This window comes from Rhinopithecus roxellana, chromosome 9 (assembly GCF_007565055.1).
Source record: "Rhinopithecus roxellana isolate Shanxi Qingling chromosome 9, ASM756505v1, whole genome shotgun sequence".
Classification (NCBI taxonomy): Eukaryota; Metazoa; Chordata; class Mammalia; order Primates; family Cercopithecidae; genus Rhinopithecus; species Rhinopithecus roxellana.
This window is the reverse complement of record NC_044557.1, coordinates 107,002,933-107,147,111: the sequence shown is the minus strand read 5'-3', so window position 1 is coordinate 107,147,111 and position 144,179 is coordinate 107,002,933. Positions and strand designations below refer to the sequence as shown.

General features: G+C 39.6%; 1 protein-coding gene and 1 non-coding gene across 5 annotated transcripts; one reads left to right on the top strand and one right to left on the bottom strand.

The window, feature by feature from the left end:
• Positions 1-62,107: 62,107 nt before the first annotated feature.
• On the bottom strand, positions 62,108-143,960 carry ENPP2 (ectonucleotide pyrophosphatase/phosphodiesterase 2). Of its 4 annotated transcripts, none has more exons than XM_010357787.2 (26): positions 143,842-143,960; positions 143,533-143,635; positions 132,359-132,514; positions 126,902-127,027; positions 124,708-124,768; positions 122,929-123,026; positions 122,627-122,706; positions 121,731-121,850; positions 113,176-113,231; positions 106,584-106,649; positions 105,867-105,939; positions 101,106-101,261; positions 98,988-99,096; positions 95,773-95,898; positions 92,289-92,320; positions 91,433-91,560; positions 89,196-89,283; positions 88,951-89,038; positions 87,656-87,840; positions 85,345-85,396; positions 75,752-75,888; positions 73,958-74,093; positions 72,896-72,973; positions 69,532-69,664; positions 67,594-67,750; positions 62,108-62,714 (listed from the first exon to the last, which is right to left on the bottom strand). In XM_010357787.2, the coding sequence occupies exons 1-26, from the start codon at positions 143,872-143,874 to the stop codon at positions 62,544-62,546; spliced, it is 2,748 nt and encodes a 915-aa protein (XP_010356089.1). In that variant the 5' UTR covers positions 143,875-143,960; the 3' UTR covers positions 62,108-62,543. The 4 variants fall into 4 exon arrangements, with proteins under 4 accessions (XP_010356089.1, XP_030793792.1, XP_030793793.1 ...); XM_030937932.1 differs by having other exon boundaries at positions 87,668-87,840; XM_030937933.1 differs by lacking the exon at positions 101,106-101,261 and adding an exon at positions 77,225-77,299.
• On the top strand, positions 136,551-136,628 carry LOC115899802. The gene has a single exon (XR_004059405.1). It is a non-coding gene; the product is annotated as a small nucleolar RNA SNORD55/SNORD39 (small nucleolar RNA).
• Positions 143,961-144,179: the final 219 nt, after the last annotated feature.

Sequence of the window (144,179 nt, the reverse complement as noted above, 5' to 3'; positions counted from 1 at the left end):
TCCTTCTAGTCTTAATTTCCTCATTGGCCAAATGCAGACAATGATGCTTACCTAGGGTGTGCTAAAGATCAGATTAGCAAACACATGCAAGTGCTTGATAACAATAAAACCCTAATACCAGGGAAAAATAATTAAAAGCTTTTCTACAAGACTGTTTATTATTTCTCCACTGCACACAACACTTTGAAAGAACTACAAATGGAACTCCAATATCATATTACCCTGTCTCGCTGTATCTACCTAGCTACCAATGGATCTTAGTTGTAGTTGCAGTCCATACATATTTGAAATAATTTTCTTTCCAAAGTAATTATCCTTGTGATATGGTTTGGTTCTGTGTCCCCACTCATATTTCATCTTGAATTGTAATAATCCCCACGTGTCAAAGGCAGGACCAGGTGGAGATCATTTAATCATGAGGGCAGTTTCCCCATGCTGTTCTCATGACAGTGTATGAGGGTTCTCTAGAGGGACAGAACTAATGGAATATATATATGGGATATATATATATTCATATATGGAATATATAGAGAGAATATATATATGGAATATATATATGGGAGTTTATTAAGTATTAACTCACACGATCACAAGGTCCCACAATAGGCTGTTTGCAGGCTGAGGAGCAAGGAGAGCCAGTCCAAGTACCAAAACTGAAGAATTTGGAGTCCAATGTTCTAGGGCAGGAAGCAATCGGCAAGGAGAAAGATGTAGGCTGGGAGGCTAGACCAGTTCCTCTTTTCACATTTTTCTGCCTGCTTTTATTCTGGCCATGCTGACCGCTTATTAAATTGTGCCCACCCAGATTAAGGGTGGGTCTGCCTTCCCCAGCCCACTGACTCAAATGTTAATCTCCTTTGGCAACACCCTCACAGACACACCCAGGATCAATACTTTGTATCCTTCAAGGCAATTAAGTTGACAGTATTAACCATCACAATGAGTGAGTTCTCACGAGATCTGATGGTTCCATAAGGGGTTTCCCCACTTCGTCCAGCTCTCATTCTGTCTCCTGCTGCCCTGTGAAGAGGTACCTTCTGTAACGATTGTAAGTTTCCTGAGGCCTCCCCAGCCATGCAGAACTGTGAGTCAATTAAACCTCTTTCCTTTATAAATTACCCAGTCTCAGGTATTTCTTCATAGCAGCATGAGAACAGACTAATACACCTTGAAAATGAGGCCACTTTACCAGCATGTTGATACTGCCTTCTATATGTCATGTCCTGCAAAATAGCTCTGAGTTTAGAAAGAGCAAAGAAACTTAATACCTGCTTTAGGTACATGTCTCACAGCAGGTGGTAGCCAATCCTGAAGTCATAGTGCTTTCTCTTTTTTAGAATCACAAGAAGTATTGGTATATTGCAATCAAAATAATAACCTATATCCTTTTGGGCAAAATAAAAATTTGACTTCTAGATTTTTGTACAGATGAGTGAAACTATCACTTAGGAAAATTTTATGAGAAGAAAAACTAACAGAAAATGTAATTAATTAATTTTACCTTTTCTAGGATTTGGGAAACAACATTCATTTTGAATTTTACGTTTGAAGCATATCAGTCCAAGTAAGGGGACCCCATTGCTTTTGGAAGTATGGCTTTTTTAGGGAGGAGGAGTATGGCTTTTTAATTTCTGCTAACATGGGGAACATTTTTTCATTATATGTAAAACTAGGCAAGTATGTAAATTTCAGCAGAGCAACAGAAGCTGAATGAGTTAATTCATTTAGGAAGGTTTACTACGTGCCAGGTGCTGGGAATAAGACAAAGTCCTTCTATGAGAACGCTCCCAGCCTAGCTGTTGAAACACTTTCCCCGGGAGTTATAATGCAGAATAGTGAGTACAATGAAGGTGCCACAGAGAATCTGGAGGAGATCCTCCCCACCCAACCAGAGAAGAAGCATCGCCTCTTGGAGGAGGTGCTGGCATCCTTTGCTCTAGCCTCAACTCACATCCACCCCTCCAACACTTGTAGACAACATAAGCTATAGCATGAATTCCTCCTCAATCCCACAGAATCATAACTCAATAATACAAGACTGAAAATAGGTCACATTTCTCCCACATTTGCTCTATGCCAGGTGCTGTAATAAGCACTCTACAAGTTACCTTGTTTAATCCCCACATCAGTGTTATGAGGTATATACTTTTATTATCATCCCTCTTCTGAGTATCTATAACCATGTAACAAACAATCGCCAAAATGTAGGGCCTTAAATCAATAGACGATTACCTCTCACATTTCTGTGGGTAGCCTGGGCTCTTCTGGCTGTTCTCCTAGCAGGGGGTCATTCACGTGGCTCTGGTCAGATGGCAGCCGTGGCCGGAGTCATCAAGCTGTGAGTGGGACAATGTTCAAGATGCATCACTCACACGTCTGTGAGCGAAGAGTTCAGTGAGGGCTAACACAGAGTACCTGTGTACAGCCTCTCCCTGTGACTTGGGCTCGTTAAAAGAAGAACTGCAGCCGAATTGAATTAAAGGAGTTTAATTGAGCAATGAATGATTCGTGAATGGGACAGCCCCCAGAATCACAGCAGATTCAGACAGCCCCCAGGGATGCCTCAGGGTCAAAACAAATTATAGACCAAAAAAAGCAGTGACGTACAGAAATCAGAAGTGAGGTACAGAAACAGCTTGCCTGGTTACAGGTTGGTGTTTGCGTCATTTGAATACAATTTGAACACTCTACAGTGTACAGGTGGTTTGGCTGCTAGGATTGTCCAAGACTCAGCTGTTGTTATAGGCGCACACTCCTAAATTAGGTTTTCAATCTCGTCTACCTATTACCTTAGGTTACAGTTCGTCCACAAGGACTCAAATACAGAAGTACGGGGTCCTTCTCAGGCCATGTTTAGTTCGCTTTAACAGGCTTCTCACAGCCTGGTGCTTATGTTTCCGGAAGAAACATCCCATAGAGCTAGCATTCCAAAAGGCAAGACATGGAATGTACCAGACCAGATAAACCTGAGCTGAATCTAGCACTGACAGTGCTGCTACCACCATAGTCTTTTGATTAAAGCAGTCTCTGGACATGCTCAGATTCAAAGCGGTAGTAAACCTAATCTCACCCTTTGACAGGAAGTGGGGAAGTGGGGGTACCAAGGTCACATTGCAGTGGGATGGGAGTTGTTAACGGCCATTTTTGGAAACCAATCTGTCACAGTTATCATTACACATATGAGGTTTAGTAACTTGTTTAAGGCCACAGAGATAATAGGTGATGGAACCAGATCATAAACACAAACACGTAGCCCCTGCTTTTTACTGCCCATGTGTGGCCCATCACTCAATTTACTGATGGAACCGTAAATATTTGCTGACCTGTCTCTCTCTAAAGACGGCAAACTCCTTGAGGGCTGTGACTAATTCCTTGCTATATTTTTTCCAGTATCTGGCACAAGTCCTGATACAGAGTGCTTACTCAACACATGTTTGCTGAGTTAATAAGTGAATTTACTCATCATCGGTTTCACCAAGGTAGGAGAGAGTCCTTATCTTGGATGATTTATAAGATTTTCTAGCCCATCTGGATATAAGTGATGCTAATGAGAAGACAATTTCTGAGGCAAACCGATCAGCCCTGTGCAAGACAGGCATGATCCTGTCCTGTAGAATTTGTAATATTCTTATTGCAAATGGTGGTGGAAAATGGAAAGAGATAAGATAGTAATGCTTCTACAGGAAAACAGCTTTGCAAACGACTCTAGTCCCATGTGTATACAATTATACCTGAGAGACCATTTTACATTTTTCACTCACACTTCCTGAACTTTCAGAGGTGAATCATATGCTAGAGGAAGGTTCTGGGTATTCTTCATGCTCCATCCTTTTTCATCCTGCTCAGGGGCCAAAAAGGTTGACTTTTATCAACAGCATCATTGGGTTCCCTTTCTTTCCAGTTAGTTTTGTCCAATGTGGAAACAAGAGCTGCAGCTGAAAGGACAGCAGAATGAAGCTGAGGCATTTACTCCCTTGGAATTCCCCCTTGGCAGGCCATGGGTTCCCCTCTGTCACTCTCTGGGACAGGCTGTCTTCCCCACCTACAGCTCTTTCTCTAATTCCTTTGTCCACGTTTCCCTTCCCTCTTTGGGCTTAAGGATAAGGTAAGGCCTCTTCCTAGCTCTGTGCTGCTTCACTATTCCTAGTTGGTTTCCCTTAAATCTTTCCCTTAAATCATCTCTCGCTCTTGTAATTAGACCATTCATTAAACTCACTCCAACCACCTAGTTTAAAGCTAGTTTCTGCCTAATAAAATTGATGTCAAGAATTGGAAGGTTTATAAATGCCTTGGAATGTGCCCCTTCATGAATTACTCACTACTTTGGTTAATGTTCTAAATTCATGTTACAAAGGGAAATGAATTAGTTGATATTATGTCATAATCACAGGATCAAGCTCTGATATTGGATTCATTGGTTAAAGAATATGCTATTTCATAGTCTGCTAAGAAAAAGCTGTTATGCTAAGTTAAATAAAGTGAAATAGCATTGTTTTTAGTAGAAAAGAAATGAAAATAGCCAGGAGTGGTGGCTCATACCTGTTGTCTCAGCACTTTGGGAGGCCAAGGTGGGCAGATCACTTGAGGTCAGGAGTTTGAGACCAGCCTGGCCAATATGGTGAAACCCCGTCTCTACTAAAAATACAAAAATTAGCTGTGTGTAATGGTGCGTGCTTGTAATCCCAGCTACTTGGGAGACTGAGAGCGGAGAATCGCTTGAACCTGGGAGGTGGAGGTTGCAGTGAGCCGAGATCGTGCCACTGCACACCAGCCTGGGCGACAGAGCAAGACTTCATCTCAAAAAAAAAAGAAATGAAAATAACTTGAATATCCATCAATTAATGGGATGGTTGGATAAACTCTGTTGTACATTAGTAACAGGGATCCTTGGAAGACTAAGTTAAATCTATAGCTATAGATGTGGAAATAAATTAGTGATGTATCATTAAGTGAAAAAAATTGTAGAGTAATGTGAATAATATAATCTCATCTTTTATGAAAAGAAATAACCAAAACAATTGTATATATATACTTATGCAGTTTTCTATAAACTGAAAAAAAAGTTAGGGAAATATATCAAGTGTTAACATTAATTACTTCTGGGGTCACTGGGATGAAGAAAAACTTTATGAGTATTTACAGAACTTTGCAATTGTGCATTGAATTAATTTAGCATGAACATCTTTTATAATTTTACATGGAAATTCAGTGAGGAAATCTTGTTTATTTATGTATTTATTTAGAGACAGAATTTCACTCTGTCACCCAGGCTGGAGTGCAGTAGCACAATCGTAGCTCACTGCAGCTATCACTTCCTAGGCTCAAGTGATGCTCCCACCTCAGCCTCCTGAGTAGCAGGAACTACAGGCACAAACCACCATGCCTGGCTAATTTTTTGTTTCTTGTACAGATCAGGTCTCACTATGTTGGCTAAGCTAGGAAATTTTAAACAAAAAAACAAGATGTGTTCCTAAATCTAGAGATTTCTAGAAATCCTTTGACCAGAAATAGTAATTCTACCAGCCTATATCACCTACCTCTATGTTGTGTGGAACATGAACTAAGAAATTCTAATCTATTTTGGCAAGTAGAAGCAGAATCAGCACATAAATAAAATTATATTGGTTTAAAGTAGTGTAACTAATTTTCTTACATGTAAGCATTTCTCTCGATGACCAAAATATTAAGTAGTGCTGACTGGATGACTGTATTTTGGTCTTACTTCCTATAGTGAACAGTATAGTTGCATGCCCAGCATCTATTTGACTTTCTCCCATTCACTATGAAACAACTACTGCCCCCCAAAAATGCCACTTGGCTTAGACCTGAATTATATGTCCAGTCCTGAACCAATTACTGGGGGAAAAAAGGTAGGATTATATTGACTGATTTAAATTGATCTGGACCCACTCCTAGAGTCAGTGAAGTTGATATCTCCCACATCATATGATAGCAGTGGTTGATTCATAGAAAAACTTATGTCACAAGTTGATCATAGTTAAGCAAAGAACTTCAATTCGACAGTGGAGAGAAGATTCCCTCTTTCCCTTCTGCATGTAAACAAGAAGACATTTGGCCTCAGTTGCTGCCGGCAGCCACCTTCGACTGTGAGGAGACTTTGTAGTATTAACACCTTTGGAAGGTGAAGCAGAGCAATAAAAAGACAGGCACACATTGGCTCCACCATTGAGCCACTAGATCAAACCTTGCCTGAAGTACACACCAACATTGGACTTTACAGTTATGTAAAGCACTACATTTTCTTATTAATTACACCAGTTTATTTTTCTGCTATGTGCCACAGGAAAAAAAAAAAATTCTTTAAAAGATACTCCTTCTCTCATTCTATATGGGCCAGAATGTTTTTTGGTTTTTTTGGTTGGTTGTTTTTGAGATGGAGTCTTGCTCTGTGCCCAGGCTGGAGTGCAGTGGCACGATCTTGGTTCACTGCAACCTCCATCTCCCAGGTTCAAGTGATTCTACTGCCTCAGCTTCCTGAGTACCTGGGATTATAGATGCCCACCACCACACCTGGCTACTTTTTGTATTTTTAGTAGGCAGGGTTTTGCCATGTTGGCCAGGCTGGTTTCGAACTCCTGACCCCAGGTAATCCGCCTGCCTCAGCCTCCCAAAGTGCTGGGATTACAGGTGTGAGCCACCACGCCCAGCCAAGAATGTTTTCAGTGTCAAAGTTGCATTTCTCTATGTTGTATTACTGAGACAAATCTGGTGCTTTCTAAATTACCTTAGTGAAAGTGCCCCACTTAGAAGAAGCAAAGAAGAACCAAAATCTGGACCAGTAAAAGACAGATATAAATGGCAGTTACCAGGCCCTGAGGGTGAGGGGTGGACTGAGGAAGTGTTGGTCAAAGGATACAAAATGTCAGATACCAGGAGTAACTTCAAGAGACCTATTGCACAACATGCCTACTATAGTTAATAACAATGTATTGTATTCTTGAAAATTGCTAAAGGAGTAGATTTTAAGTGTTCTCACCACAAAACAAAAGTATGTGAGGTAATGCACATGTTAATTGGCTCAATTTAGCCATTTTACAATGTATACATATTTTGAAACATCATGTAGCACACAGTAAATACATGCAATTTTTTATTTTTCAATTAAAAGCTCATTAATTTGGGGCCAGGTGTGGTGACTCATGCCTGTAATCCCAGCACTTTGAGAGGCTGAGGCCAGCGTATCCCCTGAGATCAGGCGTTCAAGACCAGCCTGGCCAACATGGCGAAACCCCATCTCTATTAAAAATAGAAAATTAGCTGAGCATGGTGATGTGTGCCTGTGATCCCAGCTACTCAGGAGGCTGAGGCAGAACAGTCGCTTGAACCCAGGAGGTGGAGTTTGCAGTGAGCCGAGATCATGCCACTGTACTCCAGCCTGGGTGACTCCCTCTCAAAAAATAAAATAAAATAATAAAATAAAATCTGGTTAATTTTTAAAACAAACAAATTTTGGAAAATACCAATCTGACTTCCCGTGGCAATGACACTCGCAGACGGCATTAGGATAGCTGGGATGTGCTCTATACTAGATTTTATGGATTATTCACTCATATCCTGTTGCCTGGCATTTGTTTTTCTCAGGAGGAAAGGCCATAGACACAGTTCTTATTATGCCATAAAACTCTCTTCAGCAGAGCAGATCCTTGTCTCCACTGCTAATGAACCGGTCCACCTTTAGCCAGCAACTTCATTCTAAGGGAGGGAAAATCTGTGTTTGTTAAACTCATCGTCTCTTTGGCTCCTCTGTTCACTTAAGTTTTACCCCACATTCAGTCTGAAAAACATACACGCTTACCAAGCTCCCAGAGTAGGAATAGAGGTCAAGGCTGGGAGGTCTGGAACCTGGAGACAGTTTGGAAAGGCCTTCTGGGCAAGCAAGCACCTTTAGCAGCTTTTTAGGTAGAGATAGTTTGGTTCAATGGTTGTAAGTACAGTATCTGAAGTCAGACTTACCTGGGTTTGAATACAGCCTTTGCTTATTACAAGTTCTGGGACATTGGACAAGTTTCTTATCCTGTACATACTTCAACATTCTCATCTGAAATGGAGATAAGAATGAATACCCATCTCTTGGGGTTGTAAGGTTTTGGCTGAGGGACATCTACAAATCTCTTAAGTGATGCCTTACACAGGTAGTAAGCACTCAGGAAATACTAGCTATAAAGATGTAGGAGCAGCAGAAGCAGGAACAACCCAGGAAGCTCCAAAGAAATGGTTAAAATTGTGGGTAAGAATGATTTTCAGATGGTGAACATGGAAGCAGAGAGCACACAGATATTTAAGAACTATACTCAGACCTCATAAAGGGTCCATACTAACTATTGCATTTTCTTGTCTAATACTTTGCCAATTCTTCCACATTATCAATAATGAATTTGCCCATCACATCTGTGAACAATCAAACCGAGAGAAAAAATGTTCAGCCCAAGACTCAAGCACTTTCCTTTCCCTATCATCAATAAGTTGGAATTGCTTTTCAGTCTCCAAACACCATAAACACACACACACACACACACACACACACACACACAGAGGGGGAGAGAGAGAGAGAGAGCAGCTTATTGAGATATCTTTTGTACAAGAAACTGGACAAAAATAAAGAAGAAACTACTTAAAATCAAACATTGTTTTTAAGTCCAGGTTAGCATTCCTGGAAAATCCATCCACAGTATTTTTCAGGCAGGTTAAAATCTCTGAGCTGTGATCAGATAGTGTGCCAAGAACGTGGTCAGACAGACAGGCTTGGAAACTGGAAAGGAAGGTCTGTTTCCAAATGAAAAATATAGCATAGTCACAGCTGGTATTCCAGGATGAAGGGCTCTATGAGTAACACCATGTTTTAAGAGAAATAAATGGATATTGAGCCTGGGACCAGATCACTATCAGGATACAACTTGGTTCTTCTCTCAAACTCTTTTCTTCGTCCATTTTAAAGAAATAATTTCACTGATACTTTTGCTCCTGTAAAACATTTGGTGAAATGTTTACATTTAGATTAGTAGAGGTGTGCCAGCTGTGTGCTGTTATTCTTTTTTTGTCTTGGTTGACACTTTGATTCCCATGACAAATGTTGTCCCTAAAGCCTAAAAATTGGATGAACTCTTCAAATGAAAATATGCTTCTCTTTCAACCAGGAACTCTTTTTTTTTCTTTTTTCTTTTTTTTTTTTTTTTTTTTGAGACGGAGTCTCGCTCTGTCGCCCAGGCTGGAGTGCAGCGGCCAGATCTCAGCTCACTGCAAGCTCCGCCTCCTGGGTTTATGCTATTCTCCTGCCTCAGCCTCCTGAGTAGCTGGGACTACAGGCGCCCGCCACCCCGCCCGGCTAGTTTTTTGTATTTTTTAGTAGAGACGGGGTTTCACCATGTTAGCCAGGATGGTCTTGATCTCCCGACCTCGTGATCCACCCGTCTCGGCCTCCCAAAGTGCCAGGATTACAGGCTTGAGCCGCCGCGCCCGGCCTCAACCAGGAACTCTTTTAGGCAAGGCTAAACAGCTGGGCAGGAGTATTGAGGGGCTTTACTCTTTCAATAGCCATCACAGAAAGAAGCTAGGTTTCAGATTTGGTAAGCAGGACAGGTCTTACTGAGAAGTGACATAAGTTAGAACTTGACTAATTGTCTTTTATCTGGCAACCCACAGGTGCCTGAAATTCTAGGTTTTGCCTTCAGCAACATGACATAAAAGAGCATAAGATACAGAAAGAAACAGATACAGATTTGACCCTGACTCTTCCATTCACAAGCTGGATAACATGGGGTAGGAGGGGTAAACTCCGTGAGTTTCAGTGTCATCATCCATAAAGTAGAAACAACAAGAATGTTTGTATAGCATTGTATTACATGAGACAATGTAGATAGTTCTCCTTTGCAAAGCCAAACAAAATTGCGTGATTAACAAGATGATGGTTATCTTCATTTGTCTTGCCTTTCATTTGTCTTGCTAGTATCAATGAAAACACTTTTTCCTTCAAGAATAGCACTTTAGGCCAGGTACAATGGCTCACATCTGCAATTCTAGCACTTTGGGAAGCTGAGGCAGGCAGATCACTTGATTTCAGGAGGCCAAACCCAGCCTGGGCAACATGGTGAAACCCTGTGTCTACAAAACAATTAGCCAGGCATGGTGGCACACACCTGTAGTGCCAGTTACTTGCACGGCTGAGGCAGGAGGATTGCTTGAGACCAGGAGGTCGAGGCTGCAGGGAGCCAAGATGGCACCACTGCACTCCAGTCTGGGTGACAAGTGAGACTCTGTGCCAATAATAATAATAAAAATAGCACTTTAGTCATGTCAATTATTTGCATTTTAATGTGAATGAATAATAAAAGTAAGGGGAAAGAGATGACTGAAGAACTACACTGAGGAGTGGAAATGGCAGAACACGCTAAGAAAGAAAAATAGTTTACCTAGGAGACTTAACATAAACTTTCTCCTCCTCAAAGCACTTGCTAGGCTTGGTCCTCCTGTCTCTTCCATGCTGCTACTAGGTTTGCTTTATTTTCCCTAACAATGAAATGTAGAAGATCTGGACTTTTATTCCATAAAATATACATTTATTGAATACCTACTAAGTGGCAAGCACTGTGAAAGGTGTCGGGAATCTCACAAACAGATCTGTCAGCTGCTCCTTTGTTGCTCACAGTCCATGGAATCTGACCTAGCGAAGAAAGCCCAAGACAAAGGCTTGAGATTTTCCCCTATTAAGGACTGACTGGGTAAATGTAAGAAAGAGGAAGAAGGTGAAGATCTTCATAGCTAGGCAAGAGGAGGTAGGAGGACATGAGATTCAAAGAAGCAGAGATCAGTCTTGGGTCAGAGAAGGATGGTCTCTCCATTGATAAAAGGAATTGCCTAGTTATTCAACAAATAGATACCTGCACTCGGTCTTTATGTGAAACTAGGCTAGGTCCTAACAACTTGGTTATCAAAAAGACTGTTATCAATAGATTTTCCAGGAAGTCAACTCTAAGATGGAGGTCAGTACGCAGGAAGTTTTATTAAAGGGATTTATTAAGATCAGTAACGCAATAAAAGGAGAGGATAAAAGCAGGATCAAGCAGAAGAAAGGGTCAAACTGCCGTGCGCGTCCAAGGACAGCTTCAGCAAACCCCACAGGGAGCTCTGGAGCTAGGAGGGTCCTTAGAGTCCTCCCCTGTTGAGCTGAGATGGTCACATTGATGGGACCACCCTGGGATGTGGTGTTGGGCAAGGTGCCTCTCTGCTGATGAGACAATCACACTGAAGGCACTGGCCGCTGAAGGCCACCTACCAACAGCATCCCTTGCATCTGGGGAAACGAGTACTTCATTAACAGGAGATTTGGCGGACACATCATAGTGCTTATCCCAAAGAACAGTATAGTCTCTGCTTCATGGGGGTCATGATCTTGTCTGAGATAAGGACATTAAACAATGAATCCAGCAGGTGGCAGCATCATGATTGAGGCTGGCCGGCCTGGATTAAAGCAGGATTTGTTGAGTCCAGGGTCCCTGGATGCAAACATCCAAAAGGACTCGTTACCTAAAGCTTAAAGGAACTTATGGAAGGGCATAGACCAGATCAGGAAAGTGACAAGAAGGACCAAATAACAAGCTCAAAAATGTGCAGAAATAGCAAATAGAGGTTTGACATCCAGAACCTCAACCAAGATCCTGTTATAGAAGCAGTCTGGATTGAGTATCTCTTCTGACCCCAGGAAACACTGGGTGCCCCCATCTCAATAAATACATATTTTATTGAATGAAAATTTACATTTTTCACATTTCCTTGTTAAGAAAAAGAAAAGAAACCTAGTAGGCACATGGAAGATTTGGAAGAACCAAGCCTAGCTAGTGTTTTGAGGAGGAAAAAGTACATGTTAAGCCTCCTAGGTGGCCTATTTTTCTCTTTCTTAGCACAGTCTACCATTTCCACTTCCCAGCACCCTTCTTCAGTCATCTCTTCCCCCTTACTTTAATTTCTTCATTCACTTTAAATGCAAATGATTGACACAGCTAAAGTGTTATTCTCAAAGAAAAAAGTGCTTTCATAAATAACAGCAACAAAATCGAAAGGTATAACAAATAAATGATGATAGCCATCGTCATGTTAATCCAGCACATTTTTTTGTCTTTGCAAAAGAAAATTACCTACACTGTCTCATTTGATACATACAAGGCTATGAAACCACTCTTATTTCTACTTTAAGGATGATGATGCTGAAACTCAGGGAGTTTAAACTTCCTACCCCAAATTACACAGCTAGTAAGTGCAAGATCAAGGGTCAATTCTATGTCTAATTCTGAATCCCATGATCTATTTTTTATGTCATGTCATTGAAGGCAAAACCTAGAATTTCAGGCACTTCTGGGTTGCCAGGTGAAGGAGAATTAGTCAAGTTCTAGCTTATGTAACTTCTCAGAGGGAATGAATGCTGGCCTATTCCTTGCCACTCTACATCACTGGTTTCAAATTTACAGACTTGAGCATGAGCATCTGTTGGCCAAGCACACACAGGTGCCCACATTCTAACTATCAACATCTGGCCTTTCAGACTTCCTCATGTAAAGAAGGATTTTCAAACATCAGAAGAGGGTTCAGGCACTGCACTGATTTTTTAAAAATGTGTAAAGAGCAAAGACCCATCAATTTTGGCTTGGTACTCATGAGAAGAGGTTAATGTTATGCAGATGCTGGAGACCCCAAGCTCATGAAGGGCATTCAGGCAGTGGGCTGATAAAGCAGACACACTAAACACCAGACCATCACTTGGATTCAGTGCTCGCGAGAAGAGGTTAATGAACGTTATGCAATGCTGGGTCAAGCTGGATAGATGTGGTATTGACAGAAGGCTTTTGGTCTCAGCAAAGTAAGTAAACTGCACTCAGGATATTAAGGCCAAATCTCAGTCAGAAGATGGAGGTTAGAGAGGAAAAGCGAAGCTCAGCAAGTGGGCACATACCCATGGCCCACCCCCAGCACAATAGTAATTCCAAGTTCTTTCTAGTGGGAAGGGGAGGGCTCTTGAAATATAGCCCAATTGGCTAGGACTGGCTCAGACAGTAAGTAAGGGCTGTCTTTGAGCTGAAAGTTTTCTGTTCCAGCAAATGAGTGGGGCTGGAAAAGGTAGTGGCAGGAAGATAAATGACTCAGAAGGAAGCTTGAATAACTTTCTTCTCTACCTCCTCCAGAGCCTTCCCCTCACCCCCACGTAAAAAGACAATGTTTATTTGACATCAACTATACTAAACACTGTGCTAGGTATTTCCACAAATTCTCTCTTTAAAAACCTCAAAATGAGATCTGTTTTGCTTATTTTTCTCACTGCAGAAGCTGAATATCACAGATGTTAAATAACTCTTCCTGAATCTGTAAGATTCAAGACCCTAATCTGCCCAAAAACAGTGTGCCCATTTTCTATTACCTGTACTCTGTAACCCCTTCCTTTATTCTAGATTCTTCACTCTCACCGTATTTTCATAGGCACTTTATATTTCTTAGATTCATACTTCTTGAACTGGAATTTATACTATTATTAGAATGTTGAAGGTATTTGAGGTCACAGTCAGCATAAAGCACATTTCTGCAGTGACAATTTTAATTCAGGATTTCACAGGACTGGGCTTGCAGGCTGGGGGAGGGCAAAGGGTTGAATAACTTAATTCGTTAGTGTTTAAAATAGTTTCATATTAAAACAAATACAGATTCATTGAAGATGTGAATATTTAAGACAAAATGGGCAATGTCAAGGAAATCTCAAATCACTTTGGGCCACAGTGCAAATGCCTCTGAGATATATGTTCACTCTTCTCAGTCATTAAAAGACCTGATATTGAGGGCGGAGCAAGATGGCCGAATAGGAACAGCTCCAGTCTCCAACTCCCGGTGCGAGCGACACAGAAGACCGGTGATTTCTGCATTTTCAACTGAGGTACTGGGGTCATCTCACTGGGGAGTGCCGGACAATCGGTGCTGGTCAGCTGCTGCAGCCCGACCAGCGAGAGCTGAAGCAGGGCGAGGCATTGCCTCACCTGGGAAGCGCAAGGGGGAAGGGAATCCCTTTTCATAGCCAGGCGAACTGAGACACACAAAACCTGGAAAATCGGGTAATTCCCACCCCAATACTGCGCTTTAAGCAAATGGGCACACCAGGAGATTATACCCACACCTGGCCGGGAGGGTCCCACGGCCAGGGAGCCTCCCTCATTGCTAGCACAGCAGTCTGCAATCTAACCGCAAGGCAGCAGCGAGACTGGGGGAGGGGCGCCCGCCATTGCTGAGGCTTAAGTAGGTAAACAAAGCCGCTGGGAAGCTCGAACTGGGTGGAGCTCACAGCAGCTCAAGGAAACCTGCCTGTCTCTGTAGACTCTACCTCTGGGGACAGGGCGCAGCTAAAAAAAACAACAGGGAAAGCAGCAGAGGCCTGTGCAGACCCGAACGACTCTGTCTGACAGCTTTGAAGAGAGCAGTGGATCTCCCAACATGGAGGTTGAGATCTGAGAACGGACAGACTGCCTGCTCAAGTGGGTCCCTGACCCCTGAGTAGCCTAACTGGGAGACATCCCCCACTAGAGGTAGTCTGACACCCCACACCTCACAGGGTGGAGTACACCCCTGAGAGGAAGCTTCCAAAGTAAGAATCAGACAGATACACTCGCTGTTCGCAATATTCTATCTTCTGCAACCTCTGCTGCTGATACCCAGGCAAACAGGGTCTGGAGTGGACCTCAAGCAATCTCCAACAGACCTACAGCTGAGGGTCCTGACTATTAGAAGGAAAACTATCAAACAGGAAGAACACCTATACCAAAACCCCATCAGTACGTCACCATCATCAAAGACCAGAGGCAGATAAAACCACAAAGATGGGGAAGAAGCAGGGCAGAAAAGCTGGAAATTCAAAAAACAAGAGGGCATCTCCCCCTGCAAAGGAACGCAGCTCATCGCCAGCAACGGATCAAAGCTGGTCAGAGATGACTTTGACGAGTTGAGAGAAGAAGGCTTCAGTCCATCAAACTTCTCAGAGCTAAAGCTGGAATTACGTACCCAGCACAAAGAAACTAAAAATCTTGAAAAAAGAGTGGAAGAATTGATAGCTAGAATTAATGCAGAGAAGGTCATAAATGAAATGACAGACATGAAAGCCATGAAACGAGAAATACATGACAAATCCACAAGCTTCAGTAACCAACTCGATCAACTGGAAGAAAGAGTATCAGCGATTGAGGATCAAATGAATGAAATGAAGCGGGAAGAGAAACCAAAAGAAAAAAGAAGAAAAAGAAATGGACAAACCCTGCAAGAAGTATGGGATTATGTAAAAAGACCAAATCTACGTCTGATTGGGGTGCCTGAAAGTGAGGGGGAAAATGGAACCAAGTTGGAAAACACTCTTCAGGATATCATCCAGGAGAACTTCCCCAACCTAGTAGGGCAGGCCAACATTCAAATTCAGGAAATACAGAGAACACCACAAAGATAGTCCTCGAGAAGAGCAACTCCAAGACACATAATTGCCAGATTCACCAAAGTTGAATTGAACGAAAAAATCTTAAGGGCGGCCAGAGAGAAAGGTCGGGTTACCCACAAAGGGAAGCCCATCAGACTAACAGCAGACCTCTTGGCAGAAACTCTACAAGCCAGAAGAGAGTGGGGGCCAATATTCAATGTTCTTAAAGAAAAGAATTTTAAACCCAGAATTTCATATCCAGCCAAACTAAGTTTCATAAGTGAAGGAGAAATAAAATCCTTTACAGATAAGCAAATTCTTAGAGATTTTGTCACCACCAGGCCTGCCTTACAAGAGACCCTGAAGGAAGCCCTAAATATGGAAAGGAACAACCGGTACCAGCCATTGCAAAAACATGCCAAAATGTAAAGACCATCGAGGCTAGGAAGAAACGGCATCAACTAACGAGCAAAATAACCAGTTAATATCATAATGGCAGGATCAAGTTCACACATAACAATATTAACCTTAAATGTTAATGGACTAAATGCTCCAATTAAAAGACACAGACTGGCAAACTGGATAAAGAGTCAAGACCCATCAGTCTGCTGTATTCAGGAGACCCATCTCACATGCAGAGACATACATAGGCTCAAAATAAAGGGATGGAGGAAGATCTACCAAGCAAATGGAGAACAAAAAAAAGCAGGGGTTGCAATCCTAGTCTCTGATAAAATAGACTTTAAACCATCAAAGATCAAAAGAGACAAAGAAGGCCATTACATAATGGTAAAGGGATCAATTCAACAGGAAGAGCTAACTATCCTAAATATATATGCACCCAATACAGGAGCACCCAAATTCATAAAGCAAGTCCTTAGAGACTTACAAAGAGACTTAGACTCCCATACAATAATAATGGGAGACTTCAACACTCCACTGTCAACATTAGGCAGATCAACGAGACAGAAAGTTAACAAGGATATCCAGGAATTGAACTCATCTCTGCACCAAGCAGACCTAATAGACATCTATAGAACTCTCCACCCCAAATCAACAGAATATACATTGTTCTCAGCACCACATCATACTTATTCCAAAATTGACCACATAATTGGAAGTAAAGCACTCCTTAGCAAATGTAAAAAAACAGAAATTATAACAAACTGTCGCTCAGACCACAGTGCAATCAAACTAGAACTCAGGACTAAGAAACTCAATCAAAACTGCTCAACTACATGGAAACTGAACAACCTGCTCCTGAATGACTACTGGGTACATAACGAAATGAAGGCAGAAATAAAGATGTTCTTTGAAACCAATGAGAACAAAGATACAACATACCAGAATCTCTGGGACACATTTAAAGCAGTGTGTAGAGGGAAATTTATAGCACTAAATGCCCACAAGAGAAAGCTGGAAAGATCTAAAATTGACACTCTAACATCACAATTAAAAGAACTGGAGAAGCAAGAGCAAACACATTCAAAAGCTAGCAGAAGGCAAGAAATAACTAAGATCAGAGCAGAACTGAACTGAAGGAGATAGAGACACAAAAAACCCTCCAAAAAATCAATGAATCCAGGAGTTGGTTTTTCGAAAAAATCAACAAAATTGACAGACCGCTAGCAAGACTAATATAAAAGAAAAGAGAGAAGAATCAAATAGACGCAATAAAAAATGATAAAGGGGATATTACCACCGACCCCACAGAAATACAAACTACCATCAGAGAATACTATAAACACCTCTATGCAAATCAACTAGAAAATCTAGAAGAAATGGATAATTTCCTGGACACTTACACTCTTCCAAGACTAAACCAGGAAGCAGTTGAATCCCTGAATAGACCAATAATAGGCTCTGAAATTGAGGCAATAATTAATAGCCTACCAACCAAAAAAATTCCAGGACCAGATGGATTCACAGCTGAATTCTACCAGAGGTACAAAGAGGAGCTGGTACCATTCCTTCTGAAACTATTCCAATCAATGGAAAAAGAGGGAATCCTCCCTAACTCATTTTATAAGGCCAACATCATCCTGATACCAAAGCCTGGCAGAGACACAACAGAGAAAGAAAATTTTAGACCAATATCCCTGATGAACATCGATGCAAAAATCCTCAATAAAATACTGGCAAACCGGATTCAGCAGCACATCAAAAAGCTTATCCACCATGATCAAGTGGGCTTCATCCCTGGGATGCAAGGCTGGTTCAACATTCGCAAATCAATAAACGTAATCCAGCATATAAACAGAACCAAAGACAAGAACCACATGATTATCTCAATAGATGCAGAAAAGGCTTTTGACAAAATTTAACAGCCCTTCATGCTAAAAACGCTCAATAAATTCGGTATTGATGGAACGTACCTCAAAATAATAAGAGCTATTTATGACAAACCCACAGCCAATATCATACTGAATGGGCAAAAACTGGAAAAATTCCCTTTGAAAACTGGCACAAGACAGGGATGCCCTTTCTCACCACTCCTATTCAACATAGTCTTGAAAGTTCTGGCTAGGGCAATCAGGCAAGAGAAAGAAATAAAGGGTATCCAGTTAGGAAAAGAAGAAGTCAAATTGTCCCTGTTTGCAGATGACATGATTGTATATTTAGAAAACCCCATTGTCTCAGCCTAAAATCTCCTTAAGCTGATAAGCAACTTCAGCAAAGTCTCAGGATACAAAATCAATGTGCAAAAATCACAAGCATTCTTACACACCAGTAACAGACAAACAGAGAGCCAAGTCATGAATGAACTTCCATTTACAATTGCTTCAAAGAGAATAAAATACCTAGGAATCCAACTTACAAGGGATGTGAAGGACCTCTTCAAGGAGAACTACAAACCACTGCTCAGTGAAATAAAAGAGGACACAAACAAATGGAAGAACATACCATGCTCATGGATAGGAAGAATCAATATCGTGAAAATGGCCATACTGCCCAAGGTTATTTATAGATTCAATGCCATCCCCATCAAGCTACCAATGAGTTTCTTCACAGAATTGGAAAAAACGGCTTTAAAGTTCATATGGAACCAAAAAAGAGCCCACATTGCCAAGACAATTCTAAGTCAAAAGAACAAAGCTGGAGGCATCACGCTACCTGACTTCAAACTATACTACAAGGCTACAGTAACCAAAACAGCATGGTACTGGTACCAAAACAGAAATATAGACCAATGGAACAGAACAGAGTCCTCAGAAATAATACCACACATCTACAGCCATCTGATCTTTGACAAACCTGAGAGAAACAAGAAATGGGGAAAGGACTCCCTATTTAATAAATGGTGCTGGGAAAATTGGCTAGCCATAAGTAGAAAGCTGAAACTGGATCCTTTCCTTACTCCTTATACGAAAATTAATTCAAGATGGATGAGAGACTTAAATGTTAGCCCTAATACCATAAAAACCCTAGAAGAAAACCTAGGTAGTACCATTCAGGACATAGGCATGGGCAAGGACTTCATGTCTAAAACACCAAAAGCAACGGCAGCAAAAGCCAAAATTGACAAATGGGATCTCATTAAACTAAAGAGCTTCTGCACAGCAAAAGAAACTACCATCAGAGTGAACAGGCAACCTACAGAATGGGAGAAAATTTTTGCAATCTACTCATCTGACAAAGGGCTAATATCCAGAATCTACAAAGAACTCAAACAAATATACAAGAAAAAAACAAACAACCCCATCAAAAGGTGGGCAAAGGATATGAACAGACATTTCTCAAAAGAAGACATTCATACAGCCAACAGACACATGAAAAAATGCTCATCATCACTGGCCATCAGAGAAATGCAAACCAAAACCACAATGAGATACCATCTCACACCAGTTAGAATGGCAATCATTAAAAAGTCAGGAAACAACAGGTGCTGGAGAGAATGTGGAGAAATAGGAACACTTTTACACTGTTGGTGGGATTGTAAACTAGTTCAACCATTATGGAAAACAGTATGGCGATTCCTCAAGGATCTAGAACTAGATGTACCATATGACCCAGCCATCCCACTACTGGGTATATACCCAAAGGATTATAAATCATGCTGCTATAAAGACACATGCACACGTATGTTTATTGCGGCACTATTCACAATAGCAAAGACTTGGAATCAACCCAAATGTCCATCTGTGACAGACTGGATTAAGAAAATGTGGCACATATACACCATGGAATATTATGCAGCCATATAAAAGGATGAGTTTGCGTCCTTTGTAGGGACATGGATGCAGCTGGAAACCATCATTCTTAGCAAACTATCACAAGAACAGAAAACCAAACACCGCATGTTCTCACTCATAGGTGGGAACTGAACAATGAGATCACTTGGACTCGGGAAGGGGAACATCACACACCGGGGCCTATCATGGGGAGGGGGGAGGGGGGAGGGATTGCATTGGGAGTTATACCTGATATAAATGATGAATTGAGGGGTGCTGACGAGTTGATGGGTGCAGCACACCAACATGGCACAAGTATACATATGTAACAAACCTGCACGTTATGCACATGTACCCTAGAACTTAAAGTATAAAAAAAAAAAAAAAAAGACCTGGTATTAGATAGATCTGTAGAACGACAATAGTTAACATTAATTGTACATTTCAAAATACCTAGAAAGAATAATTTGTACATTTCTAGCATAAAGAAAAGATAAATATTTAAGATGATGGATATTCCAGTTACTCTTATTTGATTAGAGGAATGTATCAAATTATCCATTTACCCCTAAAATATGTACATCTCATATCTAGCAGTGAAAATATTTTTAAAAAAATATTTATTGTGAGGAGAAATCATGAGGAAAACTCAATTAAGCTCCCTGCCACCTCCCAAGCCCACCCTTGGGTATCTGACTCTGGGATCATTCTAGAGGTTCCCCATCTTGGAAGAAGACGAAGTATCACTGCCTACTCGGAAAAGCCCAGGCACTGGGGAAACTCCAGTGGAAGAAGACCTTAAGCCTGCCATCTTTGGAAAGAGTGGAAACTTCTAGATACAAAAGAATGACTCAGAGGCCCAAAAGTGTAAAAGGAGTAATGAGATGAAATGGAACAGAGGAACACTTTGGCTTTGGGTCAGGAAAATTTCCAGGCAGTAAGAACTGTTAGGTGACTGACACATCTAGGAGGAAAATGAGGGGTGCCCTGGTGCTTAGTTCATCAAACCCAGTAGGAATAAGGCAAGCCCAATCTACAGGGAACCATCTGTACTGAACTGTCTCCGGAAGGGTAAGATCGACAAGCAGGTCATTTTCAGCTCCTATTTCAGTTGCCCTATGGAACAGGGGTGATTCAAACCGTATGTCTTTAAAACCACTCTTCAAGTCAGTGGTTTGGTTGTTTGGGTTCTTTTAAAATACCACGTGACAAAGGCCCTTATGACAAAACAAACTTTGTTTCAAACCTAACTCCCTTATCTTCTCTTCCCCATGAATGTAAAGTAATATGCTTTCTCTTAGAACTCATTCCAGGGTAAACTAGATTTATGTAGTGCTTTATGTAAACTGTGAGGCCAAAGAACAGAATATGAAAGATCCTACACTGGGCTGGATCAAATTTCAGGAGAGCCTGAGGTTCTGAATCTGACAGTGGTACCCAGGGACATGCCAGTTGTTGTTAACCTCCAAGGGACACAGGGACAAGCCCTGGGCAAACAAACACATCTCTCTCATGGGCAGATCTTTTATGAAGGTCTCCATCTCTAGAGTGTGGTAAAAACAGCCTAGACTTTCAGAATCAGACAAAGCTGGATTCTGACTTACCGTGTCGCACAGAAAAAGATGCTTTGATGAGTGACTTAATTGGAACCTCATCTGTAAAATGCACAAAATAAAGCATGACTGAGAAAATGAAATGAACAAAGGTATGTGCAGTGCTGAGCACAGCAACTAGCATACAGCAGGTGCTTAATAAATTATAACAAATAATATAGGGTGATTCTGTTTAGAAATCTCTTAAGATTTTATATGTTTTCTCAATTCCTGTTGCATTAGTATTAGAGTTCAGATGTTTGTGAGATCCAAGCCACTATTATAATTATGCCCTTCTAATGAGTGATTTCCCATCTAACCATGAGATACCTGCTGCCTTCCTAGTTGGAAGGGAATGTTGGTGTTTTGCTAGCAGTGCCCCAACTCCAGACTTCAAGGGAAGCCCTGTTCTGTTCATTCTTGGTCCCTAGGGTGGTCGTAACAGCTCAGACTTCCTTTCTCAACCCTTTCCTGGCTCCTATGTGATTAACCTATTCCCTACCTTCCAGATGCTATGAGTTAACCTTCCTCTTTTATGGGTTTACCTGAACAAACATAAAGCTCTCTAACATCTGCCACTTAAATAAGAGGAGATATATTACTTACATGTTGCAATGAAAATGTTATAAGCATCAGGAAGGAATGTGTAACAGCTTGTGGCTGCCTTGGCAGTGTGTTGGGGTTTGCCAAGCAACCTCTTTAATTGCCATTGCTGCAATATTCACAGATCTGGCATGTAGTTTTAAGAATGCACCTAAATAAATAAATTGGAGAACTGATCTGATGGGGACAAGGTCTACAGCTCTGTCATTTCTGATTAACAAGTTTCTTGGTTTCTGATAGTTTTATAGCTGCTGTGGAATTGGAGCATGGTCATGGACCACTTATTACGTGAACAGTCCAAGTCTATGATACAGCTATTTCTTGATTTGCTAGTAATCACTCATTAATAAAATCAGATTTGTGTTCATCTTCAGGCAGTGGGAATATCTGGGATGTGCTCCTGCCAAGAAAATATGTCCTGGAGTCACAAGTAAATATGAAAAACAAGGAGTAAATACTACAAGGAAGAAAGTTAGGGTCATAGAATAATGATAAGTTTCTACTGCTTATATTTGCTTGGCTATCCCAGAGTCATTTCTGTCATTGCAAAGACCCAGGCTTCCTAGGGAAAACAACAGGAATGTATTTCATCAGGGTTTTTTTTTTTTTTTTCAGTAGTCAAGGGGTGCTCATTTGCCTTTGCTTCCAGCTACCTTGTACCTATTTGCCCTGAAATTCAAGTGCCTGAACTCTTCTTCAACCCCATCAGATATCTATGCTGCTCACACTTATTAGTATCCTGGGGTATTTGTAGACTAACTAAGGTTTGGAATACAAATTGTGGAGACAGACTCTGGCTACCTTAGGCAGAAAAGGAATTAACTACACAGGTATTGGATACCTTACAGAACTGGCAGGAAACTGTGACAACCAGCCTTGGCAGGAACTGAGGGACTCTCAGCCAAGGTCCTTCCTAAAAACGGTCTGCCTAGAACACCACTGGTGATCTTCAGCCATCAGATTCTTGCTATAATGACAAGGACTTATGACTTTGCCACAGCCTCCATGAATAACTTTTAACTGACCGTGCCACTTGCATCATTCCTTCTACATTCAAAGTAGACACTAGGGAATGTGGTTGACTAGCCATGGTTCACATGATGATGCCTCAGCTACTGAGCTAGGGATAGAATGAATCACTCCTCTCACTTTCTGTAGAGAGAATAACCCCCACCTATCTTAGGACTTGCCCCAAAACACAAAGGATGTTTTTAAATTCTGCGCAGCCAAAATGACCAACATCCATTATAGCCCATCACTTTTGCTAACAACCTCTAGGATCCATCTTTTCTTCTTACCATTTCCAAAAACATTGCTACTGTCTAATGCAATGAAACCATCCTCAGGACAACCAAAAAGTCACCATCTCCTGAATGAGAGGCAAAGGGAAGCCTCAACTGGCATTGGAGCCAGCTCTAGATATGATGTCTATTCTCCTCCCTGGTATCCTACCAAATGAAGTCAGCCCCTAACAACACATAATATTGTGCATACATATAAACATGGGATAGAGCCAGATAGCAGAAAAGGAAAGAAAGTACATACACACACACACACACACACACACACGCACATACTACATTAAGAAAAGAAACATGATTTGAGGCCATATTTCTCATTGGTAACTGACATGAGGCTACAACTATGGTTACAGATTAGGTTCTTTGGAAAGTAGATTCTGAGATGCGATTTAGCTTGCAGGATATTTATTTAGGAGAGCTCTTGGGATCAACTCCTATAGAAGGGTAGTGAAGGGAGCAGAGTAGACAATGGAAAAAGGCAAGCTGAAATGCTGACCCAACAGCCCTCGTCAGTGCTGTGGGGACCTTGAGAGCTAGAATGACCCCTCAGAGTTGACTCCAGTTGGGCTGAGATGACCAGGTCTTTAAATCCCCACATTGATCCATTACTGAATGTGGGTCACCCCCTGAAGGGGCATGAACTTGAATGAGGCAGCTCTCTATAGCTGAGTCAATCTCTGAAGGGGTTGAAAACTAAAGGACCTCTGCAGACAGTCTCCCATAAGCTGGGGCAACAATTCATTCAATGAGGGGTAATCTAGCTGGTGCATCACAGTGTCCATCATAGCTGGTATTTATGATCTTCTTCCTCTTCTTCCTGTTCTATATTAACTTTGTCTTGAATAAGCACTTCAGCTAATTAGTATTCTTTATCCAGTGGGGTAACCTAAACCTTCATTCTTCAGGATGCTAAAGTCCAAACTCACACTATAGTCTTTCCCTTCTACAGGCAGACCTGAGACTTCATAGGATGATCCACTGTTCAATAAGGACTACTGATATGAAAAGGTAAGATATGGCCAGTAGGCCGGGCACAGTGGCTCACGCCTGTAATCCAAGCACTTTGGAGCCCGAGGCAGGAGGATCACCTGAGGTCAGGAGTTCGAGACCAGCCTGACCAATGTGGAGAAACCCTGTCTCTACTAAAAAATACGAAATTAGTCAGGCATGGTGGCACATGCCTGTAATCCTAGCTACTCTGGAGGCTGAGGCAGGAGAATTGCTTGCACCCTGGAGGCAGAGGTTGTGGTGAGTCGAGATCGCACCATTGCACTCCAGCCTGGGCAACAAGAGCAAAACTCCGTCTCAAAAAATAAAATAAAATAATAAGATATGGCCAGTAAAATTTCTCAAACATCAATCCATTCTCTAACATCTTTACACTAAGTGAGTTCCTTGGTAAGAAACAATATTGTTGGAGATGCTGTAACATCGTGTAGGACATTCATAGGTTCATAAATGGTAGCTCTGGCAAAACGCAGTGAGGACAAATCATACCTTCTCTATGAAGATGGGTCCATTTTAATCAATCTTCCATCAGGACTCACGGATGATCTTTAATGCCAACAAATTTGTTAGTGGTGGTTGCTAGCTCATCAATGGTGAAGTGGCAGATCATGTTAAGCCCGTGTATAGAGTCCATCCCTAACCCCAACCCCAAGAAGCATCATAACATCTTACACATGAGTCAGTTTATAAGCATCAGGATGAATTAGGAAAAGATTCTCTAACATCTTGAGTCCTGGATTAAAAGCCTTCTTGGTAAAGGAAGTCTTTCATTAAAAACTTGCAATGCATACAACTATTTTTAAATACATTGGATCAATCTTCAAATTAACAAACTTTATTTTTTAGAGCAGTCTTAGGTTCACAGCAAAATTGAGTAGAGCGTGTAGAGAACTCCCTCATATATCAACTCCCCCACTATATCAATTTTTAAGATATGGAATAATATATTTCCTCTTTAAACTTTCTAAGAGATATATAGCGCAATGGCTAAGAGCCAGCTTTTGAAGCCAGACTGCCTAGGTTTGGACCCGTACTCTATCACTTACTAGCAAATGTGACTTCTGAGCAAGTTACTACATCTGTTTCCTCATTTTTAAATTGGAATAATAATAATAGCACCTATCTCCTCAATTGTAAGAGATGGCATCACTTCACATTCCTCCCAGGGGAAAAAAATGCTTCCAAATAAACTAATGTGCCATGAATTATACATATATATAATAGATATACGTATAAACACATTTTAGAGATGTCCAAATGTGAAACATGTAGTCTTGGAATAAATGAGGTTCAGTATATGTTAAGAGCTCTCATTAACTCTCAAATTCATAGCTTAATATATCAGATAGCAATCAGTTCAGGACATAATGTACTGAAGCTTATAGGCAAACCAAGGACTTTTCTCAATAGTTTCTTTCTCAAGAGGGCATAATTTCTGTCAGAATAAGGGCCTTCACTAGGTTATATTTTGTGAAGCCTTACCACAATCCCAGACTACACAGAATATCTAACTCTACCCCAGACAGTTGGGTACCATTGAAGCTGCTGAGTTACTTATTCGTTCAACAAATATTTACTTGCATGTCCAACTCTGGAGAGTCATTGATGAATAAGATGGAGATGAAGTGTCTATCACTTTCATGGAGTTAACATTCGAATGCAGTGAATAATATTATTGCTTGCCCTACATTCTGGATCAGCTAGAAAGACTTTAGATCCTACATCAACATATTAGCCTTCTGAGTCACCCATCAAATAAAATGGAGCAGCACACCCAGATGGGATCTGTATTTCTTCCAAATACAAAGAAGCCCACCAAGCTTCTTTGTCTCTTCCTTAGAGGCATAGGACCCACTTGTCATTCAGTTTTAAAGGATTATAATAGTAATTCTTTATGACATTCCCTATGTCACTGAATCCCTCGATACTTTACTGCAGTGGAATAACCCTGCACATTCTTTGGATTTATCACCATCCACGTATGTTTCACTAAACACCAGACATATGAATACCTTATTCTGCTTTCTGGGTCTTATCAGCCTCATGTCCTTAATGTCTTGGACCAGCAAAATATCCTAAGATGGTTATGATCCTTACAGTCTAAATTATAGCCCAGAGCCAAAATTTTGATAGAACACTCTGATGATTTTTTCACATTAAAGTAAATTGTACCTGGAGTTTTCTGCTCATTGGGACACAGAGGAAAGCAGTGATTAAATCAATAGCTTCTCAACTGGTATCAGAAGGTATGCTAATTTTCTCTGATAAGGAGACCACACACTATAAAGCAATCATCCACGACACTCTCCCCCAAGTCATCCATCTTCTTCATCTGCCAAACTGCAGAAATAAATGGGAATTTGATAGTAATCACCACCCCCATTTCATTCAAGTCATTGATGGTGACACAAATCCCTCCAGTTCCCTTTGGATGCTATTAACTCTTTTCCATTTCACTAGGAAGGTTGAATTCCAGTATCTTCTATCTTAATAGTCTTCATTCTGTGAGCCAGGAAGACATTGTGAGGATTTCTCACATTCTTGAAGATATTTGTTCTATCTATTCAGTCAGAAAATTAGTATAACAAATAATAAAACATGACAATAATTCAAATTCCCAATGCTCCTACGTTATGGTGGACTTATCAAAGCTGTGTAAGTACCACACTGGCATTCTGATTTTCCAGAAATGAGTTATTCCACAGCCAGAATCTTGGACTCCACAAACAGTGTAAACACAAAGTGACTTTGGCAAATAATTAGGGACCCTTCAGGGAAATCTAGAAGGAAGACATAGAGTGGATGTTCTTGGATTGTTATTACAGTCTTCTCGCAGGGTTTTTTTTCCTTCCCTTCTACCTAGGAACTGTGGGACTCCTTACTGACTCCAGTGTGGAAATTACCAGTTCAGTCTTTACCAGTTTTTTGGTTGTCCACATCAAGTAGGACCTTGGTCATCAGACTTCATGATCAATCAGGGCCCATGGAAGGTGACTGTACCAGTCCTACAGCCTATTTGGGTAACAACAGCCTTGCTGAGTGATACTACTTGGTTTCTGCCATCCCAGGAGTCCCCCATCTGCACAGAAATTAGGAAGCTTATTTCCATGCATCTTTATGAAGATGCATGTCAGTATTCTCATCTTAAAGAGAATGACCACTCGAGAACTGTTAAAGATGTTCCCACCCACCTTGCTCAAGGTTTCATGAAATATCTTCTGAGCCCTTAGGGAGACCCTGATTAGACAATGGGTGACTGAGTCATACATGATTAATTCATTTAAACCTTTGTATCCCTAAAAGTCTTTAGATTCCATGACTACATGAAACTGACATTTTTTTCATGTAGGTCCAGATTTCAATCAACCAAGTCAAAAGATAATTAGAACCACTCCCAATGGTTCAATCTTGTGCATTGAACCCAAAATAACCAGAAAATGAACCCATGTCAATAAATTCAGCCTAAAATAAAATTAGCTTCTTCCATTCTTGATCTAACACCCTTGGAATTCATTCCTCCACACATTTTAGATTTTTTTTGTCCACATAAATTAGTGAAGTCTTAGAATACTTTCGGATACAAGTTTTCTTCTCTTGCTTAAATGAAATGACTCAGAAACAGAAAGTCAAATATGAAGTGTTCTCACTTATAAGTGGGAGCTAAATTATGTCTACATATAAGCATAGAGTAGAATGGTAGACACTGGAGACTCAGAAAGGTAGGAGGATGGGCGAGGGGTGAAGGATGAGAAATTACCTAAAGGGTACAATGTACACTAAGGTAATGATTACTCTAAAAGCCCACACTTCACCACTATGCAATACCTCCATGTAACAAAATTGTACTTTTGCCCCCTAAACCTATAAAAATTAAAAAGTAATAAGATTTCTTCTCTCAAATTTAGGAGCAAACTCTAGATTCAGAGTCAATGATGTTGATGGAGAGAGGAGAAAATAAGGATTGGCTTTCCCTTGGAAGAATTAAAGAATTAGTAACAGAATTTTCTAGCAAGATTCCACCATTTAATTAAAAATGGAAGAGCTATTTCAGTTGGCTATAGGGGCTCAATGGGGTTATGAGTTTAGAGACTGAATTCTTCCACATATTCCCATTCGAATCCATGGAGTCTTATCCTATTTCACTGTCCCAACTTCGGGAAAAGGCTAATGAGACTGAATTAAAGTGATTATAATTTGGCAAACAACAGAATTAAACTATTTGTTTGATTTTTGGCTACTTTAGCACAAAGGATTCGAGAGAAAAGAGACTGTCTTTTTACAGTCAGAGAAAATACTTCTATTTCAGGCTGTTCCTTGAGCCAAGAATGTAGGAATTTGAGTAGGCAATCTCTTTAAAGCTACCTAGCACCATTAGAAGTAGCCATCCTATGATGGATAGTTGCATTTTCCCATCTTGATCTACACTCAGTTCTTTTCTAACTTGTTCTTTGCCCCAGAAGTCTGACCTCCCTGACCTGCATCGACCAAGTGACCTTAACCTTCCAGCATCAGGTTGAGTCCAAACAGTGGGATGTACTAGGTGGCGATCAGATAAGGACAAAGAGGCATTGACTTTCTGGCCCCTCGCTGCCAGGCCATAAGTTAGCAGTGGCTGGTTGCCAAAGTCCACAACTTCTGTTTTAAAACCCTCTTCTGGGGAGATTCCAAGATGGCCAAATAGGAACAGCTCCAGTGTACAGCTCCCAGCGTGAGCGATGCAGAGGATGAGTGATTGCTGCATTTCCAACTGAGGTACTGGGTTCATCTCACTGGGGCCTGTCAGCAGTGGGTGCAGCCCATGGAGCATAAGCCAAAGAAGGGCGGGGCATTGCCTCACCTGGGAAGTGCAAAGGGTCGGGGAATTCCCTTTCCTAGCCAAGGGAAGCCATGACAGATGGTACCTGGAAAATCGTGATACTGCCACCCTAATACTGTGCTTTTCCAATGGTCTTAGCAAACAGCACACCAGGAGATTATATCCCGCACCTGGGTCAGAGGATCCCATGCCCACGGAGCCTCACTCACTGCTAGCACAGCAGTCTGAGATTGGGCTGCAAGGCAGCAGCAAGGCTGGGGAAGGGGCATCCACTATTGCTGAGGCTTGAGTAGGTGAACAAAGTGGCTGGGAAGCTCGAACTGCATGGAGCCCACTGCAGCTCAAGGAGGCCTACATGCCTCTGTAGACTCCACCTTGGGGGCAGAGCATAGCTGAATAAAAGGCAACAGAAACTTCTGCAGACTGAAATGTCCCTGTCTGACAGCTTTGAAGAGAGTAGTGGTTCTCCCAGCATGGAGTTTGAGATCTGAGAATGGACAGATTACCTACTCAAGTGGGTCCCTGACCTCCGAGTAGCCTAACTGGGAGACACCTTCCAGTAGGGGCAGACTGACACCTCATACAGCCGGGTGCCCCTCTGAGACAAAGCTTCCAGAGAAAGGATCAGGCAACAACATTTGCCATTCTGCAATATTTGCTGTTCTGCAGCCTCCACTGGTGATACCCAAGCAAACAGGGTCTGGAGTGGACCTCCAGCAAACTCCAACAAACCTGCAGCTAAGAGTCCTGACTGATAGAAGGAAAACTAACAAATACCACACCAAAACCCCATCTGTACGTCACCATCATCAAAGACCAAAGGAAGATAAAACCACAAAGATGAGAAGAAACCAGAGCAGAAAAGCTGAAGATTCTAAAAATCAGAGTGCCTCTTCTCCTCCAAAGGAACACAGCTCCTCACCAGCAACGGAACAAAGCTGGATGGAGAATGACTTTGACGAGTTGGGAGAAGAGGGCTTCAGATGATCAGTAAAAACAAACTTCTCCAAGCTAAAGGAGGATGTTCAAACACATCGCAAAGAAACTAAAAACCTTGAAAAAAGATTAGACGAATGGCTAACTAGAATAAACAGAGTAGAGAAGATCTTAAATGACCTGATGGAGCTGAAAATCATGGCAGGGGAACTACATGATGGATGCACAAGCTTCATTAGCCGATTCGATCAAGTGGGTATCAGTGATTGAAGATCAAATGAATGAAATGAAGCAAGAAGAGAAGTTTAGAGAAAAAAGAGCAAAAAGAAACAAACAAAGCCTCCAAGAAATATGGGACTATGTGAAAAAACAAATCTACTTCTGATTGGTGTACCTGAAAGTGATGAGGAGAATGAAACCAAGTTGGAAAACACTCTTCAGGATGTTATCTAGGAGAACTTCCCCAACCTAGCAAGGCAGGCCAACATTCAAATTCAGTAAATACAGAGAAGACCACAAAGATACTCCTCAAGAAGAGCAACTCCAAGACATATACTTGTCAGATTCACCAAAGTTGAAATGAAGGAAAAAATGTTAAGGGCAGCCAGAGAGAAAGGTCAGGTTACCAACAAAGGATAGCCCATCAGACTAATAGAAGATCTCTCGGCAGAAACTCTATAAGCCAGAAGAGTGGGGGCCAATATTCAACATTCTTAAAGAAAAGAATTTTGAATCCAGAATTTCATATCCAGTCAAACTAAACTTCATAAGTGAAGGAGAAATAAAATCCTCTACAGACAAGCAAATGCTTAGAGATTTTTGTCACCACCAGGCCTGCCTTAAAAGAGCTCCCTGAAGGAAGCACTAAACATGAAAAGGAGCAACCGGTACCAGCCACTGCAAAAGCATGCAAAATTGTACAGACCACCGATGCTAGAAAGCAACTGCATTAACTAATGAGCAAAATAACCAACTAACATCATAATGACAGGATGAAATTCACACATAACAATATTAACCTTAAATGTAAATGGGCTAAATGCTCCAATTAAAAGACACAGATGGGCAAATTGGATAAAGAGTCAAGACTCATCAGGGTGCTGTATTCAGGAGATCCATCTCACATGCAGAGACACACATAGGTTCAAAATACAGGGATGGAGGAAGATCTACAAAGCAAATGGAAAACAAAAAAAAAAAAAAGTAGGGGTTGCAATCCTAGTCTCTGATGAAACAGACTTTAAACCAACAAAGATCAAAAGAGACCAAGAAGGCCATTACATAATGGTAAAGGGATCAATTCAAGAAGAAGAGCTAACTATCCTAAATATATATTTACCCAATACAGGAGCACCCAGATTCATAAAGCAAGTCCTTAGAGACCTGCAAAGAAACTTAAATTCCCACACAATAATAATGGGAGACTTTAACACTTCACTGTCAACATTAGACAGATCAATGAGACAGAAAGTTAACAAGGATATCCAGGAATTGAACTCAGCTCTGCACCAAGTGGACCTAATAGACATCTACAGAACTCTCCACCCCAAAACAACAGAATATACATTCTTCTCAGCACCACATCACACTTATTCTAAAATTGACCACATAGTTGGAAGTAAAGCACTGCTCAGCAAATGTAAAAGAACAGATTATAACAAACTGTTTCTCAGACCACAGTGCAATCAAACTAGAATTCAGGATTAAGAAACTCACTCAAAACTGCACAACTACATGGAAACTAAACAACCTGCTCCTAAATGACTCCTGGGTACATAATGAAATGAAAGCAGAATAAAGATGTTCTTTGAAACCAGTGAGAACAAAAACACAACATACCAGAGTCTCTGGGACACACTTAAAGTAGTGTATAGAGGGAAATTTATAGCACTAAATGCCCACAAGAGAAAGCAGGAAAGATCTAAAATTGATACCCTAATATCACAGTGAAAAGAACTAGAGAAGCAAGAGCAAACACATTCAAAAGCTAGCAGAACGCAAGAAATAACTAAGACCAGAGCAGAATTGAAGGACATAGAGACACAAAAAACCCTTCAAAAAATCAATGAATCCAGGAACTGGTTTTTTGAAAAGATCAACAAAATTGATAGACCATTAGCAAGACTAACAAAGAAGAAAAGACAGAAGAATCAAATAGATGCAATAAAAAATGATAAAGGGGATATCACAGAAATACAAACTACCATCAGAAAATACTATAAACAAACTACCCACAGAAATACAAACTACCACCATAAAATACTATAAACACCACCGCTCAAATAACATAGAAAATCTAAAAGAAATGGATAAATTCCTGGACACATACACTCTCCCAAGACTAAACCAGGAAGAAGATTTATCCCTGAATAGACCAATAGCAGGCTCTGAACTTGAGGCAATAATTAATAGCCTACCAACCAAAAAAAGTACAGGACCAGATGGATTCACAGCAGAATTCTACCAGAAGTACAAAGAGGAGCGGGTACCATTCCTTCTGAAACTATTCCAATCAATAGAAAAAGAGGGAACCCTCCCTAACCCTCCCTCATTTTATGAGGCCAGCATCATCCTGATACCAAAGCCTGGCAGAAGCACAACAACAACAAAAAAGAGAATTTTAGACCAATATCCCTGATGAACATCAATGCAAAAATCCTCAATAAAATACTGGCAAACTGAATCCAGCAGCACATCAAAAAGTTTATCCACCATGATTAAGTTGGCTTCATCTCTAGGATGCAAGTCTGGTTCAACATATGCAAATCAATAAACGTAATCCATCATATAAACAGAACCAAATACAAAAACCACATCATTATCTCAATAGATGCAGAAAAGGCCTTTGACAAAATTCAACAGCCCTTCATGCTAAAAACTCTCAATAAATTCAGTATTGATGGGATGTATCTCAAAATAATAAGAGCTATTTTTGACAAACCCACAGCAAATATCATACTGAATGGGCAAAAATTGGAAGCATTCCCTTTGAAAACTGGCACAAGACAGGGATGCCCTCTCTCACCACTCTTATTCAACATAGTGTTGAAAGTTCTGGCTAGGGCAATCAGGTAGGAGAAAGAAATAAAGGGTATTCAATTAGGAAAAGAGGAAGTCAAATTGTCCCTGTTTGCAGATGACATGATTGTATATTTAGAAAACTCCATCATCTCAGCCCAAAATCTTCTTAAGCTGATAAGCAACTTCAGCAGTCTCAGGATAAAAAATCAGTGTGCAAAAATCACAAACATTCCTAGACAACAATAACAGACAAACAGAGAGTCAAATCATGAGTGAACTCCCATTCACAATTGCTTCAAAGAGACTAAAATGCCTAGGAATCCAACTTACAAGGGATGTGAAGGACCTCTTCAAGGATAACTACAAACCACTGCTCAGTGAAATAAAAGAGGACACAAACAAATCAAAGAACATTCCATGCTCATGGATAGGAAGAATCAATATCATGAAAATGGCCATATTGCCCAAGGTAATTTATAGAATCAGTGCAATCCCTGTCAAGCTACCAATGCCTTTCTTCACAGAATTGGAAAAAAAACTACTTTAAAGCTAACATGGAACCAAAAAAGAGCCTGCATTGCCAAGACAATCCTAAGCCAAAACAACAAAGCTGGAAGCTTCATACTACCTGACTTCAAACTATACTACAAGGCCACAGTAACCAAAACAGCATGGTACTGGTACCAAAATAGAGATATAGACCAATGGAACAGAACAGAGCAATCAGAACTAATACCACATATCTACAGCCATCTGATCTTTGACAAACCTGACAAAAACAAGAAATGGGGAAAGGATTCCCTATTTAATAAATGATGCTGGGAAAATTGGCTAGCCATAAGTAGAAAGCTGAAACTGGATCCTTTCCTTACTCCTTATACGAAAATTAATTCAAGGTGGATTAAAGACTTAAATGTTATACCTAAAACCATAAAAACCCTAGAAGACAACCTAGGTAATACCATTCAGGACATAGGCGTGGGCAAGGACTTCATGTCTAAAACACCAAAAGCAATGGCAACAAGAGCCAAAATTGACAAATGAGATCTAATTAAGCTAAAGAGCTCCTGCACAGCAAAAGAAATTACCATCAGAGTGAACAGGCAACCTACAGAATGGGAGAAAATTTTTACAATCTACCCATCTGACAAAGGGCTAATATCCAGAATCTACAAAGAACTCAAACAAATTTACAAGAAAAAAAATCAAACAACCCCACCAAAAAGTGGGCAAAGTATATGAACACACACTTCTCAAAAGAAAACATTTATGCAGTCAACAGACACATGAAAAAATGCTCATCATCTCTGGCCATCAGAGAAATGCAAATCAAAAGCACAATGAGATACCATCTCACACCAGTTAGAATGGCAATCATTAAAAAGTCAGGAAACAACAGGGGCTGGAGAGGTTGTGGAGAAATAGGAACGCTTTTACACTGTTGGTGGGACTGTAAACTAGTTCAACCATTGTGGAAGACAGTGTGGCGATTCCTCAAGGATCTAGAATTGGAAATACCATTTGACCCAGCCATCCCATTACTGGGTATATACCCAAAGAATTATAAATCATGCTGCTATAAAGACACATGCACACGTATGTTTATTGTGGCACTATTCACAATAGTAAAGACTTGGAACCAACCCAAACGTCCATCAATGATAGACTGCATTAAGAAAATGTCACACATATACACCATGGAATACCATGCAGCCATAAAAAAGGATGAGTTCATGTCATTTGTAGGGACATGGATGAAGCTGGAAACCATCATTCTGAGCAACCTATCACAAGGACAGAAAACCAAACACCACATGTTCTCACTCATAGCTGGGAATTGAACAATGAGAACACTTGGACACAGGATGGGGAACATCACACACTGGGGCCTGTCGTGAAGTCAGGGGTGGGGGTAGGGATAGCATTAGGAGATATACCTAATGTAAATGACAAGTTAATGTGTGCAACACACCAACATGGCACATGTGTACATACGTAATGAACCTGCACGTTGTACACATGTACCCAAAACTTAAAGTATAATAAGAAATAAAAAAAAAAATAAAATAAAACCCTCTTCTGTAGCTATAGCTGCAGCAACAGCTCTCTAGGTTCTTGTAACTGTTTCTTCTTCTTCTTTCTCTTTCAAGCATAGAGAGCAGTAAGGGATCTTGTAGCTCAAATCCCTAAAATACTTCACCATTCCATGTTGATTTCCCTTAACCCTGCCCACAATATTGTGAATGGGCCTTTTGTTAATCTCTCCTCAAATAACCTCATTTAGGTGTATCATCTGTTTCCTGATAAGACCACAAATAATACCCACCCCAACTCATAATTCTCAAATTCCTGGGCTCTTTATTCTATTCTAAGACACCAACTACTCTATCCACCAACATCTTGCCTTTAAAGCACATTTCATTTCAGATTACCAAGGATGATAGCTTAATCAGCAGCACTCAACTATATGCCTTGGGCTTCTAGACTTCCATCCGTGAAAGGAGACAAAACATAATCTGAACACAACCAAAACTACCATTAATATTATTGCAGTACAACACTCCCTGCCATCAGTGACGGCACTAATACTACTGAACTTGAACCCCTCTTTTCCCGTCCAACATTCTCATCCAATTCCCCCCTAACCACCCTCAGGCATTCTGATATACTCAACTCTATCACAGTTGTCCCAGGTAACCTCTGACTTCACAGCAGTTCCCTGACCCCAACATTGTCACATTATTCTTGTGCCAGTTCCAAAATTAGTCTCAATATGCAGCTCAGTCTTCTTTATCTTGAACTCAGAACTCTGCTGCTTTTCCCATCCAACATTCTCATCCAATTCCCCCCTAACCACCCTCAGGCATTCTGATATAAGACAATTCATTCTGCTTCCTTTCTCTGACAACAGAATGAAATGTAGCTTGAGTGGGGGCTTAGAAGTCAGCTGTTTATATAGGAATTTGTTTATCATTTGAATTAGGGTTCTCCGGAGGGACAGAACCAATAGGATATATGTATACATATAAAAGAGTTTATTAAGGAGAATTGGGTCATGTGATTACAAGGCGAAGTTCCACCAAAGGCCATCTGCAAGCTGCAGAAAGTGAGAAACTGGTAGTGTCTCAGTTCAAGTCCAAAAGCCTCAAAACCAGAGAAGCCAACAGTGCAGCCTTCAGTCTGTGGCCAAAGGCCCGAGAATGCCCAGGAAGCCACCGTTGCAAATCCCAGAGTGCAAAGGCCAAAGAAACTGGAGTCTGATATCCAACTATAGGAGAAGCAGAAGCAGGCAGTCAGCACTGGAAAAAGAAAGAGAGCCAGAAGACTCCACAAGCAAACTTATTCCACCTTCTTCCATCTCCTTTGTTCTGATTGCACTGGCAGCCAATTGGATATTGCCCACTCACATTGAAGGTGTCTTCCTCTTCCAGTTCACCAACTCAAATGTCAGTCTCCTCTGTCAGCATCCTTACAGACATACCCAGAAACAATACTTGACCAGCCATCTAGGCATCTCTTAATCCAATCAAGTTGACACTTAATGCTAATCATCACATTATTCCTTTATAGATTCTAGAGTTCTTTCTTAGAGCCATTCAATATTCAAATGCCAAGGAAAAAAGGTCTGCTTCTATAGAGAAGGCTTATCCAAATATTTGTGTTACACTAAGACTTTCAGCTTTTTCAGCAGTCTAAGACACTACTATATCAACTTGACTGGACAGGCCAAACATCAAATTGTTGTTAGTTTTGCTATGATAGATTAGATGGTTTTAGCTATCTTTTGAAGGCCATCAAAGGCCTTCAAAAGCTGGGGAGGGGAGGTCACAGTGAACAAAGACTGAGCATGGACAGAAGACTTATATTCAAAGCCAAGGTCTACTGCTTATAGGAAGGGAACTGATTTCCAACTGATCATGAGGCTGATGTTGAAGTTCTTCCTGATCAATCAGCCATTGTGGGTGCTTTAAGAATAATATCTTTGAATGGAGATAAGCCAAAGGGCCATAACAATGGCGGGTCCCCCATGGAGCATGGTTGACCCCAGATAACAATGACAAAGTATGATCACCCTCCCTTGAAGGGTCACTGTAGGCAGGTGTAGGTATCTGAACCAGTAATGTCATTCTGCTAAAGCAGCTACGGATGTAGTCAGTTTGAATGTTAAAAAATTAAAGACGGAGCTTTATTTGTACCATTAAGTTAGTGGGGCAAATTATCTTAGTTGAATGGAGCTTCTAACCATAAAAGATTTCCATTACAGTGATTTCCCATTCTTTGAAAAGTCCCCTGTGTACATCTTGGGAGGAGATTCTTGGTATATATACATAATGGGATTACCTACATTGGGATTATTAAGACTCCTATTGTTTGGACAGGAAGGTACACCAAAGTTCAAGTTTTGAAGAGCAAAGCCATTGAATTTAGTGCCTTTTCTATCTTCATTTTTGCCTGCCTAAATCTGTAGTAGCGTCATTACTTGCTGTGAAGATTGAATTGTCATTGATTCAATTCACGTATTTAATAGTTTCACTAGTAAGACCTCATGGTTAAGTATAATAAGCACTAGACTGGGAATGAGTAAACCAAGTTGATTCCCAGACCTATAAAACATTTAATTATCTGTGCAACTATGGACAAACAGATTACTCTCTTTAAACCTAGTTCTCATCTGTGAAATCCATAAAATGGAAAAAGCGAGGCCATTCTTGACTACAACCCAGGGTTACTATGAAGTCAAATGAGATAATACATCTGATATTGCATGGCAAATTGGATTAAACAGTATATAAATGTGAGAGATGACCTAATTCATCTTCAGATTTTAACTGGTGAATTTGGAGTTGGCTAGTGCTCATTTGAAATAACATTTCTCCAAAGAGTTCAGGTCCTCTCAATCATCACTTCCCAAGACTTTTAAAGAGAGTCACAAGGCTAAACCTCCACTGCCACATTCAGAGTATGAAAAGCCCATTTAGCTGTCTTCCCTTGCTCTTGGCAGACTCTCAGGGAATGCCAGCAAAACGGCTGAAATTGGAACAGCAACCCACCAAGTACATCCAAATCTTTCATCAAACTGTGCCTAGTTTAGAAGCAATATTATGTTAACATTACCCCCACCATGGATTATTTCTAATGAAACCAATCTGCCAAGGTGAAATGAGAGCATGTGTCACGGCGAAGCATAATTGGGTTGACCTGAAAACTAAGTTTAAAAGTGAATATCCTTTCAAATAAAGATGAGCAAAAAGATTTTGAAAATATCAAGACTCCCGACTTCCTTAAATCTGTGGGCTAGCCCTAAGACCAAAATATGACCAAATCTTTTAAAGTTTCTGAGTGTAATTAGAACAGAAATTTGTAATTCTGTGTATTGAGTCACATTCTCCTGATGAATAAACTCTCTTAATTGTAGGCTAGCAAACTTCAAAAGCAGAATCAACTCTGTCAGGCTACCAGAGCACCATCCAGGATGTGGAAGATACCAAAGCAGTCTTTAAGGCTGACCTCTGAATTGTCATCATTTCCTTCTGTCCTTCGCTGCTTCATCATCTTACTTCTACCTCCCCTTGCAGGCCTCTCATGCTAGACCCCAGCATTTCTGGTGTCTTTTCTGGACACTACACTGGGCTCTGGGATTATAAAGATGAGTAAGACACAAGCCTTGGCACTGAAGGCTCTGCTTTTATTCCCAAACTCCTTTTTATTTTATTTTATTTTATTTTATTTCTTGATGGAGTCTCACTCTGTCGTCCAGGCTGGAGTGCAGTGGTGCGATCTCGGCTCACTGCAACCTCTACCACCTGGGATCAAGCAATTCTCCTGCCTCAGCCTCCCAAGTAGCTGGGATTACAGGTGCCTGCCACTGCACCTGGCTACTTTTTGCATTTTTAATAGAGACAGGATTTCACCATCTTTGCCAGGCTGGTCTTGAACTCCTGACCTGCCTTGGCCTCCCAAAGTGCTGGGATTACAGGCGTGAGCCACTGCACCCGGCCCCAACCTCTTTTATTAATTCTTCTTACTCATTCTTTCAGGTCAAATACTTCCTCCATGATGCTTATCTTTATTTTCCTAGGAAGTCTTAAAAGTTTCTTCTTCATGATTTAACTGTTCCTTGAACATAAGTCCATTCTAATATTTATGCTGTATTTATTATAACTATTAGTTTATATGTTTCCTTGAGATAATAATCAAGACTTTTCATTTTTACAGTCTAAAACCCCAAGTAGTATCTGGCACATGATACATGTTAAAAATATTTGTTGAATAAAGAATTCCCCAATCCAGTCATTCTCTAGTCAACAAATACTTTCATTTCTACCTACTTAGTTGTTCTTCTCTCAAACTCCCTTTCCTTCACTATCTTTACTGCTCAACTATGGCCCTCCATCCCACCTCTTACTGTATGTTTCAAATAAATGTCTCATATATTATTCTTAGACGTCTCAGATCTATTTTCTGTTCATACCAAAATTATCTAGTGTATATGTTAAACCATCTTATTCCCTTCATCAAATATTCTTTCCCAGTTAGACAGTAAAAAGATCTGCTCTAATTAACCTTCTCAAATCTATTTCTGCCTCTTCCAGCCAAGTTCCCCATGCTCCTGAATAATGTATGCACTTTTAATATCTCTGTGGCCTTGTTCATGTATTTCTTAAGCTTGGGGAATCCTTCTGCCTATGTCTTACTATTGAAAACCTACCTGTCTTTAATGTTTTATCTTAAGGATATCACAAAATCTCAAAAGCACAAGCCAATAAGAGCCTAGTCTTTCCAATTTACCAAAGTAACTTGCCACAATCTAAAAGAGGAACTAGAACTAAAATCCAAGGCTTTAATCCTCGATCTCTTTAGGGATTCCTGATGCCACACCTATAAATAGACAGTATAGCCATATGATGTATGGCCCAATAGGGAATACTTTTGAGTGTTAAAGAGGGCACTATTAAAAATTACACCTGAATAACAGATATAAATCAGGTCAACCTACCTAATTATAATCATCCTAAAGCTATGGTAAGATTACAAAAGAACAAAGAGTTCTATGTTATCTAGGTCTTTCTCCTAATGACAGGCCATGGAATAACGAAGGTGATTTGAGATTTTAACAAATTATTTTGTATTGCACTCTGTATTTTAAAACAGCAATAATACATGCACACACAAAAGCATTATAACTAGTGTTGTTTCTCTAGTGACTGCACAAGATATTGCAATACCAGGTACTACATGAGTTCTAGAATCAGATACATCTGTGTTAGCTACACAGCTTCAGCACTTATATGCTTAAGCTTCAGTCTCTTCATCTATAAGACGAGGACAATGAGGCCCACCTAACAGGACTTTTGACAGATTCATTCAACATATATTTGTTGAGTGTTGACCAAGTGTGAGATTTTATACTGGATACTGCAAATACAATGCTGAGCAAATCATTGCTCTACATTAGAGTTTAGCCAGGGATACCGATATACAGCCCAAGTGTATGTACTATCATAAACAAGGAAGAGTGCTGTGACCTCATATGGCCGTATAACAAAAGGCTCTGATCCAGATTGTGAGGTCATGAAATGCTTATGAACAGAGAGTTTAAGAGTAACTAGGCAGAAGAAGAAAGAAAGTTCCTTCTGTTAATATGAATAGCATATGCAAAAGCCCTGGGTCCATATGGAGCCTGACCTAATCAAGACACGTAAGAAAGACCTATGTGACAGGAGCACAAAAAGTGAAGGAGAAAATGGTTAGGAGAAGTCATAAAAGGGGGCAAGTATTGTGTAAAGGGAATTTTCTGGAGATTAAAGACAGTTCAGTGTATTTAACTATTTATGGAAAAATCCACTTAAGGAAATGCATTGATAGTGTAAATCCCTTTGCAGACAGAAGAATGAAGAAGGTAAAGCACAGGAGGAGAGTTGGCCTTAGGAGAAGGGACACCCTGATGATGTGCCCTGCAGGCACACTTCAGAAAGCATCAGAAGTTCCAATCCAATGGCTTCAATTGCCTCTGAAAATAAGGGAAGAAATCAGAGGTTCAGGGTGAAGGGGCCTATGAAACACGGTCAGAGGTTGGGACAGAGTGACGGTGGTCACTGTGGAATAGAGACGAGAGTTGATGGGCCATATGAAGGGTATGATCATGAATTTACTGTGATAACACTAAGTCCTATTCTGTGGCTTTCTCCATCATCACCACACTGCTCAGATACAGATATGGAAAAGTTGGAAATGAGGTTAGGATTTTGCCATATCAACGTGAAAAAAAAGGCAAACAAGAAAGCTGTGAGGAGAGAAAAGCCTGCCTGAGGACTCTCACTAACGCTTTCTTTTTACACAGAGGTGTGACAGACCACTGTGTGGACCTTTTGCTGGAATCTCAGAATTGCAACTAATGCCAAAAACTGAAGACCAAGTTGCTATGTACAAGTCACATTCTAAAGAGAGCTTCCAACACTGGCTGCTCCCACTGGGGCCAGACTCTTGCCTCCTTCCTTTTTCTTCACTGTGCTACCAGGACTTACTAAGAAGAGGCAGAACAGGCACTACAACCATGGGACTTCATTCCCCCCATGTTGGCTACCAGACATATACAAAGCATCTGCACACACTTTTATTATCACTTTTAAAGAGAAGAAAAGAGAGTGGACAGAAGAGTTGTAGCCTTTCTGGAGGACACAAAAGTGGTCAGAAGGTCATTGTCTTTGCTCAGTAAGTCTTTAAGGGATAGGAAAAAGAGAAATAGTAATAATATGTGCGGCAACCTTAATGTATTGTTTCCACCTTAACACATCATACGTTAGCTCCCTGTGTGACCTACACTTGACTTCTATTAAGTGCTACATAAGGAACTATGTTTTTTGTTGTTGTTGTTGTTTTTGGCAGAATATCCCTGTTTCACTGTTGTTTTCCCCTCTTGTGTTTTTGTCCCTCTCCCATGCTTCTGAATCAATAATTGTGCTTTCTTTCTTCCCAAACTCAGCAAATGCAGCAAAGATAAGAGCCTAGGGTGGAATAGTATGGCAAAATTCTCTCTTACAGCTGCTTTTTTTTCTGTAGCTCACATTTGCCCAGAGTAACCAGGCAACAGATCCTCCCTTCCCTTCACTTTTGCCAACACTGTGGGACAGAAGGCAAGGGCTGTCCTCTCCAAGTCCTAAGGGACTTGAGGCTTTCTTTCACAGTTGCGGCTCTTGAGGACTCGGAGACACAGGAAGTATCACCACTGGAAGGCTCAGGCTAAATGTATTCTGACTACAAGTGCGTCACCCTGCTGCTGGGATCTGGGAGACATGGCACCTCTCCAAGGCTCAGAAAGGATCAAAGGATCACTGCCAACATTTCAGTCCCACTGGTGAGATAAGATCTTACCTTAGTGCAAATTCATCACTGAGCTCCAAAGCAGTGACTTCCTCTCCCTTTTCCAAAACCAACACTCAACTATTTGATGAGTCATTGGTTCCCTGACATTTGTAGAATATACTTGAAATGTTCCCAGAGGGAGGAAAATTATACTGTAATCAAATCCCTTTCTCTCCTCTCTGCCTTCCTCCTTTTCTCCAGCCTCTACAAGTGAGAACCCTACAAGCTTCACAGTGGAGTCCACTGAAGTTTTGGCCCTTTTTCATCTAATTCTGTTGAATGAGCTGGTCCCTGGGTTTTCAAAAGAGAAATGAACTAGGCCTCCCCTCCATCCTCACATAGGACCAAAATACTTGTTTTTATCCCTTTGACTGAGAAAACTTGGGAGGAATAAGATGGGACCCATTGTTAGGTTAGTATTGGTTACATATTTGTTCACTGCAGCACTTGATGGGTGCTGGTGGCAAGGTTAGAGTCAGTCAAGGACTGATGGGCATGAACAAGGGAGCAAGGCACTAGGAGGGAGCTAGTGAGCAGATTACAGGGACCAGGAGGATGGGTGAGTTTGCAACCAAGGCAGGACATAGAGAAGATGGATTAGTGAAGTTGGTTGTGTGGCAAAAAGTTAGAAGTTGATGCAAGAGTTTTGAAACAGAGTGAATGATGATGGGGGGATACGGTATATGTGACTAAGATTGTTTTCTGAATCTTGATTTGATCCATCCACCTTAATTTGCAGAAAGAAGACATGACCAGTTCCTATGTGAATTAGAATTCTTTCAGTTGCATGTCAAAACCCAGTTTATATTAACTTAAGCAAAAAGGCATTTGTTGGTCCATGTTACTGTAGCTTAGTGGGGGTATCCAGCTACAGGCTTGGCCTAGGCAGAGGTCTCAGATTCTTTCTCTTTACCTCAGCTCCATGTCCACTGTAATGATTTCATATGTAGCATGGGTTTTCCTCTTTAGAAAAGGAGAACATCACATCCAGCGCTACATCCTCCCAAGTCTAAGACTAGCAAGAATTAGCATGTTCCCCTTTCTTGAGGTTCCAGCCAAAGTCCCACTGTTTCTTCTTGGTCCTGACTAGGTGATATACCACTCAGGCCCACTATCTGTGCCCAGGGAAGACCTGTGTACCATACCCATTGAATTGGAATAGATCCACATTACTCAAATTGCATGAATTGAGAGAGGGCTCAAGAAAGATGGTTTCTTAAGAGGCAGTTGGCATGCTACTTCCAAAACGGGGCATACAGTTAACCAGGTAGTATAGCCTGAATGTTTGTATGCCTCCAACATTTGTATGTTGAAATCTAGCTCCCAATGCAATAGTATCAAGAAGTAGGGACTTTAGGACGTGATTAGGTCATGACAGTGGAGCCCTCATGAATGGGATTAGTGCCCTTATAAAAGAGGCCCAAGGAAGCTAAGTCACGCCTTCCACCATGGGAGGACAGCCCCTCTGAAGCAGAGAGCAAGCCCTCGCCAGACACTGAATCTGCTGGTGCCTTGGTCCTGGATTTTCTAGCCCTCAGAACTGTGAGCAATAAATTTCTATTGTGTATAAATTACCTAGTCTAAAGTATTTTGTTATAGCAGCCTGGATGAACGAATCAAGACACCAGGTCTTGTGAAATACTCTGATGGCTCCAAAGATCAACAAAATCAGAGTCAGTTAAATAGTCTGATTCATATGACCCTATTAACTTTTCTGCAATAAACATTGCTCATTTTTATGCCAGGACTTAACTGAATTATCTTATATAATTGTCACAATGATCCTATAAGGTAGGTGCTTTATTAACCCCATTTTAAAGATAGAAAAGTGAAACCCAATGAAGTTAAGTGACAATTACGAGGTCTCATTTATAATCAGAGGATGAGTCAAAATTCACAATCAAACAGATTTAAACCAGATATCCCACTTAAAATCATCAAAGATTTGTAAAATATGGCCCAGAGTTCTCATATGAAGTTTTTTTTTTTTTTTTTCAAAAGTTCTGAGGGACAAAATGTCTCACCCATAGTCAGACAGGGAAGATGCCTATAAGAACCTGCATAATTTGAAGTCACAAATGAAAACTGTAAACAACTGTAGTCCCAGCTACTCAAAAGGCTGAGGTGGGAGGATTGCTTCAGCCCAGGAGTTTAAATCCAGCCTGGGCAGCATAGTGAGATCCTGTCTCTTAAAAAAAAAAAAACGTGAATAAATAAAAGCTGTGGTGCCCAGCTCACTCCTAAGAATTCCTTGAATTCATTTCCCTTCAAAGTAGAATGCAAGCAAAGCTCGATTGCAGAGTCAAAACGTCACTGAGGTCTAGATTCAGTCCATCTGGCTGGGTTATTGAAGTCTCTCCAAGCAGCCAGGTAGGGCAGAAGAAATATAAAATAAGGAGCAGAGGTTGAGAGAGAAGTGTGGGGGAAGATGGATTTTGGAAGACCTAGCCATTGGCAAAGGCCCCGGGCAGCATAAATACAAAATTATTTTATATTATATTGTGCTAAAGAAGGTAATGTTGTGTCTTTTTCCTCCCCATGAAAAGCATTTACAACACCTTGTTCTTAATGCATTCATCCATGCCTCTGACATTTATCAAGTTCTTGGCAGATACTGAGTGACATATAACAGAGGCTGAGTCAAATAGTTTAGCATTCAGCCTGGGAGGAACCAGCAGCAAACAACTAACTATAAAATAATGAGATAAACGATGTCTCTTACTTGCATAGATTGGCATGGGGGCACAAAGATGGGTGGGAACAAATAATTTTGACTTTGGAACAAACTGTTGGTGAAGGTTGCATGAAGAGCTCTACATTGGAATTGAGTAGACCAAGATATTCAGAGATCAGAGGTGGAGCTGGGGGAAGTTCAGAACATTTTGACTCAAAATCATAAGGTTTTTCATCACTGTATTAGATCTGAGGAATTATTCAACCCACTCCCATTTTGCAGTTGAAAAACTTGAGGCTCAGAGTGGGCAAGATCACTCTGAAAGTTAATGGCAGCATAAGACTAGAACCTGGGTTTTCATATTCATGACTTAGCCTGGGGTTCATCTGCTTTCATCCAGTGCAGTTCAACCAGCAGGTCCTGTACATCTACTGTGGGTCACATGTGCTAGGACCTGAGGTTGGTAAAGTGTTGAATAAAACACTGTCCATGTGCCTGAAGGGCTCTAGAGGTTGAGGCTGCTGCAGACAAAGATTATAAAATACAGACACCAGGGGTGCAGAGCGGGTGGGAAGGGAGGAATATCCAGTGGAGCTTTTGAAAGGAGTGGATCCCTTGAAAAGTAGCCAGAGAATAAGGACCAATGAGTGCTCCATGGAGAGATGAAAAGCTCACCTTCATTGCCTAAATCACGCTACACTTCCTCTGATTGCCCCTGCAGCCCCACTCTCCATTCTTTTCTTATTTTGTTCAACAGGAGGCTATGAGCTCATCAACAGGTTACCTTGCCATCTGGCATCTGCATGGGTTTGGTCAATGGAAGGCACCAGCAGGAAAGAGAGGAGTTCACGGTATCTATCTCCTGGTCTTCCCCTTCCAGGCTTTGTTTTGGTATGGCTGCATCCCTCTTCTGCAGGCCATTCCTATTACTAGAGAGCCATCTACAGCTACAGCTGTCTCTCCAGGTTTCAATAACCTGTCCTTCTCAATGGCTCATCAGGCCCAGGGGCAGTGTCTACCCTCTCCTACTGCCAGAAAGCTTTAGCACCCATTGTAGGTTTGCTTTAACCCTGTACACCCCTTGCAAACAGACATTCATTTAACCCTCTTCAGTTGCTCCCTTTGAATGTGCCTTCTGTTTCCTGTCAGGATAGACCAACAATAGGAACGAACAGTCCTCACCTCTCCCCCCAGGAGAAATCCCCCTGTGCCCCCACCCCCCAAAAAAAAACTCAAGAAAACTAGAAGAGAAAAAAATAACCCAACCTAGAAATGAAGAAGATAACTTTTTTCTTGAATTGAACAGAATACTGGTTTATGTTTTCTATACAGAAATCTTTTAATTTAGAGGTCAATAATTATTTATTTTTAACATGTAGATCATAGTATTATAGCTAATCCGTTATAAAATAGAAAACATCCTGGGTCCTCCTCCTACTCTCTTTCCTCCCAAGATTATTTTGACCCAAACTATCAGCTTCGAGTCACCTTAGTGGAAATCTGCCTTGGGTAAGAGCATGAGGAATATTATTGCCCCATAATGTGTGGAAGCCAAGATCTTTGAGAAACTAAGTTAACCAGGGTTCAGAAGCTCAAATTGTGGAGGAAAGGGTGAGTTGAAACAGGAAGAAAGTTTCCCATCAGCACATTCGAGAACACGGTTTTTAATATTTTAAAGGCAATATATTGATGTCACTGTTAATAAAGACAACAGAGAGTATTGTGAAAGCAAGACTTGGAGACATCCAGAAAATGTAATGGGAGGAAGTGTTTTTCTAATGGGAGAGTTCCTCAATACCAAAGCACAGGCCATAGCCACCCACATGGCCATATCCCCAGGTTCCAGTCCCCAGATGGCTTTGTTTCTTGAGACCAGGAAAGAAACATCATAAAGATACCAGCTGTTTCCTGCTCCTTGGGATGCTCCAGGTCTGTGCAGCTCTCCTCTGAAGTCACTCTTCTTGTTTTGTTTCTCTCAGGTACAGTGCACAATGAAAGGCACATCTTCATTAGGGAATCCCACATTAGGGAATCTCCCTATTGAGCATCCCTACTCATGGGCCTACCTTTTCATTACTGAAAGCTACTTTTTCCTTATTATTTTTTTAATAAATATTGCTTGGGAACAAAATATTTGGGGATTCAGAAAAGAGTTAATTTTGTCCTCAAATACTTGTGCTTTTGTCATGATGGGGGTGGATGCTATTTATCCATGTTGTCAAAGACAAGTACACTTTTATATTCAGATCCAGTAAAACTGTTTACATCGTCTGGATAAAACTTTTGACTTGTAAATGCAGAGATAAGGAGGCTTTATTTACCCAGATTCAGAGCAACAGAACTCCTTTTTATATCAACAGATATATACGATATGTTTTTGTACAAGTTGCAGAGAGCTGTCTACAGTGACTTTGACAGGACTAAGTTTATCTTGTGCTTTTACTAAGAGTGTAAAAAAAGAAAAGACAGCAGACCCTACCTCCACCTTCACACCCTGCCCCCAGTTTAAAATACTTCCCCCCTGAGAAAAAAAAATAGTTTTTCTTCTCATGTTAAATAAAGAATAGACTTTAAGCTGCCCTCCTTCCCCTTACCAATCCCACCCACCCCTTCAAAAAGTAAAATTAAAAAACCAAAACTTCAGGCTGCTGTGAAACTCAGCTCTCAGTCTACTTCCTCCTTGGAGGGAGGCTATGGAATTGACAGCCAAACTCTCCCACGTCCACTGCAGCCAGAAGAGAGGAGAACGAGCATGAGTCAAAATTGGAAACTCTGGATCTGACCTCATAAATGTGGTTTGGGATCACAGCTTTGCCTCAGACATATGATCTTGAGCAAGTTACTTAGCCTCTCTAAACCTCAGCATCCTCACAGACAAAATGTGCCCACTAATACATTTAACTTATAGATTTTAGGGCAAACTATTTGTCCCAGTTTGCCTGGGACTATTCCAGTGTTAAAACTGAAGGTCCTTTAGCCAGGAGTGGTGGCACGTGCCATGGTCCCAGCTACTCAGGGGTCTGATGTGGGAGGATCACCTGAGCCCAGGAGGCAGAGGTTGCAGTGAGCCATGACGGCACTCCTGAACTGCAGCCTAGGTGACAAAGCTAGACCCTGTCTCTAAATAAATAAACAACTGAAAGTTCCACATCTCAGGAGGCCCCTCTGTCCCAGGACAGGGGTGACCTTCTATTTGGTGAGGTTTAACTACAGTAAGGCCTGCAAAGTGCTCCACAAAGTGTCTGGAATGTGATAAGCTCTCAAATAGTAATACGATTAGTCTACATCTCCATTGCCAGACCCCCGGGTTTTCTTCTCCATGAAGATACCAAACATTCATTGAACCAGGCATAATACTAGGTGCTATATATTCAAGATCTCTAACTTTCACAAATATTCCAAGAAGTAGGTATGATCATCCCTAATTTATAAATGAGCTGACCACAACATGAGAAATACATCCAAGAACCAGTGCACAGCAGAGCCTAGACTTGAACTCATGTCTGATTTCAAAGTCTCAGAGTCTTTCCTCATGTTGCAGATTCAAGCTGTTTATGGGAAGGGGACAGCGGAGAGACTGGATTCATTGGACCAAGTGGGTAGCTGAGTTTTAGCAGAATGGGAAAATAGGACAAAAAAGCCTCAGGTATCCTGCTAGGGTGTTTCCATGGCCCAGAGAGGGTGTCATCAGCACACAGAAAACAGGCCATTCTCATTTCAGGAAGACAAAGCTGTAAGATGAGGGTTTCTGGAGCACCGTTTTGTCTTCATCTCAGCCTCATGATTTTTACCCATAATGACAATAACTGTCTCAAAGGGTGAAAAGAGAATCAGGTTGGTCAGCTACTCAACTACCACTAGGTGGAAATTAAATTTATGCCAGGCACTATACAAAGTTCTCTGAATATAATAATGAACAAGACACCACTTTTAAGATGAGGGAGAAAAATATATCAAAGCGCAACATTAGTTGGAGTTATTACTGAGACGACAAAGCCATAAGGGAGAAAAGAGCCAAAAGATTATTAAATTAGTTAATTATAGTACAGTGTTTTTTTGATAGAAAAGCACTAATAGAAATGTAAAAGAAGGTAAACATAGGGGTAGGGTGATCAGCTTATCCTGGTTGCCCAAGACTTGCCCAGTTTTCATGCTGAAACCCTCCAATTCAGGTCAATTGCAGATGTCTGGTCACCCTATCTGAGGGTCAAAATCAAATGCCTATAAAGAGATAAAGTAAGTTAATGAAGTAGGATAAGTGTAAGAGAGACAAAAGCACAGACACAATAAAAATGACAACTCGAGATGGGTGGATCACGAGGTCAGGAGATCGAGACCATCCTGGCTAACATGGTGAAACCGCATCTCTACTAAAAATACAAAAAAATTAGCCGGACATGGTGGCGGATGTCTGTAGTCCCAGCTACTTGGGAGGCTGAGGCAGGAGAATGGCGTGAACCCGGGAGGCGGAGCTAAGATCACTCCACTGCACTCCAGCCTGGGCGACAGAGCAAGACTCCGTCTCAAAACAAAACAAAACAAAGGACAACCTGTACTCCACGTAGGGCACAAAGGGGTACAATAGGACTGATATGGTTTGGCTCTGTCCCTACCCAAATCTCATCTTGGATTGTAGTTCACATAATCCCCACATGTCCTGGGAGACATCCAGTAGTAGGTAATTGAATCATGGGGGTGTTTACTCTCATGCTGTTCTAGTGATAGTGAGTGAGCTCTCACAAGATCTGATGGTTTGTAAGGGGCTTTTCCCCCTTTTGCTTGTCACTTCTCCTTCCTGCCTCCATGTGAAGAAAGATGTATTTGCTTCTTCTTCTGCCATGATTGTAAGTTTCCTGAGGCCTTCCCAGCCTTTCAGAACTGTGAGTCAAAAGCCTCTTTCCTTTATAAATTATCCACTCTCAGGTATTTCTTCATAGTAGTCTCAGAAGGAACTAACACAAAGACTCATAATCTAGGAGTCGCAGTCCCAAACTATGACCCACAGGTAAATCCAGCTGGCCACCTGTGTCTATCTGGCCAAGAAGTTAAGAATTGTCTCTTTTTTTAATGGTTGAAAACCAAATTTAAAGAAGACTAATATTTCTTGATGCATGAAAATTATATGAAACTCAAATTTCAGTGTCTATAAAGTCTATTGGAACACGGTATTGTTCATTCGTTTATTCACATGTTATTTAGAGTTGTTTTAGAACTTCAACAGCAGGACCGAGAAGTTAAACAGAGACTATGTGGAAAAGCCTGAAATACGTATTGTCCGTCCCTTTACAGCAAGCTTGTCCCACCCATAGCCTGCAGCCTGCATGCGGTAGAGCACAGCTTTGAATGCAGCCCAAGACAAATTCGTAACCTTTCTTAAAACATGAAATTCTTTTCATGATATTTTTTAGCTCGTTAGCTATCATTAGTGTTAGCATGTTATGGGTGGACCAAGGTAATTCTTCTTCCAATGTAGCCCAGGGAGACGAAAAGATTGGACACCCCTACTTTATGGAAAATGTTTGCCAACCTTGATCTACAGGACAGCCAAATAGGCCCCCTGTGATGATGTCTGATGAGAGCAATAGCCTACAAACAATGATGAAGTTAAAAAAAACCTTTTAACATTTTTAAAAAGGTAAAAAAAAAAAAAAAATCTGTGAAATTCATTGACTGTTAAATGTGGGCATCTAATTGAATTTTTAAAATATTATATGGGTGCAACAAAGCAATTTGTGGTCTGCATCCAGCCTGCAGGCCACCATTTTACAAAGTTTAAGGTACATCACATGTTCTATTATAACACCTACCCCATGAGGTAATTATATTAGTTTCTCTATTTGAAGGCAAATTATTACACCTGATTCTTTATCCATCAGTTGCTTTCAATTTTAAATTCATTTATAACTCAGTTGCTTTACCCATTAGTTCCTTTTTTGGATCTTCCAATTTTCTTTTCAACAGCCTATAAAGTTTTTTCCATCCTAAATAAAATCCTCCTTCAGTTCTACATCATTCCTTCAGTTATTACCTACTTCCCTTATTTCCTTCTTCAGTTTCTTCAAAGGGCAGCCTCTCCTGGCTGCTTCCAGTGTGTTCGCTAATTCCCTCCTCACCCCAGTGCAGTTTCACTGTTTTCCAGACCACCTCATTGAATGTGCTGCCAAGAAGGTCACTGGTGACCACTTTCTTGCAAAATTCAAAGAATATTTTCAAATTCCCATCTGACTTCTTTCTGGCATTTGACGTCACTGACCACTGCCTCCATTTTGAAAGTGTCTCTATCCTTGGATTTCCCAATACCCACTATTTCCTGGTTCTCTCCCTACCTCTCAGGTTGCTCCTTCCATTCTTTTGTTTTTGTTTTTGTTTCTGGATTGATTTTATTTAGCTAATATTCATTGAACACCTGACATGTAACAAGCATGGTGCTAAGCATTTTCCAAATGTAGTTGGCATATACTTCAAGTCACAAGAAATAAAAACTGTTCCTTAAAACAGGAATGTAAATGTCCAGCCTGCCTGGCTTATGCGATGTTCTGATTCTTTTTTTTTTTTTTTTTCTGGAGATGGAGTTTTGCTCTATTGCCCAGGCTGGAGTGCAGCAGCATGATCTCCACTCCCGGGTTCAAGCGATTCTCCTGCCTCAGCCTCCTGAGTAGCTGGGATTACAGGTGCACACCACCACGGCCGGCTAATTTTTTGTGTTTCAGTAGAGATGGGGTTTCATCATGTTTCTGAGGCTGGTCTCGAACTCCTGAGCTCAGGCAATCTTCCTCCCTTGGCCTCCCAAAGTGGGAGGATTGCAGGCATGAGCCACCATACCAGGCCCAGTCTTTTCTTTTCTTTCTGTTTTTTTGTTTTTGTTTTTTGTTTTTTTGAGACTGAGTGTCACTCTATCGTCCAGGCTAGAGTGCAGTGGCATGGATCTTGGCTCACTGCAACCTCTGCCTACCGGGTTCAAGTGATTCTCGTGCCCTAGCCTCCCGAATAGCTGGGATTACAGGTGCCCACCACCACAGTTAATTTTTGTATTTTTAGTAGAGACAGGGTTTCACCATGTTGGCCAGGGTGGTCTCAAACTCCTGACCTCAAGTGATTCACCTGCCTCGACCTCCCAAAGTGCTGGGATTACAGGCATGAGCCACCATGCCCCATCCTGATTCAGTCTTTATTGTAGTTCCTACGTTCTCCCCAGGGTCATACCAGAATCTGGTAAATGGAAAATGATGGGAGAAATGCATGAGGCATGCACGTCTTCACTGTGCTTGTGGAGGCTTGCCTGCCTTATGTTTGCACACCATGGCCAGGACCCCCAGCGCCTAGGGTTCTATCTCCCTTAGAAGATCACACAGCACATCCTGGAATGAACTGCCTGCTCAGATGCACAGACTTCTCTCCACTTCAGAATCCAGGGAAAGCACCCCCTTCTTTCATGGCATTCTAAACACGATTTTTTTTCACCTCTTCACTTAGTTTAGCCTCTCACAAAAGACAGGAAATCCATGAATTTCAGATTGCTTCTGTACCACCTCTCCTCTGCAAAAAAAATCAAAAAAACTCAAACCAAGAAAACACTCTAAAAGGGTACTCCTTCTTCAGTGGGAAGTGGAGATTAAAATGCATAAAAAAATTTACCAACTTATGTTTCAGTGAGATCTCCTTGCATGATTCTTATGGTAACTTTAAAAACTGAGTTTTATCATAACTACTTTATAGATGAGAAAATTTATACTTAAGAGTTTAACTTGCCCAAGGCAATAGAACTGCAAAGCTTTAGCTTTTAACTACTGCCTAATATGGCGTGTTTCTTTGTTTCTGAACAAACGCTGATGCTCTTTCTCTAGTCTGAGTTTTTTCACTCAATATACTTTCCAAGAATAATGTTATCCCCACATATTATATTAACTGACACCACATACCGGGTGCCCAAATTTCTCCTCACCTTGAGTCTCCTTCTTCACCTGCCTCTTGGTCATCTCCACCAGGATGTCTTGTTTATATTTCAATTTCAGTCCTTCCAAAACTGAATTTATTGTTTCCTTGTTACTCTGTCATCCTCCCACCTGTTCCTGTTTCCAGAGTTATTGGTTAGTGGCCCCATCATCTCCCCAACTGTCCAAATTAAAGGCCTCTGAATTATCCTTATCCCTCCTTCTTTTTGTCATTGAGTCTTCTATTTATCTGTCCATTTTTTCCTTCCTTTCCATCCCCAAGGCTGCTGACATTGTTTGGGCCTTCGTCCTTGCACGCAGTGACAGTAAGACTCTTTACTGGCTGACTACCCAAATTATGCTCTGTGTTGAAGACAGCTAGAGCTTTCTAAGTCACAACTTTGATCGTATCAGTCTCCCACATTAAAATATTGAGTGGTAATCAAGTGCCATTAGAATGAAGCTTAGATTCTTTCAGCGAGTTTCTTTGTTATTTGAACTTGGCCTCACCAATCTAACTTTTGGCCCCAACACCCCGATTCCAAACCCAGCATTAGCATGCTACAGGAAGCTAATTCCATTTCCTGAGCGTGTTTTGATCTCTCAAAACTCCAACTTTTCCAAGTATTAGCTAGAACTGACTTCTTTAATTTTCTTCATAAAAGGCATTTTCTAGTTTTTCAAATACCTTTCTGGCTTCCACACCATCACTTCTCAGTGGCTTTTCTGATTTATTACTACCTTCCTCCTTCTTGGAAGACAACTTGGCACATAGTATTGCATGGGACCTGGAGTCAGAGAAAGATTCAAATGCTGCCTTTTTGCTCTTATGTAACTCTGAACTATAATTTTGCATCAATGATCCTAATTTTTCTCATCTATAAAATAAGGAGTTTAACATGAACTTTAGGATTATTGTGAGTAATGAAAGATAGCACATGTAAGGTCACTGGCTCAGAGTGTGGCATATAGTAGCTGCTTAATAAACATTAATTTCCACATTGAGGTAGAGTCATTCTTTCTGTTCTCATTTAGTGTTTTTTTGCAATGTAAATAGATTTTAACATATATTCACGACCCACTATACTGTAAGGTTTTGAAAATTAAAAGCCATTTTAAATGTGCTTTTATATTCACAGTGCCTATCTCAGTCTTACTCATTAAATTAAGTGTTAGATTAAATGTGAAATCCATTCAATTTAGCAAAAAACTGTACACATTGCCTACTGTGTTCAAGTTTTAGTGCTTGGGGAAGTAGAGAACACAAAGGTGAGTAAATTCTTGCCTTCAAAGATCAAGAATAACACTTCCATTTCTGATCAAGATGGACTAAGAGGGCCCAAAGTTGCCCTCCCACCTGAAACGACACTCAAGACATTGGCCATAAGGCAACAAAAGACAGGGATTACTGAGAAATGGAAAACAAATGAGAAAATCCTATGATTGTCCAAAACTGGGCCAAGCCACAAAGCAGGGAGAGCCCAGGTGGAACCCAACCATCTCCTGTAACTGAGGAGACAAAGCTGGGAGTCCAGAGATGTCAACACAATTGGATTTCATTGGGCAGAATGCCAGATGAAAGAATTGCACAAAGAGAACTTTAGAATGCTGCAGAGGGTCTCCCTCAACTGTTTAGCTGGGCACAAATCAGCACTGAGGCTCTCTGTGAGGAAGCTACCCAAAGCCAGGGAAAGAATCACCTGAAAGAATTAGAGGGACAGTGCCCAGAGTTCACACAAACATTGGAATTCTGCCTGTTCCCAATAGCCACAGTGCAAACTTTCATAGGGTAAGGTCATCATTTGGAATATTAAGGAAGGTCTTGCCTCAGTAGTAGGGATGAAATGGACTAAACACAGTGCTGGTCTCACCTCGCACAGCTCCCATCATAACTAACAAAGTTTAAGAGCAAACATGTTCCTTTTTCTGAGAAATATTTTTCAAGAAACTTTTCCCAAAAAATGTAACTGCATTACAGAGTAAAGCTTAGGAATATTCAAAGGTTTGCAAAAATATCAAGCACCCAAACAGGTAAAATTTACGATGCATGACATACAATTAAAAAGTTACCAGGCATACAGACAAGCAGAAAAATAGAATCTATAATAAAGAAAAAAAAAAAAAAACAATCAATTGAAACTGACCTAGAGATGGCATAGATGAGTAGAGTTCATAGACTAGGACATTAAAACATGTATTACAGTTATATTCCATATGTTTAGAAAGCTATAGAAGAGATAGAACATGTTAAGTAAAAACATGGAAGATATTTTTTAAATATTCAAATTCAATATTTATAGATAAAAACTCTAAGATCTGAGATGAAAAATATACTAGGTGCAATTAACAGCATATTAGAGTTTGCAGGAGGAAAAATTGGTGAACTTAAAGACATGGCCATAGAAAGTATCTGAAATGAAATTCATAAAAAAGCATGAAAATAAATGAGAAGTGAAAAAAATTCAATAAACCAAATATATGCATAGTTTGCATCCCTGAAGTCATACAAAACAGTATCTGAAGAAATAATTGCCATCAGTTGTCTAACTTTGATGAAAACTATGAACTCACAGATCTCAAGCACAAGAAACATGAAGAAAAATAAATTACAGCACATCATAATCAAATTTCTTAAAACCATCGACAAAAAGAAAATCTAAGAAGGAGCCAGAAGAAAAGAACAAAGAATGACAGATTTCAGCAAGGTGCAGTGCCTCACACCTGTTAATCCCAGCACTGTGGGAGGTTGACACAGGAGGATCACTTGAAGGCAGCTCAAAATCAGCCTGGGCAACAAAACAAGACTCCATCTCTACAAAAATAAATAAATAAATAAAAAGTTTAAAAGAATGACAAACTTCCCATTCAAAATAACACATGCTGGAAGACAATGGAGCAATACATTTGAAGCACTGAAAAAATAATTGTCAACTGAAAATTATTTATCCACTAAAAATAAATTTAAATGTTATAAGTGAAATAAAGAATTTCAGGCATACAAAAGCTGACCTCAAAAAGTGAAAAATATGCTTTATTCATAGTTAAAGAGGATCAATATTACTTAAAATGTCAATTCTAAATCAATATACAGATTTAACAAAATTCCAATCAAAATCCCAGTAGGCACTTTTCTAAAATTAATTAGCTGATTCTAAACTTCATATAAAAATGCAAAGGATCTACAATAGAGAGAATTACCAAAAAAGAACAAAGTTGAAGAGCTAACACTACCTGACTTTTGAAATGTTTATAAAATTATAGTAACTTTAGTAGTAACACACTGTTTTGTGTGGTGTTGGTATAAAATAAGACAAATAGATCAATGAAACAGAATAAAGAGCCTAGAAATAACCCACACCCTACCTGCACAACTGATTTATAACAGGTAAAAAAAAAAGACACATGGAAAAATATAGCCTTTTTTAAAAAGCATGCTGAAAAAATGGATATTCATATGCAAAAAAGAGAGTTTGTACGCATACCTTCATCCACACACAAAATAAACACAAAATGAATAATAAACCTAAAGGTAAAACCTAAAAGTTTAAAGCATCTAGAATAAAAGGAGAAAAATTTTATGATCCCAAGTTAGGCAGATTTCTTAGATACTACACTAAATGTATAATCTATAAAAGAACAAATTGGTAAATTGGCCTTCATCAAAATTGGTTAAAACTCTAATCTTCAAAAGACACTGTAGAGAACGAAAACACAAGTCTCAGACTGGGAGAAAATCTTTGCCACATATTTTTCAGGGACTTGAATCTAGAATGTGTAAAGACTTTTTAAGACTTGATCACAAGGAAATGACTCAATATTTTTAAGCGAGCAAAATATTTGGACAGACACTTACTAAATAAAATATATGGGTGGAAAATCATCACATGAAAAGACGCTTAACATCAGTAGTCATTAGGGAAATGCAAATAAAAACCACAGTGAGGTACCACTACTTTACCTATCAGAATAGCTAAAATTAAGGTTACCATTCTAAAAGTTGACAACGTTGTGAAGTAAGTGGAACTCTGATATACTGCTCTTGGGAATGTAAAATACAGCCACCACTTTGGAAAACACATTGGAAATTATTCAAAAAACTAAATATATACCTACCTACCATATGATCAAGCCATCCATACCAAGGTATTTACCAAAGAGAAATGAAAGCATATGTCCAAACAAAGACTTGTACACACATGCTCCTAGTTTTGTTTATAATAGTTAAAAACTGTCTATCAACAGATGGAAATAACTGCCCATCCACAGATGAATGGATGTCCATCAAAAGATGAATAAACAGGCCCTGTGCAGTGGCTCACACCTGTAATCCCAGCACTTTGGGAGGCCAAAGCAGGTGGATCACGAGGTCAGGAGATCAAGGCTATCCTGGCTAACATAGTGAAAACCCATCTCTACTAAAAACACAAAAAGTTATCTGGGTGTGGTGGCGGGCACCTGTAGTCCCAGCTACTCGGGAGGCTGAGGCAGGAGAATGGCGTGAACCCAGGAGGCGGAGTTTGCAGTGAGCCAAGATCCCAAGCCACTACACTCCAGACTGGGGGACAGAGCGAGACTCCTTCTCCAAAAAAGAAAAAAAAAAAAGATGAATAAACAAACATTGGTATATCTATACAATGGAATAGTACTCAGCAATTTAAAAGAGATTAACTACTGATACATGCCACAATTTCAATAAGTCTCAGAAGAATTATGCTAAGTGAAAGAAGTCCAACAAGAAGTGTATACTATAGTATTCCATTAGAGTAAAACTCTATAAAATACTGACTAATCTGTAGTGACAGAAAGCAAATCAGGGCTTGGGAACTGGGGGAGGCAGATGGTATGTGGTGGGTATGAGAAGGAGTTTACTCAGGGACAGAAGGGACTTGTAGGTGCCATGGATGTGTTCACTATCTCCATTGTACTGATTGTTTCGTGGGTGTATATGGATGTCAAAATGTATCAAATTGTATACTTTAAGTATGTGTAGTCTATTTCTGTCAGTTTTTCTTCAATAAAGTTTAAATAAAAAGAAGAAGAAGCAGCAGCAGCAGCAGCACCAGCCGGGCGCAGTGTCTCACGCCTGTAATCTCAGCACTTTAGGAGGCCGAGGCGGGCGGATCATGAGGTCAGGAGATAGAGACCATCCTGGCTAATATGGTGAAACCCCGACTCTACTAAAAACACAAAAAATTAGCCGGGCGAGGTGGCGGGCGCCTGTAATCCTAGCTACTCGGGAGGCTGAGGCAGGAGAAACGCTTGAACCTGGGAGGTGGAGGTTGCCGTGAGAGGAAATCATGCCACTGCACTTTAGCCTGGGCGACAGAGCGAGATTCTCTCAAAAAAAAAAAAAAAGGCAGCAGCCGGGGCTCATCTTTTTCACTTCTACCTTCCAGCCAGAACTGGACACCCCTGCCAAGAGGGGTTGAGGGCATGTACTTCCTAGAAATGCAGCCCAAACAGGAGCCACTTCCACTCTAGGCTGGACCTCCAGCCGTGTGCTCTTCGCCCCAGCCTACAGACTTGAACGTGTCAGTCTTGTTCTTCATTGTCCCATCCCATCCCTCTCCTCAAAGCCTTGGGGTACTTCCCATTGCCTTTAACACTTCCCACCCACAAGGCGGCCTGGTCCTGACTCAGCAGAGGGGTAGTGAGGGTGAGCTGAAGTAAGAGGAATCATCTGGACTCATCTGCAGCCACCCTCTTTCTAACCACCACAAGGAATAATGGGCACAGGAAGCTTTGGGGCTGTGGCTCTTGGGCAGAGTTATGCAAACCCAGTTGGCAGGAAACACTGCTTTTGTTCAAATAATTATTTTTTAAAAAAAAAATCAGCCCTCTTATAAACAACTCAGAATGTTTTCACCCTTGGGAAACTGTGGATGGATTCAGAAACTGCCTCCCTAAAAGGAACTCACTGTAATGGGGTAAACCACTGGAACAGGACCACCGTGCTGGCGAGTGGTTTGCAACTTGCTCAATGAAAGCATGAATGGACCAAAGTCTCAATATTAAAAAAAAAAAAAAAAAAAAAAAAAAACAGCTTAAAATAGCCTTCTAGACCTCATTTTAATAGAGTCCCTGTCCATTGTCCATTCAGGGATTTTCATAAATAACCCCACAATTAATGACGTGTTTATCAGCAAAGCCACTCACCTGAAAATATACAGTGCTTGATGTCCTCTCTGGGTCTGGAGTTTATTTTTAAGACACAAAGACTTAGCCTAAAGATGAAAATAGAGCAGCAGTACTTAACTAAATTTGCAACCGGTTTCCCCAGGAGCCTCAGGTATAACCTATTCGGAGAAGAGTTCAACCTGAGGTGACAGAGGAATCTAGCTTAGCAAACAGCTCATGATAATTTTTGTTTTTAATCAAAATTAACCCTTCTCTCTTGTAATGCTACTGTTGGAAGACAATTACAGCACCTAGTAAGTGGACCTTCTCTTATCAGATGTATTTTTATGTGGCATTATATCTAGAGCATAGCATGTGATTATTATTAGGTTGGTGCAAAATTAATTGCTGTCTTTGCCATCACTTGCAATGGCAAAAATGGCAATTAATTTGTGCACGAACCTAATACATGGGGTTCATGTACTGAGTGCAACCTTAAAGCAGATCCTGTCACACTTCTGTCCGAGACTTTTCCATTATACCTCATTGCATTTAGAATGGAATCAAAACGCCTCAGTGGAGCTTATTGGGCCTCAATGAGACCTAACCTGATCCCAACCCACCTCACCACTGTATTCAAGCACATCTGTTTTCATTCAGGCACATGTGTTTTCTTTCAGATTCTCACACATCCCAAGATCTTTCCTGACCACAGTCCTTGACCATGCTCTTCCTTTTTGTCCCTCTTTTTCTCAAGGCCAGCTCTTCTCATCTCCTAGGTTTTGGCTAGAAAGTCACCTATGAAGCCATTCCTTTTCCACCTTCTTGTCACTCTCCTCCACCTGTTTAATTCTTTCACAGCACATATAACTAAGCTTTGGAGATGTTTAAAAGGGTCTCTTTCATTAAAGTGCAAGTTCTATGAGGCCAGAAACTGTGTTTATTTATTCACTGTTTTATCCTCAATGGAAAGTATCCCTTGTCTACTGTCTACCTGAAATGCTTGGATCAGGGGGTGTTTCAGATTTATGATTTTTCAAATTTTGGAATATTTGCATTATGCCTAGGTTTCAGCATCCCAAATCCAAAAATCTGAAACCCACAATGTCCAAGAAAGCATTTCCTTTGAGCATTGTGTTGGCGCTTGAAAAATTTCAGATTTGGGAACATTTCACATATCAGATTCTCGCTCTTGGGATGCTCAACCTGTATAGGTACTGGCATATAGTAGATGCTCAGTAAGTTATTGTTAAATATTAAATGAATAATGAATCATATTCTAATTCATTTCTACCACCCTTTCAACCTACCCCAAACTCCAAAGCCCAGTTCAAGCATCCTTCCTCATTCATACCTTCATTCTTCTTCTTTCCATGAAATCTTCTCTGAGCTTCCCATCTTTTCAGCATTCAAAGACAAATGATAGGAAGTGCCAGAGGCATGCCTGGACCATAGTGAGTGCTCTATAAATACAGCCACATTGGTATCACCATGATCACTTCTTCCAGTGTAGTCCTACAGCTCTGTTTCCAGGACATCAGTTTTTCCTTTACCGTCTTCTCAATTTTTCACATATCCCCAATACCATCAAATTTATTGTGCTACTTTTGATGTAAATTATTTTTGTTTGACATAATGTCTTTCTTCTTAATGTATTTTTAAAGGAAGATTTATAGAAATTAAAACCCACTTCACTGACTATAAAAGGGAACAATTAAAAATAAATAAAACAAAACAATAGGCTATTTTCTTCTGATTTTCTTTTTATTTTTTTGAGATGGAGTCTCACTCTTTCACCCAGGCTGGAGTGCAATGGTGCAATCTCAGCTCACTACAACCTCTGCCTCCTGGGTTCAAGCTATTCCCCTGCCTCACCTTCCCAGATAGCTGGGATTACAGGCATGTGCCACCATGCAGGGATTTATTATTATTATTATTATTATTATTATTATTTTGTATTTTTAGCAGAGACGGAGTATCACCAGGTTTGCCAGGGTGGCCTTGAATTCCTGACCTCAAGTGATCTGCTTGCCTCAGCCTCCCAAATTGCTGGAATTACAGGTGTGAGCCACCACACTCGACCTTGTTTTCTTTTTTTAAGGGAGATTAACAACTGTTAGAGATATGATAACACTATTCTGAATCTTTCTCTATGACACAATTAGAAGGACTGAAAATTTTTGAATGACTTCTTCACTCCATGCATCATTAGTATTTAAAACCATAACTATGTCCATCTAAAATTACTCCCACATATTACTATTCAGACCTTTCTGTCCTATTGTGTTGTTACTAATACTTTTTACTTGGCATTTGTTAGTCTCTACCTGGATTGGCTAATTACATGTTTATATCCATATCTCATTCCACTGTCTTATTTCTCTTTATATCCTCCGGGGTGCTTAGGCCAATGCCTTATACAGAATATATGTTCAATGCAGTTTAAGTTGAAACTAATACTTAACAGTTTTGGACCAACTTGGTCAAAACTTCAAAATATTTTTCCAGACTTCAAAATACTTTTAAAAGATATACATTGAGAGACTGTATTCAGAATTGCTTCTAATTCCTCTTTCCCTCTGCCCTTCTGATTTCCTATAGATACGTACCTAAACCATCTTATCCAGGCCACTGTGGTTAAATGTCATATAAGCAACTAGGAAAAGGGCCTAGTACAAGAAATGTGTTCCTTACACACATGAACACACCTAAAACAAATCCTCTAATTTATTTATTTTTTTTCCTTTTTAACTTGTATTTTATTTTATTTTTTTTTTCTGTTTCTTTTTTTTGTTATTATTATTATACTTTAAGTTCTAGGGTACATGTGCACAACGTGCAGGTTTGTTACATATGTATACATGTGTCATGTTGGTGTGCTGCACCCATTAACTCGTCATTTACATTAGGTCTATCTCCTAACGCTATCTCTCCCGCCTCCCCGCTCCCCATAATAGGCCCCGGTGTGTGATGTTCCCCTTCCTGTGTCCAAGTGATCTCATTGTTCAATTTCTACCTATGAGTGAGAACATGCGGTGTTTGGTTTTCTGTTCTTGCGATAGTTTGCTGAGAATGATGCAAACCCTCTAATTTATAAGTGAAATAAAAGCCAAATAAAACCAGAAAAAAACTGAATGTGTGATTTATTATGTTTAAGATTGGTTTATAAGGCTTAAATATATCTGTCATAGTTAACAGTTAACAGCAAATGAAGGCAACTTTACAAAATCAGTGTTTCCATACAGTACAGGACTAAATGTGGCAACTGTGCATTGGAAAATTAATATTTCCTCAATGCAAATATCAAATCTGCAGCACCCTTTAGAAGCTTCCACTAAAAACTCAAGCTGCAGTATTTATTACAAGCTCTACTCAGAACACAAGGCTACCTAAATCAAGCATTAGAGAAAAACAGTGGAGTCATTCAGGCATAATATGTCAGATTTGGTACAGGATTAAAATACTAACATTTTTAATGTCCTCGTTTCAAATTAATAAATACAAAAACAATATAAAAATATACAACCAGTTGATAAGACTGTACTGCAGATGCTCAGAAAGTTAAATCTCACTCTCATATGTATGCAGGTATGTCTTGAGTGTCAGGATTTCTGGGTAGCTGCGGCTGGTCTTTCGGAAGAAGTCCAGGCTGGTGAGATGTTCAATGTCACGCACCCGAGCTGTGTGCATCTTCATGAGTTCTTCTACCCATTTCGACTCATCCTCTGAGTTCTGCAACGGAAACAGAAGAAAATCAGAATCAGAATTTTCCAGAGGAGTTTCCCCAAATGGTCAGTTTACTCCAAGTCCACAAATGACCTCTGTGCACTCTTGCACACAGAGCCAATGCATGTTGATCCTTTCTGGCCTCCCTGCCACTCTACCGCATTCCTATTGGTAATGTGCCACAAATACCTGCCCTTGGCTGCAAACATTTTCACCAGCAATTAACTGTACCAAATAAATGAGACATGTGGTGTCAGACGGCATTTGACTCAATAGGTTCTCAGAACATAAATCAAAATTAGGAAAACCAAAGGCCCTAGAGAATTCCGTAATTTGTTTCTTTTCCAAGCTGTCAAATTGCAATATTGAGCACAGAGTACAAGTAATTTGGAATACACTTCTGCTTCCCAAGGAAAGTGAAGAACTTAAGCCTAATGCACAAAATTATGTGTGTGCATTCCTAGTTTTTCAAAAGAAACTGCTGTATCAACTACATCATCTACTAGAATGCATAAATTGCTATTTGAAAAATGAGGTCAACTCGAAGCCGCTCAGCTGATACATCTGGCACTTTGGGGCCCAAGAGGCCAGACTTGGAAATGAGGCTGTACTATTTTTTGGCTATGAGACCTTGGTCAAGTTACTTGACTTCTTGAGACCTCAGTTTCTTCCTTGGTTCACAAGGATAATAATGCTTACTACTTCTGCAGCTCCCTGGGAGGTAGGCAGGAGAGGAAGGAAGAAGGGGGGCTGAAAGGTAAACCAAGGAAACATGGAAGAAAGGAAGTGAATCTCTGTCCTAGCTGCTTGCCAAAAACTGCCCCACTGACACAAGATTCAGATGAAAGACATTCAGATGTGCTGCATCAAACAACTTATTTCATTTCTAAGTTGAAACTAAAAGGTAATTCAGGGGAAGCAGTTCTTTGCATCTCAAAAATAGCTTCTTTCGTTATTGTGGGAAGTTAAGGGAAAGAGTGAGATCTGAGAGCCCTGTGAATATGGAGCAGTGTCTACTTTCATTAGCAGACATTGAGCAGGAGGGCCTTTGCAAGTAATTCCATTCACAAATGCCTCTGGAATTACAATGGCTTCCAAGAGCCCTTCTACAAGTTGAAGGGTGGCTGCATGTCCCGGGTCTGGGAATATTCAGACATGCCCTCATCCAACTCTTTACCACTAGTGGTCTCAATGAACGATCCACCAAAGCCCAAGAACCTGCAATGGGCTTTCTCGGAAAGCTCCAACCCACACAGACCTGGACAGGGAACTGCAGCAGCTTGTGCCAGTGCTAAATATGTTCCGGGAGGGTGTTGGTTCAGGAAACTGATGCCTGGCCATCTCAGGCAAAATGAAGAAAGGGGAAGAAATTGCTTTGCAGGCTGGGGAGGTAAGAATTTTAACCTTCATGTCCCACCCTCCTAACCCAACCTAACCAAGATCTCTGCGATTCACAGGAAAGGAAAGACCTAAATATAACTCTACCCACAATGGTACTGACCAGTCCTCAGTGTGACCCTATAATTAACGAAGTAGGAGGTCTCCAGATGGGTCAGGACCCCCTCAGAGTAAGCAGGGCAAGCATGAGCCTGTATTTTGAGAGAATTTTCATATTCAGCTCATTTGTTTGATTTTTCAATGGTCAGTCAGTCCAATTTTTCTTTGTAAATGCAGTCATTTGAATGTGTGGACAGGGGTGAAAAGGTTTTTCCTAATTTAAATGATGGCTAGCTGGGATTATAAGAATTCTGCAAAAACATCTGTCTTTTGCTATTTCTTTCCTTGGGAAGTGATTTGCCAATTTCATTGGAGAGGCAGTCTCTTCTGGTTGTCACACCCTGAAATCTGTTCTATAATTCATCATTAGGAAATACTAGCTATGTGGTATGTGAAGAAAGTATCTTAGCTGGCAATCCACAGAAGCATTTGCTGATGAAGACTGTGCTGCAAGATGCAAAAATAAGACAATTCAAATAAAAGTACATGAATGCCAAGGTAGGGAGGACAGGAAAGACTTTAAAAATAAATCACTTAGAATATTAATGCAAACAAAAGCACAATCCATGAACTTGCTTACTGTCTTCCTCATTATGGACATTTATTCTTCACCTGTCTTTTCTCCCTGACTTTCTCCCCAGGTTTCTGAATTCAAGTCCCAGCAGTCTTAAGGTAAAATTCACAGCAAAGACAGTTTCTACATGAAACAGGTGACCCTTCAATGAGAAGCATGCTGGCTGTGAACTCTACAAGGAATGCCTCCAAACTCTGTGCAGAGTCAGGAACCAGTAGGGAGAGGAAAACCTGTGAGGACTTCAGTGGATTTCATTTTTCAGGCATAAAATTTAGATCAATTATAGAACATCCTTTGCACTGAGTTTAGAGCAGTATTTTTAAAACTCCCCATCACCAAATTCCTCTAATGACCAAACTTGAACATGTATTCAAGTTTGGATACAACTTGAAGGTGAACCTAGGTACACCTTTAATGGCCTACTATACATGTGAAATACCTTTGTAGTCTTTTCATCTCAGAACTGTATGGCAATTTTTATTTTTACCCCATAATACAACTGTCTAATGTTTTGCAAGAATTTCACCTCCCCACAAGTTTCTAATAAAATTGAAGCTCAGAGAATGTAGACCATGTTATATGGAGGCACTACATCCACCTGGGGCTCTTGTGGTTGTAAACAACCAAAATTGAGAGGGTCAAGCCAGTAAGTTGATAACAGCTTGTCTCTCACTTGCAGTTTCTACATTTCTCTACCACCCATTCCATCATTTATAAAACCCTATGGATCCTTCAAGTATAATATTGTTGTTTTCCATCCTTCCTTTTAGATCTCCAAGACCACAACCCCAGTTCAAGTTCTCTCTTGCCTCACTCCTGTGAATTTTGCCAACGCCCTTTGAGCACTATGTTTGGCCTCCTCCATTTCAAATTTATCTTCTTAAAGCAGAGCCTAAAATGTTGCTCTTCCAACTAAACATTTTCCTTGGGTACCTAATGCCTGAATAGTAAGAAAAAATTCCTAAAGTCCCAAGGTTCTACTTTGGAAGTCTGATAAATTGGAAAGAGGATGGGCTCTTGGAGTCAGAGGCCTTAAATCTAAAGCTCCGCTCTTCTGCTGACTAACCAAGTAACCAAACATACTTTCCCTTTAGTAGCTATAAATTTCTCAACAGTTAACAAAAAGGCAGGGGAGAGATCATATATATACATACTTGCCTCATACTGTGATTTTATGATTATATGACTAGAAAGAATATATAGAGAGAACCTGCACAGAATTGGATCACAACATGTACTCAATAAATGATAACAAGTACTACTACTGCTCCTACTATCATGACTACTGTTGTTACTATTACTACTACTACTTTTTTAAAATTTGAATCCAATCAATTTTTAAAATCTTTTCTCCCACTATTTGCCCTTGTTTCTAATATTCAGGCAAAACTTAATTCACTTTCTGGGATATATTTAAACTTTCTAATTTTCTTCTACATTCATAGCCTCAATCTTCACCCATAATTGAAGTCACAGATCAAAAACTATCTTGCCCACAAAGCTGATCATCTCTATTGAAGCTTATGGCTCCTTACCTTTCAGTGTTGCAATTTCCATACATGTTTTATTTGTTGACCCACTCTGTGGGCTGCCTAGGAATAGTGACTCTGTCTAACACTTTTGTTTCTCCTAGAGTACCTTATACAACTTAGGAATTTGAATAGTACTTGTTGACTAAAGATTATCTTCTGTAGATTACATCTCTACTCCTTCTATCAAGTGAAATAAAAGCACAGACTATTACTTCTAAAATCAACCTTTGAGCACAGACTTTCCATCAGATTAAAAGGACATGAAGATTTTTCTATTTGTCCCTGAGTGCCAAGTTAGTACAGAGCCAGAAGCATATAGCATGGCTCCTGTCTTCCTCCCTAGTGTTTTCATGATGCCATCCTGCATCCCAGCTGTCTCCCCATAGGATGAGTGAATCAGGAGTCATCTGTGCTATTTGAGAAAAGCATGACTGTTACACCTCTATCATAATTAGTAGCAAACCTGATTGGTAAGGTATAGATTTCTTTCTTGCTTGCTCTTGCTGTGTGTGTGTGTGTGTGTGTGTGTGTGTGTGTGTGTATTAAAAAGTTTTCATTACAGGCCGGGCACAGTGGCTCATGCTTGTAATCCCAGCACTTTGGGAAGCCAAGGTGGGTGGATCACCTGAGGTCGGGAGTTTGAGACCAGCCTGGCCAACATGGTGAAACCCCGTCTCTACTAAAAATATAAAAATTAGCTGGGCATGGTGGTGCCTGCCTATAATCCCAGCTACTCAGGAGGCTGAGGCAGGAGAATCACTTGAACCCAGGAGGTGAAGGTTGCAGTGAGCCAAGATTGAACCACTGCACTCCAGCCTGGGTGACAGAGCTAAAAAAAAAAAAAAAAAAAAAAAAAAAAAAAAAAATTCAATATGCAAATTTCCAAACATTCAGAAAAGTGAAGTAATATAATAAAGTTTCATGACCTCTTACCAAGTTTCAACAATTATCAAAATTTTGCTAGCTTTGACTTTTTTAATAAAATGTTGTCATTCTCCACTTTCTTTTGCAAAATGAAAAACATTTGGACACTTATTTCTATTTCTCAAAATCGTACACATTGATAGAATTATGTTAAATGCAAACACACATTGAAAAATAAAAAGCCATTAGAAGGCAAAATTCCTACGTGTTAAGCAAAATTCTGTTTGGTTCCTTTCTTTTTCTGTTTAGGGTGAATGCTTTATAACAAGTATGTTCTAGTTCAATGACGGAAATACAAAGTAAGAAATGAAGGTGAACTATGGAAGCAAATCCTAAAGGACTCTCTCTGTAAACTCACATTGCAGCTCTCCTCGTTGTCAGGCCGGTGAGGCAGGATGAAGGAGGACACAGAGAGAGGGCCATCACACTTGTCGGCAGGCTGAGTGAAATCCAGACAGCTGGTGATGATGCTGTAGTAGTGAGTTGGAACAGGAATGGAACTGCCTTCCACGTACCTGAAACAGGAAGGTAAAATGAAGTCACAGTTGATGAGTTGATGTTGAAGCTTCCTTTTTTAAATGGTGACCAATGAATATTGCCTAAGTCACTAAAATTAATCCCTATTCAATTCAATCATTTTTCACTTCTAAGCACTAGCCCACTTCTATGTCTTTGAAGATAATGTTTTCTTTGCCTGGAATCCCCTCACTCCTCAACCTGGCAGAGTAAGAAAGATATTCTAGGCAAAGAAAATGGCTTGATCTAAGAATTGGAAACAGATAATGGTGAATAGACCAATGCGGTAGAAATGAAAGGCTGGAAGAGTCAATAAAAGCCAGCTTATGGTGGGTTCTGAGTGCCGGGATGTGGTAGTAATGTTTTGTGCTAGGGAGTGTCATTAATTATTAGATCCATGTTTCAGGAAGATAACTTTCCTAGAGTTATATAAAATGGACCAGAGGCAAGAGACATTAGAGCTAGGAGAATAATGACCCTTTCAAGCTACAATGAAATGCAGAACTTGATACAAGAAACTCATTTACCAAAGAAAGTACTAAGGACTGAGTGCTAATGATGGACCTAGAGGTATAAAAATATTTTCCAGTACAGATCACTACAGAAATTCATAATTCCTTGCCCAGTTTTCTATTATCTTAATTTTATTCATTTTTTAAAATATTAAAATTATGATTGAACTACTAATTTTGGCTAATAATGATCAGCAATAAAATAACTGTGCAATTTATACAAAATTTCTCTTCAGAATGACTGGAAAAGAAGTAAGATAATGTTTATCTTATTTATCTGTATTTATAAAATAGCAATTTATTCTGTAATTATCTCTGAATCACAGTTAAACCCTCTCTTATATTCTGGGCTGCTCTCTGATTGTTTCATGCTTGTATAAAATTAAATAACAACACTCTGAATTTGTCAACAAATTTGTTGACAATTTGTTGACAAATTCAGAATGTTGTTATTTAATTTTATACAACGAAAATACATCCCAATCATTCTAAATCTTGCCTTCTCCACTAGACTGTGGGGTCCCTTATGAGCACAGAGAATGGCTTTTATATGCCCAACAGCACCAAAGAGACAGAGACAACCAGATTCAATCCAAGTCCATACACACTTTCCTACTGAGAGGTACTGACTCAGAAAATCTAAGGGATTCTTAAGTCCCACCCAAATAATGAAGACAAGTGGGAATGGTCATCTTCCCATTAAAGAGCTGTGGAAGAAATGACTAAATAAAATTAAATCCTTTGATACATTTTTTTCATAGAACAAAAAAGTACATTTATTTACCACAAAACCCAAAATTCCATTCCAACCAGCAATGCCCATTTAATCAAAAGAATTGAAAAATTCAGACTAGGCGCAGTGGTTCACGCCTGTAATCCCAGAACTTTGGGAGGCCAAGGCGGGTAGATCACTTGAGGTCAGGAGTTTAAGACCAGCCTGGCCAACACGGTGAAACCCTGTCTCTGCTAAAAATGCAAAAATTAGCTGGATGTGGTGGTGCATGCCTGTAATCCCAGTTACTCAGGAGGCTGAGGCAGGAGAATCACTTGAACCCAGGAGGCGGAGGTTACAGTGAGCCAAGAGAGATCACACCACTGCAATCCAGCCTGAGCAACAGAGCAAGACACCATCTCACAAAAAAAGAATTGAAAAATTCAAAAAATTGAATGGGTGTCATCTCTTCTCTAGTACATGAATATTTGGAAAACTTCTTGAGTGAGATCTTAAGACTTAAGACTCACACACTGAGTAGAAATGAAAGGCTTACTGTTCTATTTTGTCCTCTGTGTCATGTAAGCCATCATAGTCATAGTCGAAGATTGGCCCACTTATCACATTAACTCCATTTCTTTCGGAAGCATACTTCTTCACCAATACCCTTTGGAAATAATTCCAGACCCCTGTGCAAAGACAAAAAATCCAAAAATCAATTCTTCATGAAGAAAACTCCTTACTCTGGCCAAATTCTCTCTAGGATGCAGGCTACGAGCCAAATGTCACGAGCCAAGAGACAAGAGAGCTGTCGTGATTCATGAGACGAATCAATTTTATGTCATTACCAGTGTGTGTGTCATTTACAAACCAGCAAAGGGAACAATGTAGAGCTACGAAACAATGGTAGGGGAGTTTAACCTAGTCTGAAAGTCAGGAAAGGATTCCCAGATGAAGAGGCTCCCAAGCTGAGATCTGAAGCGTGAATAAGTAGGTGGTGTTTCCCAGGCAGAACATGCCAGGCAGAGGGAACAGAATGTGCAAAAGAGGAAGCAAGGTATTTCAGAGTAGTGAAAATAAGGCCTTACTCTTTCTTCTCGTCCTTCATATCTCATCAATATGCTAGTTTCTAGGTTTAAGCTTTACCCCTGACCTTTCCTGGAGCTCCAGACATGTTATCCAACCACCTACCTCCTAATGCACTGGAATACCTAATATTCATGTCAAGCAAAATATTATCCAAACAGAATTCTTAATGTTCCTTCCTAATCCTGCCCCAACCCTCGCCTTCTCCATTATAATCAATGGCTCTGGCACTCACCCAGGTGTTTGGGCCAAAAGCCTAAGAGTCATCCTTGCTTTCTCTCCTTGCTGTAGACACATGTGAACAATTCCTGTCAGTGCTGCCACCAAAGTACATCCCAATTATCCCAAATCTGACCACCTCTCATCTTTTCTCTGCTCTATCCTGGTCTAACTTACCATCCTCTCTGAAGTGAACTATCACACCACAAAAGACTACTCCCTGGGCTCCCTGTGAAACACTTACTTCCCTTGTACCTTGTAGCCCATTCCCCCATATAGTAGACGGATGGATCCTTTCATAAGTCAGATTGTCTCTTTCTCTTGCACATGCACACACAAACACACACACACCCCACCCATATCCAACACTCCAGATTATTTTTCATTGTAATTAGAATGAAATCCCAACTCCCCACCATGGTCTTTGCCTACCTCTGTGACTCTACTTCCTACCCCTTTCCCTATCACGCACAAGGCTTTCTTCCTGTCCCCTAACTTTGCCAAACTTATTTCAGGCTAAGCTTTTGCACTTGCTCTCTCCTTTGTCTGAAAAACATTACCTGATCTGTGCATGTCTGCTTTCTCCTCTATAATTCATTTCTCACTTTCACTGTCATCCCCTGCAGAGAACTGCCTCGTCCCCTCTGCCTCTAATTTCCATAATGGCCAACAAGAGGGGCAGAATGGAAACGGAGAAAAACAAGAGAATAACAGAAGACAGGACAGGCAAGCAATGGGTTGGTTCTGAAATATTAGATCAAATTCGCCATGCTGTCTTCAACATGGGTGTCATGAGCTTCTGGCTGTTAACCCCTCTTCCCTCCCCTTATTAAAAAGCACCTGGCCATCCTTCTTATAGTGATTCAATTGCTCTTCATGCCTTCTGAAACTCTGAAAGGCAGAGCAGCCCACAGGAGCCAAAATACCTTAGATAATTATTTGCAGTCGAGAAAGAAGCCAGACAGTAAGAAAGGTTACTTCAAATGTTAACTTAAGCATTAAGAAAAAATGGAGAGGGAGAGAAGGAAAGAAACAACAATGAGAACAGTCAAAAGTCCAGGCCCGCAGAAATGTGGCATGTGAAAAAACCAACCCCCTCGTGAAGAACAGCAAGCTCTCTGTGCAAGGCCTTTTCCACACCAGCCTCAGGGTGGTACCGTGTGTTGCCTTGATTACCATTTCCATTTGGTCAAAAAAACACATCAGTAAAGAATAAAGAAATCCAGGGAACCCTGATTTGTGGAAATTAAATGAAGCTACATTCTGTGTAATATTGTGATAAATGTAACTATGTGAGTTTCTGAAATGCTTCTCAATTGGGTCTGAGAATAAACCAAGAAACCTTTTAAAAGCATACTTTAATTTTTCACTCATAAGCAATAAATTCTATCTTTGAATAAACCTTCATTTACTCACTAGGACATCAAATAAACATTTTCTTCTCTAAACCGTGTGGCCCTTTTCACCAATGTTAAGCTGCGGAGGGCTGCCACTGTAGCTGACACTCCGCAATCACCCATTCCTATTTTGAGACTCCCTTTCAGCCTGGAGAGATCTGTAACACAGCCTGAACCTCCTCCATCAAGTGGAAGCACATAGAGGTGCTTCCTTTTCCTACCTTTCCCACAACGATGTAAGTTCCGTTCACTGCAAATGTACCGAAAGGTGGTAAAAGCTACTTCATAATGCTTACTCTATCTCTGAACACATGGATAGATAAAAGGATGGGTGGATGGATGGATGGATGGATGGATGGATGGATGGATGGATGGATGATGGATGGAGACACAGATGAATATTTAACAGAAACAAAAAATGCAGTGCTTTCGCCATTGGATAATTAAGTCAGAAATCCATATAAATCTTAGAGGTCATGCAATTATCTCTCTTAATTTTACAAATGAGAGGTTTAATGACATTTCTATGATCACACAGCCTGTGGTCACACTCCAGGAACTTGGTTTTTTGGGCCCGAGCTCATTGTGCCTATACAATTCTTGACTTCATTAGCATCAGGAAATATTTATGTCAGGTACAAAGAAATTACAAATGTTCAAATAAAATAATTGGTACAGGACTAAAATCATCTGAAATAAACACTCTGATGATTCAGAAGACCCTTTCGGCTCTTGCTGGGTTTCAGGGCCAACATTCAGAATGTGTCATCACCCCAAGAGGAAGAGGTGCTACTGGCTTTTACTGTAATGCTCACAAATAAATATAGATGCTGTTAAATATCAAGTGGCCTTCAGAATATAGTGAAGATCCTTTTTAACCATTAAAATAATAAGCATTGAAATAAAAATAACAACCAGATGAGAAGAAAAACACAAACTTGAGTTGGTTCAGTTTCTACCATGCATGACCTGTGGTCACTTTCTGTGATATCAATTTCTTAATTATAAACCAGGGATAAACTACCAGCCAACCTTCTTCACAGATTCAAATTTTGGATCAACAGTAGAAAGTTTACATGAAAGGTCCTCAAAAATTATAAAGGTTAAACACATGAAAAGTATTCTTATTAAAATTAACAGAGGTAGAAAAAGTAAGGGGTAAATTTAGAAATATTTATTTTCATAAATAGCAGTGTATTAGGTGAATATTGGACTTACGTTTGAAAGCAGGATACATTGGAACCATATTGGTTACAAGGAATGCATCATATTTAGCCTCAGGTGAAGAGCTCAGATCTAAACATTAGGAAAACAAATAGTATACATTGCTTACCAAAATCTACATCAGTTAAGAAAAGGGCAGGGGAGGGGGGCGATAATTTTCTTAAATGGTCCAAACAACATGAAGAAATGAATCTACTCTTTTATTCCTACTCCTAACTGCTTTATACAACATCTCCTTACTCCCCTCCCACTCAGTCTCTTCTTCACTCAATCGCTGTCTCCCAAAAGCCATTTACAATGTTTTTTTCTTACTATCTACTTCTTGAGTCTACCAACATTACGTAAAATAACTCCTTGATTTCATCAGTGCCATTTAGACTTAAAAAAAAATCATCAAGGTAATGAGAGATGGTTTAAGGGCTTCAGATTTTTTTTTTTAAATATGGAATCTTGCTCTGTCACCCAGGGTGAAGTGCAGTGGCCTGATCACAGCTCATTGTAGCCTCAATCTCCCAGATTTAAGGGATCCTCCCACCTCAACTTCCACAGTATCAGGGACTACTGGTGTGTGCCACCAGCTCAGCTAATTTTCAAATTTTTTGTAGAGACAAGGTCTTGCTATATTGTCCAGGCTCATCTTGGACTCCTGGACTCAAGCAATCCTCCCACCTCGGCCTCCCAAAGTGCTGGGATTACGTTGGGATTTCAGTGGTGGCTCACGCCTGGCCTCAGGTAATTTTAAGAGATCCCCTCTACAGTATTACATAAAGGACTGGTGTCTTAATGATTCACTGTTTCCTTTTCAGAGTCTCACTTAATAATGTAAGGCGGGACACAGAAGATTCCCTTGCACATTAGAATTGCCCTGGAGAATTAGATTTTTTGAAAGCGAGTCACTTTTTGGCTGATTTTGGAAGGATCCCATAAAAGTTCATTTATATAATCTTTTGAGCACCCTCTCTTGAAGAAAACCCAAGCCACAGAAATTCTAAATACCAAGATTGCGCAATGTGACATCCCTCTAAAGGCATCAGATCTTGATACTCTGTAACTTACAAGGAGGAAAGAGGAATCCATAGGACATCTGCTTATCATTTTTGTAGGCCAAACAGTTCTGACTGAAACTTGGAGAAACACGGACATCAGGCCGGACGCAACTGGTCAGATGGTCAGGAATGCCAGAAACCTCAGCCTGCACGGGAGTCAGAGGCACTCAGCAATGCCGTGGCTCTGTTATGAACAGCCGAAATCAAAACCCCTCTGGCTTCTCCTACAGCTTGTATTCTGATAGTCTGACTCCTTTTTAAAGTTTTTATATTTGATAGTCTGACTTCTTTTTAAAAGTCCTTAGTTTTAAGTACAGTAAGTCACAAGTTTTCAAACTTTTTTTAATCAACAGAAGTCTCTTTATCAAAGTCTTAAGTAAAACAATATAGAAAGCAGCACATAAAGCAGAAATCCCACTGTTGAAATAATAAATAGAATCTCATTGAAGATAACTTATAAAATAACACTCTTAGAAACAATATAGACATATCTCTTCTAAATAGACTATGTATCTGTATGTATTTGTGTGTGTATAGAATGTACAAAAACATACATATGTGTACACAGTACAAATAAACAACAAATTGTGTTGGGGCAGTAGAAGTGTTCTCCTCCTTTGTATTAAAAAATTTAAAATATGCCTCAACTGCCAAGTAACATTTTCTAATTCCTGATATATACCTATTTATCTCATCTTCATCAAAACTGAAACCCCCAACATAAAACTTTTATTAAAAAACAAACCAGGGCCAAGCGTGGTGGCTCATGCCTATAACCCCAGCACTTTGGGAGGCTGAGGTGGGAGGATCACCTGAGGGCAGAAGTTCAAGACCAGCCTGGCCAACATGGTGAAACCTTGTCTCTACTAAAAAATACAAAAAGTAGCCAGGCGTGGTGGCACACACCTGTAATCCCAGCTACGCAGGAGGCTGAGGCAGGACAAGTGCTTGCACCTTGGAGGCAGAGGTTGCAATGAGCCAAGATCAAACCATTGCACTCCAGCCTGGGTGACAGAGCGAGATTGTCTCCAAAAAAAAAAAATTCTTGATGGTCTAGAATTCTGTTTTTATAGCTTTTTCTTTCAGCACTCTAAAAAGACTATTGCACTGTCCCAGCACTTTGAGACGCCAAGGTAGACAGATCATCTGAGGTCAGGAGTTTGAGACCAGCCTGACCAACATGGCAAAACCCCATCTCTACTAAAAATACAAAAATTAGCCAGATGTGGTGGTGTGCATCTGTAATTCCAGCTACTTGGGAGACTGAGACAGGAGAATCACTTGAACCCAGGAGGCGGAGGTTGCAGTGAGCTAAGATCCCGCCACTGTACTCCAGCCTGGGAGACATAGCAAGAGCCGGTCTCAAAAAATTAAAAAAAAAAAAAAAAAAACCAGATGCTGATAGTCAGGGAGGTGGGAGGGGGGTGGGTGGATATGTGGGAACTCTGCACTTTCCACTCAATCTTGCTGGGAAATAAAATATGCTCTTAAAAAATAAGGTCTATTAAAATAAATAAACAAACCTTGGCGGTTTCCATAACTATTGGGCAATGACTTAGGCAGAGTAAGAGAAAATAAAAGAATTAGTGATCTCCCTTCAATGTTTAACATATTCCCATGGAATTACCAGAACATGGAATAAAGACTAATTCAAAATATCTTACAATAAATCCAACATAGGATTTCTCTCATTAAGAAAAAATAAAATATTTTCTAAGACAAAATTCTGTTAAGCAAGGAATCATTGTATTAACATGAGGAATGTAATAAAATAAAGAATATAAAATCCAATGTTCTCAACGACCTGTTTGGAAACAGTATATGATGTCCAAAGTGGCATTAGGAATATTTCACTATAACCACTTTCAAAGTCAGTGTGATATAAGATATCATATCTAGTCCGATAAAGCACTGCAGGCCGCCCGTAGAGGAGATGTCTCTCTAAGAAAGAAAAAAAATAAAATGTGTTAGATGTGTATTAAATTTTACATCAAACATTAAAGAAATACTGGAAGAGTCAAGTTCCCTAAAATGTGCTAGCTTACTTATTAATAATATAGCACCTTCTCCTTAATTTAATCAAGTTAGTTTTCCTAACATTTTTGTGGTTTATCTGATCACCTAAGCATGGGTCAAGCCTTACAGTTATCAAAACCATAATGTAAATGCTGTATTTAGGTAATGCTTTTTTTAGTTGAACGAAATTTTAGTTCAAATTTGCAATTTGAACAGAAAGGAAACATTATGTAATACATTTTGAAATGATTCAGCTGAATGGAAAGCCAATAGGATTGGATTTTTGTAGAATTAATTTTGACCCCTGAAGAGGCTTATCGGGTTCATCAATGATTTAATTAAGAAGAAGGCACACGTTGATCATTATATGCGTACTGCAACTCAAAGATGCATTCCTTCAGCACAAAAAGTGAGTAGTAATGAGCATTTAAAGTAAGCAGCTTTGTCATACAGAGGAAAACTCTTTAGGTAAGGACTTAAAGGAACATGTATAGATAAAATAAGTGGGCATTCAAGAGGGTCTTCTAAGTACAGAAGAGGGAAGTTCATCAGTTACCAAAGAACTCAGTTAAGACCCCCAGTGCAGATTCAGACCTCCAAAGGAAAGCTCTCTTCTTAGGAAAAAAGGTCTGAAGCTTCACTCTTTGCAGAAGACGAGATGAGAGTTCAGTATACAAATCTTCATTCCACAATCTGCAATAAATACCTGGAGCTTGATCTGCCCACTTTGGATAGGCTAAAGTCAAAACTTCCATAGATTCTTGGAAATTTGGGGCCCTACAGACCAAAATATTTAGAGATTGAGGCTTAGGCAATTCACAATTCCTTAATGATAAATTTTTTTAAAAATTCTTGTACTACTTTTTCTACTAGAGAAAATCAGTTCTGAAAAACACTTATTAAATAATGTATACATGTTGCTTTAATTAAAGTCTTACCATTCTATGCAAGTAATGGAGAAAACTCTTCGTAGAATACTTTGCAAGACCCTCCCAAGTAGAACTGCGAATTTGAGACAAAGCGGCCCACACTATTACAACACAAGCCTGTTCTGGGTAGTTTGGCTGCTCCAGCATTGCAGTAAATGTAGAAGCCTTAGTTAAGCTGCCAAATTTGGGGACCCACCCCTAAGGATTAGAACATAATCTGACAATATTAAATAAATGAAATATAATAAACAAATAAAATGCCAGCAAATCATAACAGTAATACTTAGGGGCAGTAAAACAACCCAGACTTTCCTTCAAAACTCAAACCAAACCTTTTCTAGGTTCAAAATTTCCATTAATGTTTTCCTTGTTTTCATTTCTGCTGCCTCTGAATTTCCTGGTTTCAGCTGGAAGCAGAAGTATCAAAATTCTTTGAGAAGCTATTCTCTTTTTATCATTTAAGTTTTCATGGTTACCATACACAGTCCTCCAAACTCAAATTCAAGCTTGGCATCTAATCTATCCCACTAGGGGACAACAAAATAGCAGCCATGTTCCCATATGCAATACCCATCCCTAGAGCAACCACCAAACAAGACTCTTAGACAATCTATAGTCTCCACTAATTCTGGCTCTTCCTCTAAATTCTCCTCATTTCTAAGCAGTCAACATAACACTGTATTCCACAAAGGCTAATATATTTGCAACACTCTCTTCACAATTGTTGTTAGCAACATTACACTATCATATATGCTATTTCCTTTCTATCTACCAGAAATAACTTCTCCAGTCTTTGCCCAGTCTGTCACCTGTCTCCTTTCAAATTTATCCATTATTCTTCATCATCAAACATTGAGCACATTGGTTGTGCCAGACCTTGGTTGTGCCAGACCTTGGGTTGTAGAACGGAGGTACTGGGCAAAGATGATTAAGGTAGAGCTCTTACCCTCAAAGAGTTCACAACTCAATGGGAGAGACAAACATGGCACAAATAATAGATGCCATGTGGTCTGCACCATATCAAAGATAGTTACAGAGTGTGATGGGAAAGCAGAGGATGACGAATACTGGAAATGGGGTGGAGGTGGCATCAATAAAGTCTTTTATGAAGCACATGAAGTTAAACCAGGCTGGCCCCATGTTCCAGTTTTATGCCTGTTGCCCTAGTATGATTGTTAATAGTGTCCCTTTTCACTTTCAAAAGTGTATGACAAATATTCAGCGCTCATGGAAGAGACATGAAGAGGAAAGGGTGAGGGGGCCAAGACGGGTAGAGATATCTTAAGATTCATTTTCTCTGCTGGGCATAGTGGCTCCTGTCTGTAATCACAGCACTTTGGGAGGCCAAGGCGGGTGGATTGCCTAAGGCCAGGAGTTTGAGACTAGCTGGCCAACATGGCAAAACCCTGTCTCTACTAAAAATACAAAAATTAGCCAGGCACGGTGGCACGCACCTGTAATCCCAGCTACCTGGAAGTCTGAGACAGGAGAATCGCTTGAACCCAGGAGGCGGAGGATGCAATTAGCCAAGGTTGTGCCACTGCACTCCAGCCTGGGTGACAGAGCGAGGCTCTGTCTCAAAAAAAAAAAAAAAAAAGATTCATTTTCTCCTGAAAAGTTTCCTCAATAAAGCTACTCCATCTCTACTCAGTCTACTGCTCTACATATATAGATTCAACTTGCTTCAGAAATTTGGGTTCTGGCCAGGTGCAGTGGCTTACACCTGTAAGTCTAGCACTTTGGGAGGCTGAGTTGAGTGGATCACCTGAGGTCAGGAGTTTGAGACCAGCCTGGCCAACATGGTGAAACCCTGTGTCTACTGAAAATACAAAAATTAGCCAGGCGTGGTGGCACGCACCTGTAATCCCAGCCACTTGGGAGGCTGGGGCAGAATTGCTTGAACCTGGGAGGTGGAGGTTGCAGTGAGCCAAGATTGTGCCACTGCACTCCAGCCTGGGCGACAGTGCAAGACTCTCTGTCTCAAAAAAGAAAGAAAGAAAGAAAGAAAGAAAGAAAGAGAGAGAGAGAGAGAGAGAGAGAGAGAGAGAAAGAAAGAAAGAAAGAAAGAAGGAAGGAAGGAAGGAAGGAAGGAAGGAAGGAAGGAAGGAAGGAAGGAAGGAAGGAAGGAAGGAAGGAAGGAAGGAAGGAAAGAAAGAAAGAAAGAAAGAAATTTGGGTTCCATAGCTCCATATCTTCCAAGCTATTGTCATAACTGCAAGTTTTGGCACACAGCTGTAACACAAAAGTATCACTATCTGACTGCCTTTTTCTTAATTATTACTGAGCAAAAATAGCATAATAAGGGGAAAAAATACAGTGGTTTTTACAGCCTCCTAAAAATCCATCCAAGGTCTCCAATGACCCAAAAAATCTACTTGGGTATTCCTGGAGCTTAATAGTTTCATCTAAGAAAGAGGGGGAGATAATCTCTGCAGTAAGAAACACACATTTTAAGGTCCAGAATCAAAATTTAGATTTTATTTTTTCAGTTAAGTATCAAAGAATCACAGGTTCAGAGTCATTCCTAGTCTTTATGACATCTTGAGGGAGCCACCCATTGCATTTTTGTTGAGCCAGAAGTCTCTCTACTCAGGCCACAAAATGTACTTGAATCTTGTTCTCAGCATACATTGAGATCTTTATCTCGAGACCAGCAACCCTGGAGACTAGCCTGCAAGCCTCTGCTTTTGCAATATGTTTCCGGGATTTCTTGACGTGGATCTAGTATAACCTGGTCTTCCCAGGCTGGGAATGCCTGTCATGGAATTTCAGACCAAGCCTTCATTCCACACCCCAGTTCCCTGTTTACAATAGTGTCTTTGGCAGTTTTGGTACACGCCAAGGTTCTCCTCCAGACACCACACTTGGCAAAATACTGTGAGGCCAATCTTTTTAAGTGGTGTGGACTTCCCCAGCACTCATTCTTTTTGTCTTCCAAATTTGGGTCGTAGAGGCTGGAGTTTGTGTTCCTTTTCCCTCCTCAGCTTCCTGATTCAGATTCCCACAGATGAGCAGGCTGTCTTGAGAGCCACATGAAAATCTCTCCTTTTTTTGTTTTTTTAAAACATTCACTCCCACAATAATGTGCTCTTAAATCTTACCACAAAATCTCTACCCAAGATCCTTCCTTTTCCTGCATACTTTCTCCTTTGCCTCACAAGTGCCTATTATCATTTGCTGCCATTTCAACCTCCTCTGAGATTTGATTCAAGGCCTCTCTTTAGTGCCCTGTTCTTTCTTACCCCAACCTTGAAAACATTATGCTGTAATGTATCAACTAGATAAATCCTACAACAGAACAATAACTTTATGAGGACAGGGACTTCACCTGTTTTACGCACCACTGTATCTTCCATCTCCAACAATGCCAATCACATAATATCCACCTGGCAAACACTTGTTGATAAGTTAATAAGTACTTTTTAAAATCTTGGCTTTCTACATATGACCTGTCTAATGTTACCCTGAAAGGTACACTGGGCAGATCAATAGTATCATCTCCAGCTTACTGATGAAGGAACTGGAGGTTTATGATTTGCACAAAATAATTCAGCTGCATAGCGGCACTAGAATCCTAGGCCTCCATCCTCCTGGGCCATTATTCTTCTGCTTGGCCTTTTGGGTGGTCTCCAGTTGGGTGCTGGCTGCTGGGTTATTTTATGGAGAGTATATGGGAATGAAGATCCAACTACTCCCAGGCATGAGCCTTGCCCGAGTGATGCCCACTGAGTGATGCCCACTGAGAAGCTAATGAGGACAGTAGTTTCTGTCAAAGCGTCTAGTATTTCAGAAGCAACTTCCAAACTTTGATATACAAATTTTTTGTTGAGCAAAAAGTCTCTCTACTCAGGCTACAAAATGTACATGAAAAACAAAATTTCCTTTTGACATATTCCCTTTGTTCCCACTCTTAGAATAAGAAGCATTTTCAGATGAAAGCACATGGGCTTCAGTGCCCTATAAAACTGCGTTCAAATCTAATCTCAGCTCTTTATAGTTCTGGTACTCTGTAACTTAATCTCCCAAAGCTTTATATCTCCCTGGAATGTTGCACTGTTTACAGGCAAAATATGTAAAGTGCCTTGTTTAGTCTTAACTCAAAGTAGCTGCAGTTGTAGCAGATGTAGTTGTACTGTTTAGTAAAGGGTATGTGCTCTACCTCAATACTGGCAAAGAATATTGCTAGGTAAAAGTTGTTAAAATTCAATCTACCATCAAATCCATCATGAATTCTACTATAAATAATGAACAATTACTATGTATTGATTTCTTCCAAGTATTCCCAAAAACACACAGATAACACACGCAGACACAGACACTCAGAAACACGAGTGCTATCTCCTTCTTTCTCTAGAACAACAAATATCTCCAAAGAAATAACACAAATGAGAAACATTCCGGAATCGACAAGAGCTAAAGAAGATGCTCCCCCTGTAGCCATATTCAGGACTCTGCTTTAAAGTTAACAAGAATTACTAGTGTTTAAGTCAATTTTCTTTTTCTTTTTTGAAATAGAGTTTCGCTTTTGTTGCCCAGGCTGGAGGACAAAGGCGAGATCTCGACTCACTGCAACCTCCACCTCCTGGGTTCAAGTGATTCTCCTGCCTCAGTCTCCTTGGTAGCTGGGATTACAGGTGGATGCCACGATGCCCAGCTAATCTTTGTAATTTTCGTAGAGACGGAGTTTCACCATATTGGTGAGGTTGGTTTTGAACTCTTGACCTCAGGTGATCCGCCCACCTCAGCCTCCCAAACTCCTGGGATTACAGGTGTGAGCCACTGGGTCCAGCTGTGTTTAAGTCATTTTCCTATCCAAACTGACTTCTCCTTGTGTGTGATAAGGAGCCAAGTATACACAGGTGTTAAAATTATTTTTAATTCCTTTTTCACAAAGATGATGGTGAGTGCTAACCTAAGAAAATGTGACACTTTTTTATAGCAATGTAAATAGAGAAAAGACTAAGGTGAAAATAAATGGTGCAATTATTCTTGCAGTGAAAATTATACTTGGCTATAGTGCCAGAATTGCTTGCTACAAGAGATTTTTTAAATTTTCTTTTCATTCATTCATTCATCCACGGATTCAATGCCACAAGGAAATGAGTTTTTGCTGCATGGAAAGTCTGCCAAGACATAAGGTATATGAGATCCAGAAATAACAACAGGCACACAATTAAGATCTGAAGTCTACCACATATCTAGAAATATTAAAGTTTGGCAAGCAGCGTAGATCGCCATTTTTGAGGATTACATTTTTCTTTCTCTTTATTTTAGTAAAGGATTTGATTCCATAACAGTTTAAATATTTATAGCAAAATATTGCCCAAGATTAGTTTAATATACCTCTTTTTTTATCACAGATATCCCCGTAATTGTTTCACTATTGGAACGTTCAGCTTTTACTCATGTATTTTGTACAGATGAATGAGTGATTTTACAGCATATGACATTAAAACAGTCACATATAAATGTTACAGGTGAAGCATGTATAGCACATGACCTATTCTGAAAAATATCAACTACTTACATCTGTGTTTTAAAAAACTAATAATAAAAATAGTACAACTTTACAGCTATATAGAAGTTTAGGTTTACAAACTACTTTAAAAGTCTTGATATGTATTCAAAGGTACCTAGAAAGGGGAAGTAATTCCCCTGAACATAACACACATGTGCTCACACACATGGTGTTCACATTCACAAAGATCTCCTCCAGTAGGGCAGACACTGAATATTTTAAATGGGAGGCCAAATTTATAACACAGGAAACATCATAAAGGTCAGAAAGAACTCAGACCAAGTAAACGTCCCTTTGCCACTGAAGAAATGACCAAGATAGAGCCCAAAAGGAGACAAAGCCCAAGAGACAAAGAGATAGAGAAAGAGCAACAGGAGAAAGAGCATTGAGGTTTATACACATTCCAGCATCTAAGCAAGGAAATGCATCGCACATAATAAGACAAATACTTTTGAAGATGCTCTTGTATCATTAAAGGCTGTTGCCACTAGGCTATGAGCAGATTTAGAGTAGCCTGAGCTATTCTAGATTTCCCCTTAATATTTTATGCCACCACTTTGAAGCCATGAATTAGAAACTAAAAGTGGTACAGTTGCATCAGAGTAACCAGTGCCAGCCCAGTGTCAGTATTCAACAAATGCTTGCTGAACGAATCCACGAGGGTTTGTTTCCATGAAAATACATAAACTTTAAGCTTCAGTGGTAGAAAGACACTTCAGTGATGTAAGTAAGAAACTCATGTTCCACTCGGAGCAGAGCAATGGAGATGTAACCTTACTAACTATATCCCTCCTTATAGCCCTGAGAGTCAGTGATTCACTAAGAAGATGTCTCTTATTTTTATGCTCTGAAGTTTGAGGTGATTATGTTTTTTGTTTGTTTGTTTGTTTGTTTGTTTGTGAGACAGAGTCTCCCTCTGTCACCCAGGTTGCAGTGCAGTGGTGCGATCTCGGCTCACTGCAAGCTCTGCCTCCCAGGTTCAAGCAATTCTCCTGCCTCAGCCTCCCACGTAGCTGGGCGCACGCCACTACCGCCCAGATAAGTTTTGTATTTTTTTAGTAGAGATGGGGTTTCACCATGTTGGCCAGGCTGGTCTGGAACTCCTGACCTCGGGTAATCTGCCTGCCTCAGCCTCCCAGAGTGCTGCGATTACAGGCGTGAGCCACTGTGCCCAGCTGCGGTCATTGTTTATACTGAATTGTGAGACTGGTTTTGTTACATGAGGACACTGCCACCCACCAACAAATTAAATGCAGGAATGTTTTTGTCAGACAGAAATGCTTTAGTACCACGAACAGTCAGACTCTGAATCAGCAAAATCATGGGAGTCCAATAGAAGTTACCATAATTAATTTCATTATAGACTTTTAGAAGAGAAACATCTGAGTAGTATTTCTCTGCCTTGGCAACTAAATATCTGAAAAACTTGAATCATGAGACTCCCCATCTTTTGACTCTAGCAATGTTCTAATTGTTCTAATTATGACACTCTAGTCCACTAGAGGTTAGGTGTCAAACATTGCAAATCACTCGTAGAGTTTGTGAAGGATTTGTGTGCCTTCCACCAACAATGGCCTATCTTCAAAGTGAGGTTCATTCAGTTCTATGCCAGAGTCTGTGTATTCTGTGATCAAAGGGAGAAGTGGGATGGAGATACAGAAAAGGAAGAAGGAGGCAGATGAAGATCTTTAAAAGAGGAAAAATAAGTCAAGTAAATCAAATCTTCTACTGGTTTCCTCAACTCTACTTAATCAGATCGGAAAGAGCGTATATGATAAACAGAACCATATGTAAGCTAATAACGCAAGCAATGCTCTCAGGAGAATTTGACCATGTGCATCTTTGCTGCATGACTTGTGGCTGCTATGCTTGAGTTCTTTCTGTGTTTTACATATACTTTTAGTCATTTCCTGGCTGTTTCAACATGCTGTCCCATCTACTCTAGTAACATGTATAGGAGGCTTCCGCTCTCCTTCTATTTTCCTCCAATTCTGTGAAACTTCACAATCAGATAAAAAGAGCCTGCATGGTAGATTGTGTTCTTGTTCCTCATTATTTACTGCCTCCACCCATTGCCATATGACTTGCAGGATAGAGTCCCCATGGAAAAAATACACTTTCCTACACCACTGGTTTCATATGCTCAGCTTTGGCCAGCGAACTGTGAATGGAGTGACATATACCTCATAAAAGCAGAAGCACTGAGACCCAGTGCACAGTTCTGCCACTCTTTTCCCTCTGCCAAGAGCAGGACATGTCTCTGATGGAGGCTACTCCTTCAGCCTGGGTTCCAGAATAAAGAACACACATGGGGCAAAGCTGCCCTTGGCCTACAGCCAGCATACTAAAATGTGAAATGGAAGCAAGAAACCATCTTAGTACAAGTCACTGGGTTTTTTTTTCTTTTGGTCATATCATAAGCTTGCAAAAGTTCACTAATATGTGCTTGTTATCACTGTACGTAAAGTAAGAGTTAGGGCTCGAGATGATCTTTCATGTGAGGAGGGAGTTCTGATTTGATTCCTTCTGTATATCTCTCCCTATCACAATATACACACTGACTCTTGAGGTAGAACGTTTCGGGATAGGCACCAGCTGCTATTATTTATCATTGTGACTATCATTCCCTTTAGAGGAGTGCCCCATAGCACCTTAACTTAGGACCCATCAGATACAAACCGCTTGTGTATTTTTCAGAGGGCTTAAAAGCTATTGAAGGGGGAAAAAGCTATTGGAATTTTTCTGTTACACAGCTGGCATCCTGTGTACACGGAATAAACCAATATCCTTTGCCAGACAGGTATAAAAGTCACTTTGCAATATAAATTTTAATTTTAAACAATATCGTGCTTACACTATAATGTAAATAAGAAGGCTCTTCGATTTTTGAAAACTAGAAAAACCTTATCTGATTGTTTTGCATCAACCCCTTACCTTCTGTAGACCCTTTTGTATGAAGTCGTTTGTTGAGTTCATCCAACTTGTTCTTCAAGTGTGAAAACCAGTTAAGGAAAAAAGAAAGCACATCAGAAATGTTCTTTCTCTCCTATGCCCTTCTGTCTACTTAGCACCCTGCTAAATTCAAAAGCGAACTCTAAACTCCATCTATATCATACATTCTTTTGAGGAATTACTCTTTTCTCTCAAACTGACGTTCTGGGCTCCACTTCTAGCAGTTCTACGTTTGTAAGCACCTTCTTCAATCTCTGTTTCCTTTCCTTAAAACTGTGGATAATCACGGTGCCAATTTCCCATGTCGGTACTGATGATGATTTGGGCATATGTATGTATGTTAGTTAGGATAGTGCCTAAATGTTTCAGATTAATCTCTAGGCACACTGAAGTGATTCCCAAACTAATTTATGAAATCACTTTTCACCAAAGCTAAAAAGTAATGACTCAGCAATTCTGAAACATCATGAGTCAGCAACTCTACCCTTCACTATATATCCTAGCCTATAGTACAAGAAGACATTTCCAGTAATGTCTGTGGTAACATCATTGTAAGAGCTAACGTGTGCAAATTACTAAATGTTCTCAAGTAGGAAAATGAAAAAAAATTCTTATGGTATATTTATACAATTAAACATTAACCACTGTATTAGTGATAAATAAATGAGCTAAAACTTCATGTATTAATATGCATGTCTCAAAAACATAATGATAAACAAAATAATTGCAAGATACATGTAAGAATATTTTTTAAAATTTTACAACATGCAAAACTATAGTATAGGTTATTTTAGGAAACTATACAAAAGATTACTTGATACATTATTTAATAGATATATACTGCCGGGCATGGAGGCTCACATCTATAATCCCAGCACTTTGGGAGGCCGAGGAAAGCAGATCACCTGAGGTCAGGAGTTCAAGACCAGCCTGGCCAATATGGTGAAACCCTGTCTCTACTAAAACTACAAAAATTAGCCGGGAGTGATGGCGGGTGCCTGTAATCCCAGCTACTCTGGAGGCTGAGGCAGGAGAATCGCTTGAACTCAGGAGGCGGATGTTGCAGTGAGCCGAGATCACGCCACTGCACTCCAGCCTGGGCAACAGAGCAAGACTCCATCTAAAAGAAAAAAAGAAAAACTGTCCAAACATAGTATGCAAGAGTAGTCTCTGTTTGCACCACTACCACATCCCTGTTGCACCCTCCCACACCCTGCTCTGTGTCCTGGGAAGCTGACCTCTAGGGATGGCATCAAAGAGCAAACTTGCCCTGTGGCTCCCTGTTAGGCGCTATCAAGGGGAAACATGTGAAAGGAAGTACAGGGGAGGGAGATGAGGGTAGTATTCCCCTTGCTGGGGGTGCTCCCTGCTGGGTTGCAATGCACAAGCTACACTCCTTGGCCAAAGACAATAGTTCCTTCCTATTCAGCTCTCTTTCCATGTTCTGGAAACTTACTCCTTCCCTTCACCCTTCAAGCTTTGGAGGGTACCACGCAAACCCCAGGGCACTTCACCACTCCTCATTGACTTCCATCCATCCCGCTGCTCAGCCCTTGTAAATGACCCATTAAATATGACTGAATTCCTTTAAAGTCTCTTTCTTTTTTTTTCTTTCTTTTTTATTGAGATGGAGTCTCGCTCTGTCACCCAGGCTGGAGTGCAGTGACACGATCCCAGTTCACTGCAACCTCTGCCTCCTGGGTTCAAGTGATTCTCCCGCCTCAGCCTCCCGAGTAGCTGGGATCAGAGGCGTGCGTCACTGTGCCTGGCTAATTGTTTTGTATTTTTAGTAGAGATAGGGTTTCGCCATGTTGGCCAAGCTGGTCTGGAACTCCTGACCTCAAGTGATCCGCCCGCCTCAGCCTCCCAAAGTGCTGGGATTACAGGCATGAGCCACTGCGCCCGGCCTAAACTCTTTTTCAAAATCTCTTCTATATGGGCCACCTGTTTCCCATTGGGACCGTGACTAACGGACATGTGATCCACAGTTGAAGAAAACAGAAAAAGATTTCGGTTGAGAACTGTGACTCCACAGATTAGCAACCTGAATTCTACTTTTTGTCTTTCATGGTCTATACCTGTTCTTTTCAATATAGTACCCACAAGCCACATAGGGCTCTTTAATTATAAAGTAATAAAATAAAAATTTTAGTTCCTCAGTCACACTAGCCAGTAGCTACCATTTTGGACAGCACAATTATAGACCATGTCCATTGTCACAGAAAGTTCTACTGACCAGCACTGTTAGCCACCCAACATACTCCTCCATAATAAACATAAAGATTATTTCTACCTTTGGCTCTACCTTATCATCACAAGTGCAGCCCAGGTCAAAATCAGACTGAAGGTACATAATCCCTGGATAACTGGGTCTGGTAACTTCCTCTGGCATGGTTGGCCTGAAGGTATTAGTACGTAGGAGATGATTCAAACTTCCATGGGTCCCATTATTAGGAGCTGGCTTCAATCCCAGAAGATCTAATGAAAAGTAAGAAAAGGAGGCAGGTGCTTCTTACATCTTTTTGATGAGATATGGTAAGGTTTAAAAGCCTTCACCTTCTATGGGGTCTGAAAACTCTGAACACAGATCAGAATTGGACAAAACCAAATGTAGATGGCAGGCACCCCCTCCTTACCTCCTGAACCATTCTGGACTGACCACATCTTGCCACAGCTTTCTGAAATAGCCAAGTTCATTGCTTGACCATGAATAGAGAGAGAGATTCCCAAAAGAAAGAGTGAAGGAACAAGGCCTTGATTAACTATTGCCCATATCTGTGATAGTTACAACCCAAGGACCATCCATGTCAGTATCACTTTTTTCTGCACTTCTCTGGGACTGTTTAATTCCACCTTTTGAAATGAGACTTATAATCAATAGCTAACTAGAAGTCTGCCCTCTAATGACTCCACAGAAGTGTGGGGACACGAGGAGGCTTTGGCCCTGTCCCCTGAAGTGCCACTGAGCAATGAACAGGCTGATTTCATAGCAAATGAATGGTTGCCAAGTGCGTATTCAGTAACTTGCTTGAGCTCAGAGGCAGGACAGGGGAGAGCTAGCAGCCAAGATGGGAAAAGAACCCAGGAGACCCGACTTGCAGACTCCCCCTCTAACCACCAGACTGGCACTCCCTTACTAAATAGGAAAAGTTGTCCTCATTCAGCAACTAGAAGCTCAAGGAAGAAAAATAATTAAGAGCACATAAATAGCTGGCCAGGATGCAAGCTGGCAACATTTTTAACTGGGCTGCAATGTGAGAGATGGAGGTGGAGAGGGCTCTATGCAGAACTCTTGCTTCATCAGGTCTCTGACCAGTGGTGTCAAACTGTAATGCTATGTTAGACCAGCCAGAGGCTGCCAACAGCAACACTATGAAAACGCCCCATTAGTCAACTGTTGAAGGAAGACAAAGAAGCCTTAGAAGGGGATAATATTCTGTCTTTGAACCAATGGGCAAGTTATAATCTTTTGTGGGGAAGAGGAGGTGGTCCCAGAAAATAGACACCTCATTTCTTTCTCTGACATTGAGAAAGATCATATACTAACTAAAGATTGTTTCAATGGTTTTGATTGAATGAGTGACTTACCACACATAACATTGTAAAGTTCAATGTTTTCAAAGGGAGGTACTTTAGTCTTGTACTTAAATGTTGGGCCATAACCTACAAAAACAGTCTTCCAAAAGAAAAGAAAAACAAGAACAGTTAAGTATTGTTGGGTAGGAACCCTTCCTCTATTTATGACTACCATACAACTTCACTCACACCACCATTACTTATCCTTTCGAAGAATCACTAAAACACAATTTCAATTCACAGTAGTGCCATCATACCTGCATACTGTTGACCTTGTTATCAAATCCGTGGTCTCCCTGGAAAAAGCATTTTCCTGATGGTTTCTTATAAACATCCAAAGGTTTCCTAAATTGAAACAATTTCATGATCAGTTAGGATTTCTCATGAAATTACTCTGATAAAAAGGTAATTTCAAGGTACAAAGAAACTCTAAGAAGGGGCTTTTGAAAGTCTATTTGTCTCTATTTTAATTGCATCCTTCTTGTGATGATGAAAAGAGGATCCTATTCTTTTCTCCAAGTGACTTTCCTTGACAGTTATTGCAGGATAAATGGAGACCTGTGAACAGAAGTCATGATGCTTTCCTGGAACCTCGTGCTTACACCAAGTAGGGCACTTGTCAAAAGTCATGCTCTGCCTGTCTAGGTGCTTCACTAGCTCCAAGACTGTAAGATTCTCGACTCTAGGACTATGTTTGTCTGATTCATTTCTATGTACCCCTCCCTAGGCTCCGTGTCAAGAGGTAGTAGGCACTTTAAAAAAATGTGATGTCTCGCCTATTATATATCCATAATAATTTAAAATTTAAAATAAAATAAATATGTGATGTTTAAACAATGAATGGAGATCTATATTCTATAAAAATGTTTGCATGCAACTTTATCTACCAATATACAATAAAACTAGAGTACAACCAAGCAGCCAACTTAACAGTCATCGTGACGTATCTGACAAAAGCATGGCCTCACCTAGACAACATCTTCATTTAGAAACAGAAAACAGAAATACTGTAGACATTAAGACCATCTGATCTTTCCTTTTGTGACAGAAGACACCTTTTGCAAAAGTGTCATGTGACCCTTTTCCAAAATAACTTCCATGTTTATTTAATACAAACATTTCCTAAGTACCTATGAGTACATAGCACTGAAAGTGCTTTGGGAAAACAAAAAATCTAACACATGGGTCTCCACCCTTGGAATAATAAGGGCTTAGGATAATAAGCCATACACATATAATACCTCAACAATGCAAGAAGAGTTCAATTTAAAAGATGCACTGTTAACCAACATGCCTGCTTTTGGGCTACACTAATTTGCCCAACTGTCATCATCTTTCACTTAACTTCTACTCGCCTCCCATGTTTTTGCCATTTGAACCTACTACCTGCGCCAGTGTGACCCCTTCCAAGCTGCCCCACACATAAAAGGGAGCACATACTCAGCCAATTAATTCTTCAGGAGCACATACTTAGCCAATTAATTTCAGTCACATCCCTGTAAATTCTCCATGAGGATTTCCCACAACTATTTTAAAAGACTCCAATAATTCCTGTTCTTCATACATCTTTCTTCATAATCCCACATATTTAACTCTAAGTACACCCCGAAAAATTACAGCATGATATTTATATATCTCTCCCATGTGTCTCTCTAAGTGTCCCATACTTATACAAGTTTCTAGAGTTCTAAGTTCTTAGAACTTGGAGTTTCTAAATATTTTTTTGTTATCTTCTCTCTCTTGCAAACCAGTACCTAGCTGGAGTGCATGTGGCAGTTGTTCAATTATTGAGATAGACAAATTCGCAGCACTTTTCTTAAGCAGAAAGTTGGAGTAAGAGTGAGTGGGAAACAGCTACTTCCAGGTCTCTGTGAAAATGGATAAATCCTTAATAATTAACTCATTGCAAGTTGTTAGAGCCTCCAGACATGTCCTAGACCACATTCAAAAGCAAAGAACCTTCTCTTCAACATTGGAGAGTCTTTTGTAGTTCAATAGAAGGCAAACATCGGGAATATTTAAAGCAATGTAAAAAGTGCCCACAATAACAGAGTTTTTAACGTTAACATTTTCTGAAGTCCTCTATAAATATTGCTACAAGCAAAGTCTCAACAACTGAGATCAAATCAGCCCAATATACTAGGGCAAGGTCCTATTTATACTTTTGACTTACCCAAGTAGTAAGAATAGAGGTTCGAACGTAAATTCAAAGAAAGAAAGACACACACACACACACACACACACACACACACAAACACACACACACACACAGATGCACCGACAGACTACAAAGAGACACCACGACGCTGAGACCCAGAACATAGAGATATGTTGTCTCATCACTGATGGTTTACGTAGCCCACAAAATTTTTGGAAACAGTGAGATTTCCAACTGATATTTCTTTCAGCGATGACTAAGGATGATAAAATGTTTCCAGTTGCCAAAAGGGTGGTTGTGGAAATGAGAAACAGAAATAGCCCATATACCAGATACCTTGCAACATGCCATCTACGTTCCACCAATAAATGGATATCCTCAATTCTTCTGTTGTTGGCGTAGTGCAAACGTTTGGGAAGATGCTGTTTCAAGTAAGGCTTAAAGTGCTGATCCGGTTTTTTACACTGAAATAGAAATGGAAATCAGACTTTAGATGGAATGCCTTTTGGAAAAATTCTCACAAATTATTTCTCTAGAAAGCTGAAGGAGATTTTAAGCCTAACTAAAGGTTAGTTAGTGAATAAATGAAATTTGTTTCTATCAAATAATGTACACTGAAAACAAATAGATTCAAAAGAGATTAAGTAACCTTGGAGATGATATGACAGGCTATCCGAGGAGAGTTAGGAATTTCAAGATGCATTCCTGGCTTGTGAGACCATTGCTAAGAGCAATTCACACTCCTAGGCCTTTCCCAACTCCTTCAAGTCAAGCAGTTGAGGGCCGGGTGTCAGTGGGAGGGGAGGAGCACGTAGGTTTAGGCTTATCTGATTAGATGCTCTTGTGCTATTAAGGTCGCTACCCAGCATCCGGGAACAATGGAGCAGAGTGGGTGGGCAGTTCTGGTTCAGAGAAAGTAAAGATTTGTTTAATCATGAATGAATACTTTTCAGTTCTAATGGAAGGATCAGATAGTCTCCCTTTGTATCATTGCCAAGACCATTAGGGAGCCTGGAGCTGACCACAGGCCAGAAGTTTTGAAAGCTCTTAAGGAAACAAATATACAGGATGGCAGGGCAGTGAGGAAAGTGTTCCTCCTGCCCTCGGCCCGGGGGAGTCACACACAGGAGGAAGGCTGCTCCAGAGGCAGAGACCTGGGGAGGGTAGAGGCGGGACAACTGGCAACACTTACCGTGAGATTGGCAATAATGGCTTTGGGGTCATCTGTTCAAAGAGAGGAGAAAGATTTCAGAAGAAATAACAATCTTTACCAAGAGAAATCGTTTTTGCAGCAAGATACTCAATTCCTTCTCCTTCCATCCCACAGAAGACTAACACTTTAGTGTTTTGTTTGAAAGATAAATAATTGTGTGTGGGTATTCAACATTTCAGTTATTGAAATGCAGCTAAGCAAGTGGAACAAATCCTACAGTAAACTGCCCTCCTAGGTCCAGTTCTGCTCTTCTGGAGGGAATTCCTCCTTCCATAGCACCAGGATACGGCTAGGTAAATTGCTTCTTATTTTAAGTTCCCCTTAATGGTTCCCCTCAAGACATAATTTATTTGCAGTTTGACCTCAGGAACTAAACTGGGCATTTGGGGCTTTTAATGTAACTTCTTATTTATCTGCAGATTTTTGAAACAAGTCTTCACCCACTTTAAGAATAAACTTCTAATCCATTGAGTTATTTTTTAAAAGAGAGTTTTGTTTCCCTAGTTATATCCTGGGCGTAATTATATAGGTAGCTGCACCTCTCCAGTCATAGACACACACGTGCATGCACCTCCTTTGTTTTCAACAGCATCAAGTAAAAGATTTCAGTCAATACTCGGAACTAGCTGAAAGCAAAACTATGTAAATGATGGCTGTGCATAAACTGTGGACAGGATTATATTATCTGAAGCTCCCCTTTTGGGCGGAATGTGGGGAGAAAGAGGAGATTGTAGGTTGCTTGGATTTTGTTTTGTTTTCAGGAAGTTTACTTCAGTATGTTATTACAGAATCAGCAGAAAACGAAAGTTGTGTTCAGAAGAGATAGCAACTATCACGAGGCAGCCCTCCCTGGCATCTAAATACCAGTGGAGCGGGCCTTATCTGTATCACTTGCTGCTGTATCCCTGGGTCTGTGCAGAGCAGACACTCAATACACATTTGTTAATAAATATTTGTTCATATTCATCAAAAATGCATGAATAAACTTGCCTTGGGGTATACATATACAGACTCCAAAGAGTATTTTCAGAATCTTAGTTCTAAAGCTTGAAAACCAAAACTAAAATGTGTATTCCATTGGCCTTAATTGCATCTCTTACTGGAAAGCAAATAAGTAATAATGAAATAAAAATAGCCCAAATAGATTTCATACTATGTGCCTGTCTTTCTATAAGAGCTTTGCAGGTAGCCGGATGCAGTGGCTCACGCCTATAATCCCAGCACTTTGAGAGACCGAGGTGGGCGGATCACAAGGTCAGGAGATCGAGACCATTCTGGCTAACACAGTGAAATTCTGTCTCTACTAAAAATACAAAAAAATTAGCCAGGCGTGGTGGTGGGCGCCTGTAGTCCCAGCTACTTGGGAAGCTGAGGCAGGAGAATTGCTTGAACCAGGGAGGCAGAGGTTGCAGTGAACCAAGATGGAGCCACTGCACTCTAGCCTGGGCAACTCAGCAAAACTCCATCTCAAAAAAAAAAAAAAAAGAGAAAGCTTTGCAGGCACTTTCTCTCTGGTCATTCACAATAACCCTGGGAGGTAAATGCTGTTCAAATCCTCACTAAGCCAATGGATTTTCAGAAGGAGGAGGAGTTGGCACTCTGGCACTCAAGCAATCTGATTGAGCAAGCCAGGCCTCATAAATCATATTCCTCAAAGGGATGAAATAGAGTAAGTTCATGGTCTTTGATAATGAAGAAAAGTAAATAGCATGTACTCAGGTAAGTCCCAGAGAATTACTAGGAAATATCCAATGCCGGAGTCCATGCTGGGGACATCAATCCTTCAATTCTGAAGAACTCATTCTTTTCAGGCTAACAGTCTTCATTTTGTGTGACCAAAGGGCAGTGGTTCAGCTAATCTGGCTTCAAATCTCAGACCTGCAACTTACTAACCATCATCCTTGAAGCTAGTTCCTTCACCCCTCTCTGAGCCTTGATTTCTACTGTCTATAAAAGGGATAGTGATACTTATCACACAATGCTATTAAAATGATTAAATAAGTGTGTGTGTGTGTGTGTATAAAGCTTACACTTTCCCATCTGGGATCAGCAGAGTCTCAGAAATAGTGGTATGACTAAGACATCATCATCATATCCAACCTTTATATAGCTTTGACTATGTGCTAAGCACTGATCTAAATTACGTAAACACAATCTCTTATTTAATCTTCCCAACAATCCTTACATTGCAGATGAGGAAGCAGAGGTACAGGGTGCTCACACGGTGAGTACCGAGCAGAGCTGAGATATGAATCCAGACATCTGTGCCTGTCACCACCCCATGCTACTGTCTCCCACAAAATGAAACCACATTGGAAAGTGTTTTTGTAAGGTTCAAAGCTTTTCATCATTGATAGTTATGATTTCATGGGCCATGGGAAGTTTTTTTTTTTTTTCCCTCCAAACCAACCTCCCTATTACATGTACTAATGTCAGAAATACTGTTAAAAATAGAGAAAATCTTTTTTGCATAGCCCTGAAGTGCAAATACTAAAATCAAGGGGTGCCATAGTGACTGTGTCCTGTCTAAATGAGGGCAGAAAAGGGAGAACACAGGAGCAGGAAAGGTCATGGAGGAGAGAGGGCAGAAACACCCACATTTTGTTTATTTCACAACATTGCCTGGAGCTGACCTTGGAACACTTCCATTTGTGTTGACTCAGGAACATAGTTAGGGAAAAACTTAATTTTCCAAAGCTGAAAGGTTGGTGTCAATGGTTTCTTAATCCCAAGGCTAAAAACCTTAAAGAATTTTTTTTCAAAGTGTGACATAACCTCAAGAAAACAATGGACTTCTCAAAGGCTGCGTAGGCAGCACCTAAAAATCTTAGTCCACCAATTAAGTTTGTATCAGTGGTAGATCATAACCGGAACATGTAAAACATAAGTGACAAGATTATTCCTGTTCATTCTTATTTCTAATCTTTCACCTGCCACTTCCCAAGGGCTTAATATTTTTTCCTACTAGGTTCTACCGGTCATTTTTACAAAGAGAATGGGCTCTGTTCCACAAGGCTCCTAGGAACTCTCACAGTCCAAATGTGGTTCTTCCAACCCCTACACAGATCCTCCAGTTTTGGCTGAAAAGGACCAGCCTGAACTTCTTATTGAAAAAGTTCTTATCTTATAAACAGAAGTTTGCGGTCATGAACATGCTTCAAACTAAGTGCAATTTCCACATGATAAGAATAAGAGCAAATATTTATATAATGCTACTATGTGCCAGGAACCACTCTAAGCAATATGCATAGATTAATTTCTACAGATAGCTGCAGCATTTATCATCCCCATTTTTCAGAAGAAAAAACTGAGGCTTAGAGTTTAAACGACTTATTCAAGGTCATTCAGCTAAGTGATAGCAGAGCCAGAATTTTTACCTAAGTATTTTAGCTTTAGAAAACAAGCCCTTACTATTCCATTGTATTACCACTCTAACCACTTAATGTTTTAAGAATCAACTTACATTTAGGATTATTGCTAAATTTGGATCGAATTCTTCCTAGAGTTCCAGGCACTAAAGTAATATCATCCACATTAGTTAAGTAATTACTCAAGAACTCGGTTCTATCACACGTGACATCTTCCATTCCTATGGGGAGGGAGAAAAAAGAGTATTTTCAGGCAATATTGAAACAAAAATCTTAACATAGACACTAAAGATAACATCAGGCATCTCTTTAGTTAGTTTTCAATAACTTAATGGGAAGAGCCCTGACTTTTGAGATTTTTGTATTTGACTTTAAATGTTTTAAGGCTTCTCTGTATAATCTTTTCTCTAGACTTTTACTTAGCCATGTCATCTTGCAAGCACAGAAGGGTGAAAATGCATTACATTTTAAGTCATTCAGCCAGAACAGCAAGACAAAGGAAGTCACCATGATTTAAACAACAACAACAACAATAAACACAACTATTTACAGAGTCTTTGTGAAAAAGATCTATTCTTTAAAAAAAAAAAAAAAAAAAAAAAAAAAAACACCCTAGAGGTATAAATGGAATATACAGTTCTGCATCTCTTACAAAATGGCATTTTCCAACTCTCTAATATATCTCCTGTCTTGAGTACATAATCACCAGTCCTCACTGTCTCCACTGGTGGCCTTGGATGTTACTGACAAAACAATACTGGCAACAAGAGATGAGAAAGAAAAATGTCAGTTCCAATGACCACCCAAACTGAAAAACAAAATAACATTGAAAACAAGTTGTAAACAATGTAATTAGTCAGAACTGAAGGCTAGCAACTAAAGCACAAGAAGGTTCTAGGTAGGGAATTTTTTAAAACAAATATTTCTCCTCCATCCCAAGATTTGTTGTGTGTCCCCATCAAGGAAAATTCCTTTATCAAAATGCTTTTATTTAAAACATTGTTGTAAACTCACATCTTAGCATCATAGACTATGGAGGCTACTAGAGACCTTATTGAAATGTATGAGATGACCTGGAACATTTTAATATATTGCTCAGTACAATTAAACATATGAATATTCTCTAACAGGGAAAATAATCCTGTTGGAGAATACTCATATATGCATATCCTGTAAAGGATGCCCTAAAGTTTTAAAATAAGGAAATACAACCCAGAGTACCCCAGATCTGGTAAAATTCAAATAATCACCTCCTGGGATCCCAGATCCAGAACCTTCCCTTGTTTAATACAAATTGGAATGAAAAGCAAGAAAAAACACATAGCATAAAGATTATTGCACTGTAACAGCTAAACCCTTAGGAAGAAAAATAGAGCAACGAAGAGCTGCTATGTTTTAGTACAATGTTCGTCCAGGAAGGGAAAGTCCCCAAATACATATTAATAGAGGGCTGAAAGCCTCTCCCATTTGTTTTATTTCTAGGAAGTCCCTTATGCCACCCCAAATGTGAACAATCCCCCTTACTTTAGAAGTCCATCAGGCACTGTGCTAAGTGCTCCTTAAGCATCACCAGCCTTCACTCTGCAGACTAACTTTGTGGAGGGGTGCTAATGTTCTCGCCTGACAGATGAGGAAACTGAGACTTGGAGAGGCCACAAAAGGTGTACAGCGTCATGCAGATGTTAAGTGACACAGTGCAATTTGAACGCCACTAAAATTCATTCTGACTCCAAAGACCATGCCCTAAAACACTAAACCATACCACCTTTTAAGAATGAGGTGCTGTACACTTTGGGAGGCCAAGGTGGGCAGATCACCTGAGGCCAGGAGTTCGAGACCAGCCTGGCCAACATGGTGAAACCCCATCTCTACTAAAAATACAAAAATTAGCTGGGCCTGGTGGCAGGTGCCTGTAATCCCAGCTACTCAGGAGGCTGAGACAGGAGAATCACTTGAACCCGGGAGGTGGAGGTTGCAGTGAACCGAGATGATACCATTGTACTCCACCTTGGGCGATGAGAGTGAAACTCCATCTCAAAAAAAAAAAAAAAAAAAAAAAAAAGAAAAGAAGAAGAAGTGCTGTAGTTGTCCCAAACCAAATGGATCTACTCATCTTGGAAGCCTGCACACTAATAAGCCAAGGTTTTAACCTATCCATGACCTTTACAATGCCTCAGCACATGACTCATTGGGACCCTTCTACTTAGACGTCTGGCTCCAGCACGTGAGCAAATGCTCTTGACACCTCTGGGCAACTTAAATTGGATCAGCTTTGACGCATGCTCCAACTTCTCTGACCTGTGTGTAGCTCTCCACCAAGCCAAACGCATGGAGCGTGACTTTGCAAAGGGTTACATCTAGCCCACTCAAGAGGAGAAAGTTAATCCCTTTAGCTTTTTTTTTTTTTTTTTTTCCTAATTTCTCATAGATCTTCTATGACATTCTAGGAAGACTTTCAGGACCAGAGCTAGGAAGATTTGCCTGCCATTCTTAACAGAACTGCCAAAGAGTCAGCCAATTTTCATCTTCCAAACTCCACTAGAAGGGAGAAGCCCCAAATTCCAACGTTATTGTTTCAATCTAATAGTTCCGGAATACAGGAGACACTCTCTAGAACTGAGTCTGCATGTCTCTGAGTCCCCACCCCCCGCCCAGCTCTATAGTCACATAATGTTTATGATGCTCTTGATCTCCTCAAAGAATTGGTCATAAATTTTTCTACTTCATAAAGTGATTTAGAAGAACTACTTCCTATAATGCTTCTTCCTCTCTTTATCAGTCATCTGAATCACAGCAGGGCCTTCTGGTTTGGACCTTGACTTCCCTCGGTGGATTCAGGGAAATCATTTGACTTACATGCCACTTCTCTGACAAGAATCCTATGTCTCTGCTTCTTTATCATATTTGGATGTATTTTTTAACCATATAAACTCCATGGGCTCCTTTTGGGGATGTGGCTGGCAGGGATAGGGGATTATCACCTGATATGTCACATTCACAGAAGAAGTTATTAATATCACAAGTAAACTGTCTGTATCGCTTTAATAAGAGACAGATTTTTGTAGAAAGGTCTTTCCTGCAAATAACAGAAATATATAAGAAGTCCCAGCTTTTGATCAAAACGAACCCAGGGATCTCTCAGGTCATCTCATACTTTTGATTCATGACCTGATTTCTATTCCCATCTTAAAGAAAGGGGAAAGGAGGTTAAGAATGGAATCTTGGCTTCTAAGGGCAAGGATTATTTTCCTCAATATGATCAGAAACATTATCCATCTATCCTATTAGCAAAGAAAAAACAAAGCTTTACCATGGTCTCCTACAAAGATGACATTGACACACCGATGCAGTTTTAGTTGTTTCAGTCCATCCATTAATTGCCCCACAATTTTGTCAATTTCCCTCAGAGGATTTGTCATCTGGGAAAAAGAAGCAAGTTAGTCCCCACAGGGTTTTCTTTCTTTCCCTTTCAGTCTCTCATAGATCTTCTACCCCTAGAACATTTTGGAAAGAAAACTTCCGGCCCAGAGGCAGAGCTTTGTCTGGGGGGATTTACCTGCCATTCTTAATGGAAATCTGGTCTAAGCACATTATATTTGTATTCTTTTGAGAGAATTAAAACCTCTCCTCATCCAATCCCTTTAAAGATTCTTTGATATAAAAATGTCAAAAATATTGTTAATGAAAATTCTGTAAGAGAGAAAATCGACTTTCTAAAATGTGACAGCATCCTTTAAATCCAAGAGTTTTGATGACAGAAAGTCAGATGGACAGTTCCCTAAGTGAAATCACATTAGATTTTGAATCATGGCAAGAAGATAGACATTAAGTGAATGCAAAGCTGTTCTGAGGTTAAAATCATAACCTTCCACTGGATAATAAATTAGAATATCACTAATACACTGAGATCCATCTTGTTCTAAGTAATTTAACTGTTGGCGTCTGAAAGCAATAGATTCTTAACAGAAGAACCTATTCTAAGAAATAAGTTATTACTTCTCACTTTAGTTCTTTTAAAGCTGATTTTGAGTGAAACAAGAATCCATAAGAGTCCTAACTTAAACAGAAGTGAACCATGAGTTTGTTCTAGAAGGTTTCTTCTTTTTAACAAAATATGAAAACCCAATTCTTTCCTGAAGACCATTTCCAAAGCCTAAGAAACATTATCCATCTCTCATTTTCTTACTTCAAATGGAAGTTTCTAACAGCATGAATGTTCTCACATACTAGAGGCTCTCCGTCTCCCTTTCATCTTTAGCTGTGCAATGGAAAGATTTTTAAGAAACATCTCATCAGACGAAGAATAGAAAGATACAGGGAGTATATTTAGATGAAATTTTATAGCTTAGCTCACAATCACATACATATACCCAAGATGATTAAGATAAGAACAGAAGGGATGTGAATATTATTTTTACTCAGACACATAATATCATCTTCCACTAGCATCTTCTCAGATGAATCAAGACCTTTCCTCTTATTATTTCATTAGGGAAATCAGGTGTAAACTTTTGTTTTATTCTTCATGACAGGAGTCAGGATTTCAAGTCCTGTCCCAAGGAGGAAGTCACAGTTGAAAGTTTCAGAAAGAGATGTGTAATATAATCGGAAGGGACTAATAGGTGTGGAACAAAGTGGTATTTGCTTCCGAGAAAATCATGCTCTCCTCGAAGATCTCTGTCTAGATAAAGAAATACCAAATGCACCACATGTTTTGATCTTTGGCAATGACTTATTTTCCTTTACTCAGCAGGATGACTCAGGTAAAATCCAGAACCTACTTCTTAGGGATCAGTTCAGAGGATCACAAATAAGATACTGCCTCAGAGGTATTCAAAGGTTTTAGTAAAAGCAACAACCGATAGGCTCTTCTGAATATACTGGGAAGAATAGACATTACTTGTGGAAATTACATACAACTCTATCCGCCCATTATTTTCTCTTTCTTTCTGTCTTAGCTATTTCCTTCTCTACAATCTACACCTTTTCTGATCTCTGAAGGTGCAGACCCCTAATCTAAGCCAACTTCCTATTGAGTTCTAATCCACATTGTCTTTGAGAATACTCCCTTTTACCTTGCAGGGTTGTTCTCAAGAACCAGGGCCACAAACCATGTGACTGATTCTGTGAATAAGCACAAACAAAACCAATCTTAATAGTCACTCCAGCCTAAATGTTAATACTAGTTTTAGGGCAACTAACTCTTAAAAAAAAGGATAAGACTTCTTTTTTTCTGTCATGTTGAGTTCAGGCAGTCTTCACATCACTGTTAACCTCTGAAGCACCACATTCTTCTGGACTCAAAGCCAAGGTCAACGCACCAGAGTTTTCTAAAACTTGCTCAGCCGATTTTCCAACCAAGGCACTGAAGGCAACCTTCAACTCAGACCTGCCCGCCACAAAGCTTTGGAACAATAGATAAACTTACTTTGTCCTGACGAGTTTCCGCAGCGTAATGATCCATCCTATGTATTTTTCTTCTTCTTTTCTTTGGAGGAGCAAGTGGTCTTTCCTGTCTCCTCTTAGGGGCAACTTTCCTCTTAGGTCTCTTAGCCGGAGTAAAAGGTGAGCCATAACTACTCTCCTGTACTGGCGGATAGAGATGGCTGGACTCAGAAGTCGTCTGTCCCTCTGAGTCAGATATAAAGCTTACACTTTCCCATCTGGGATCAGCAGAGTCTCAGTTAGAATAACTAAGTCTCCTTAAGTGAGAAAAAATTGGAATGAGGGATGGATGCTTAGAGGAACTCCACGGAGAGAAGCCTCCTAAATTGATGTTGATGCTGCTGTCACAGCTTCTTCGCTGAGAACAAGAATCCAATTCAAGAAAATCTAGTCATGTGGGTTTCTTTTGGCTGATATTTATGGATGTATGTGAAGGTGGCATTAGACAAGCTCTGTATTCCATAACTTCTGCATTAGGGAGAGACTAGTTTTTGGTTATGAAAAGCTCTCCATTTATAAAGAACTAACTTAAAAGTAGGCCAAATACTAGCCACTTGGTCATTTCAAGATGACAATGAGGTTCATGTAAGTGTTTCCAATTCAGAATCTGACAGGTATCTTTCTGTTCACGCCAGCAAGTATGTCAAAGCAACTGTCACCTTCATTGACAAGGATCCAGTGAAAAATTTTAAAACCAAGGATGGAATGAAACATAAATAATAAGCAATCCTCCTTAATCATAAATGTACTCCCACAAATCAGGATTTTCAGCAGGAGAGAACTCACTGACAACTGAGGTTTTTAGTACAGAGGAACTCTAAGTTAAAGTCTCTTTTAAAATTAGGTAAAATCTAAAAAGTCATCAAAAAGTCATCTCTTTTTTGTCTTGGTATATACAGACCAAGAAAGAGTCTACTTATGCTCTTGCTATCAGAAACCTGCTTTTAAGGGGAGTTGCATGCTATGGATTTTGTTTTGAAAATCCAGAGAGCAGTAAAGTCGACACATAAACTGAAGATAACCTTTTGGGATTTCCAAATGCTGGAGGAAAAACAGGCCCCTGATTTGCTGATGGTGCAAAGGTGAATTAAAGCAGCAAGCCTTGCTGTCTACCTCACTGACTTCTCTTGGGAGGACTGTCTTGAGAGCCATTCAGATGCAGGAAGGGGCAGGAGGAGGAACAATGTTAGTGTATCCAAGAAGGGGAACATCTGCCATGCGATTTCACTGTTTCCAGGGCAAGCCACGGCAAAGGCACTTCTGTTTCTGTCTCATCCTCTCTCTCCACTACAGCGATCAAAAGACAGCCCCAAAGACTTTGGTTTTGTTTGTTTGTTTTTTAATGCTCCTAGTTTTAGGCAAATCTCCATAAGAAAAGCAGCAAAAGTAAAAGAGGATTTTCCATTTCATGGTCACTGAATACATTCTGCTAGCGTTCAAGTCGGCCCATCAAACTCTATGCCATTTGCAAGAGACCTCAACATTCCAAAGACTCCAAAGGTGAGCCCTTCCAATTGCAGCAGGTTAGAGGAGCAGAAGAGTAGGGTTTAGTCAAACTGGGTTTTCATCCAGTGATTATATTGCATGTATTTCCTTCTTCAAATGTTAGAGGTAGATGAGAGCTAGGTTTTCACTGACCAGCCACTTTAGCCTGAATTTAGAAATTTTAGCCTGAGGTTATTAAGAGGATGGGAGGTACAGGTGCAAATTTCCCTGCATTTCAGGATACTTTGCCATCTGAAGGTAGAGACTAGCCAGCCAAAGCTCTGACTCTAGGCCCGGAAGAGCAGCCGAACAAGGGGTCACAGAAAAAGCATAGAAGGTCAAAAAGAAAAAGATTGCGCCAATAATCAAAAGCAAGCATATTTTTTAACATTCACCATTACACTCTGAAACCAGGAGCAATACACCATTTCTTGAAGCTATTAGGTCAATGTTTGGTCATCTCATTTAATGGCTTTTGAGAATCATCCTGAAAAAATGTGTACTCAAATATTTAGCAAATAAAGCACAAATTTCAACTGAATTCATCTTATTGTAGCATATAGCATTTTGCTAGTGAAAGTCATTTCAATGAAATTTCAAATGTTATTTTCTTATATGTAAAATATATGTTACTGATTTTAAAATAATCTTTCAACCAGTATGTTATAATCTTTTCATGTATAGTAAGTGTAAATAATGATATACAGGTAGGCATATAGGATACATAGGTATATAAACCAATTAGCTTACAATAGAAGAGAACTTTTGCTGACTTGCTTTGGTTTCATGTTTTAAAAGTGTAAACAATTTTGTTTTCCTTTCAGTTAAAATAAGATTCCTAGAACCAGATGAGAAATAATTGAAATCTGAAAATATCCTTTCCCTTATGAGAAGAAAATGACCAGGTTATCAGATTACCATTACTGAAGATATACTCCAAGATACCCAACTGGAATGAGGGATGGATGAGTTTACCCAGTAGACATATGAAAATACCCTAGCTGCAAGAAGTAGTAATACTGAAAAAAACATAACATGAATACTTTCAACTCTTAATTCAAAGGTACTATAGGAAAAATCTCTGTTTATATATTTATGAGCAACCCTGGGCATAGAAAAATTATTATAGGAAATTAAAGCATCCTGTATCCTGCTTCATTTATTCCTACTCAGTACTTTCAAAAAAAAGTGTTTGTTTCTTAATTCACACAAACATATACTTTCATGCATGTAATTGCAACTGAACTACACATATTAGAAACCCAAAGATGTTTACTGATTAGGAACATTTATCATCAAGCCACATAACTTTTAAGGTTTGAGTTATACCTCACCTGTATTATTAAAAGCCAACTTTTGCCATAAATAAAATGTTCTGTATAATTTGAACATAGTTATTAACTGACCACTTTGCTTATCTCCTGGACTGAAGGAGGGTTAAATGGTTCCATGGAAGGAACTGTGGTCTAGGAGTTAAAAGTTCTGTGGTGCTGTCTTCAAATTCTCTACTTAGCAGTCAAGCGAAAGTACTAGAGCCCTACTTTTAAAAGAATGGCTATACCAATCCCTGTTTTGCTTACCCCACAGGTTCTTTGAGGGGATATTATTACCCAAGAAGTCAAACTTTTAAGTAGGGAACGTGGAACTGCTCAGGTGTTTTGTTTTGTTTTGTGAACATTTTGATAAAATGTGGTTCGTTTTGTTCCCTTTAGGTGAATCTCCAAGAAAGTCATCCTAAAGATAAAATAGCCATTCTTCCTTCGGTGTTCTTTACCGGCATCATGCATGCAGATGTTTACCTCATTTTATCATTTGTTTCACAATCATACAAGACGGGTTAAACTTCAAAGGGACAGAAAAAGAGCATCTGACTTATATAAGTTTAATGATTAGGACAAACTAAGAATGGTTTTACGTAGCTATTACTTACTAGTGCTTAAATAAATCACCTCTGTATTGATGTCAAAGCATTCAGAAACACTTATGACTCCTTGGTTACATGCTGCAATTTGTCAAAAATACTTAAAGCAAGATATGTTTACCTGTATCTCTAATTCATCTGAAAACAATGAACTTAATTATAGTCAGCAGTATGCTATGGGTTACTAGGCTACTTAAATATTTAAAAATACGTAAAAGTTTAGACTTGCAAACTCCATCATTTTTTACTATCTATGCTGAAATGTGGGAACGTTTCTAGCCATTCCTTTCCCATCTTCTGAATTTGAAATTATACTGGATACTACCTTACAGATTGCCTTCCACGATGATGGCTGAGTGTTTGATAAAAATTTGTCACCCTCGGCTGGGTGTGGTGGCTCATGCCTATAATCCCAGCACTTTGGGAGGCCAAGGCAGGTGGATCACCTGAGGTCAGGAGTTCGAGACCAGTCTGGCCAACATGGCAGAAACCTGTCTCTACTGAAAATACAAAACTTAGCCGGGCATGGTGGTGCACGCCTGTAATCCCAGTTACTTGAGAGGCTGAGACAGGAGAATCACTTGAACCTGGGAGGCGGAGGTTGCAGTGAGTCAAGATCGCACCACTGCACTCCAGTCTAGGTGGTGGAGAAAGACTCCATCTCAAAAAAAAAAAAAAAAAAAAAAAACTCACGCTGCTCTGAATAAGCAGATTCATTCAGCGGTATATTTCTCTCGAGAATTTACGTTACTTTGGGGGATGATGAATATGTTCATATCTTGAGTGTGGTAACAATTTCACAGTATATATACCTCTGCCAAAATGTATTAAATTCAAAAGGGTCCATTATCATAACTTATGCCAGGTTGACTGTATTATATCTGCTAAGGTTATTGGAGCTGCTGAGCTGATCTACCCTCTCTAAACTGCCTAATCATTTAAGGGTGCTGAAATTCATTTACAATGTTTTGTATTGTAGGTTTCATCTCAAGATTTTTTTCCATGCCTATCCCATTGAAGGCAAATGCCAACCCTTCCTGATTTTTCACCCTCCAACTGACGCCCACAAGACTAGAATATACCCCATTTCCTGTTAACATCAAGTTCAGGATATGTTATTATTTAAATATCAAAGCAATCTGAAATGAAGCTCCTATAAGAGAAACGGGTAGTTTTAAGATTTTAAAAAAATATTTTTAGTCTTGTAGTTATTTGACTTTGCATAAACCTTGTAGATACAAACATCCATCCAGACTTTATACAAATCCTGAAATAAGGTCAGTAGGTCAGGTAGCCCAGGGCCAAAAGTTCTTCTCAGGCAGATGCTAAACCACTAACCTCAGGGCCAAAAGGGCCATATTTGTGTCCAGAGAAATCAGGTTGTTCAGAATAGAAGGCATAGACCGAAGGCCTATAAGAAAATTGGAAGGTTCAGAATCTCTCCTAAACCACACGTAACAAAAAATATCACATATTTTAAAAAAACACATTTTTAAAAAATGTTCTCAAGTTTAATTTATCCTTTAACTACTATTCATACTAGCATGGAAAACTTTTTTTTTTCTATTGTTTCTATGACCACCACCCCATCTGTGGTAACTGCCTGGAACTACCTTCAGGACTCAAAAGTCACAAAGGAAAACTTGAACATGTACTCGGAGTCCTGGACCCTCCAGGTAACTGAGCCTGGTGGTAATTCACATGGGCTGTGCAATCCGAAGCCTGAAAGAACAACTAACTCCATTACAGACAAGCGTCTCTCTTGATACTTCTGCAATCCTTGGGATGCTGCTGGTTCATTTATCAAAGCCAGAAACTCCCTTCAGCTCTGCTGTAGTGGACAGAATTAATAGCTGCAGTAATCCAAGTAATTAAATGGACCCAATAACCAAAGTCTATTGTATCCTTCTTAGGGAAGTAACACTTAAGGCTAAGAACCACAAAACTTTTAATTCCAAACATTGGCTGTGCTTCTATTCCACAGTCTAGTGTTTCATGCAATTCTAAGTTAAGATGGAAATGTACTGAAGAAAGAAGAAAGAGAGAAACAAATACCTCTCACTGTCTGGCAGGGTGAGCCACTGCAATATGGTTAATATTCTCCGCTCGTGAGGGATGACACTGGAGGGTAAAAGCAAGCAAAGCATGTTGTTAGGTTTCATTTCCACAAACTCAAGCCTGATGAGTGCTTGCTCTTGCACCCAGGCCAAATGCTCTCTATTTACCACCATCTGTTTTCACTTCATTTGTAGCAAAAGCCCCTCTTTCGAATTAGCGTTTAAACTACTATTTCCATTTGCAACATATTACGTTGCTCAACCTCTTCCACAGAAGACTACACTGGAAACTCTGATTCACAGTCAAAATGAGGAACCTGTCTTGCTAATCAGAAACTCCACTACAAGCAGAAAGGACCCTGGTTTCAGAATCATTGTCGTTTATTCTGTCGAGCCTTTAGCTGTGGCCATAAAGGGGTCAGTACTTACATCCCCAATCTGCCTCTTGCTGGCAGTGTGACCTCTCTTGACCTCTTGGTCTCAGTTTACTCATCGGTAAGATAAAGCTAACAGCAAAGGACGCTGTACAGCTTGGTTGTAAGGATGAAATGAAACAAGACAAGGAAAGGGCATGTCCAGTGCCTAAGACACAGTAAGTTCTTTAAAAACATATTTTTATTAATGATCATAATTAGTCATCATTCTGCCTCTAAATAACGGTATGACTTTAGAAATACTATCTAACCTGAAACTTTAAGTTCCTCCTCTATAAAATAATGGGTTAGGGAAGGTATTCTTGCCATTTTCTTGCAGCCCTATAAAAATCTACCAAGAATAGGCTGGGTGCAGTGGCTCATGCCTGTAATCCCAGCACTTTGGGAAGCCGAGGCAGACAGATCACCTGAGGTCAGGAGTTCAAGACCAGCCTGACCAACATAGCAAAATCTCATCCCTACTAAAAATACAAAATTAACCAGGCATGATGGCACATGCCTGTAATCCCAGCTACTTGGGAGGCTGAGGCAAGAGAATCCCTTGAGTCTGGGAGGCAGAGGTTGCAGTGAGCCAATATTGCACCATTGCACTCCAGCCTGGGCAACAAGAGTGAAATTCTGTCTCAAAAAAAAAAAAAAAAAAAAAAGAATAGGCACATATAATTAAGCAACTGACAAAAAGGGTATAATCTTCATCCACAATGACTTTTGTGTTTAAGTTTCTTTCCTCTGTCGAAATATAATTACCCTAAGTCTGGCACTAGCTTTAAGGGCTCTGAGGGCTCGCAGCTAACAGGACAGTACTGCATCCCAGGCTGTTACATTAAGATGCTCACAAGCTAAGAGGTATCTTTAGTCAGGGGAAATTCATCCACTCTTTCCCAACAGGGAACTCAAAATGCGTTTTCACTCCCCCATCCAAGACCAGGCTTTAGAGGCATGTTCGTCATGAATTCAACTAAAGCACAAGTGTAAATGTGGTCAGGAAAAATTATTGTGGAACATTGGTGAGCCACTTAAACTTTTACTGTCGGTGGACATGAGCAGTGAGAGAGCTGGGAGAAGGATAAATCCTCAAGCAGGGGCTCTCATCAAGTGGTCTCTCTGCCTCCCCCATCACCATCCAGCTTACAGGGATTTGTCATTCCCCAGGCATCCTCTCTTTCTGGAACTATCACAGAAGACCAGAAAATCATGTGTGCCATAAAATGAGTCCAAATTTAAACATATCCCAATGCTGTTGGATAAATGTGACCCTGTTCATTATATCCTGTAATTGAATTAGAAATAGGCAGAGCAAAGTCAGGTTAATCACTTAAGGAATTTAATTCTTCAGCTTTAGAAATCCTTTGTATCTAAGCAAAATAATTGCATACTTTGAATTCTTTCCTAAGTTAAAAAAAAAAAAAAAAAGTGAATGCCAGAGCCTTTTCATTTTACCTTATTTCACTACCTGCCTAAAACCTGCTTTATTTTACGTAATTGGTGTTAAGCCACAGAAATGGGGCCCTAATGAATCCACTTTTAATACTAATGGAAAAATACAAACTAACAGAATCTGTGTCAAGCTCAGAATGCTCACCCCTGAATGCCCTCGTTGGATGGGGTACTTGAACAATGGTAGACAGGGAATTAAAAGCGCCAGCTATGAGGCCAGAGTGCTCGGGTTTGAATCCTGACTCCAGCAAATGCTGGTGATAAGACTAGGCAAGTTATCTAAACTTTTGATACCTCTGGAAAACGAGGACAATAATAGTACCTATCTCATGAAGTTGTTGTGAAGTTGAAAAGAGAATACGTCTAAAGCATTTAGAATAGTGCTGGGCACATAGAAAGGGTTTAGAAAAATGTTAGCTTTTATTGTTATATACTGAATTTATAGGTCCACGGAGATGATATAGTCATTCACAAAATATTTGTTAAGGGCATATTGGGTTTAAGGCATTTGTGTAAACATAAATAAAGATATTCCTACCAAAAACACTATTATGGAGGAGTCGTCATTTTGCTTGGAGAAAGATAAGCAAGCTATTCTTTTCTGGGCAGGGGCTGATTGTGTTTGTGTTAAGAGAATAAGATGAGGATGCTGGAGGTCTGAGTAGCCATTCTACCTCTGACTTTAGGTGCAACATTTAACCTTTCTAGGCCTTAGTGTCCTAATCTCTCTCTCACTCTCTGTTGTTGTTGTTGTTGTTGTTGTTGTTGTTGTTGTTGTTGTTGAGATGGAGTCTTGCTCTCTCGCCTAGGCTGGAGTGCAGTGGCACAATCTCGGCTCATTGTAACCTCCACCTCCCCGGTTCAAGTGATTCTCCTGCCTCAGCCTCCAAGTAGCTGGGACTAAAGGTGCCTGCCACCACGCCCGTCTAATTGTTATATTTTTAGTAGAGACAGGGTTTCACCATGTTGGCCAGGCTGGTTTTGAACTCCGGACCTCAAGTGATCCACCCGCCTCGGTTTCCCAAACTGCTGGGATTACAGGCATGAGCCACTACACCCGGCCTCTAATCTCTTAAATGAGGAACTGGGCAAGGTTGTCCCTAAGTTTCCTAGGAGTTCTAGGTTATCTTTATGAAATAACCTCAGAGACCAAAAGGACATGGCCCTTAGCCAATAGCGTTTCAAATATTCAATACCATTCACAGACAGCACAAATAAATCTGACCAAGAAAGAGCAAAAAAAGAAACGGGGTACATGTTGCTGTCTTCACTACCGCTGATTGATGGAGAATTTGTCATGAGACCAAGTATATTAGACATGGTCAAAAAAAAAAAGACTAAATTAAGTATTTATTAGTAAAGGGGAGCAAATTACCTTAAGACACATATAGCCCTTGTCTAGTCAATGTTGAAAGACAGAATGTGAATAAGAAAACAAATACCATTTATCAGTTGTTCTCTATGTACCAAGTACCCTAATAAGCATTTTATGCTGTTTTATTTTATTTATTTACTTATATATTTATTGAGACGGAGTCTCACTCTGTCCCCCAGGCTGGAGTTCAGTGGTGTGGTCTCGGCTCACTGCAAGCTCCACATCCCGGGTTCACGCCATTCTCCTGCCTCAGCCTCCTGAGTAGCTGGGACTACAGGCACCCACCACCGCCGGCTAATTTTTTGTATTTTTAGTAGAGACCGGGTTTCACTGTGTCAGCCAGGAGCGTCTCAATCTCCTGACCTCCTGATCTACCCACCTCGGCCTCCCAAAGTACTTGGATTATAGGTGTGAGCCACCGCACCTGGCCTGTTTTATTTTTGAGACAGGGTCTCACTCTGTTGCCCAGGCTGGAGTGCAGTGGTGCCATCTCAGCTCACTGCAGCCTCAACCTCCTTGGGCTTGGTGATCCTCCCACCTCAGCCTCCCAAGTAGCTGGGACTACAGGCATGTGCCACCATGCCTGGCTAATTATCGTATATTTTGTAGAGACAGGGTTTTGCCATGTTCCCCATCTTGTTCTCAAACTCCTGTGCTCAAGCGATCCACCTGCCTCAGCCTTCCAAAGTGCTGAGACTACAGGCATGAGCCACCATGCCTGGCATAAGCATTTTAAATATGTTAGCTCATTGCATCTTCGCAACATCCCATGATGAAGATACTATATATGTATATTTATATATAAATATATATACTATATATAATATACATATATAAATATATATACTATATATATAAATATACATATATATATAATTTTTTTTTTGAGACAGTTTCACTCTTGTTGCCCAGGCTGGAGTGCAATGGCATGATCTCAGCTCACCAAAACCTCTGCCTCCCAGGTTCAAGCCATTCTCCTGCCTCATCCTCCCGAGTAGCTGGGATTACAGACATGCGCCCCAATGCCTGGCTAATTTTTTTTCTTTTTTTTTTTTAGGAGAGACTAGGTTTCTCCATGTTGGTCAGGCTGGTCTTGACTCCTGACCTCAGGTGATCTGCCCGCCTCAGCCTCCCAAAGTGCTGGGATGACAGGTGTGAGCCACCACACCTGGCCAAAGATACTATAACTTTTATTTGAAGATGAGGACATGGATTTGTTCAGAGATTAAATCACTAGTCCAAGGTCACCAATCTAATAAGCAGCCAAGCTGGGATGAGAATCAATGTAAACAATCATACATAGTGGGAATTACTGTCTTTGAACATGAATTGGCACAAAAGAATGGAGCATCAGCCGAAGATTATTTCAGAATGAAATACTATCATTAAAAAGCAAGACTAATTCTAGGTTGCAGTACAGAACCATGTTAAAAATATGGCCTTCAAAGTCTAAGTCTATGGTTTGAATCAGGTTCTAAATTTTTTTAAGTTTTCAGAATATACACTGTGCAGATTTCCTTGACATATATATTCTCTTAACTAACTGAAAGTGTGATCTTATTTTTTAAAGTTGTAAAATGCTACAAAAAAAAAAAAAAAGGGAAAAAAATGAATCCAAGTCACTTTCAGAATACAGAGATAAAATAATAGTCTGAGAAGCAAATGAAAGCTACAGACATCTTTGGAGCATACAAAAGCCACCTTCTTATAAGTGGTTTCAAATGGGTGGAGAAAATTGCCATTCAAAACCAGAACACTAGGCCTTTTCAATGAGGCTTTGCAGCCGTTTCAGGGGGGCAAAGGTGGGGACTCAGTATTAATTATGTTGTTGACTACTCTCCATTCTGCCAGGCAAATATGTTACAGAGCAGAAGAAATTACTTCTATAAGCATCTATGACAGTCAAGAGTTAAAGAAATGTCAGGCATAGGATAACATTGGTAAATCAACATGCTGTTTATATTAAGCAGTATCATTTCTAACCTACCTACACTTACTTTTCAACTCAGAAACCTCTTTAAAAAAAAAAGAAAGAAAGAAATCTTTTAAAGAGACGTTCTGTGCTAGATTCAAATCACCAAATCCGATTTCAGTTTAGCCCTTCAAATCTGAAAATCTACCTTTATTTCTGATTTTAGAGAATATAGACAGTACCGTTCTGGATTAATTTGAGCCTGCGATGGCTCTCAGCACACTGCTATTATAGAATAGTCAGATTTTTGTTAGGCATAGAGGCAAATATGGAAACAGCTTTAGGTGGTTTAAAAAAAAAAAAAAAGATGGAAAGAACATCTCAGTGGGAACAAAATCCCCGTGAAAGTTGAAACAGATTCCTTTTCTTACTAAGGAACCTTAAAAATCATCAACATGTTGGTACTTTAATTAGGTAAGATTCATCTTAAGTCTTAGGAACATTAACTCCTTAATCCCCCATCACTTCTTTAGCGATGGGAAGGAGCCCCATTTTCTTATTAGAAAAATCCTGGAGTTCAGTGGGAAAATGAAGTGAAAATAGAGTCTTCCCCTTGGTCTCCTGTCTGGAACTTTTAATCTCTAGACCACTCCATCGGCTCCCCAGAGGCCTGAGATCATCTAGATTTTTTTAAGTTGTGAACCAAAATAAATAAAATATGTTCTCATATATTTATAGAAAATGATAAGGAAAGCCACTGCCATAAACAGTCTAAGAGAAATATACATGTCCTAGATGGCAAGTTACCAAAAACCTACAGACAGGAATAGAAAAATCTAAAGGACATCCAGAAGGAGGAGAGACCATCTTACTTACATTCTGTTAAGAGAGCATGGGGCCGGGCACGGTGGCTCATGCCTGTAATCCCAGCACTTTGGGAGACAGAGGCGGGCGGATCATGAGGTCAGGAGTTTGAGACCAGCCTGACCAACATGGTGAAACCCTGTCTCTACTAAAGATACAAAAAATTAGCTGGGAGTGGTAGCAGGCACCTGTAATTCCAGTTACTCAGGAGGCTGAGGGGAGACTCGTTTGAACCTGGGAGGCCGAGGTTGCAATGAGCCGAAATCACGCCACTGCACTCCAGCCTGGGCAACAGGGCAAGACTCTGTCTCAAAAAAAAAAAAAAAAAAAGAGAGAGAGACAGGATGGAAAAAAGGAGAGCTGGAGAAGAAAGAAAAGGTAGGATGAGGCACAGAGAGAGGACCTCAGGAAAAAAAAAAAACACCTGGAAGGTCATTTTGAATTAGTAAATATTCAAAAATTCTGTATTTTCACATTTAACTGAAACAAAATAAAAACTAAATTGATGTTTTATAAATTGAATCACAGCTGTCATTTTATAAACATTGACAAAATAAAGGTAACTTACACAGACCAAAAGAATGTTCCAGCTTTCACCCCTTGCTTGGTGGCTGTAATCCATAGCTAATGAGGAAAATATAAGCGGCTTAAAATGTGTTCTGAGTTTTGGTCAAAAAAGAAAAAGTTTTTAAAACACATTAGATCAGATATCTTATACTCTACTCACACCCCAACATAAATTTCCCATTATTTGCAACCATTTATTTTCACATCTGGAAGTCAGAATCATTATTTCCACAAATATTATTCAATATATTCTCTGCAAAAGCTCTCAAAAGCTCCTGCTATGATTCTAGTGACATATTTTTAAAACTCTTATTTTATCTCAAAAGCCTCTCTCTTCTGTACCTGTCTTTTCTGATCATGGTTTTGAACAATTAACTGATGCAGCAGAATTCTGCTCATCAAAGAACCCAAGAGTGAGACATATGTTTCCTTTACTATCGAAAGACTCAAGGAGGAGTGCCCCAATTTGGCACCCAGATGTCAGAATTTTGGAACTCTGATTGTCTTGTTTTAGTTTAAACTAGATGAATGAGAAGGGGGAAGAAGGCTAATTTTTAATTTTGATTTTTCCTATATCTTTTACCTAGCGTTTTAGTAAATGTTATTTTAGAGGAGAGTTCCTAGAATAAGTTAAGTGAACCAAGCACTTCATTAAGGTTTTTAAAATATTCTTTACACCGTGTGCTATTGGGGAGGCATAAGATATAGGAGTTTAGAACCTGGGCTCTGCAACCAGACAGCTTGGATTTTAAGCCTTGTTTCTGTCACTTACCAGCCATGTAGTCTTTTAGCAAGTTACTTAATATCTTTGTGTTTCTGTTTCCTTTACAATGTAAATAATATTATCTAGCACATAGGATTATTCTAAGCTTTAATGAGTTAATACATTTAAGGTCCTTAACCAGTGTCTTAACATCTGGCAAACACTCGATAAATTTCCGTCTTTATTGTTATGCAATAATGGAAATAAATAATCCAGTTATTCTAGTAACATTAAAAACAGCCTAAGATGGCAAGTGTCCCACTGAACAGAAGTCTATGAGAAGAAACCCCCTCACTTAAGGAAAGAGAATGGAAGCAAATAAGAGAGAGAACTGTGGTTTGCCTCAAACCAAAACAAAAATGATCTGGGAACTACAGCCAGCCGCTTTTCTGGTTTCATTGTCTCCAGCCTTTGAGAGTATTCTTACAGAGTGACAACTTATTTTTTGAGGAAATGGGTAACTGGGAGGTGGAGAACATCCAGGAGCTTAGCCATTGTTTCAAAATCATCTGGGATACCTGCCCTGGGAAAGCTTGAAAAGGGTTCCAGACCCCTTGGAGCCTCTAGAAATCCTCAGCCCCAAACTCACAGCTACTGTAGCTGGCAAATGAGGGATGGGGCAGGAGAATGTACAGAGCCCTCTTCAGTCTGTGGGTTCTGAGCTGCTGGTGAATTTCATCAGCCTGGGAGAGGTAAGGGCCTCATCCTATTTACATGGCTCTGAGGGACCAGACCTTCTTGGCCAGACTTTTGGTTCCCTGGGATGTTCGGAGACGTAAGAATCTCAGACTGCTCTGAGAGCCCTTCTCTCCATTTAGTCCAAAGCTCTTTCTACTTTAAAGACAAATTCTGGCATCCTCCAGGAACCCCAGCCCAACCAGGGTTCAGAATGTGTCCTGGACTTTCATTCATTCTTGTTCCAGCAGCTCCACCAGCAAGAAGATGAGCTCAAATGAAGCGCTGGACACACTGTAAAACCATGCTGGTTCCTAAAGAGGCCAGTTCCTTATATTAAGGGATCTATTTTCATACTTATTTTAATTGCACATACACAATCTTAGCACATTCAATATCCAAACAACTTCCTAGATGTACTGCGTTGCTATTTCCAAGGAGATTGTACTAGGCAATACTTGGCATCTATGAAATTTAAGATTAATATGGAGTTTCCTAAAGGAAAACAATTGTTTAATACAAATTTGTCAAATAATGGCCCTGCACTTTCAAATATTATACTGTAGAATACATGCTGATGGTGGCATTATCAGGGCGACAGGAAGCTCTGAGAGTTAATTTAACTCAGTTCAGTAATCCTTAGGGAAAAAAGATTACTGAAGAGGTCTTAATAGTGTCAAAAGGAAGGAGCATTCAGAGTGAAAATGACAGAGTATGTTAAAGTTATTATGATGACAAAATTAAGATCATTTGTTCTTTATATTTTCCTGTACTTTCCAACAATTTTACAGTGACAATCAACTTATTTTTAATCAGAAAAAAAAAACTAACCAATTTTAAAAAGCAATGTGTCTTAGAAGCATTCAGTGTAAACCATGGAGGTAATTTAAAGGCAAAATTTGTATTTCTTCTAAAAAAAATCAAAAAGCAGAAAAATTCTGCCTGATTCTTGGTAAAAGTCAGGTTGACCACATTTTCAAAAAGAAAATTGAGAGCATGATCAGAAAAGTATAAAAAGTGAACAAAAAAGATAAAATACTTAAAATGAAAAGCACATTTTCTTCCCAAGGGGAGAAAAAAAAAAAAGGCACTAAAATATTGGTCCAGAAAAGAAAAGTGAATACAAGCCGACAAGGTTATAAGAAAGAGAGAGAGAGAGACAGAAGCTTCCGGGTTCCTTGTTAATTCAGAGATAAAAGTGTTAAAATTTCTCGAATTTGAATGCAATATAAATTTCTTCAGAGGGTGGTTTAAAAAAAAAAAAATCAGGCCAGGTGCAGTACCTCATGCCTATAATCTCAGCACTTTGGGAGGCGGAGGAGGGCGGATCGCCTGAGGTCAGGAGTTCGAGACCAGCCTGGCCAACATGGTGAAACCTGTCTCTACTAAAGATACAAAAATCAGCCAGGCCTTGTGATGGGCACCGGTAATCCCAGCTACTCAGGAGACTGAGGCAGGAGAATCGCTTAAACCTGGGAGCCAGAGGTTGTAGTGAGCTGAGATCGTACCACTGTACTCCAGCCTGGACGAAAGAGCAAGATTCTGTCTGTAAAAATAAATAATAATAATCACACAGCTAAAAAAATAAACTTAAGTAAACACTGGGTTTGGGCTTTCTCCCTCTAATCCCAAAACTCCCTGCATTGCTTTCCTTTATCTGGAGGCCCAGCTTTCGACATTTGTGTCCTAGATGCTGCTTTATGAAAAGGGGACAAACGGGAATGATATTGTATCTTGTGATATGCTATTTATCAGGAATCAAAAAAGCTTCCTCTACAGGAACCAAGTGGGTTAAATATGAAATTCAACACTTTCTCAAATTCAGCATGTAGCTTTGGGAGAAAAGGAGAAGTCTGGAAAAAGAAAAATACTAGCCAAAAACATTTTTTCAAAAAACATAAACTACTAGTGTAGTCTTTCCAGCAGTTCCTCGAAGGGAAATCATTCCTTTGCATTCAAAAGCAATGAGCTAGGATAAACAGAATTCTAGGAGACCAGGGGATCAGTGGGGCACTTGCTTCAGCAGATCAATTGCTGAGAATCAGAACACATTAAGGATGTGAGGGTTGGGAGAGGCAGCAGAAGAGACTGGGGCCCGATGCAGCTGCTTTCCATGTGATTAGGGCCAGAAGGAGGTGAATGAGGAAGCTGTTGGCATGTGGCCAGGAGCTGCTGAGGCTGAGATTGAGTGCTGTTGTCCTTAAGGCCACCTACCCTAGGGGAAGCACAGGCAAAACAGCCCCTGAAGGAAGCAAAGAACAGTTCCATCCAAAACACAACAGCAGAGCCAGGCTCTGGATTGGGTCTTCAGAACAGAAATACACCAAGTCCCTATCTGCATGGGACCCACAGGGTAAAGCAGACCTGTGAATAACCAACTTCAAAAGGAAAAACCAACTTCAGGCCGGGCATGGTGGCTCACACCTGTAATCCCAGCACTTTGGGAGGCCAAGGCAGGCGGATCACTTGAGGTTGGGAGTTCAAGACTAGCCTGGCTGACATAGTGAAACCCCATCTCTACTAAAAACACAAAAAAATGTATCTAGGCATGATGGCATGCGCCTGTAATCCCAGCTATTCAGGAGGTTGAGGTATGAGAATCACCTGAACCCGGGAGGCAGAGGTTGCTGTGAACTGAGACCGTGCCACTGCCCTCCAGCCTCGGCGACAGAGCAAAACTCTGTTTCGAAAAAATAAAAATAAAAAGAGGTTGTCAAATTTATGATAGAAAAAATATAAAAGCCCAAAGGAGAGTCACTTTGCTTAGCCAGAGCTGGAAATGCTGAGGGAAGGAAGGCCTCCTGGAGACAGACACTTTAGCCGAAATTTGGAAGAAAAGTAAGAGGCTGCTAAGCAAAGGCGCCAGGTAAGCAGATCTCGGCCTAACTAGGGACATTAGGATACAGTACAAGGAGAAAAAAACTGCAGGTCTACAGTAGTGTATGGAAAAGAAACAACAGAATAAAGAATAGGTTAAATGTTCCTGAAAAGAAATGTTGTCCCTTTATCAGGACAATAAAACAGATAAAAAGAGGTTAGCGATGACTTGTACTTTCCATCAAGTCAATCCCTTTTGGCCTGGAAAGTCACCTCTATTCTGTGTCATTCTTCTTCTCCTTGCTGTCTCTGTCTTAAACACACATTTCTTGCATTTTTACACTGCAGTCATTTACTAAAATGGTTTCTGTTCCAACTCATTGTATCACCGATACTGACAGAGAGCAACTCTAGAGGTCAAGCAACTTAAGTAATAAGAATGCATCTGCTGGACAGTTGCAGTCGGGATCACGAGACTTTGGGAGGCTGAGGCAGGCAGCTCGCTTGAGCTCAGAAGTTGGAGACAATCCTGGGCAACTGGGCGAAATGCTGTCTCTACCAAAGATACAAAAATTAGCCAGGCGTGGCAGTGTGAGCCTATAGTCCCAGCTGCTCAGGAGGCTGAGGTGGGAGAGTTGCTTGAGCCCAGGAGGCTGAGACTGCAGTGAGCCAAAATCATGCCACTGCACTCCAGCCTGGGTAACTATACTGAGACCTTGTCTCGTTAAAAATAATAATGATACATTTTAAAAAATAACAATCTGCTTCTCTTAGAAACATCTTACTCCAGAAATGCTGACTTCAGAGGACTTGGATCATGATGGAGTATTAGACTTGTTTCTCAAATCTCCACATTTAGTCAACTCCTAGGAATCCCATTCATTCCTCCCACTGCTGAGAATCCAGATTTAAACTGAACAGGGAAAAACCCCATGGAAGTATCTTTGTATTAGAAATTGCAGGACCGTAGCAGAGAGAATTTCCAAAGAAACCAAGCCACTTAAGGAACTGCATTAAACTACGTAGGAGAAATGTAGGGTCCTACAGCAAATGACTGCTTCTAGCAATGCATGCTGAGTATTAGCAAATTAAAAGCAGACTAGACTTTGTTTAATTGGCTGTATCAAGGCTAAAAAAAAAAGATTAAATTAAATTATAAAAGATTAAATTAAATTATTTTTGGAAGATGCCTGGTGAGATTCAAATTTTCAAATGGCCATTGTACAAATGCCTCATCCCATCTACTAAAGTTTATGCTAGGACAAGAAGTGGCTCTTATTCACCATGTAATCTGACCCCTATGCCATTTGGCTAAATGTCTTGCATGGTTTAGTCCCTCAGTAAAAATAAATTGTATTTAATTTAATTATCAGTCTAAGATTTGTATAAATATTTTCTCTTATATGTATAAAATTTTATAAGACTTTTATAAATATTTTTTCACTGGTGATTTTAAAATATAGAAGCCTCTGAGAGGATGGTATACATGCTTATAGAATATTCATTAATTATTTTCCTTATAGTACTTTTAGTTGCTTATATTCTTATACTTTGACTAAAGTTTCTTTTTAATTAATTACTTTGTATTTATAACTGATATATAATAATTGTGCATATTTATGGGATACAGTGTGATGTTTCAATGTATGTGTACATTGTATAATGATCAAATCAGGGTAATTACCATACCCATAACTTTAAACATTTATCATTTCTTTTCAGTGACAACATTTAAAATCTTCCACATTGTTATTTGCTATAGTCACCCTACTGTATAATAGAAAACAACAATATTTGTCTATATGTTTTTCCAATATGCCAAATTTCAATAAAATGTGCTTTTAAATTGTAGTTACTATGCTCCTGGGAATTTCTTTTTTTTTTTTTTTTCTGAGACGTTGTCTTGCTCAGTCCCCCAGGCTGGAGTGCAGTGGCGCGATCTCGGCTCACTGCAAGCTCCACCTCCCAGGTTCACGCCATTCTCCTGCCTCAGCCTCCCGAGTAGCTGGGACTACAGGCGCCCACCACCTCGCCCGGCTAATTTTTTTTGGATTTTTAGTAGAGACAGGGTTTCACCATGTTAGCCAGAGTGGTCTCGATCTCCTGACCTCGTGATCCACCTGCCTTGGGAGATGGAGTCTCGCACTGTCTCCCGGGCTGGAGCGCAATGGTGCGATCTCAACTCACTGCAACCTCCACCTCCCAGTTCAAGCAATTTTCCTGCCTCAGCCTCCCGAGTAGCTAGGATTACAGGCGTCTACCACCACACCTGGCTAATTTTTTGTATTTTTAGTAGAGATGGGGTTACACCATGTTGGCCAGGTTGGTCTCAAACTCCTGACCTCGTGATCCACTCGCCTCGGCCTCCCAAAGTTCTGGGATTACAAGCATGAACCACCATGCCCAGCCCCTCTGAGGAATTCTTATGGTGGCCATCTTGCCCAAGATGACAGAAACACAAGTCAATTTCACCACAAATCTTGGTCAGCATGAGGAGAGTACTAAACTTGGTCAGATGCGTCAACTTTGGGAGTTAGTGAGGAAACAGGTAAACAGAGTTGAAACAGAGACTTCACTTCATTGGGCAGGTTAACAGCATTTCCTCTGCTCTGCTTTTGCAGAAGTTAATGAATATGTGGCCTCGTCTTCTTCTGAGTCATCCTAACCCAGGGCAAACCTTATGTCAACAGTTGATGTAAGGTGATCCAATTTGATAAAATTACTATTTATCTCTAATCCGTTAAGGTTCTTCAGGTAAGTTTGCTTCTATGATCAAATTAATATAAAAGACCCATTAGTGAAAGCTTAATGGAGCTCTAATTTCAATCATTTTGTTTACTCATAAAATATTCCCCTATCATAAACTTTGAAAAATCCACCCTGTCAACAAATTTCACTATGATCACACCCTAGGCCATTATGGACTTCTGGGAGTCCAGCCTGAATAAAGACAGCAGAATCAGAACATCTATTATAAAGAAACTTTTCTGCAGATGTACAAGAGGTCTTCCAGTGTTTATTTTTTTAATAAAAAGCTCCTATTTATCCTTGCATACTGATTTACCTATTATGCAATATAAATATTTTGATCACAAATGACCTTTTCTTAAAGTGAGATACCTTAAGAAAAAATTTCTATTTGTAGTACTTATTTTGTCCATAAATTGCAACAAACATTTCCAGGTACAAGATCATTGAGGCATGGTGGATACACGGATGTGTGCAGACACTGCCCACCAGTCATGCCACGGTTGAGTGCACAAAGTTCTCCCAGCCCTCTTCTCTAACCAGTGCTCCAGGAGGCCACTGTCTCCAATCAGAATTGGAATGAGATGGGACCACTTACCATCTTACTTCTACATGTTTCTGATTGCCTGTGTGCCCTGGGATATGTTCCTAGGTGATTCTGATCCTTCTGGCCAGAAGCTTGTACACTTCAGCCCAGCTCTGCACATTCAACAACTGTGGCTTTATGCTGCTTTGCTCATGTCTGACCAAAGCAAGTTGCGTAACCATACACACGGTCACAGGAAAAACATTAGGTAGAAAGCCACCTACAACCCTTTTTATTTTCTGCCCAGTCATTTGATCTGAAGTAAACAGAGTGATTTCTTTTCAAAGTATTAATTTGCTATTTCAGTATCAAGGTAGGATTCTGCTTTTTGTATTTAACTTCCATGATTTTTAAAAAATAGATTAAATTAAAAAATTCATGAATTTACTGTGGATTTCAGTGAGTTCCCTTTTTTCAGCAAGTTTCCCTGTTTCTGTTATTATAGCATCAGGGCTAACATATTGGGGAAGTTATAGTCATGCACTTCTCTTTTTCATTATACCCCTAAATCTGGGAAATCAATGAGATCTATTCTTTGCCAAAATGGTTCTGAAATTCACCTCATCGCCATTGTCACCACCATAATCCTAGGGAAGACATTCATCATCTCACAATTTTATAATCATAGCCTCACACACATGCACGTATATATACACACAGAGACACATACACATATGTATACATACACGTATATTCTATGTGCACATTTGTCTGTATACATACATATATAAATATACAATATATACACATATATCCAGATACATACATACATGTATAATGCATATACACACATATTTCATGTTTATATGTATATTAAAAGTATCAAAATATGGAAACATTGCCAAGTATGAGGAAATTATATGCATTTTTCCCACATCTAACAAATTTGGGGATGAAATGTTTCAATACATGAACACACAAACACACACACACACACACACACACACACAATAAATGCAAAACTTACCGGTTGACCTCCCCACCATCTATGATTAAATTTCTCTCGCCCTCGCAGATGAAAAGTGGCATCAAATACAGGATCATACATTGAATTGCCAACAATTCCATGTGATTCTGGATACAGCCCCTTTTTGTAAAAGCAAATTTATTGTTAAAATAACAATACAATAATCCACATATATTAGTTCTAGTATAAATTTTCTTAGCATAGAAGGTTTTATAGAAATACCTAATTTCCAAAATTATGTAAGACATATATAACCTTCACTGTGTATCTGTTTGAGCAAACGTGAATAATATCTAAGGGAAAAATTACAAGCTGTCTGAGAAACTTGATATGATAAGAAATTTAATATTGGGGTTTTTTACTGCTATAATTTAATAAGATGACAATAATTTTCATTATTATAAATTAACCTTTAGTTTGGAATGTATACATGTGCCTCCAAAGAAGTTTCTATTTCTAAATACACTTTTCCTTCTTTCTAAATTCTATTCCTCCCCAAATCAATTTTTAAAAAAGATAAATAAATTATGTTTTAAAGAACAAGTGATAGAATTTGAAGTACCTGAAAACTAAAACATAGCCCTGCAGTCAACATTTTTATTTGCAAATTCAGAAAATAAACAATAGACCCTCTGGTATTCGAGAGAAGTTTAATGTATATGTTCAAACAGAACTGCACCTGAAAAAAGGTTTCAGCTTTAAAGTTGGAATGAAGTTCAATCGCCCACAAAGTTGTAAAAGGCATTTGCTGTGAACAAACGACCCAGATAAGATGGAAAACAGAAAGATTTTCTTTGAACACTAAGGAACACATTTTAAAAGTAAAGTCTCCCCTTTAAAGTCATTCCAGGATGAAATCAGCCCTTTGAACATATGTCATTTGAAGAAATACTTACAGTGGCCAAAGTGTATAAGTTAGGAAAGGTTTTAGTTGGGTACACCGGCCTCATGTAGGGCGAATGTGTGCCACAAGACCCTGGAAAGAGAATTGCAAATATTAGAACAAGAGAACCAACAGGAATTGCTTATAGAAAATCCATTTTATAAACACTCAGACAGGTGTTGCCTTCACTTTTGTATTTCAAATAATAAAACACATTTAAAACTACGTGCTCATAGATCTCAAAGCCCACAGCCCACTGGTGACTGTGGATATCCTGGATTACAGATAAGAACACAGAGTATGGAAATTACTTACTTAGTTTTTCAATATTAGGCATGACTTTGCTGCCTTTCTTCATGTATGATGCACGGAAGCCGTCCACAGAGAAGATGATTAATGGAGGGCGAACAAACCTTAAACAGTAACACATTAAGCTTTTAGAAACATTATTGCCACAGAGTTGCCATTACGCCTAGTGATTCTCAATAATGGGAGCAATCATTTCCAAGAAAAAATTTTGGCCGGGTGCAGTGGCTTACACCTACAATCCCAGCACTTTGAGAGGCCAAGGCGGGCTGATCACCTGAGTTCAAGAGTTTGAGACCGGCCCCGTCTCTACTACAAATACAAAAATTAGCTGGGCGTGGTGGCGGGCACCTGTAATCCCAGCTACTTGGGATGCTGAAGCAGGAGAATCACTTGAACAGGGGAGACAGATATTGCAGTGAGCTGAGATCGCACCATTGCACTCCAGCCTGGGCAACAAGAGTGAAACTCCATCTCAAAAAAATAAAATTAAATTAAAAAACTGAACACATTCATTTAACCATTTAACCACAAGCCAGTCGTGGTTAAATCAAGACTGCCCAACAAAAATATTCTGCCAGTCATTCATTATCTGAATTCTTGTGTATGAGATCTGTGAAGTTATGGTACAAATTAAAAAGTCATGAAACATTTCTGTTTTGTAACAAATAACACAGTGACCTGTTGTTATTCATTGGTAGCTTTTTTTGAGATGAACTATCAAGGCTGCCCTTTCTGCCTTGTTCTTCATGTCTGTGAAGATCATTTTTACGCCACGGATGTGCTTCTTGGGATTCTCTAAATACTCCATGAGTGTATTCTCTCCCCAGGTGATGCTTTTGTTCTTATGGGCCTCTGTATAAGAGAATCCAATGGCCTGATCTATCTTCCCTGCAAAGAGACCACAGAGATTTGACCCAGCCATGTGTTCGCCTCCCTTTTCAACAGTGTGAAACTGGGCACACTTCTGAATAAAAATTCTCTTGCCTTTTTCAACATCACCCATATTTAATTCTCTCTTTGGTCATTGGTGCTATAAAGGTTCCCATTCGGAAGCCGGATGTCCCACTGTCTTGGATGACTTCTTTTTTTGAGAGGGGGTCTCTTTCATCCAGGCTGGAGTCCAGTGGCACTATCTTGGCTCACTGCAACCTCCACCTCCTGGAATCAAGCAATTCTCATGCCTCTATCTCCCGAGTAGCTGAAATTACAAATGCGCTCCACCACTCCTGGCTAATTTTTTTTTGTATTTTTTTTTTTTTTTAGTAGAGACGGGGTGTTGCCATGTTGGCCAGGCTGGTCTCAAACTCCTGACCTCAAGTGATCTGCCCACCTCGGCCTCCCAAAGTGCTGGGATTACAGGTGTGTAATCAAAAAGTAATAATTACTTATTGGATAACATAGTTTTAAAGTTTCTCTAGACTTCCTCTTTCATTCCCCACTCCCCCCAAAATAGGCAAAACAAGAACTCCAGAAAAAACAATACTGAAAAAAGTCTTAGCCAGAATATTCAGATGCACTTTGTAAAATCTTCAGCTGAGGTGGAATATAGGGGATGTTCAGATCCCAGTATGTGCAGAGATGATTGGAGAAAACTGGGGGAAAGAAAACTGTCACCATTTCAAGACGTACCTTCAACCTTTCGACTGATGAATTCCTCCTAAGTACTCATAAGTTTGCCTGTATAAAAGGATTTCAGCTTCACATTGTTTCTAAACACTTTTCATTTCCTGTGAGAGTTTATCAGCTCATACGTAAAACTTCAAAATAGTCATAAAATATACTTACCCTGCCGGGCATTCTGGAGCTTTTATTTCCTCACAGTCATCATCAACCCAATGGGACTCTCCTATAAGGAAAAACGGGTAAATGTATTGTTGAATCTAATTACAAATGCCATGCCTTGAAGCTCGCAATTCTGGGATCTGTGTCCTGTTTGATACTTTCTTTACGGGGTATCACCAAAAAAAAAAAAAAAAAAATTCTGAAAAAAAATCTAGTTTCTGGTTTGGCTTATAAAGTACACCCATACATGATGGGAAAGCTAAGATTTAATAACCGCAAGTGGCGAGGTGTTTATTTCAGCCTTCCGAGTCTAAGTGGTTTGTAGATTAAAAAAACCAGTGGCGTCAGTGAACAAAATTTCATGTTTGTATCCCTCCAGAAATAAACTGTTTGGTCATTAGATGGAACATTCTTTTCTCCACCACCGGAGATCTCAAAGACATAGAAAGCATGGCAAAACTTCCCTTTAGATGAAAAAAAAAAAAAAAAGAAAAAGAAGAAAAAAAAAGCTTAGAATCTACAGAGATAATAAATGGAAGATTACAATAGAAAGATTATTTGCCAATAAATCTGCATACAGCCCTTGAATTTAGAAAGGAAAAAAAATACTGAATTTCATTTTTTGTCTTCCACCAAGATCTAAGAGCATAAACCTGTCTTTCCTGAGTTACCGCTATCGAGAATTGAGAACAGAAAAGGCCTCAGATAAAAAATACGCTTTCCTTTGAAGAAAATAAAAATTATCAAAAAGAATTTGCCTTAAATTATTTTAAGACAAACAAAAGTTACATGTCCTGAACAGAAGTAAAATTCGTAACCAACACATTGGAGAAATTCCTCCCAGGTAAAGAGAACTGGAAATCTTCTCTGGTCAGTAAGACTCTAACTACTGGACAATGGAGTAACTACAACACTCCTTAAAATAAAGAATATTTAGTACACATATAGTAACCCAGAGCACACATGTGGGCCTCACAAAAGTACTGAAACTAGAATTTTGAACCAGTAAAAGCCAATGTTTAATGATTCAGTGATCAATGATACTAAGGGCTTATTTTTAAAAAAAAAAAAAATTATTTCTAATAGCCTTTGTGGCTTCCTGGTACACTTACTGCAGAGGAAAATTAAAAAGGAAAGGGGAATAGATTCTCAACCAATGTTATGCTTCAAAATAAAAGCGTAATTATTGGGTAGGGGAAATTAACAATACAATAGTTATTTGTATGGGGAAATTCTTCAAATATATTAATGTAATAACCTCTTGCCACAGCTAAACACCTTATATATTGCAGAACTGACTTGATTTTTTTCCTGAAATCTTTTAACAAACTTCTTCTCAAAATTTCCACATCAGAGATAATGAAAAGGACTTGATTTAGAAATTTAAAAAGTGACTTACGAATAATAGATAAAGATTCTTGGATCTTCCCATCAACTTCTGTAAGTGGGTTGCATGGCAACTTAAACCCATTAAAGAGAGTAAGTGCATCTTTTATATTTTCTGTAGTCCATTGACTATTGTTAATTATTGGAATAAAAGCATCATATTCCACAATCAACCAGACAAAGCCAACACTCATGCATATATGGCTTTGGGGTATAACAGGAAATGCTGGTCCCCTCATCCCCTTTACCAGCAAGTACCCCCATCCCTGGGCCATTGTCAATGCCTTGGTGAACAGCTTACATCCAATGGATGAAAAAGCCCTGGCCCCTTGCCTCAAGAGTAGTGACTTGGATTTACTTTTCAGAGCAAGCAATAGAGGGAGGTGAGGCTAACCGAGAGCACGTCCTCACTTGCCCCTCCACACTCCTACTTCCCTATCCTGTTTCCCTTTCCTCCGACATGGTTTTCCTGCAGTATATCCATTTCCTCAATAAACTGCATGTACCAAATCCCTGTGTCAGACTCTGCTTCTAGAAAACTTGACCTAAAACCGAGACAGGAAATTTAGAAATCTCTTCATTATTATGGTTCTGTCTAATTAAGAAATTCTAGTTTCTTTCCTTTTTACTTCAGATCAGTGAAATGCAGAGTAGCAAAACTAATGAAGAAGCATGAGAAATTAAAAAGGATAATTCATTCCTTCCCCCCAAACTCATATCCAGTGTGGTCTATTCCTAGCATCCAGGATCTCCTGGAGCACCTCCAGTTTTTATTCTTTTAAAGCTCAGGCCAATCCAAAGAAACACGTACCTTTGCAAACCACTTGGTAATTGGTACAGCAGTCCCCCCTGGCCAAGCAGTCCTCCGAGCAGTGACAGGCATTTTCTTCATTTCTGACTTCTCCACATCTGTCCTTAGTACACTCCCAGCCACGGGCTAAAATCATCCCAATAAAACATTTTCACTGCTGCACACTAACCAAATGAAAGAAGCCACAATTGCTTACAGGATTTCCAATGAAGTGAGCTAAAATCTCACATCATTTACTCTGCTTGTGAAATTTGAGTTGGCTTGAGGCCCAGATGACATTTGGAGAACTTACAGATAAGATGAATTTCTAAGTTTTCAAGTCAGAGAACAATATCACGATGCAATTGGGTTCCTTTGGAAAAACGGGGCCCTGAAAGGCAAGCAAGTATCCCTACCATTCTCCAATTGTCCTAAAGGATCCAACACATTTATGGCATCGAAAGTTTGTGATAGGGCTACCTATTATTGTAGGGACAGCCTCTACAGCTTGGCTCTTTTACTTTCTGAAGTGGATATGCTTAGCTTTATTTTTATTTTATGTATGTATTTATTTTTGACAGAGTCTTGCTCTCTTGCCCAGTCTGGAGTGCCATGGCGCAGTCTCGGCTCACTGTAACCTCCGCCTCCCTGGTTCAAGCGATTATCCCACCTCAGCCTCCTGAGTAGCCGGGATTACAAATATATGCCACCATGCCTAGCTAATTTTTGTATTTTTAATAGAAACGGGGTTTCACCATGTTGGCCAGGCTGGCCTCAAACTCCTGACCTCAGGTGATCCTCCTGCCTTGGCCTCCCAATGTGCTAGGATTACAGGCATGAGCCACCGCGCCCAGCCTAAAGTAGCTGTGCTTAGCCTTAATCAGTGTGATTCAAACACAAATCACAGGACAACTACATGGTTTCTATCTGCACCTGGAGGTTAAAGTCCTAAATAAGATGTGAAGAGTATAAAGGGGGCATTACGATGTTTGCTCAAGATTCTAACCACTGACCAAGTGTGGTCCTACCTACAAAGACAGGTCAGAGTTCCTACTTTCAACAAGCCAAGTAAATGGGTTACAGATTTCCCTCTGATTGAGGGCTCACTGCTTAATTCTTATATTCAGAAAAACAACCTTTCCATTTTAAAAGGAGAGCTGTTTTCTGACTTTTTCATCTGCTAGAGTGTAAGCTCCATGGCAGGAAAAGTAACACCTCTCTCTTCGCTCTTCTATTTCCAGTGGCAGACTGTAAACCCGGGAGACTGTGCCTGGCACCTGCTAGGTGTTCAATGAATATGTATTAAATTGAACTGGATGTGACTATGGAGATAAAATATAGCTCTTTAAATTCAGAACTACTGTATTGAGAACTTTCATGGTTAATTAATTTACTCATTGACTCTTATACCATATTTTCCATGCTCTCGGTGCTAGGATGTCATAAAGAATAGGAGAGACTAGGTCTGTCTTCATGGAGCTTACACTCCCATTGGAAAAGACAGATCATAGGCAAGTAAACAAGTAAGCAAGATCATTTCAGCTTGTGCCAAGTGTTGCGAAGGAAGTAACAGGTGGCACTGATAGAGAAAGGGTGAAAACAGGGTGCTACTCCAGGAAATAGAATGGTCAAGAAAGGTGTCACTGAACTAAAACACACATGAACACTTCAGGCCTTTATCTCTTAAAATATGTCATAAGTGGAAAGGAATGATTTTGAAAGCAATCCTGCCTCTTAGTAATATTCTACCAAGAGAAACTATTGTTAGGTGAATACATTAATAAAGAGATATTATGGACCAGGCGCAATGGCTCATGCCTGTAATCCCAACTCTTTGGGAGGCCAAGGCGGGCGGATCATGAGGTCAGGAGCTTGAGACCAGCCTAGCCAACATGGTGAAACCCCATCTCTACTAAAGATACAAAAAAATTAGCCAGGCATGGTGGCACATGCCTGTAATACCAGCTACTCAGGAGGCTGAGACAGGAGAATCGCTTGAACCCGAGAGGCGGAGGTCACAGTGAGCCAAGACCGCGCCATTGCACTCGAGCCTGGGCTACAGGGAGACTCTGTCTCAAAAGAAAAAAAAAAAAAGAGATATTAGTTGTTCGGCATAAGTGCTACCCCTGGCCCTTTTGGTCAATCATTAGCCAGAAAACTATGCAACTTCTATTTAATTTTTACTCTTTTAGAATTACCTTTGCATCCTGATTCTGTTCTCTGATATTTTTTGTTGTTTTGTTTTGTTGAGACAGAGTCTCACTGTTACCCAGGCTGGAGTGCAGTGGCGTAATCTCAATTCACTGCAACCTCTACCTTTCAGGTTCAAGTGGTTCTCCTGACTCAGCCTCCCGAGAAACTGGGATTACAGGAGTCTCCCACCATGCCTGGGTAATTTTTGCATTTTTGGTAGAGATGGGGTTTCATCATGTTGGCCAGGCTGGTCTCAAACTCCTGACATCAAGTGATCCGCCTCCTTCAGCCTCCCAAAGTGCTGAGATTACAGATGTGAGCCACCATGCCCAGCCATTCTGATTTTTCAATATCCCGTTTCCATTCCCTTCTCTTCTCGAGCAGATTAAGTGCTTAGAATTGCTTTTCCCATGACCTGCTCTTCCCAAATGATAAGCAATTTTCTAAGGTTGCTTTGACTAGAGATATTGTGGGTTTTTTTCAATTCAAGGTGATTCTATCCACCAATAAACTTTTATTCCAATCCTAATTCCATAAGAAAATCATGTCTACATCACTTACAAAAGAATATCATTATTAATAAGCTATGTTTATTGAAGAACTATTATGTACGAATGAAATAAAAAATAATTCCAGAGTTTAAAGTGAACTATACACAAAGGACAAGTCAGTCATCTGTGTAATTTTCAAACATGGTATTAAACATAAAAAATATTTAACCTTATTGGAAAATAAGGAGGAGGTCACCTACCAGATTATTTTAAAAATATTTTTTAAAATAAGAATATTCAGTGCTGAAAGGAAGTGATGAAAGGCCCTTGTGTCGTTTAGTAGAAACATAAACTTTCAGAAGTATAATTCTGTAATGTATATTTAAATTTAAAAAATGCATATATACTTTGACCCCAAAATCCCACTTCCAAAAATTTATCTTAAGGAAAATAGGCAAAAGTATGAATATGCATAAATTATATTCATTGATACACCATTCACAATAGAAAAACTCGGGGAAATATTCATTTAATTACTCAATGAATTAGGTTGCAACAGTTCAATGGAATACTATGTAGCCATTCAAAATGAGGATGTGTATAAAGATTTATTAATACAGATACTTTCCCACACATGCATATATATACATACAGTTGGGAAAATAGACATACACACGTAGATACATACTGAAAACACACACACAGAGTTATCAAAGTTTCACTGAATCACTGTGGTTGTTTCTAGGCAGTGCTCCCTCAGCAAAGGAGAATCTCAGAGACTTTTGTTTTTCTCTTCATCCTTTTATTATTATTTGATATTTGATTCCTTCACATTCAGGATATGTTATCTTTGTACACAGGGAAATGGACTATAAGATATTATTATATCCCATCCTTAATAAATTGAGGAACAAAGGCATGAACTACATTCAAAAGAGAGCTAAGCTAGAGTCAGGGATTCATCACATTATGCAAAGAATTCTAAGACCAGGAATCCAGAAGTTTGATCTTACTTGCCACAGACAAGATATTCAAGGTAAGGAGGAAACATAAAACATTAGTAAATTCCTTAGTGCCAAGCAAACACAGATTGCTGGCTTGAAATAATGTTTTAGAGCCAAAAATCTCTGCTGGAACATCTGTTCCATCTATACATTCAGCTTACAATAGTCCCAGCAATTCAGTTTGCAGACCCACAACTAAAAGAAACTGGGAGAAGTTCCAAAGAAAAGCAACCTCCAAAAGAGTGGTTAAATGGTTGGAAAATGTATTCTGCAAAAAACAGCCTAATGAAGCTGTTCTTATTGCAGGATCGCAGGAGGAAACCCAACTAGAACTAGTAAGGAAGTTTATGTTGGATTTCATATAAATCAAGAGTTACCACTTAAGCAAAACACAGTAATATCTGTTTCTAATGATAACATTTGAAAGATCAAGCTAACAGCAATGATAGTAAGAGTTAGGTCTTTGAAAGAATTGTCTAAGCATAAAAGTCCAAAAACAAGAAATATCTGGCCAAGGAAACTGTGGAAACTGCTTCTGGTGATGTCAAGAACAGGATTGACTGTTGTCTTTCTCAGATAGTTTGAATATGGTGTTGTCCAGAAGCATGGTGGATAGCTTACAAGATATCTAAAAAATCCTATCTGAAATACTGGGCTTTGAAAACCTAGTAGGTGGGATGGCAGAAGTCCCCAGAGGTGTTTTTCTCAACTTATGTGCATTCATACAGAAGCCTGTATATCCTAATAACTGTTCCAGTACAAAAGAAATGTAAAGAAAGTCACAAAAAGTGTAGAGGAAGATTTTAGAGCTACCCAGAGCGTGAAACTCCAAACAGAATTCCATAACAATTTTCCATTTGCACAGACAGTAGGGAATGACAGGCAGACTAACAGGTACTATACAGTAAGATGAAGTAAAACAAATGCTAGAAGCTGGCTAAGCAAGAAAAAAAAATTTTTTTTTAAAGAATATACACAGGCTAGGCGCAGTGGCTCACGCCTATAATCCCAGCACTTTGGGAGGCTGAGGTGGGAGGATCACGAGGTCAGGAGATCAAGACCGTCCTGGCTAACATAGTGAAACCCTGTCTCTACTAAAATTACAAAAAATTAGCCGGGCGTGGTGGTGGGCGCCTGTAGTCCCAGCTACTCGGGAGGCTGAGGCAGGAGAATGACGTGAACCTGGGAGGTGGAGCTTGCAGTGAGCTGAGACCACGCCACTGTATTCCAGCCTGGGTGACAGAGCAAGACTCTGTCTCAAAAAAAAAAAAGAAAAGAAAAGAAAAGAATGTACACAGTTAGGCTGGGCACAGTGGCTCATTCCTATAATCCTAGCACTTTGGGAGGCCAAGGTGGGAAGATTGCTTGAAGCCAGGAGTTCAAGACCAACCTGACCAATACAGTGAGACACTGTCTCTTAATAAATAAATAATAAAAAAGAACATACACAATTTGAGCTCACACGCCCTAGCAGTGAATGTGGGAATTGACAGCAAGAGATAGAAAGGAAGAAGGTGAAGACACAAAAACGAAAACAAAAAAAAAACATTTCCAAAACCAGTACATCATGACTGCTGCTGCAAAGAACCTCCCTCTGCTGGATCTTGTGTGGAAACAATGGTCATTGACACAGTGTATGCTCTTCATACAACCAATGATCATTCAACAAACGAAACTAAAATCCACCATTTGGATAGACCAAAGCAGGGTGGCCACTCCAGGATGCATACAACAGCAGGCAGTCTTTAAACCGTCTACTTGAAGGTAGAGAGGACTCATTAGTTACATACCTGTCTTCAAACAGAGCTCATCAAAGTCATGGCAGCAACTGGTGTAGCTCTTACACAAGTTGTCACAGCGACAATCAGGAGGTCCAGCTTCTTGAAGTTCAAAGCACCTGCCCTTGCAAGATCCGGAGATGTTAGTCCAGGGGGAGTCCGATAGCACTGCAAAGAACAAGAGGCAAAGACAATGGATTGGAGAGTGGTCGTGTCACCACGGAGAGGCGGCACTGGGAAGCTGCGTGGTGTGATGCTGCAGTGGACTCTGGAGGAGAAGACTGGCTCCATTACTTGCTACCCACGTACCCTGGGCAGGCTGCCCAACTTCCTTGTTCTACGATTTCCTCATCTGTAAAGTGGGGGACTCATAAAAGTAACTCTATGTTGAAATAAGAATTAATCAATCCGTGTAAAACACTTAACCGCATGTCAGACATATAGAAAGAGTAACAAGTGTTGGCGATTGGTTCAATTACTATTTATAATTATTATTACTGCAAATCTGTGATGGTTAGTGCCCCATGGGTGCTAACAATGACCACAGAGAACATACCTTGATCTATATCCTTAGAAACAAGAGAGCATGTCCCTACTTAAAAATCCAAAACGTTTTGCAAGGAAAATTCAGCTCAAATGTTCCAAGAACAGACCGAATATATGAGATTGAAATAGAAGACTTTTACAATTTCAGCTGGTGTTTTACAAATACAAGCTCTACAATCTTGGCTTCTCAAAAAAATCTTCCATCAATATTTTCACATGATATAAGTGTATGTAAAAATCAAAAGAATCAACTAAAATTCGGGGAAAAAAAGAATTCAGTGAGATAAAAATTCCACAAATTTGTAATATGCACACAATATAGTTTCAAAATTAAATGGAAGTTTCATTCTCAGTACTGCCTAAATGATAAAATAGCTAGGTATTTTATTTGGTATAAATTTAATCATATGTATGTAGAACCTACATGAAGAACATAAGAAAACTCTACCAAAAAAAAATTTTTAAGATCTAATTAAGGTGGGGCGAGGTGCCTCATGCCTGTAATCCCAGCACTTTGGGAGGCTGAGGTTGGTGGACCATCTGAGGCCAGGAGTTCGAGACCAGCCTGGCCAAAACAGTAAAACCTGGTCTCTACTAAAAATATAAAAATTAGCCCGGTGTGGTAGCAGGTGCCTATAATACCAGTTACTCAGGAGGCTAAGGCAGGAGAATTGCCCAAACCTGCGAGGCAGAGGGTGCAGTGAGCCGAGATCACACACACACACACACACACACACACACACACACACACACACACACACACATATATATATGATCTAATTAAAATGAAGGACATACTACCTTAAAGGTAAAAAGTCAATATTATAAAAATACTAATTCTTCCCAAACAAACCTGAAGACTCAATGCAATCACAGCCAAAAATATTGAGAGTTCATGAAACTTGAAATAATATTAAATGCTTATTTAAAAATAAAATATTTTAAAATAGAAAACCTCTTGAAAGGAAAAGTAATTTGATAAAGACTAGATAGCAAAGTATATTCTGAAGTTAAATAATCAAAGCAGTTTGGTACTAGAAAATAAGTATATTGGCCGGGCGCGGTGGTTCAAGCCTGTAATCCCAGCACTTTGGGAGGCCAAGACGGGCGGATCACGAGGTCAGGACATCGAGACCATCCTGGCTAACCCGGTGAAACCCCGTCTCTACTAAAAAATACAAAAAAACTAGCCGGGCGAGGTGGTGGGCGCCTGTAGTCCCAGCTACTCGGGAGGCTGAGGCAGGAGAATGGCGTGAACCCGGGAGGCGGAGCTTGCAGTGAGCTGAGATCCGGCCATGCACTCCAGCCCAGGCGACAGAGCAAGACTCCATCTCAAAAAAAAAAAAAAAAAAAGAAAAGAAAAGAAAATATGTAGATTAATGTTGTGGATGGGGCCCCATCAGTAAGTAGGGACTAGAAATAATTAAGTTAGAGTCTCATCTCAATATACAAAACGATTTCTGATAAATGGAAAATATAAACAGTCTCATAAATGTTTCTAGGAATTAAAATTTTTGTAAAGTAGAACGTAATTTAGAAAGACCTATCAATATGTTAAAATGCTTATAAATGTTTCACCCAGAAATTCTATTACTAGAAATTTACCATTTACACATATTTGCAAAAGTTTGCCAAGCTACATGTACAAAAAAATGTCCATTGTTCATTGCAGTCCTTTTGTTACAGGTAGAGACCCTGAAATCAACCAAAGTTGTTTTTCCCATCAAGAAAGAATGAATCACTATATCCATAAGTGGGCTATTGCACACCCCTTAAAAAGAATGAGTCAGATCTGCGTAGGCTAATATGGAAAGATCTACAAAAGATATAAATAAGTTGTTTAAAGAATAAATACAGGGTAAAGTGCTATATATTAGACTTTGTGTTTAAAAATAGAGATAAACAGGGCAATAAGGATAGAAATGAAGATAGAACTAAAAACAGAGCCAGAATTAGAGACGAGTGAGTGACAGAGTGGGGCAGAAGGAGGGAGAAAATGTCCAAGTTTGTATCACATTTTTAAAATGCAAGTGTGAGTACACTTTTTCCTTCTGTAAGAAACAGCTTACAGAATTACATTTAGGGAAAATGAGAAAGAGAGGAAGAAGATTTTTGCCTTCTTGTTGTTTGAAATTTCTAACATTCTACAAACTCACATGTAGCTGCCTGGTCTTTTGTTTGCTTACTTACCTTCTCTTTCCTTCTCTCTCATTATATATACATACCATACAATATATGTGTGTGTGGGTACGTATATTTATGTACAAAATATATACTGTATAATATATGTCTGTGTGGGTATATGTACATATGTATGAAATACATGCCATATATGTGTATGGGTATGTATATATGTACAAAATATGTATCATATAATAGATATGTGTCTAGATATGTGTATATATATACAAAATATATACCATATGTGTGTGTGGGCATGTGTATATATGTATAAAATATATACCATATAATATATGTAAATATCCTAATAAATATTATTGACATGCGATTTATAATTTTATTTTCTTATTTACATGCTTATGAATTTTTCATTTTTTATAATTCATATGTTGTACATTTAAAATCAAGAAAAAGCAAGAAGCAGGAGGAGAACAGATGTTAAATATCACTTCTGGGTTCGCCCAAGCCATTTATCTGAACATTCTTTGTCCTTTGTCCTCATTAAAGTCAGAGTCATCCAATCCCAGCCTTTAAAGCATCAGATCAGTTCAACTAAAGCAAACAGATTGACCAGACCATGAGATGTGAAACATTTTTGCATGGTTGCTCCCAGGATGTTGAAAGACATACAAACCATACCAGTTCAGTTTAGAAAATAATATTTATTTCCAATGCAGAGGTCCATAAACCACATTTTTCTATTGTCTTTGACCAACCTATCAACAGCGCATGCTGAACCATAAGAAACCATGGAGGTAGGAGGGGTTGAGAAGTAAAAAAAAAAAAAAAAAAAAAAAAAAAAAAATGAAAAAAATAGAGAAAGTCCTACAGTAAAAATAAATATAAGGAACGTACTTACAATAGAATATTCCTTAAGGATACTGCTTAGATAGACTCATTTCAACATCTATCTAGTAAATTTTCAGTAGAATTCATTCCCACGAGCTGCTTAAATAAATAAGCTTAAATAAATAAGCTTAGCTGTGCTGATAGCTGAGATACTTCAAAGAGATCTAAAGGCAATTTGTTTACTGATGTGCGGTGTTCCTGCATGCATTTGAAATTGTCCTGCAACCACGCACCTTGCTTTCCTTCATCATAATCATCTCTTCCCTGTGTCTTTCATTCCTTTTTTTTTGTTTGTTTTTCAGACGGAGTTTTGCTCTTGTTGCCCAGGCTGGAGTGCAATGGCGCAATCTCAGCTCACTGTAACCTCTGCCTCCCAGGTTCAAAGGATTCTCCTTCCTCAGCCTCCTGAGTAGCTGGGATTACAGGCACTCACCACCACACCCAGCAATTTTTGTATTTTTAGTAGAGACAGCTAATTTTTTGTATTTTTAGTAGAGACAGGGTTTCACCATGTTAGCCAGGATGGTCTCTATCTCCCGACCTCGTGATCCGCCTGCCTCAGCGTCCCAAAGTGCTGGGACTACAGGCGTGAGCCACCGCGCCAGGCCTATCTCTTTTAAATAGAGTGAGTGTATGGTGACACCTCAGTAATGCCAGACACTCCTGTGTGCAATGGAAAAGACAATCTTGATGAGTTGACTGTACAAAAAAATAAATAAAATGATTAAATTAACAAATAAATAAAATAGAACAATAGAGTGGAATATTCACTCTGCCTTTCCAGGGTCTATTCCATCCCAGCCATATTCTTTCATGACAAGCTCTAGTCCCAACTGTTTTCCTAGGAGTTCTGCAATCCACCTTTATATTCTTTTTTTAATCATTTTTTTATGGATGAATAATGGAGGTACACAGTTTTGGGGTGAAAAACCTTCTCCCTGCACCCAGCCTAAGGTGTTTAAAATCAAGAAAAAGCAAGAAGCAGAAGGAGAATAATGTTAAATGTCATTTCTAGGCTCACCCAAGCCATATATCTGAACATTCTGCTCATCCCTTAGTCCTTTGTTCCTGCATGCATTTGAAGTTTTTAGGACTTCTCTCTTTATTGTACCTGATGTAATGTCAAATAGAGAAAGATTATCTGATTTATTAGAAGTCTGAGTTTTAAAATCTGTTGTCTTCCTTTACTTGACCTAAATCAAGAGAACATTGATATAAGCACTTCAGATGCATAACTTATTGAGAGGTGGGATGAAAACGGAAACATCAATGAACCTGTGGTATCCCAAATTTTTCATCATTACTGAGATCACCATAAAAACTCAGAAAACAACTAAAACAAACAAAGTACTCTCAAATGTATCAAGGCAGAAATATGTGATAAGTATGAAACTTGGAATTTCTTATGAGGTATTTGCTAATACCTGTATGAGATTCAAATTATATTGCTGTCTTATAAATTACATGTTTAATTAATTAACACCATTAAAAACGATGTTATTTTACTTCAAAGATGCAAGTCAATTCCAGAATCTTGAAAAACAAATGTTCATAGTTTTATATAGTGTTCTTTTTAAAAATAGAGACCTCAAATTTTAAAATACACATATGTACATATATGACATGTATAACAACAATGCAATGCACTTCTTATTTTTCACAAAAGCATAATTTCATGATTTAAAGAAACACCAAAGTAAAACGTACTTTATTTCATTCAAATTCATAATTCTGACAGAAACAGGTAAAATTACTTTTACTTAAGTCAACTTAATGTCTAAAATATTCCATCTTACAATATGTATAAAAAGGTAGGGTTGTAGAATTCTTGTGCCAGCCGGGTACGGTGGCTCACGTCTATAATCTCAGCACTTGGGGAGGCCAAGGCAGGCCGATCACCTGCGGTCGAGAGTTCGAGACCAGCCTGACAAACATGGAGAAAACCTGTCTCTACTAAAAATACAAAATTAGCCGGGCATGGGGGTGCATGCCTGTAATCCCAGCTAGGGCTGAAGCAGGAGAATCGCTTGAGGCGGAGGTTGCGGTGAGACGAGATCATGCCATTGCACTCCAGCCTGGGCAACAAGAGTGAAACTCCATCTCAAAAAACAACAATGAAAAAAGAATTCTAGTGCCATTTGTTCCATAATATACAAATAATAATAATAATAATAATGATTTAAATTATTGGAAGGAGCCTAACTGATGACAAAAGTTATAGCCAAAACATTACTTCATCTTAGGCTCCCAATCATATTTCCCTCTAAATCCCGCCCCCCACAAGATGCAAATACTCAAATCTGGATGATGGCCAATAGAAGAGGCAGTATTTAAGTCTGGAAACATTTAGCTTAGCCTAAAGCTGGAAGGTTCTTCTAAGCTTTGTCTGCTCCTGTTTATGATACTGCTGTCTATCTGTTCCTCCCATTCTCCTTGGTTCTTAGCCCAGGTGTTTCCTGAAAGTAAGAGTAAAACCTTAAAATGTGTTACCAGCTGTGGTTATACCACCTCCTTTTCTCAAGAGCATTGAAACAGGACAAGTTCCCCTGTGTCTGCTGCCCTGTTTGAAGCATAACCCACAGGGCAAGGCAGAGGACAGTGTGCATGGCATTCAAAATGCTGCCCAGCTCTAGAATTAATACTGTATTATGTCTCTTCTGAAGTATATGGTTCATTCTTTCTGGTCATACTCTTTTTGAATTGAATTTGCCATTTTTTCTTGATGCTTCTGACCTCACTTTTAGTAAATAAAGCTTACACACAGGCCTACACGGCAGTATCTTTGCTTCTTAAATACATCACTTTTTATAAATATTCATTACTGAAACATCACTGTTCTCTTCTCTTCACAGCTGCTAGGCCAGATTTCATAAACTTTTTTTTTTTAATAAATAGGTCCACCTGGGAAGTTTTTAAACACCTGTGCTTTCAAAACATTTGTAAATACAATGTCCTGACCAGGCTCAGTGATTCATGCCTATAATCCTAGCAGTCTGGGAGGCCGAGGCAAGTGGATCACTTGAGATCAGGAGTTCGAGACTAGCCTGGCTAACATGGTGAAACCTCATCTCTACTAAATATACAAAAATTAGCCAGGTGTGGTGACCGGCGCCTGTAATCTCAGCTACTAGGGAGGCTGAGGCAGAAGAACTGCTTGAACCTCAGAGTTGGATGCTGCAGTGAGCTGAGATCACGCCACTGCACTCCAATCTGGGTGACAGAGTGAGACTGTCACTCTCAAAAAATAAATGCATACATACATACATACATACAATGTCCTCCTATAGAGCTCACAAACTAGAAGGGAAAAAAAGATTTCTATGTAATTGAAGTTAAAAGTTAAAAACTTTAATTCAACATCTAAACCACTTAAATAGAATTGAATGGTCATCAGTGGCATAAATCTGAATGATTTGCACATCTGCTACCAAACAATGAAATGTTGTCATTTAAAATTAAAGGAATTGTTATCTCAATAAGGTATAAGTTTAAACACTGGCCTTCAAACCAAATTGAAGATTAATTAAATGCATTATCATATACTTAACACCTTATAGTTCTCATCAGCCTTAAAGGCATTTTCAAAAACTTTTTCAGATAAATAAAAGCAACTTTATCCCCGTTTTCCTGGTTGGAAAATTAGATCTCTAGGCCTTGTATGAGTTAGCAAAGGCCTGGATAAAATTTTAGATCATCTCACTGTAACTACAGTATTTTTTTCATTAACAAACGGTTTTTACAAATTTTTGTACATAGGTTTCAAATTTTAGAAGTTCTTTTCAAAATATAATTTTGGGGAATATTTGCTGATTTTATTGATTCAAAAATCTAGGCTGAACTTCATGGAAGACTGGGGTTTCTGAGTATGTAAACTAGATAGAGGAGTCTCTACAGTTTTCAGATAAATGAAAAATCACTACACTACAGCTCCATTTAACAAAGAACTGAAAAATCTGTACCCTCCTTAGCTTCCAGTTCAGATAATTTCATTCCATTGACTTAAACTCCCCAATTTCTACCTGAAATTTCACATAAAGCCCCATGAGAGGATATTCCTCATGACAGAGTTTTGCTCACAAAGCAAATGGCTGATCTATGATGTCCCCTTTACAGTTTCCTACATTCTCCTGTGACAACATTTAAACAGCTTTTCATTGTAGAACAAAATTTCTAAAATTATCAAATGAATATAAACCTTCTCACTTCTAGTACCATTTTCTGATTTCCCTATGATTCTCAAAGAAAAGGTTTACCCTTAAAGTTGTTAGAGACAGTCTACATTTCATATGAACCTATGCATTTCATTCACATACTTTTCAACTTTCCTTTCAAGCCACTAAAAACAATGATGAATTAAACTGAGCTTTTAAGTCTCTGTTAGCCAGCTATTCACAAGCTCACAAATTTTCTTTTGTCTTTTAATAATTAAATTACTTACATATCAAAGAGGGTATTCTATTTCCACCTGGAGACAGTTTCTAAATCACAAGTTTCAATGAAATAGACTCCTGCATAACACCACAAACATACACACTGCAAGCACACATGAGTACACAGACACCTGTAGACAAATTCTCTTGCAGTCTTAAAGGCAAATCAAGTGGGCCACATCAGACATATGAGACAAAGATGTCAAACTAAATCGCAGGTTTATATTTTCTTTGAATATTTATTCTAGCCATCTCACTATCTCATTCACCTGAATGCCCATTGTATTTACCCAACAGAATTATAAGTAGCTTTTCTCATTTCATGTCTCTTAATAAATCTATAAATCTTTTACGACCTGGTATAAAAAATCCTGTTCAGCCATTATTTCCTATCCTAACAATAAATCCAGATAACAAGTGTGTTAGTTAATTATAACAGTCTGTTTGCACTGCCACAACCTTGAAACTAACACCCCAGTCCATAGTACAGCAGCGAGGGTATCCATGTGTGCAGAACATTCTCAGCTATTGTTGAGGACTCTGAGAAGGTATGGTTACTAAACAACTGCATGCTTTTGAATGGTGAATCTCACTCTGATCAATCCGAAGCTAGCCATATATCAATACCCTTTGTGTTCCTTCTATTTGTTGCACTCTTGGAGCACTGAGCTTCCCAGAATTTCTTTGGCGCCTAAAAGTGTTGTTGGAAATAGGCATGGCTGCCTCCCCTCCTAGTGTCTTATTCTTACAGGCTTATAAAATTCACCTAGTATTTTCTGATGGGAAGGCTTTTCTAATTGTCAGAATAACCAGTCACATGTATCAATTGAGAGAGATCCTTTCTAAGCATATGCAGCATTTAAAAAGATAAAGATATTTCCACTGTCTTACAGGCTTATAAAATTCACCTAGTATTTTCTGATGGGAAGGCTTTTCTAATTGTCAGAATAACCAGTCACATGTATCAATTGAGAGAGATCCTTTCTAAGCATATGCAGCATTTAAAAAGATAAAGATATTTCCACTGTCTACAGTATGCTTTTACCTAGTTTACTAAGTACATCTTTGATTTTTATTCAGGAGAAATCAACCACAGTTCCTAAAAAGCAGATAAGCTACATCAAAAGAAAAATTAAAAAGTGTTCAGGCATACCCAAACCATACAATTCAGAGTTAAGTTGCATTGTATTCTAAGACTAAGCTTCACATAGTTAAAAGTTTAATAAATTATTTTAGATGATATCATAAAGGACTAAAATAACCAATGACTTAATTAAATAATTCAAGGAGCAAATTTGTGTGCATACTTAAGACCCTTTAGGTTTACAAATTATAATATAAACTATATTATTTTTCTAGAAGTGGCATCTACTCATTAGTTCATATAGCTATTCTTAAGACATGTGGAAATAATTTACTATACACAAAATATTTTCAAAGACTAATAAATCCAATCTATACTTTTCAAGTTTTCCAATAGTGAGCACACACATTCAAGAGGCAATGAAACAGAATAATTCCTGGGATTTTTTTTTTTTAATCCAGAAAGAAAAGTAGAAATCATCTAAGTCTGCTCCTTATTGTACCGCTAAGGGAACAGACTTCACAAGTGACTTGCCCAACACCACACAGCAAGTTACAGGACTCCAGGGGACCAGTCTAGGATTTTAATGACTGTTTTCCAAAAGAAGTCAACTTTAAAAATAATGAGTGACTCAATTTTACATTCATTAAGGAAACAGCATTTAATTCTTTCAATCTCAGTTTTAGCCAGAGTAATATATTAAGAGGAAACAGAAAAAAAAAAAAAAAAAAAAAAAAAATCCCTTTAGTGTTCATTGAAAAGAACCAGAAGTTGGCTCTCAAGTTGTTAGCTTTCCCACATGATGATGCTAAGGATCTGATTCCCCTGTCTGTTCAGTCACAGTCAGTGTTAATGGGAGTGAAAAAGAGGCCTTTGAAGAGAGCATTTGCTACTAATAAAAACAGCATTCTCTAGCTCTGTGATCCACTGTCCTCTGCCTCCCCAACAGAAGACGACTCATTTTGTCCATCTGGCTCCCTGGGGCTGCAAGTTTTATGATCTATTTTCTCACTCTTCACCCCAGCCACACCCCACTTCAATTCACTAACTCACTTCTAATATTATTCTTTCAACCTACTGGCATGATTCAAAACTAACTTAATTGATGTAAGGAAGATTTAGTATTCCATCAATGTATGTGTCCTAACTTGGTTAATAATAAAATTTCAAGCTGGCTAAACAGAGGCACGTGATGGTTAACAGTCAGATCAAGAAATACAGAGAAACACAAAATTCACAGGAAGACAGACAAACATGCTGGGATGTCAGGAAAAGTCCAGAAAATATTGCTCCCTAGAGTGCCCACTACTTAAAATGTAATTTTTTATTTCTAAAACCATCAGGAGCTCCAATTTCCAGGAAATTAACCAACTCATTACTTAAGACCTGGTCAGTTAAGCCCCCTCTGTCTGCACAAGGAGCTCCTTTATGAGAACACTGTATGGGAACACTACTTATGGTGTAGTGTATTGTAAAAAGAAACTCTTTCACTTTGGTTCTATTAAGTCAAGGTACACTATTAAAACTTATCTTTCCTTTGCCAAAAGAAAACACAATGAGGACAAATCAATCTTGAAAACTCTTTAAGCACCTCCTGTCTTTTATGGTTTTCCAATTTTAAGTAAATCTTAATCTTAAAGTCCTTAATTTCTGAAGTTTCATAAAGATAGCTCACTGCCTTTTTTACTTCCATTCCTTTTTCCTATGTCAGAACTTTCTGGTGGCAAATACTGCATCCTATATTATGTGACAGCAAATCAGACTTGGGTAGCTCCAATATTAAACCAACACCTGTTCTCACCACTTCTACTTTAGCCTAGTCTGTGAACAAGAGTTTTAATTGTATCCTAACATTTACAAATTTGAGTACAAAAATGGAAATAGCCAGTTATGAAACAATGGTAAATGTTCTCTAATGAAAATCACACTCTTTCACCTGATTTATACACATAAGTGGTTTTACTCAGAGAAATTTAGGACTAACTTAGTTATACTGCAAGACTGTATTAAAGATAAATATTTTAATAAGCTTACATTGATTACACGGTATGTAATATTTTTAAAGAATTGAAAATGCAAATCGTTTCGACACTTACCTGTAGGAGGACCTTCCTCCCATCCTTCTGCTCTCTTAATTCTATGTGCAGTGAATCCTAAGCAGATATTGACTCCAATGGCAAAAGTGAACAGGGATATTATCTAAGAAAATAAAGAGAACAAGTTGTCAAATACAGCTGGACAAAACTAAATCAAATTACACGAAGGCGATTCAAATGGCTTCAATAACACCACCCAATCCTACCACTTCCAAATTGCATAAGGTGCTATCTTAATTTGCACAACAAAAAGGAAAATGCCAATCAGTAAGATCAAGCATGTCCCCTGTCATTCCTCCGTTCTCCCACCTGACACGACTGGAACGAGCTCCTCCTTGCCATGTCGAGGATTCTTGGAAAGCCCTTTGCAGCGTGTTCTCTTTGCCTTCACGGAGTGCACTGGTTTGGGGCTCCGGGTTTAGTCTATTAACTGTAAGCAATCCCACCTGGGAGGTTGACAGACTCCTCTGATTTGTCCAGAGCTTGATTACATCACAGGGTGTTCACAAATCGCAGCTCTGAGCATAAGAGGCTTAAGCTCTCATCCCCCCATCTCCTCCCCCTTACAGGTCCCTCCCCTAACCCACAGACACTTTCATGTGGTATCCTCTGGCAACAGGAGGGTTTCTTACGTTGCCGTGGCCCAT

Excerpts from the sequence above, each read along its gene's own strand:
- ENPP2 (XM_010357787.2), bottom strand. The coding sequence starts at position 143,874 with ATGGCAAGGAGGAGCTCGTTCCAGTCGTGTCAG. Across the intron at positions 123,027-124,707 it reads GCTCCAGAATGCCCGGCAGG|GTTTGTTCGCCCTCCATTAA; the intron begins GTAAGTATATTT and ends TTACTGTTTAAG. Across the intron at positions 87,841-88,950 it reads ACTTTACAATGTTATGTGTG|ATCTTCTGGGATTGAAGCCA; the intron begins GTAAGTCACTCA and ends ACTTTTCATTAG.